This window comes from Ochlerotatus camptorhynchus, unplaced genomic scaffold, assembly GCF_037179485.1.
Source record: "Ochlerotatus camptorhynchus isolate MF236.1 unplaced genomic scaffold, CSIRO-AGI_Acam_v1.1 ptg000304l, whole genome shotgun sequence".
Taxonomy (NCBI): Eukaryota; Metazoa; Arthropoda; class Insecta; order Diptera; family Culicidae; genus Ochlerotatus; species Ochlerotatus camptorhynchus.
Genome location: NW_027040792.1, coordinates 3273432 through 3417610, shown reverse-complemented (window position 1 = coordinate 3417610; position 144179 = coordinate 3273432). Strand labels below are relative to the sequence as shown.

At 42.2% G+C, this 144179-nt stretch overlaps 7 protein-coding genes and 1 long non-coding RNA gene across 12 annotated transcripts; 3 read left to right on the top strand and 5 right to left on the bottom strand.

Annotated features, from left to right (window-relative positions):
* Positions 1–16831: 16831 nt before the first annotated feature.
* LOC135707181 (protein CutA homolog) lies at positions 16832–17564 on the top strand. Of its 2 annotated transcripts, XM_065228931.1 has the most exons (3): positions 16931–16966; positions 17049–17075; positions 17165–17563. In XM_065228931.1, exon 3 carries the CDS (start codon positions 17175–17177, stop codon positions 17532–17534), a length of 360 nt encoding a protein of 119 aa, XP_065085003.1. In that variant the 5' UTR covers positions 16931–16966; positions 17049–17075; positions 17165–17174; the 3' UTR covers positions 17535–17563. The 2 variants fall into 2 exon arrangements, with proteins under 2 accessions (XP_065085002.1, XP_065085003.1); XM_065228930.1 differs by lacking the exon at positions 17049–17075 and having other exon boundaries at positions 16832–16966; positions 17165–17564.
* Positions 17565–31555: 13991 nt separating this feature from the next.
* Positions 31556–31958, top strand: LOC135707184 (protein CutA homolog). The gene has a single exon (XM_065228934.1). It carries the CDS (start codon positions 31584–31586, stop codon positions 31941–31943), a length of 360 nt encoding a protein of 119 aa, XP_065085006.1. The 5' UTR covers positions 31556–31583; the 3' UTR covers positions 31944–31958.
* A 98-nt stretch (positions 31959–32056) lies between these two features.
* LOC135707166 (palmitoyltransferase ZDHHC6-like) lies at positions 32057–40701 on the bottom strand. The gene is made up of 5 exons (XM_065228911.1): positions 40417–40701; positions 40063–40292; positions 32832–33610; positions 32578–32768; positions 32057–32512 (listed from the first exon to the last, which is right to left on the bottom strand). Exons 2-5 carry the CDS (start codon positions 40124–40126, stop codon positions 32281–32283), a joined length of 1266 nt encoding a protein of 421 aa, XP_065084983.1. The 5' UTR covers positions 40127–40292; positions 40417–40701; the 3' UTR covers positions 32057–32280.
* Positions 40702–42310: 1609 nt separating this feature from the next.
* Positions 42311–70210, top strand: LOC135707156 (kelch-like protein 13). Its single transcript, XM_065228897.1, has 4 exons — positions 42311–42540; positions 67145–67753; positions 68138–68775; positions 68833–70210. The coding sequence occupies exons 2-4, from the start codon at positions 67556–67558 to the stop codon at positions 70142–70144; spliced, it is 2148 nt and encodes a 715-aa protein (XP_065084969.1). The 5' UTR covers positions 42311–42540; positions 67145–67555; the 3' UTR covers positions 70145–70210.
* Positions 70202–134827, bottom strand: LOC135707167 (trypsin-1-like). Of its 4 annotated transcripts, XM_065228912.1 has the most exons (4): positions 134414–134794; positions 84020–84598; positions 83674–83959; positions 70879–71224 (listed from the first exon to the last, which is right to left on the bottom strand). In XM_065228912.1, the coding sequence occupies exons 1-4, from the start codon at positions 134502–134504 to the stop codon at positions 70966–70968; spliced, it is 1215 nt and encodes a 404-aa protein (XP_065084984.1). In that variant the 5' UTR covers positions 134505–134794; the 3' UTR covers positions 70879–70965. The 4 variants fall into 4 exon arrangements, with proteins under 4 accessions (XP_065084986.1, XP_065084984.1, XP_065084987.1 ...); XM_065228914.1 differs by lacking the exons at positions 83674–83959; positions 84020–84598 and adding an exon at positions 70202–70589 and having other exon boundaries at positions 70646–71224; positions 134414–134790; XM_065228915.1 differs by lacking the exon at positions 70879–71224 and having other exon boundaries at positions 83554–83959; positions 134414–134807.
* LOC135707213 (uncharacterized) lies at positions 116957–118218 on the bottom strand. Its single transcript, XR_010518212.1, has 3 exons — positions 117670–118218; positions 117247–117452; positions 116957–117183 (listed from the first exon to the last, which is right to left on the bottom strand). It is a non-coding gene; the product is annotated as an uncharacterized LOC135707213 (long non-coding RNA).
* Positions 121546–126288, bottom strand: LOC135707212 (CLIP domain-containing serine protease C9-like). Its single transcript, XM_065228972.1, has 3 exons — positions 124842–126288; positions 123054–123653; positions 121546–122993 (listed from the first exon to the last, which is right to left on the bottom strand). Exons 1-3 carry the CDS (start codon positions 124924–124926, stop codon positions 122662–122664), a joined length of 1017 nt encoding a protein of 338 aa, XP_065085044.1. The 5' UTR covers positions 124927–126288; the 3' UTR covers positions 121546–122661.
* A 5636-nt stretch (positions 134828–140463) lies between the features above and the next one.
* Positions 140464–142021, bottom strand: LOC135707170 (serine protease Hayan-like). The gene is made up of 2 exons (XM_065228920.1): positions 141646–142021; positions 140464–141568 (listed from the first exon to the last, which is right to left on the bottom strand). Exons 1-2 carry the CDS (start codon positions 141728–141730, stop codon positions 140565–140567), a joined length of 1089 nt encoding a protein of 362 aa, XP_065084992.1. The 5' UTR covers positions 141731–142021; the 3' UTR covers positions 140464–140564.
* Between the last annotated feature and the right edge of the window lie 2158 nt (positions 142022–144179).

The window sequence follows — 144179 nt, the reverse complement described above, 5'->3', positions numbered from 1 at the left end:
GTCATTTTCAATGTTGCATGAGACAGAGCCCCACCAGGAACAGATGGAGGTATTCCACCCAACCAAGGCAGGGATGTCCCAGCAACGGAAGAAGAGATGTCAAACGACGTGTTCAGTGGCTTGCGTCCCTCGGAGTCCTTCGGGGAATGGGCGTAGCATCCCTTGTCCGTCCCGATATCTTGATGATGCTTCGTTTCTTCTTGATCCTTAGGGGAATAGGTGTTTCCACCCTTGTCCGTCCCTCTTCCAGTTTCCATCCGGTACCGGGGGGTTACCGTTAGTTCCGGTGTGGGAAAGGCTTCCGCACCAACGGGGCCCCGACTGCCGGGGGCTATCACTGGGTTCTTCTTTGGGTTCTTCGTCCACGAGCCACAGGGGTGGTCCAGCAGTACCGGTGTGGGAATGACGTCCGCACTGCAGGTGCCCCGTGTACTTGAGGCACTATGGTTTTCATTCGATCTGTTCGGGTGCGGAGGGGTGTCCGAAGATTCCGGTGGAGTTTTGGCTTCCAGTTCAACGGTGCCTCGGTTGCCCGGGACAGAAGTCGAACTAGTTTCGTGGTGGTTCGTAGCTTGCGGTGATTTAGGTGTTCGAATGGCCATTAGAGATATCCAGTGTCAGGCGGTGGTCGGTGGCCGTTGAACGGAAGCAGCAACTTCCGTTCAAACGGTATCAGGTGGTTCCGGAGATAACCGAAGAGACTTCGGTATCATGGGAGGCTGGGTTATGTGGAGTGGCCGTATCGGAGGACTGAGAACGTTACTCGGTCGTTTGGAGGATTTTGGCGTGTTGGTAATTGGTAGCGGCGTATCGACTCTGGCATTTGGGTTCGGACTGAAGTCAGGGGTGATCGTCCTGTCACTGGCGTTCCCCGGTGATGTGGATCTATCGCTGGTGACGTCAATCACTTCAACCAGGTTGAAATCCAGTGAATTTCTGGGTGTGACTGGCGAGGAGACTGTAACAGGAGTCTTAGCCGTAGGTGTGCCCGGTTCGGCGGTTTTGGTTTCCGAGGTGGGCACATATGCGGTGGTTACAATTTTCTTTCCTACGCTTGATTTGGTGCTGGGTTTTTCGGCAAACGTATTTATAATCTTTTTACTGCCCGTTGCTACTTGCAACGGAGCGGATGTGGCCTTCGGCCTTTGCGATAGCGGTCTCTGGGGAGCCGGTACCGGAGGGGACCGACCGGACGTTTTCATGGCTGCCTCAATCTGTTGTAGTTTTGTTTGAGTGGTAATCTGGGTAGCCACGAGGGCCTTGATGGACTGCTGAAAGTTATCGTTCATCTGCAGCATCTGTTGCTGCATCATTGCGAAAAAATTCTCTAGTGGCGGGTTAGCAGGTGGGGTGTCAATCGTGTTATTGGAGTTGTCAGAATTCCTTATGGCAAGCGCAGCCTTGAGCTGGGCGATCTCCGTGTCCCTGTCACGAACCGCATTGGCAAGGTCTTCGATTTTCCTGCTCATTTCTGCTAGAGTTCCCTCCAGGCTGGCCGAGGCGACACCCGAAAAGGAGGTAGCCCCATGGCTTTGGTCATATAACCTTCTCGCCTCAGGATATGACAGATCTCTGTCCACCTTGAGCTTCTGTATATCGTTTTCCCTGCAATAACTCGGGCATGCTCGGTCGGATATTGAGTGCTCATCAGTTTTGCAACGGGGACAGAACTTTGGGTTGTTGCACGATCTGTCCTCAGCGATCGGATGATCGCCGGAACACTTCCCACAGATCGGCTTGGCTGACCTACAGCGCATTCGTGTATGTCCGAAGGCCCAGCAGTTGAAACATTGCATGGGCGACGGATAATATGGCCGGGTACGACAACGGAGGAAACCAAAATCGATGTATTCGGGGAAGCACGTGCCCTCACATGTGAGTATGAGGGTTGGTGTGTTCACCCTACCGCCGTTAGCCCTGCGCGTGATTCGTCGGACGTCTTTGACACCTTGTTCGCTTAGGTCCTGGAGCAGAACATTTTCGGTATCATCGACCACATCACGGCAGCTTACTACGCATCTCGTAGAGTTGAGCGAGGGATGGGGTATCACCTCAACTTTCATACCGCATTTAAGTTGCTTCATCTGCAGCAGCCTTTCGTATTGGTGAGCACTCCTAACCTTCAGTGCGTAGGTGGCTCCTTGCGCCTCTTTGAAAGCACCTTCTATTTGTCCTCCTGCAATACGCTGTACATCCCTGCGAATATCAAAAGGTCGATTCGGCAATTTTTGACGTGGATCTCCTAGCCCTTGCAGACGTAGGATTTGCACCGTACCGTAATTCCCCTGCGGGTCCATAAAGGGTGGTAACCTTGCTCCATTACGTCCTCCTACGCCGTGTCGATAGCCGCCACCCGGATCCGGTTGGTCCCCCCATGATGGAGGGCCCCCCATAGAAGTCGCCATTAGGGCGACCCCAACCCAGCCTCCCAAATAAAAATCTCTAGCAGCTCACCTGGCTTCTGATGACGTTTCGGTGAAAAGCGCTGCAGCGATGAATTGACAGCGATATATATCGCGGTCAGACGACAAAAATCACTTCACTGGTCCCAGAGGAAAGTTTTTTGAATTAAATCGCCCACTAGGGCCACCGCAATCAAAGCACCGATACTAATAGCCCGTGTGGTGAGAGGAGAGAGGCTCAACTCTTAAAATACCACAGCACTGTACACACACGAACGGGATCTTCACCACGGGGTTCGCACAGCCGTTTAATTCGCGTAAAAAACACCTTTTTGATTAACGCTAATTACAGCGATTAATAACTACAAGTTAAAAAAACACTACGGTTCACTAGTTAAAATCAAAACAACAGTAAAATTGGACGATTAAAACGGAGTGAAAACAAACTTAGCTTGTCTGTATGAGAGCCAGCTCATTGAGGTTGAAAAGTGGAACTGTTAAATGTCAAATTTGGTCTTAAAAATGTTACACACTTAATTATTATTGTTGTTAAAAATGGGTAAAAACAGACCGAAAATTATCATTACATATAGAAACCGTATCTACCCAACTGGACTAAAAAGTTTTCAATGTTTTCACGATAACCTTTTGATATTTTCAATACATAATAACCAACGGAAAAAGAAAGACCAATACCAAAAGGAAATTACCTGTTCGAGTGCCATTTTACAATGTCTACCCACTAAACTACCCACTACCCACTAAGCTTTAACGCTAACAACGTGTGTGTGCTAACAACAATATTGTGCAGTAGTTTAATCGAAAATCTGAAAACAATTGTTTGTGATACTATGGATCATAGGAGCATCGTGTTACTTTTTGATCCAAAAGAATCTCAAGTAGTCATTGCAACAAAAGCATTCGAATTTATCAAGAAAAAATATAATATTGATCTTGCCAAAGAAGAACAACTTCTTAAAAAGTTGAAGTACGTAGCACAACATTTTTACAATGCGTGGCAAAAGGCTCACCGCCTACAAGAGCGCTTTGAGAAATACAATAAGGATTGGCTCGATAGTCATTTGGAACTTGCAGAGTACATCGCAGAGACACCTTCAACGTCAACTGGCCATGATGGACGCGGACGTCAACAAAAACAGTTTGATGAGCTTAGTGATAGAAGTAAGCGAAAGAAAACCGATGAAATATTTGGCGGTAATGTTGGCACTATAGAAAGGGCTCTTTTATTCACAAGACAAATTGCGTATAGACATGGGGATTCAAATATGGTGAATACGAATACGATACACCCAGCTTATTTGCGGCATCTCGGAGAGAGAGGTTAGGGTTTCGCTTGAAACTACCGGCAACTCTCTTTGTCGTCTCAGCGGCTTCCGGTTTTCGATTTCCCCCCGATCCAGACTTCCTGGCTGTCGACAAACGTTCCCCAAACACTTTAATTACATTTGTAACGGTTGATTTGGCAACTTTTAGCGATTTTGCCAACTTTGCGTGCGAGTAGCTCGGATTTACGCGATGCGCGAGCAAAATTTTGATACGCTGCTCTTCTTGCTTGGACGGCATTTTGACAACTGAAGAGTGAATTCCAAAATCAAAATAGGAGCAACATTCTACACACACACACCTTCAAAATGAGGGGTGTTCAGGTTTTTTAAATGCAAAATTGAAAGAAATACGTCAAGTTGATATTGACCAAATTTTGACCGTATCACCCTTTAGTGCTTTTAAGCAGCTGGGGTATGGATGGCTCAACAGGCTATTCACAATACAACCAAGCGCTATCAACGCCAAATCAAAAAGATAACAGTGACGTCTTTTCAGTGACAACTTCTCCTATACAACTTTATTATAAGAACAACAAGAAAAACATTTTGTGGCATAATTTAACACCCCAAAGCATTCGGTTCCGTAGGCCAATTATGCTGGAATTTATCAAAGAGTCAAAAGAGATGGTGCTTAACACCAAGAGATATATTGAAAATCAAATAAGTCAGCTTGTTCCAGTAAAAATCCAATTATCGAATGGTGAATATGTTTTGGTTGATTTTATTTTCGTTATGAGTATGATCGACGGCAAAGTTCTTAATTATGTAACTGATACTTCTTCCATGTCCAACTGTCCAATTTGTGGAGCTACTCCGAATGCAATGAGTGATATAGAGGTAATATTTTTTTTCAAATTTAAGGGCCATAAAAATAACAATGTTTTTTTTTATACTTTACAGAAGTTTGAAGCAGGATACGATTCGAACGAAGATGCTCTGCATTACGGCATATCTCCACTGCACGCTTGGATGCGATTTTTTGAGTGTTTATTACATATTTCCTATAGGATGGAAATTAAAACGTGGAAGATCACGAAGGATTTATAGGCCAAATATATTGAACGGAAAAAACTCGCTGATTGCTCATAGACGTAATAGAAAATTCAGAATAGCATTTATGAAAATGTAACAGATATACCATGCAATATTATTAGCTTAGAATGATGGTCGTAAAGCCAAATACAGCTATTTATATGATTAAATCAGTCATCTAGGTACCTTTTGCATCTGGTCAAGGTAGTGGAAGGTGCCGTTAGGTATACTAATCGATTAAAAATCTGCCTACCTATTAAAAAACGGGTAGAGAACAAGTAGTAGTATACCTGAGAGTGTACATTAGAACTGTCAATTTCCTTTTGACAGTTTTGAAATTATGAGGCATAAACAAGGATACAATTAAACCCTTGTATCCTATTTAACTTCCATTCTCAAGTAATTCGCGGATAAAGTCATTGTTTACGTTTGCGACATTGACTCTTATGAAAGAAAAGCTGATATATGATTGCATGATCAGTAGTAGAGATGGTCGGGTATGGAAATTTCAATACTCGAACCCAACCCGTACCCGACTCATTAAATTTTCAAGAACCCGAACCCGATCGATTAAATTTTATAAAACCTGTACCCGACCCGAACCCAACAAATCATAAACGCGAACCCGATCCAAAATATTCAGCTAAAACTGAAATTTTCGATATGCTGTTCAAAAATTAAAACTATTTAACAACATATTTATTTTCGAGTCATCATTCGTATTCAGTATTTTACAGAATAAAGGAGTGAATATGAGAGTAAACATTAATTACCGGTAGGCCAAAAACGCTTATTAATGTGAACGAATGTCAATGTACTCAAAGTTCCCGGTGTAAGGTGTGTTTTAATGTGGCTCCTGTCACTGAAAAAGTTCACTCATCCGAAGTGGATGAAGCTGGAATAGCAAGTTTCTTCAACCGGTGGAAACTAACAATTTTAAATAGGCTCACTACTTGACTATCCTATTGGTCTCAAGCAAATCGATTAACGTACCCCATTCTAGCCTAAATTCTTGTACTACACTATACTTGTTGATTTTGATTTTGTCCTCAGTATGATAGACGGAAAAGTCTTAACTTATATCACTGGAAATTTGTCGATGCAGAATTGTCCAATATGTGGGGCAACACCAAATGTAATGAATGATGCAGAGAAATTCGAGGAAGGATTTATATCAAACGAAGAAGCCTTGCATTACGGCATATCTCCACTCATGCTTGGATAAGATTTTTCGAATGCCTTTTGCATATTGCATACAGAATGGATATCAAAAAATGGAAGGTAACGAAACCGTTCAAAGAACTATATGAACAAAGAAAAAAACATGTGACGACACAGCTTTACGAAAAATTTGGAGTAAGAGTAGATCAACCACGATCGGGTGGAGCAGGTACCAGTACTACAGGAAACGTTTGTCGAAGAGCATTTGTAAATCCCAAGCTGAAGAAAAAAAAAGACTTTTTCTTCCGCTATCCAAAAAGCCTCCTCCATCAGAACTGGAGCCGCTTCCAGTAGTTTCATTGTATGGCAAATTGTAGTACGCCAACGAGGGTCAGAGCGCGTCCATTGCAGCAATGGACGCAAAACGTGGTCAGCACTCACACACTCATCACGAAACGGTTGCTTTCCAAAGTCGACGACGCATCGACCGAAAGAACTGCTGATGGAGAACAATGAGGAGGACCACACAATGGTTGCTGCCGAGAAAACAGACGATCGCGTAGCACACATTCAGAGTGGCCTGCTTTTGTCGACAGCCGAGTGAACACTGAAAGAAAGTCAACATAAACAATTGAAAAAATATCAAACCCATCATGCAAGAAAACGATCAAGAGTAGAAAATTTACATGATGTCTTTATTCGTGCCATTCATGAATCGGACCCACTGATCAGTTCCATTTGGATGGCAAAAAGACAACAGAAAAAAGTATCCCTGGATTATCCCGACATCGTGAAAAGTTTCATGATATTTGAAAATTCTGTAAGTGATTCAGTAGTCGATACTAATAACTTCAATGCCTTGGAGGAACTTATGAAAGCAGTCGATGAAATTGAAGAAGAATTTGTTCATGATGATATTGTAACAGAGGAATAAAAAGAAATTCATTGAAACATATTTGATTTTGATTATTGTATCATGGCTTTTTGTATTTTTTTACAGAAGATTTGTTGAAAAAAATAAACATATTTCCAAAAAAAAAAGGTTTATTTTTTTATTTTTTACGGTATTTCCCCCAATAAAATCATGGTAGGTTGTCTTTGTTCAATAGATTTTATTCTCTGAAAACAAGCTTGAAACTGTAATCGTTATAAAATCGTAAAAATTAAATTTTAATTAATCAAAAGTTAGGCCCTTTTCAAAAGTTGGTCGTGAAAATGTTGAAAAGTGATAACGCACACCTAATATTGATGAAACAAAGCAAGAATAATAGCAGAAATTGTGAAAAAATGGTAGAAATATTTTTGACCGCCTGGTTGTATGAAAATGCCCCATAGTGGCTTGTGACTACACTGATACAAAATCCATTGGCAAAAATACTATATTGCTGGTTTAAATTAAATACCCTCACCAATAGATTTGTGCAGAAAACAATTTCATTTAATTTTACTATTATTTCTATCAAAATTACTATGCATTTTGAGCAAGCATAGTAGTTTCGTCAGAATCATAGTAAATTGTTTTACATTCGTAGTCAACTATACTGAATTTATAGTAGATTTAACAGTAATAAGCGCGGTTATATTGATAATAAGTGTTTTCTGCAAAATAGTATTTCTAACTATGATCCTTGTTTCAGTGTATGGCATTACCAAACACTCCCGGGTAACTCGCGACTCTGGCGTTGAACCACACGGCTGCTCCTGCACTACAGTGTGCCCGAAAACTTGCGGCGCGGGCTGCAGACAGTGTTGTTGCAGCTTTGAGAGAATGGCCGATCTGGTGGCGTTCATCAGCCACATACGGCTCAGCAGGCGTTGCTGGCTCGTTTGGCTGGCAGGCGTCTTCCGTCGTTGACGGCATCGGCTGACCGGGGCATGGCCACCTTGGTCGAGCCGAGATGGGACCCTCCTTGGCAGTTAAGGCCACCGGCCTGAGGGAATCGTCCCTGACGGACGATCGGGGATCATTTGCGATTAGGCTCGGAAGCCATCTTGACTTCCGAGTCGAGTCGTGTGAGACCGTTTTATTTACAGTACGAGGTCCTGAACGGAGAATTATATATGAATCAAATTCTAAGTTTAAAAAATTAGAATATTCATAACTTCAGTATCATTGATGACCAATAGCTTTTAAAGTAATTAAAGGTGAATTAATTTCATCTATTAAATATAATAAACGTAATGAAGGAAAAGCAATAAATATTAAAATTACTGCGGGTAAAATTGTTCAGATAATTTCAATTGTTTGTCCATGTAGTAAATATCGATTAGTAAATTTATTAAAAAATAATATAAATATAATATAAGCAATTAATACAGTAATTATAATTAAAATTAAAAGAGTATGATCATCGGAGAAACCCGAAAAACATTTTTTTTTTATAGCAAGTGAGTGGAAGTAACCCTGTTAAAAACATCTCGGCTTCCGCCCACATTGCGTTTGGGCCTTAAGAGACGTGAAAGAGCATTTTAAATCGTGCAACACATTTCATTCTCCTTGTGATGGAGAGCTGTCACTCCACTCTCTTTTGCTTTTCCGAGAATATGCTTTTTCTATAGCTTTAGCGCTGTAGAATACCTTGCATACGAAGTAGATTTTATACGCCTTTAAATTAATTATTTTTCTAAGCGTAAACAGACGAGTGGTTAAGACACGGTTCGCGTAATCCCAGCGTCCTTGGTTCGATTCCAGTCTGCTCCGTTTTATATTATGTCATGGGAACAAATCCAAACTCCGGAATGAGAAAAATGGCTCATGAATTTCATGAACAATAGCGTATTTTCATGTTATGAAAATACACCATGAATAATATTCATCATATCATGATTTATTTTTGCGTAACGCAGCCAAGATTCATCCGAGTGGATATCATGAGCTAAATTCATGAATTTACCTATTAGCTTTTAGAAAAAAACCAAAATTAAAATAAATGGAATAGAATCGAAACTTTACGATCATTAAATCCATACTTTGACCACCAGACTATCAGTGCTTCAATATGATAGAAGGCAATAGGCGTATAAGAGATACCTATGTATTGCGTTTTATGAACACCAGGTAACGCTTGTAGCGGTCATGATTCCGCTGCATTATTAAATCATTAAGTTCAATCACGAAATCATGAATCATTGTTATGTTTTCAAGGAATGGCAAATTTCATGATGAATCGGATTGGTTCCCGTGTTTTTTTTTTTTTTTTGTTAATTACTTTATTTGTACAGGCTCAATCGAATAAACTTTACAGAGCCAAGTTATCATTTTCTTTATACATTATGAATGTCTTAAATCTAAAATTAAAGGATTGGAACCGATTACTCGCGGTCTTCTCGAGGTTATTGGATGACAATTGTTTGGATCGGGAGAGGGAAAAGGAGATTTGGAATATGATTCTAAAATTTCACTATTTCTAAAACATATACTTAATCCTATCGACGTTATATCAACTCTGTAATTATACAATTATTACAGAAACAAATCTACAAAAAAAAAATACACACACACATACAAAACACAAACTAAACACAAGGTTAATCAAACTTACAATCTATGGTTAATATTCTTCAAGAAAACATATATGAGTTGCATAAACTCCAGATCGCGTCTTGCCAAAATATCCCGAACTGGAACATTAGGTTGTCTACCTCGAGCCCGAAGGGAATCGTACAACTCGGATCTGACTCCACGGTGCTCAGCACATGACCAAATAATGTGATCTGCGTCCTGGTAACCTTGTCCATATTCACAGAGATTACTGTCCCCCAGCTCAACACGGAACAAGTGAGCGTTTAACGAGTAGTGATTGGACATGAGGCGAGACATCATACGAATGAAGTCTCGACCCACATCCAACCCCTTGAACCAAGGACACTTCGACACCTTAGGGATGATTGAATATAACCATCGTCCCAAACTCCCTTCACTCCATTTATTTTGCCAGCTGGCGAGTGACTGTTGACGATAAATGAAGAAAAATTCGTCGTAGGCGATTTGTCGATCGTAAATATCGCCTTCCATAGCGCCCACCTTTGCAAGCGAGTCCGCCTTCTCATTGCCCGGAATCGAGCAATGAGATGGGACCCATGCAAAGGTGATGACAAAAGATCTTAAAGATAAAGCACTTAGAATCTCTCGTATTTTCATGAGAAAATACTAGGAGTGCTTTACCGGCCTCATGGAGCGAATAGCCTCGACAGAACTGAGACTATCCGTAAAAATAAAATAATGATCTGGTGCAAGTGAGGCGATCGTTGCTAGCGTATAATGTATTGCCGCCAGTTCCGCAACATATACGGAACAAGGAGCATGAAGCATTCGAGAGGCGCTATGAAATTCGTTATAAATACCAAAACCAGCGGACGCCTCTATTAGTGATCCATCTGTGAAGAACGATCTTGCGGAATCAACTTGGCCAAACTTTGCAGCGAAAATTGACGGAGCAATCATGGAACGATGATGCTCTGGGATTCCGCGAATCTCTTGCGTCATCGATAAATCAAAATGAACAGAATTGTCGAAGTCGGAGAAGCAAACACGATAGGGATTATGCTGAGAAGGGCTGACATCCTGTGTTATGTACACGTAGTACAATGACATAAAACGAGTTTGCGGGTTTAGCTCAAGAAGCTTCTCAAAGTTTGCAATCACCAGTGGGTTCATAATTTCACAACGGGTGAGGAGCCTGAGGGATAATTCCGAAAACCGATCAGAGAGTGGCAACATGCCCGCTAACACTTCGAGACTCATCGTATGAGTCGAGTGCATGCATCCTAATGCAATACGAAGACAGCGATACTGGATCCGTTCCAGTTTGATGATGTGCGTTTTAGCCGCCGACTGGAAGCAAAAACTACCGTACTCTAAAACCGATAAAATCGTTGTCCGGTACAACGTTAGAAGATCTTGCGGATGGGCTCCCCACCACGTTGCGGTAATTGTTCGGAGAAAATTGATCCTTTGTTGGCATTTCCGCTTCAGATACTCAATGTGGGATCTCCAGGTGCATTTTGAATCGAACCAGACCCCAAGATATTTGAAGGACATAGAATGAGTGATCGGTTTACCCAAAAGTTGAAGCTTTGGTTGTGCTGGGCTATGCTTCCTAGAAAAAACGACCAACTCAGTTTTCTCCGTGGAGAATTCGATACCTAGCTGGATAGCCCAAGTAGACAAATTGTCTAAGGTATCCTGTAAGGGTCCTTGCAGGTCGGCCTCTCTGGGTCCTGTCATAGACACTACTCCGTCATCTGCAAGTTGTCTCAACGTGCAGTTGTCCCTTAGACAATTGTCAATTTCTCTGACGTAGAAATTATACAGAAGGGGGCTTAAACATGAGCCCTGGGGGAGACCCATGTAGCTAAATCGTGAAGCTGTAGAGTTTCCATGAGAAAAGCTCATATGTTTCTCTGACAGCAAATTGTACAAAAAGTTATTAATTAATGGAGAAAGGCCACAAGCGTGGAGTTTGTCTGAAAGGACTTCCACCGATACTGAATCAAAAGCCCCCTTAATATCCAAGAAGACAGAAGCCATTTGCTCTTTTTTAGCAAAAGCCAACTGGATTTCTGTGGAAAGCAACGCGAGACAGTCGTTCGTTCCCTTGCCCCTACGGAAACCAAATTGAGTATCTGAGAGTAGGTGGTTCAACTCAACCCATTTGTCCAGGCGAAAAAGGATCATTTTCTCCAACAATTTTCGAATACACGATAACATCGCAATGGGACGATACGAGTTGTGATCTGACGCGGGTTTTCCAGGCTTTTTAATGGCTATAACTCTCACCCGCCTCCAATCATCCGGAACAATATTTAGCTCCAGAAACTGACCAAACAAGTTCAACATGCGCCTCTTAGCGACGTCTGGGAGGTTCTTCAACAAGTTGAACTTGATTCTATCAGCCCCCGGAGCCGAATTGCCACACGAAAGGAGCGCGAATGAGAGCTCCAGCATTGAAAAAGGCTGGCTGATCTCGTCTACCGAATTCGTCGTTTCGCGAGGAATCATCTGTGCCGGCACAGAATCAGGACATACTTTTCGCGCGAACTTGAGAATCCAACTATCCGAGTACTCCTCGCTCTCGTTGTTTGAAGACCGGTTACGCATCCTTCGCGCCGTGTTCCAAAGCGCATTCATCGACGTTTCGCGCGATAAACCGTCCACGAATTGCCGCCAGTATCCGCGTTTCTTGGCTTTGATGAGGCTCTTGAGTTCGCGTTCAAGAGCCGAGTACGCTTCGAAATGTACGGGTGTTCCACGTTTCCGGAAAAGCTTAAACGCGTCGGACTTTTTACGATAAACCTCAGTGCATTGCTGGTCCCACCAAGGGGAAGGAGGTTTCCTACGGAAAGACGTTCCTGGAACCGGCCGAGTTTGAGCTTGAAGCGCGCTGTCCAAGATCAGATTGGAGAGGAAGTTATATTCCTCCAACGGTGGAAGCCCTTCTACCGACGTTAGGGCATCTTCTATCACATTTTTGAACTTTGTCCAATCGATATTACGGGTAAGATCGTACGCGACGTTAACGGGTTCCGACGGATTGAACCCACTGGCAACTGAAACTTTGATCGGCAAGTGATCACTACCGTGGGGATCTTGGATCACATTCCACGTGCAATCCAACGATAATGAGTTAGAGCAAAGTGTGAGGTCTAATCTGCTTCCATTCGAGGATGGGCCAGCCAAACGTGTTACTTCTCCATTGTTAAGAATTGTCATATTAAAGCTGTCGCAGAGGTCATATATCAAAGTAGAACGGTTGTCATCATACAGTTCCCCCCAGCCTGTACCGTGGGAATTAAAATCTCCCATAATCAACCGTGGAGCAGGAAGTACCGAACAGATATCTGAAAGTTGTTTTCGATTAACAACGGCTCTAGGAGGAATATAAACAGAAGCAATACAAAGGCTCTTACCTTTAATAATAGCCTGACATGCGACAACTTCAATACCTGGAAATTGTGGAAGATTCACTCTATAGAAAGAATGGCACTTTTTGATCCCCAAAAGTACCCCTCCTCCACGCGAATCCTCACGATCCAGTCGAATAATGTTAAAATCATAAAAAGGAAGATCGATATCTGAAGAGAGCCAAGTTTCACAAAGAGTAAATGCATCACAATCATTATTGTGAACTAAAAACTTAAAAGAGTCTAATTTAGGAATAAGACTTCGACAATTCCACTGTAGAATAGTGATCAAATCCCCGACCTCGTTTGGAAAATTATCCATCGAAGGAAATGATTGCTGCAATGAGGGGCCACTTCAATGTCAATTGCTTCAAGAGGGTCTTCACAGAAGGAAGCATTGCCAGAACAATGCTTTTGAGAGGATCAGAAATATTCAGGTACTTGAGAATATCGTCCACAATTTTATCAAATGAGAACAACCCAGATGAAGAAGGGGCTTCTGTTCTTAAAAATGGGCCATCAGGGGTTTTTGATGTCCCCGGGAGAGATGGAAAATTCTGGTTATAGTCAGTTCTGCGGAAACCAGGAGGAGTTGAAACTTCCTTTTTTCCATCACTCCTTGATTTGGGCAAGCTGATTTGGGGTTCCTTATCTGCAACTTTCCGCGAACGGATGCGTTTTCGTTTCCGTGCAGAACCTTCCGGAAAACTGAAAGAAACTCCCTCCTCAGCCAAGTCAGAGTCAGACTCGTCATCAGACAAAACAGCAAAGGGATTTTTGTCGTTGGTTGATGGTGTGGCTGTTTTTAGCATTGCTGCAAAAGACTGCCTGGAACGCTCCTTAAGAGAGCGTTCTAGTTTCTCCCCGCGTTGTTTGTACGCCGGGCACGATGAGAGACCATGAGGAGTTCCCTTACAGTACACGCATTTTGGTGCAGTGACTGTGCAGGCGCCATCCTCGTGCTTCTCCCCGCATTTGGAACAGCGTGCCTTGCTGCCACAGTGAGAGGCCGTATGTCCCAACTGTTTGCAATTTTGGCAGTTCATGACCCGAGGAACAAACAAACGCACAGGTAGCCGAAGTTTTCCCAACTCGATGTAGTGAGGAAGGGCTGAACCAGAAAAGGTCACCCGAAACGAGTCTGTGGGGGTAAAGCTCTTTTTACCCTCGCTGAAAGATACTGAGTTCAGTTTCTGGACTTCCAGTATCTCAACCGTGGGAAGCAAGGGGTTCTTGAAACGGCCAACCGCTTGCTTCGCCAAGATCTCGGGGGTCAGACTCGCTTCGGTGACCACACCTTCGATCTCCACATTACGAGCTGGGATGTACACTCTATACTCGAGTGTAAAGAGCTGGGAGGCAGCAATCTCGTTAGCTTGTTTCAGGTTAGAGACGACAACGCGAAGTTTATTGTACCTCACCTTCGAGATTTCGGTCACGGCCGAGAACCGCTTCGTCAGATCATTAGTAATTTGCATTACATTCAAAGGTTTCTTTTTGGGCTGAAAGTAAACAACCCATGGGCCAGTCGAGTCTTCTGGGTAGGCTCGCGATCGGGGGCTTATCTGTCCCTGTCCATTACCAGACTGAGATGACGAAGCAGGGATGGCATCATCTGATTTCTTGGATGACAGACGTTTTCGACCCTTCTTGCTATCGCGTGGCAAAGTGGTGTCATCTTCCGACAAAACGTCCATTTCGTCTTCCGACAAAATGTCCATTTTGCCGTACTAGTGGGAGCGAAAAACGCTCTACCACTGCAACGATAATCAAAATTACTCGGACACAATACACGAAGAAAAAAAAATACTAACACAGAAACACAAACTTAAAATTTAACAGATGGGAGAAAGAAAGAAACAAGAAACAAAAACTTATCTGATAATCCTATACTACTACCACCGAGCGTTTACACAGCAGCAGCGGAGCGATGCGCAGCTTGGATGATCTTCGATCCGCGTATGCGGGCGGTCTTCGTTGGTGTGTGCTTGTATGAAGCTCGGCACTCAGCTGAACACACGATGATGGATGAGCGGCTTGAATGTGGAGGCAGATGCTGACACTCGTTGACGATGATCCGTGTGCACAGGTATGCGTGACCACGCACCGATGGTGCGCAAAATGATTGGCGAATTGCCAATCGCAAAACCAATTATCGATGATGCCGAAAACACACTTTCTTCTCAGAAAAAAACTCACTTTTTGATAAATTTATCGGGAATTATGCCAGGAATCACTAAGCGAGAAAAACTGATTATTTACGTCAGATAATAGCGAGAAAACTTCCAAATTAACGGAGCGCGAAACAAGCCGACCGTACTTCTTGCTAGGACGCAGTGGTGTGTCGGTTCCCGTGTTGTATGGCATTATTATTTTTCATAAGGCAAATCAATTAATTTCATTCATAATTTGTCTGGCAAAAAGCCCAAGGTAATCTTATGAATATCGATAGTTTATTTCACTAAGTGTACCGTGGCGGATTAAACAACGTTCATGGACTTAGGATTTGTAATAAATTAAAGTTAGTTTGGGTGCTTAAATTCACAAATCGATTAGATCTAAAATATTATATTGAACAAACATGGTGCAATTCAACCAAGGGAGGTTATGGAAAAACTTCATTGCTAACGAGATAAATTACAATGATGTTGAGATATCTGCGCTCTTGCGTAAAATGAGCGATTTTAGGGGGACGAAGCGAAGTGGAGTCTGATGAAGTGGTGGAAGCCCTATTCCCCTTAAGGTTCTATTTACTTTGATGCATTTTTTTAAAAATAAAAAGCAGTTTTTTTCGACGCATTATTTTAGATTGCAAAAAGCTCGCGTCATTTTGTGTAAAATATCAAAAGGAATCGAATAGTGCGAGCTTTTTGCAATCTGAAATAATGCGTCGGAAAAAAACTGCTTTTGAAATTTTCCAAAAAGCATCAAAGTAAATTGAACCTTAAGAATATTTTAAAGCCCATCGATGTAGCACGGTTAGCACCAAAACTTGATGTTTCCGCCACTTCGGAAACAGTGTGCGCATGTAATGCAAATTGCGCCAGCGAGTTGGGCCTCAGATAAATAACCTAAGTTTAAAGATCGATGCTTTGAATGTGGTGGACTGTTTTGTATGCAAAACTACAATGGATTCAAGTTCTGTACAATTTTTTAACCCACCTTAATCCAAAATAGAATATTACACATTGACCTTAAAAAAAACTGCATTAGGAAAAAATCATCAAAATTGGTATTTTCCCACGCTATTGAACTCCATACAGACACTGTAACAAATATTTCATGAGTATCAAAATATTATACACCCAGCCTAAAGTTTGCAGTCATTCTCGTAAATCTCTAAGCCACGTCTCCCCCGATTGAAAAGTGCTACTCGCGTCATAACACCGTACATTACTCAATTGTGCTACACGTCTGTGCAGTGTACAGTTAGAACCATCAGTTCTAAAAATGAGTACAAGATACCCACTTAATGGGTACTCTGTAGTTTTCATAGCTATTCCACCCTTAATTCTGGGATATTTTGTGCAGAAATGCTAGTTTACGTACTAAACTAGCAATGTGGCTTGTCAAATTTATGAATTAAAAGCGAGACCAGACCAGACTTATTCGGAGAAATTCCTCTAGAGATCTAGATTCTCTTCGTCTGAAACGTTGACATTGTGATGACTTTGAGATATAATTTTCACTACCCGGTTCGTGATGTATGTGTTCCAGAGATTCTTTTTCAGAGGTCCAATCGTCTAAAAAATGATACAAAACTAATTAACTTTAAAATAAATGTAAAATGAGTTAAGAGGGTACATTAGTCAACGACTGATTTAAATCTTTTAAAGAACCCAGTGTCAAAAAATGTCTATACCATCACATTCCCCTTGAAATAAAGAGCAGTCGCTTCATACATGTTCTTGTGAATGAATTCCTTCGAAATGAAAGCAAAAACGCACGTGCGCGTGCGTTCATTCGTTCAGCAAGCTCCAAACGAAGCCATCCGTCAGTGAACCAAATGGTTTTGCCGGTAACAACAATTTGCATTTTGTTATTATTATCTGCCCTACTAGCAGTAGAAGGCACCTTTGCCACTATCAACACACACGGTGATTACTGTGTCATTGGAGAAAGGTGAGTCAGGAGGACAGTTGGGAGCGAACTTTGAACCGATCGGTTGTAAAGCTGTAAGTTTGCTTATTCATTTACGATCCAGCTCGAACAACAACCAACAGTGCCAAAAGTAATGCACCTCATCAGGATTGCAAGTTTCGTCAATCCCCTTGGCCGCGGTCACCTTCTAACCAGAACTTTGCCACTTCTCACTTGCAGAACGAGTACGATGTCTTCCGATTCGCAGCAGAAGTACGAAGCCGGAACGCACTCGATTGCCTATGTGACCACTCCGAATGCAAACTCAGCCAAAGAGCTGGCTCGGAAGTTGGTGGAGCGTAAACTGGCAGCTTGTGTGAACATTATCCCCGGACTGACCTCGATCTACGAATGGGAAGGTAAAATCAACGAGGATCAGGAAATTCTGCTGATGATCAAAACGCGCACGGCCCGGGTGGACGAGCTGAGTAAATTTGTCCGGGAGAATCATCCGTACAGTGTGGCGGAGGTGATTTCCGTTCCGATCGAGAATGGCAATCCACCATACCTGGACTGGCTGAGCAAGACTGTCACGGAGGCGAAGAAGTAGGTGAAAACAGGGTGGAACGATTTCTGTTGATATGCAGCGTGTCTTTGGATTGGTTTGGGATTTGTAAATATAATTATTATTTGATGCATTTTAACTTGCATTTTTTATTAACTATTAGAAATAGTGTAGTGTAACCGTTGATTGTGATAAATGGCTATGAAAAAAAAAACAACTTATAGCTGTAATATCGATCGTGGATAATACGCTAATCTCGAATTATCCTCGATTTTGATAAGCGCCATACCGTATTCTCGACCGTATTTCGGTATTATCCTGAATTTTAATCTCGGATTAAACTTTAATACCTAATCCGATTTCGACGTATTAGATAAAATCTGAGATTTCAAAAAGTATGCAGCCAAAACAACATCTACTCTCACCTCACGAGCAACAAAATGAAAGTTCAGTGCCAACATTTCAAAAGGGCAAAACTGCTTTCTGTATGAAATGGTCTCCGGCCATCTATTTCTCACGAATATGAGCTCACACATGCGAATTTGGGACACCATCAGGTAGTTTGTTTTCTCTACCAGCTGGCATCGTAATTTGCAATGAGTTTTTATTTGCGAGAAATCGGCAGTTGGAGTCATTGTTTACAAAAGCAGTTTTATTGCGAGGGAAGATTTGAAACGTTATGAACGGAGATTAAATTGTTTGATATACCTGTTAGATACACTCTTGAATACTGCAGACATTCCCAACGGAGATTCCAGTATGTCAGGTAAGTGATGATCTTTTAATTGTAAAATAGCATTTGCAGCTGTTTGCATTCCGTATTGTTTGCAGCTCCTGAAAATCCAACAGGCGGTTCGAACGAAGAGGTGTTATTCCAAATTTGACGAGGAACTTGACATATCACGAAGAGGTGACCGTTTAACTATTTCCAGTCCCCAGAGAAGAAGATACAGAGCTGTAAACCTGATCTTCCCGAAGGAATTTTTCTAATACATTCTAAAACCTGTGCAGAGAGTACCGCCCTCACAGCCACCACCGACCTTGTTGATACTGTTGATACGATTTGAACGACAGCACCATAAACGGTAGCTATGGACCAAGGCAAGTTTCTTCACCATCAACAAGGACACGCGGAAGCGCAACATGAACATTGGGTGATGGACGGACGCTGTAGTGCAACGACTAAGCACCGACATCAAAGATCTCAATGAAGTCTTCTGAATATTTTCTTAACACTTCAGGATGACTAGGTGTTATTCTGAAGATCATGAACTTTCCAACAATTCAAAGTCAGGTCTCTCAGATATTTTTTTTATGATACCAGGATGCTCAGAAATTAAGGATATCACAGATCTCAAGGAAGTCTTCTTGATGAAATAAATCGAAGCAACCCATAACTTTACATTACGCAGTGAACGTTTTGAGCCGTTTCAAATCCAACCCACACACTTAGATTTTTTCGCCGAGATGGGCACCACCGAACAGCTCGGCATTTTATTGTGCAGGTGAAAGGCACTGGAACGCGGTGAAACACTTATTGCCTTATTTGAGGGGCACATCGCAATGTCGTTTGGCGTACCGCAAAAATGAAAATTCGACGATACAAGGCTTTTCCGATGCTGATTGGGCATCTGACCACGAGGACAGAAAATCAACCACTGGGTACGTGTTCACCGCTCAAGGAGGAGCTATATCATGGAGCTGCAAGCGGCAACAAACCGTTGCTCTTTCAACTTGAGAAGCCAAGTACATGGCGCTGTCAACTAAACTACGCTTGCATGGCTTGTTCGAGGACGAAAAGCAGATCTTGATCCATAGTGCCATAGTTGTAGTCAAGAACGGAGGATACCACCCGAGGACAAAACAAATTGACATACGTCACCATTTCATTCACGATGCTTTTGAAAGAGGAGATATCAACGTGGCGTATGTTAGTACGAAGGAGCAGACTGCTGATGGCCTTCCGAAGCCGTTACCAGCTGCTAAATTAATTGCATGCCGTGAAGCGTTGGGAATTCAAACACCAATGGGTTGAGGAGGAGTGATGAAATAAATCGAAGCAACCCATGACTGTTTGTTACTACCAAGCAGGGTTGCTTCCACTAACTTGTTATAAAAAAATATTATTCGGAATTATGCAATCATTAGATGCAATAATGCTATGTTGTACTTGTTAGTAATAAGACGAGGGAGTAAAGAATGTGTTTGACTCATAAAACCTGTCAATTTCACTTTGAGAGCGTCACAATCAGCGATCTTATGATTCGAGAGCGTTCACTCAGAGTGAGCGCTCACGAGTCGTAAAATCTCTGATTGTGACGCACTGAAAACAATATTGACATATTTTATGTGTCAAACATGTACTTCATGACCTCTTCTTGTAATTTACAAGTACTAAAAAGCATTATACTATATCATGGTTTCATAATACCGAAAAACATTTTTTATAGCAAGTGAGTGGAAGTAACCCTGCTACCAAGGGAAAATAAATTCTTTCACTTGTGATTTAACCGTTCAAGATAACAAACGCGTTTTACTTTTACTCTGCTGCCCATTATTTCTAGTTTTTCAAGACATCAGGATGACCAAAAAATAATCTAAAGGTCTTGAACAGTCCAACAATCCAAGATATTTTTTTCACGATACCGGGTTTCAGACTTTCTTTCAAACAACTCAAGAAAGTCATGTTGAATATTTTCTCAAGACTCAAGCTATAGTTCTGAAGAACTTGAACCGTCCAACAATTCAAGTCCATCATCTTTTTTTTTCATGATACCGATTTGAACGCCTTAAACGCTTGATTCTTTGTTTGCAGGAAATAGACAACATCTCGCTTGCTTGCTTCGTCCACAAACGTGATAAAATCTCGCATGTAAGCATTTATAGCCAATGGTTCACAACGGATACCATGATCAATATTCTCTTGAGGCCTAGGTCTGCCATTTAGTTCGTAGCATAGACTGCTATCAAGAAACTCTATAAAAAGTATCTATTGAAAAATTTAATTTTATGCTGTATAATTTGACAAACTTTGTAAAAAAAGAATCCAAAATTTAAGCCGCTTCATCTTCTTTTAATTGTATTTCGAGATGCACTTCGTTTGGATCTCCTGGGGTTTCAGGTTCCTTTCCAGAACTGTTTCGAGTTTTACGACAAAACTCACTAATCCTTGTGGCCTTGTACATATCGCCTGCCACCTTCAACGCTACCTTTCTCCACTTCTGTTGCAAATCGGTAACAGTCAGAATAGGGATGGAAGGATGCCTACAAACATAAAATTGTTAATAAATGTTTGGAATAGTAACATATTTTATCTTACATTAATAGATGATTTAGAACGGCCATTACATGCTTGCATTTACCTAAGCCAGCTTTGCACGAGCACTGGAAGGTCCAATTTTCGAATGAACATCTAGTACGAATGTAGATTTTGTGAGGCTGTAATCCATCGTCGTACACAGTCTGAACACCTACCAGCAGCAAATGATTAGCCCTGAAAACTCTTTCTCCCTCGACGATCAATCTGCTGTCTCCGGAAGCATAGTGCAACATGTCAAAAAGCTGCACTTGTACGCGAATTTCGGACTGGAGATCGTCAGGTAGAGCCTCGGGTAGAGCCTAAAAATGTTGTTTTAAAATCATTATTTTACTTGACTGGAATAAACTTGTCGAAGTGAATTCCACTAATATGTTAAGAACACATCTTCTAGCAATACTTTGAAACCGTATTTTCAATCAAGTACAGATATTTTTATTCATAAATTTGTGAAAAACGTTGAGCATTTTTGTTTATTTCAGAAAACATCACTTGGAAAAATGGAAAAATAAAGCAAAAACCATACACAAACTTTGATGCCGATTAATAAAAAATCATCTAGAGATGTTACTCTAACACAGAATACTTACCATTTATCTCAATAAAAGTTCAAAAAATTTCAAAAACTCTGCCAAAAACTTATTACTTTATGCGCGGTTTGTTTACGTCACGCTTCACACATATGAGCTGTCAAAAATCACTGGTGTCAAGGCGAATCGGGGACAAACTCTCGAACAAACTCCGGTCGTTTGTCAAGTGTTCGGAAGATCCCGAATCGATGATCCAGCTGACTTGCTGCGTGGGTGGAGATCCAGACGATCCACTCATGAAACACACACCATCTTCACCCTTTCCGTAATGCGCACTGTTTTTCTTCTCAGGGCAGTCGGAAATTTTATGGCCTTCTTTGTGGCAGCCGATACACTTCCACTTCTTTTGTTGTTGTTGCTTTGCGCGAGGCTTTCCGGTGCTCGAACCGGCGAAAGCGGCATCGTCACTTCGGGGAACCGACATGTCAACACTGGCACTCTTCCGCTTGATTTCTTCGTCCAGTAATCGGCACCGCACAAAATCAAGGGACAGATTTTCTTCTGGCATTGTTTCCAGTACCGTCCCTACCGTCGCGTACTCTGACCCGAGCGTCAGCAGCAAATGACAAACGATGTCAATATCTTCCAGCACGGCGCCCGTTGCCTTGTAGTCACGTACAACACGGTCAAACACAAGAAAATGTTCTTGAAGAGAACCACCTTCGTGTCGCAACGACAACAACTTCTTCTTCAGGTGCAAGCGACTCGCGATGCTTTTGCGCTCGAAAATCCGCTGCAGCGCCAGCCAAATCGCTCGCGGGGTCGGCTTGTCCTGAATGTACTCGAGTTGGCTATCGTGAATCCGCGAAATCAGGAGGGACTTGCAGCGACGGTCCTTCTTCCGTCGTTTTTCCGCTGCTCTCTCCTTCACCTCCTTCACCTCCTTCACGGCATTCGTGTCCTCCTGCTTGACGACGTATTCGTCAACTTCCTCCAGTTCCGCCTGTATGCACTCGGCGAGCTCGTGCTCCTCCAGCACCACTTGCATACGGAACTTCCAGGAGGGATAGTTGCTTCCGTCGAATTGCGGCATACGCGCGATTTCGCCTTCTCTCTCCATTTCTACTTGACCGGACACGACGATTCAAAAACACTTCGATCCCGACACTCGCGAATCCACTGGGCCCATAACCTATTAGGAATTCGGGCAGTGGTAACGGAATTGGATTAAGAGAAAACGGACAACGTATTTAATTAAACGAACAAGATTTTAATGAAACGTGTTTTCTTTGCTAGGTACAGGTCAAGAATGAAAAACTATTGTTTACTTCCGGTGTCTAATGACAGCTCATTGTCGAGGGGTTGCCCGATGGGGTTTGTGGTATAAGCGGTATAAGGGATAGGAAATTGACATTCCCAACAACTAGCCTATTGGTCCCAAGTAAATCGACTAACGCACCCCATTCTAGTTGAAATTCCAGTACTACACTATGTTTGTTTTGATTCGTTATGAAAATTTGACAGATAAAATGAGGGGTTCGTGGATTTTCCTATGTTTCGAGGGGTGCATCGATTAGCTTGGGACCGAAGATAGTACCAGAGCTGAGCCAAAAAGTTGAGCTCGTTTCTTCGGGAACTTCTGGTCTTAGAGTTGCCTCTATGGTTATACCAACAATCAATACGAAACTAACGATTTTAAATTGGCTCACCACTTTAGTAGCCTATTGGTCCCAAGCAAACGATTAACGTACCCTATTCTAGTTGAAATTCTATTACTACACTATGTTTGTTTTGATTCGCTTGACCAGGACAACGGTCCCAAGCAGTCCCAAGCTATTTCACTCACCCCTGCATGTTCTGCATGAATCCACACACCCCTGATGTTATCTGTCAAACTTTCATAGCGAATCAAAACAAACATAGTGTAGTAATAGAATTTCAACTAGAATAGGGTACGTTAATCGTTTGCTTGAGACCAATAGGCTACTAAAGTGGTGAGCCAATTTAAAATCGTTAGTTTCGTATTGATTGTTGGTTATACCATCTACCAGCCCTAATAAACGGATACCATATACAAACGATATCATAGATGATACGACTATACCACATAAAGTTGGGATGATATCCCGAATTGGTGGTTAGGCGCTTCTTATGGTTATTGTTTATGCGGGAGAGCTGTGGCAATACACATGAGCTGGGTACAGATTTATAGTGATGGGCGAAATGCAGAAGCGCGTGATTGGGTGGTGACCAATCGATAGCAGAATGTGCAAGTTGAGGATCAAAGCAAGGGGGGGAGGTGGCTGTCAAATACGAACAATCGTCGCCTACCTCGCATAACTGGTTCCAAACGTAAACAAGCCATAAGAAACCTACAGCGTTTGTTTACGTTTGGAACCAGTTTCATACAAGAATGATCAGTAGGCTGATTTAACAGCACGTCCCCCCCCCAGGATCAAAGGCCATTTCTTCAATGTCAGCATAATCAACGTGCACAGCCCTCACTTAGCAAGTGACGATGACAATAAAGACGCTTTTACGCGCAGCTGGAACGGGAATACGACAGCTGCCGGAGCCATGACGTTAAAATCGTCATCGGCCAGGAAGAGGACTTCAGACCGGTAATAGGAAAGTTCAGCGCTTACCATCTAACGAACGCCAACGGCCTTAGACTCATCGATTACGCCGTCTCTAAGAACATGGCCATACGTAGTACCTACTTCCAGAATAGCCTCGGTACAACTGGAGATCACCGCAGCAGGCAGAATCGCAAATCGAACACGTTTTGATCGACGGAAGGCACTTCTCGGACATTATCGACGTCAGGACCTATCGCAGCGCAAATATCGATTCGGACCACTACCTTCTAATGGTCAAGGTGCGCCAAAAACTTTCCGTTGCCAACAACATTCGGTACCGACACCCGCCACAGTACAATCTGGAGCGACTGAAGCTGCCCGAAGTCGCAACTGAGTACGTGCAATGGCTCGACGCAGCGTTGCCAGATGAGGGAGAGCTCACCGAAGCCCCCCTTGAGGACTGCTGGAGAAACGTGAAAGCAGCCATTAACAGCGCTGCTGAAGGCGCCATTGGGTTCTTGGAGCGGAATCGACGGAACGATTGGTTCGACGAAGAGTGTCAGACGGTTTTGGACGAGAAGAACGCAGCACGGGCGGCGATTCTGCAGCAAGGAACCCGTTATAATGTGGAGCGATATAAACAGAAGCGAAGACAGCAAACCCATCTTTTCCGGGATAAGAAGCGCGCCTGGAAGAGCTGGAGTACGAAGAATTGGAACAGCTGTATCGTTCTCAAGAAACACGCAAGTTCTCAGAAACTCAACGCATTCCGCCAAGGCTTTGTGCCGCGAGCCGAAATGTGTCGGTATAAAAAGGGAGTGGAAGCAGCACTACGCTGAACATCTGAAAGACGCAGAGGCGGAGAACCAAGGCGGCAGGAGAAATGGCTTCGTCGGTACAGCGGATGAGGGAGACATCCCAACTAACAATTTTAGCTGCAGATAAGCTTATACAGCCAAAATTTGCCTTATGCAGCTAATTTTTGCTTGCATTAGCTGGTCGGCAGCTAAAATTGTTTGTTGGGATGCCAGCTCCCACGATAGGTGAAGTTAAGGATGCTATTCGACAGCTTAATAACAACAAAGCAGCTGGGAAAGATGGTATCGGAGCGCAACTTATCAAAATGGGCCCGGATAAGTTGGCCACTTGTCTGCACCGACTAACAGTCAGGATCTGGGATACAGAACAGCTACCGGAGGGGTGGAAAGAGGGAGTAATATCAACAATCAATATGAAACTAACGATTTTAAATTGGCTCACCACTAGACTAGCCTATTTGTCCCAAGCAAATCGATTAACGGACCCCATTCTAGTATAAATTCCAGTACTACACTATGTTTGTTTTGATTCGCTATGAAAGTTTGACAGATAAAATGAGGGGTTAGTGGATTTTACTATGTTTCGAGGGGTGAATCGATTAGCTTGGGACCGAAGATAGTACCAGAGCTGAGCCAAAAAGTTGAGCTCGTTTCTTTGGGACTTTCTGGTCTTAGAGTTACCTCTATGGTAATATGCCCAGTATATAAAAAAAGGCGACAAACTAGAATGTGAAAACTATCGAGCGATCACTATTCTTAATCATACAAAGTGCTTTCCCAGATTATCTCTCGCCGTTTATCAAGCAGATTTGTGGGAAGTTACCAAGCCGGTTTTGTGGACCTGCAATTGACAACGGACCAAATCTTTACGTTGCGGCAGATCCTCCAAAAGTGTCGTGAATATCAAGTTCCTACGCACCATCTATTCATCGATTTCAAGGCCGCTTATGATACTATTGACGGTGAAGAGCTATGGAAGATTATGGGCGAGAACGGTTTTCCCGGGTGCGTTATCGGACTCGTTCGAAACTCGCAAAGGACTTCGACAAGGCGATGGTCTTTCCTGCCTCCTGTTCAACATTGCACTAGAAGGTGTTATGAAACGTGCGGGCTTTAACATGCGGGGCACGATCTTCAATAAGTCCAGCCAGTTCATCTGCTTCGCTGACGACGTGGACATTGCCGGAAGAACGTTTCAGGCCGTGGCGGAGCAGTACAGTTGGATTAAAGGTGAATACGTTAGCTGGAGGAACCGAGCGGGATAGGGCTCGCATAGGCAGAAGCGTGACCATCGACGGAGATGAGTTCGAGGTGGTGGATGAATTTGTGTACCTCGGAGCATTGGTGACGTCGGATAACAACTGCAGCAGAGAAATTCGTCGGTGTATTATTGCCGGAATTCGTGCTTACTAAGGACTCCACAAGACCCTGAGGTCGGGTAAACTTCACCTCCGTACTAAATGTGCCATGTACAAGACGCTGATAAGACCGGTAGTTCTCTACGGGCACGAGATGTGGACGATGCTCGAGGAGGACCTGCAAGCACTGGGTGTTTTCGAACGACGAGTGCTTAGGACCGTCTTTGGCGGGGTATGTGAGAACGGTGTATGGAGGCGAAGGATGAACTACGAGCTGGCGCAACTCTATGGCCAACCCTGTATCCAGAAAGTTGCGAAAGCTGGAGGAGCACAGCGAGCAAGATGGTTAGACCAAATGGAGCAGGATCTTGGAAGTGTGGGACGGTCAAGAAATTGGAGACAAGCAGCCACAGACCGAGTGAATTGGCGTAACATTGTGATGCAGGTGCAATCCTGAGGTATGTCGGACCAGGATAAGCAAGCTTGAATATAACCACATAATATCGATTTTGATGACTATTTGATCAATTTGACTGATTCTTCTGTCCGCAGTATAAAAATTAATTATCTAAAATCTAACATAGGATTTTCCGGATATTCCAACTTTTCGATTTTTTATACGGAGAATGTCGCTTATCGAGTCTTCCGGTCCGCCTCCTAGCATCGTGCTATAAGGTGTCAGGTGGTAACCAGGGTAGCTCAATGGCGTCATTTCGTTAGCATCTGCAATGGGATATTCTCATAGCAGGCGTTTACGATGAGACTTGTTGATGAGCAACCATCGTTGCAGCAAATTTGGAAAGACGTCTGCATTGAATTATCGCATATAATAATATTCCGCCCACTATATCACAAGAAATTGCGAGTAGCTGAGTGAAATGGAGATAAGTTAAGCATCGGGAAAAGGACCAAGTCTCCCCTGGATGATGCCAAAAGATGAGCGCAATAGAATCATCAAGTTGGATTAAAACAGGTTTAGGTTTAGGGATTGGTTCTACGCTTAGAGGAAGCACAATACGGTTAGTGGTTTCTTATTGTGGGCTGGTTCAGATAAGAAACACTGGAATAAGAGACCAGCGGAGACACTGTTATGATTCCAATCGAACTGTCAAAAGTGGTTCCAATCTGCAATGTTTACAAATCATTTGCTTCAATTAATCATGTTTTGTTGTTTTTGACATCATCCACATCCAGAGGGCCAGTCACTTCGAATGTATGGGAATGGTAGGAAACCATTTGGAAATGCATGATAATTTTCAGTTTTTATTCATTATCGTCTTTATAGGCAGTTTTAGATGCACAAAAATTGCACAAGTACATTACTATGGTGATAAGGTAAACACTCGTTTATTTGTTTCCTTCTGTGAAAGCATGGTTAGTCACAAATCGTGGATTTTCTGATATTCTCCATACTGCAAAGATGATTTTCCTACCACTGAAGGGGCGACATCTCTCGGATCTTCAGTATAGCTACTACTCAAATCATATAATTAATTAGGGAGGAGTATTAAAATCGTTTAACAATCACTCATGAACTCGCTCGTCGGTGCATTGGTGAAGTCACTCGCAAGCAGTTATAAATGCAAGTAATGCCAGGATTGCTTTGATGTTTATCTTGTTGTTAAATTCATTTTGGCGAAGGAATGACCTTTTTATAGCTGCCTGGTTCCATATATTGTTCAATATTCTGTTGCTGCTAGGGTGGGGTACCTAGGAGGCTACCAGGACAAACACCTCGGCGGGCTTGGCTAAGCAACGGCCTACCAATGAGGGTGGGTCATTCAACGACCTCTTTTGATGCCTAGCTCGATCGGGAGGGCAATTCTTAGCCTCAAGGCTGGAGTGATTTACCGGGCTAATCAGGACTCGGATATAGTGTGATTGAATGGAAAAAGCTACTGAATTACACTTTAGAGGTGTCCGGTTGGAACTCGTTCGGAACGGAAAGGTCCAAAGTGGTCCTATCCTCCGGGCCGTCGAACGGAACTTGGCTCTCCAGAGGTCAATCGCTCACGGAAGGCCTGTCGGTGTGATCTGGCCGAACACCTCGATCGAGCGTTCTTAATAGGAAAACTCTAGGGGCATCCCACTCTAAACTTTGTATTTCTTACGATGTACTTATAAATTTCTAGCTGATATCTTATATACCTATAAATACTTAAAAATACTTAAGAAATACCTTGTACTAGATTGCTTCCCTGGTTGCTAGACAAATTACTGATGTTTATTTACTCAATGTCAGGGATTTTATGTGTCAGGTTGGATTTTGTGCATTGCTAGCGTTAAAGTATTTAGTGAATAAATCATGCAAAAGAAGAGATTAACAACTTCAGAGGAAAGGTCAATTATGAGTTTCCGTTTATGAGAATGTGTCTTTTTTCTGACAGAAGAGAAAATTTAAAAAAAAAAATCTGATCTCCAGCTGCACCGATTCTCAACCTGAAGTACCCGTCTCTCTTTTTTAAGTAGCTATATTTGAGATAGTATTTGATCAAACACACTTTTCTGAACAAGTTTCATTATGATATTCACTCTTATTCCCTATTTGGATCGAAATAGATTTGTCATAAGTATTTTTATTGAAAATTTGTTTCAATCAAAATAAGGGTAGATAGGTAATACATAAATCCCAAGTAACAATTTCGGTTTTATAGGGGTTATTTACAGGAAATTCACCAAAGCTCCGTTTAATGATGTCTGCAAATAAAATAGTTAATATAAAATGAGTAGTAGCAGTAGTCAATTAAATTATATTCAAATCCTCAAAATACCTATTTATCCAATCAGTATGAATAGCTAACTCTTCGGTAGACATTTTGCACGCGTAATGTTTGACATCGACAAGAAAAACAATTGCACTAGAAACCGATGTTATAGCCAAGACTTACTATGATTAAAATAACGTCAAGATAAAAATATTTGAAAATACTTAAAAATACTTAAGAGAGTTTTAACAATACTTAATGAGTATTGGATCTAAAGTTTAGAGTGGGATGCCCCTAGGGAAAACTTAACGGGTCCTGACTCTCTCACTCCACGCCTGCTACTACGACACTCTTACTTTTCTTCTCTATAATTTTAACGGTTTTTTTTAGATTGTTCAACTGCTCTCGTTTAAGGTTACTTGGCAAGTGCCGGAAGAAGTTTCCGTGCTACTCGCCGTTTCCTTTCTCTGTAATTCTCGTACCCATTCTCTTATGTTCCACTGAACTCAAATTGTTGGCTCATCACCTATTCCAGCAGTTGGTAGTAAACTGTGGTACTGTATAATGTACTAAAACTAGGGTTGTCAAATTGGCAATTATTATTTAAATTCAAATGGACATGCAGAATACGATAAACATACAGAAATACATCAACAAATGTTACAAACGGTAACATTTCCCATGTGGCCAATTTCCAGCATTTGATTTGTGTATGCTGTATCAACCAACTTAAGTGTCTTCACTGGGGCACGGAGGATGGCTCTGAGCTGTGACATTCTTAAGGTTTGGTCGTAGAATGCTATAGAACCTTAGTAAGACTTGCAATGTTGCTTCGGAAAGATAGCGGCATGTCAAACGGTGTAGTATTCATTAACGTATAGGCTAAGTAGGTCCTCACTCAGCCTATGTTAAGATGGGCGGACAGTGGTCGGCCAGGGTGAGGGCTGATAAATTACAATTACAATTACAAAAAATCCAACTTTTCAATTTGTATACGCGTATTTGAGTCTCGATTTTTTCAACGAAAACTCGAACTGTTTTTGCCGAAGGTCGCCATTTTGGTGATTTTACGAATTGCGAATATACGGCAACAAAGTAGTTCACTAGTTTTTTTCTACGTTTGAGCGATCGAATTTTGCTTTGGATACGAGATAAACAAATACGCTATTTGAACCCGAAGTGCATCTAAAACCGTACTAGTAGGCTAATAAATTACTGTTCCGAATGTCAACCTATCTTGATCAATATCGAGATGGAAGTTCACTGTATCCTGAAGTTTTATCGGAATTGAAATGGATGGAAATGAGATCAATCACTTCGATTGATCGGTTCATTACACGAATGTTTACCAATATAGCACTACGCTAAGAAAGAATGATCACGCGTGCATTCACTAGACGCATCTATTTAGTTTGTCAAGCAGCGTCTAAAAGTGAATCGCTGGTGTCATCGGTTATTGCATAGTATTTTTTGTGTATTTTTATCATCTACTATCCAACTCCGCTTATTCGAATGATGCCACTTTGGTTTAAGCTACGGATAAGCTAGGATTGTCTTAGGTTCACCAGAGGTTCAAAATTAGATCATGGATGTGCATCCATTATATTTAGAGATTCGATTGATTAGTACTATGGCCATATGATTGATATTTCCGATTCAGAGAAAACATAGCATTTGGTGTCAAATTATGTGAAAACCAAAGCTTTAATAGCATTCTGCGGTTGTCAGCAAGGTTGCAAAGACTCATTTCAGCTAAAATAATGTTTTTCGGAATAATAAAACCAAAAGATGGTATGATGACATGTTTTACTTGTAACTCACAAGAAGAGGTTACAAAGAATGCGTTGGAAACATAAAACCTGTAAATTTTGCTTTCTATGAGTCACAATCATCGATTTGCTGATCGCTGAGTGAGTGAGTGAGTGAGTGAGTGAGTTTGTGAAAAATCGCTGATTGTGACTCTCATGAAGTGAAATAAACAGGTTTAATATGTCAAACACATTCTTTGCAACCTCTTCTTGTATCCTACCAATTCAAAATTTGATCATGGCATCTAATTATTTCATAATTTAGAAAAACATTGTTTTAGCTGAAATGAGTCTTTGCAACCTTGGTTGTCAGTAGCGTTGAGTTGGTTTAGTAGTAAAATATGACAACTTATTGGCAACATAATAATAATGTTATAGCGAATTCGTTTATTATCGGGGTTGGAACCAATTTCAACCCAGTGCGAAACCGAACTTTTTGTCAGTGCGAACCTCAACCTGAGCTGGGTTTTAAAAACACACGATAAAACTGAAGTTTGTCAGAAAACAAGCAGACCCAATCTTCATACCCGATCCAGGTTGGAACTGAATAATAAACGAATTCGCTATTAGATGACCATGGATGACACTATGACAGGATCTTCTTACGGGGCATTTGGATTATATTTGGGGATAATAATGATAATCAACTCTTAAAAGTGTCCGGATTTCGGTGCATTACGGTTTTTTATTCGCAAGATTTAATCAAATTAAATTATTTTAAAAACGAACTTAATTGATCGAACTAAAACATCTTGTTCGAAAATTAATTACAAATATTGGGTCCGTTAATGTGATCTAACAAATTCGGAATCAAACTATACGGGGAAGACTGTAGTCTAGTCAATAATTAAGAGCAAGGGAAATATCCTGTTTCGATCTACGATACTAATTCCATACATCAGTGTGATTGATAGAAGGTAACTCTAACGTTCCGATAAACCATCATCAAATTCCTTCATTCAGACACCTCTCCCAGACCAATGCCGTTTAGTCCGATGCAAAAGTACAAACCGGGCTTGCATTCGATCACTTACGTGACCACCCCAAACGAAAGCTCCGCCTTGGAACTGTCTAGGAAGATGATTGAGCGCAAGCTGGCCGCTGGCGTGAACATTGTTCCCGGAATGGTCGCCATCTACGAGTGGGAAGGCAAGATCAAGGAACACCAGGAGATACTGATGATGATCAAAACGCGCAGCTCGAGGGTGGATGAGCTGTGCGAGTTTGTACGGGAGAATCATCCGTACAGTGTGGCAGAAATTGTCTCGGTGCCGATTGAAAACGGGAATCCGGCGTACCTGACGTGGCTGAGCAAGGCCGTGCCGGAGGGGAAGAAGTAACGTGATAAGTTCAGGGAGTTGGAACAACAATGTCATCAAAGTTGGCGAAGCGTGGGATATGACAAATGATGCCGGATTTGTATTGAATTTGATTTCAAATAATAAAACGAAAGTTACAATATGCAAGCAAATAAAGTTTCAAGCCATTAAAACAGTAGCTACACATTTATTTCTGTTATCGTAAAATAATAACAGCAGCAAGAGCTTCGCATCTAATTGCTACACCAAAAATACTTTTTTTTTTTAATTAAAAATGTTCGTCCTTCTCCCACCACGGACCAGCAAGTCAAATGACACGTAAAAGTATGCTAAAAGCCCTAATGTCAATAGCTATAATTTACTTGTTCTTCTTCTTCTCGGTAAAGTGCTGTTGCTGCTCGGCGTCGTCTTCATCTTCGACTAGTTCGACGGCACATTGCCGCGGGAACCAACCCCGTATCCGGGGTGGCTTGTGCGTTTCCGGTAATGGTTCAGACTGTTGTTGTTGTTGCTTCCTCTTCTTGTCCTTCTTGGTTTCGTTTTTCGGTTGCTCCAACTCCTCGAAAATCTTCTCTCCGAACAGCCAGTGTCTTTAAAAACGGAAAAGATTACTAGTGTGAAGTCAATCAACGCAATGTTTTAAAAGTTAACGTACTTCCGCCATCGTGTCACTCGAACTTTGTCCCCAACTTCAAGCTTGATTCGCGACTCATCCGTCAACGGTGGACTAAGACATACTCTGCATCCCTGAGACCACAGTGGAACCCAACTGCCAGAAACCGGTCGTAGAATGGTGTAGGTACGCGTCCTGGCCCGTTTCGCCGATTTCTGCAGTAGTTGTTCACGCTGCAAAAGCAAAAAAATACAATTTAGCATGGAAAGATCCCCAAAGCCTCCGAAGAAACTCACCGTCAACGTAAATTGATCGCAACCTTCCGCGATCGCCCACTCTGTGCCATTGCCAATCGGTGAACACGTCCAGCTGGCGACCTGTTTAATGTTTCTCCACTTGCCCAAATCGTACGGATACTGAAAGTGATCCTCAGTCCCTTCCCGCAAATGCCGTGCCTTCTCCAGAATCCAATCCTCGATTCCGGTTCTATTGTTCACAATCGCCCGTACCTGGAAGAACAGCAGCATCCCGACCGCTATGATCACTCCGATTGCCAGGCCCACGTTGAACACCCCCAGGATTAGGCTCCACAGTCCCAAGTACACAGTCGCCTTCGAATACTGCCCGTAGTACACGTACCAATCCCGGTGCAGTCCAGCGTATAACGCCGCACACAGAATGACCGTCGCGTGGATACATCCCACCACGGCGAACGCCAGGAAGCACGTGAAGTACGCATGGTTGCCCCAACCGACGCAATGGTTGATCCACGGGCAGTGATGATCCATCTTGATCACACAGCGATCGCACTTCCGGCAGTGGTGCGATCGGGGTGCCTTGAAGCCCTCGCACCCAGTGCAGTACTGGAGGAACTGTTCTTCTTCCGGATTCTTCGGGCGCCACCGCAGCGGCAGGAACTTGGGCCCGGTAAGGGATGCCATCACGAAGTTGAACCCGGTACTAGCGGACAGGATGAGGAAGACGGCTTGGTTGACGAAACCACCGAAGGTTCGGTTCGGTGGCCACCACATGGCATTCATGTACAGGGTCATGAAGGTGATCGATTTGATGATGGCTGCGCGAGAGAAGGAGAATGCAGTGATTATGGGTTGAAATTGATGAATCTTTTGGGCATGGATTTTGATGAATTCTGGAGGAAAAATCTGAAAAATCTTAAAGGGGGATGTTGAGGATTCCTTTACGAGAATTCTGGAGGATCTCGGACAAAGAATCTGATGATGTCCAGACGTGGAGTCGGATGAGTCCTAGACGATGATTCTGATGACTCCGGGGCAGGGATTCTAATGGATGTCAGACTAGGGTTGATATGAATCATGGAATGGGATTCTGATGAATCCTGAACGGAGATTCTGACGAACCTCGCAATTGTAATTAATCCTGATCGTGAATGCTAATTAATCTAGTGTGGGTATTTTGATAAATCTTGGACGGGGTTTTGATAAATCCCATACAGGCGCTCTGATAAATGCTGGACATAGATTCTGATGAATCCCGGACGAAGTTTCTGATAAAACATGGACGAGATTTAGATGAATCTAAGGTGGGAATTCTTAAGGCCCACGCACATTAGATCCGGATCGGACGCGTTGCGGCAAAATGACAGCTAAATCTATTGTCTAACTGTCATACGTCAACGCAACGCAAACTGATTTAAAGTGGGTGGCCCTTAATCCTTTTCAATCAAAATCCAGCGTCTGATGAAAAATGAACGGTAATTATAACGAATCCCTGACAGGATTTTTGATTAATTCCGGAGAAGAATTCTGATCAATTCTGGATGGGGACATTTATGATTCTTGTACACAGATTCTGATCCATTCTGCTCGAGTATTTTGGAAAATGAATCTTCGACAGAAATTTATTGAATCCTTGGGAGAGCTTCTGATCTAACCGAATCGACGATCCTAATAAATTTTGGATCAGGATTCTAATAAATCATAATAAAATAATAATAATGAAGACTCTGATGAACCTTTGACGATGTTTTTGCAGAACCTTGAAAGAGGATTCTGATTAATCCAGGGATTCTGATGATTCCTTGGACAGGAATTCTCATGAATCCTTGGACGGGTATTTCGATGAATCTAGGACGATAATTTTGATAAACTCTGGGGGACAAATTGAAGATTAAGACTTTCAACAAATTCAGAGAGAAAATCTGTGAAATTCCAGCACTGAATATTTATTGATCTTAAACAGAGGTTCTCATCAATTCCAGACGGATATTTTAGCGAATATTTAACGGTTATTCTGATGAATCTTGTGCGGGACTCTAAATAATCTTTCCCAGCAACTTTGTTGAATCCTAGAGAGGGAACCTTGATCGATGGTCCTGATGAATCCTGGAAAAAGATTCTGAAAATTCCTGTACGAAAACGCTGATGAATCATGGACGGAGTTTTTGGTGAATCTAGGATGGTAATTCTGATGAATCCCGGGATTTTGATGAATTCTGGGGAGGGATTCTGGTCATTTTCGAATGGGAATTTTGGCAAATTATTAACGGTAGATCTGATGCATCTTGGAACGGAACGTCCATGAATCTTCGATCGGTTATTCTAATGAATCTCAGGCGAGGATTCTGATGAATCATGAATGGGGATCCTAAAGAACCCTGGGCAATGAGCCCCAAGAACTCTGAAGGAGGATTCTGATGAATCCTGATCGGTGAATCTTAAAATTGCTGGACGGGAATTCTGATTAATCTTTGCCTGAGATTATGATTAATTTGGGATGGTAATTCCGATTTCCCGGGGATTCTGATGAATCCCAGAGAAGGATTTTGATGAATTCCGGAGAGGGACTCTGATCATATCCAGAATCTTGGGCAGGAATTCTGATCATCCCTAAACAGAGGTTTTGGTGCATGCTGGATGCCAATCACATGAATTCTGGCAAATCATAGATAAGTATTCTGATGCACCCTGGACAGTGAATCTGAAGAACACTTATCAATTATTCTGATGATTTCAGGATTTATGATCTTGTTTGGAGATATTTACTAAATCTTGGTGTTTTTTTTTCAAGAATTCTATACGAGGGTTCCAATGTATTCAGGACAGGTTTTCTGATCAATTAACGGTGGCAATTCTATAAATCATGGACTGAGCTTCTGATGTTCATTTGACGGGGATTCGGATGAAAATCGTACGATGAAGGGAGATTCTGGATAATCTTGGACGGGAATTCAGATGAATCCTGATCGGAGATTCTTTAAATTCCTGGACGGAAATTATGATGAATCTTGGTCGGAGATTATGATGGATCTAGGATGATAATTCCGAATTCTCGGGGATTTTAATGAGTCCCAGAGAAGGATTTTGATTAATTCCGGAGAAGAATTCTGACCATTTTCGGATGGGGGTGCAGATGAATCTTGGACAGTGATTCTGATTAATCCTAAACGGAGGTTTTCCTGCATGCTGGATGGCAATTCTGATGATTTATGGATGGGGATTCTGATGAATTTCAGACGGGGATTCTGATGAATCTTAAACGAGAATTTAATTAATCTTTGGTGGAGCTTCTGGTGAATTTTGGACAGGAATTCTGACAAATCTTGGATCGGAATTCTTATGTCTTGCATGAGTATTCTGATGAAGCCTGGACGGTAAATATGAAGAACTCTGATCAATGATTCTTATGAGTTGCAGGATTTCTGATGAATCTTGGTTTGAGTTTTTTACTGAATCGTTGTGGGATTTTTTGGTGGGAGTTTCAATGCAGGTTTTCTGATGAAGTTCGGATGGAGATTCTGATGAATTATTGGCCAAATTTCTAATTTTTCATGAACTGAGATTCTGATGAACCGTTGACGAGTATTCGGATGAAATTAGTACGATGTTTTTCGTGAATTAGGAAGGGAGATTCTGAAGAATCCTGGACGGGAATTATGGTCAATCTTGGACGGATATTCTGATGAATCTTGGACGGAGATTCCGATCAATCTCAGACCGAAATTTGAAGAATCCCAGAGAGGGATTCTGATGGATTCCGGAGTGGGATTGTGATGCATATTGGATGGGGATTTTAACGAATCTAGGACGGATATTCTGATGAATCCAGCAAGGAAATTCTAATTAATCCTGGTCAGGGATTGTAACTAATTGGCTTGCCTGAAATCCAACAAAGATTCGGATGGATTGCGGTGGACATTTTTATGGGATACATTTGAGGATTCTGACAAACCTTGGATTAACATTCAATTGAGCGATGATTCTGATGAATTCTGGACCTGAGATCCTTATAAATCTTGACTGGAGATTTGTACTGAATCTTAAACAGGTATTTTTACAAATCGTGGTAGAAGATTTTGAAATATCTAAGACAGGTTTTCAAATGAATCCTAATTGATGATACTACACTAATAAAAATAACCATGAAGAAGAGCTTAGCGACGTTCGGGGTATCATCCAAATTATTTGCGTGATAGTTCTACCATCCGGGTTACTGTTCGTTTTATGGAATTTTTTTATTAGGTTGATGAATCCCGAACGGAAATTCTGATGAATCCTAGATGGGAATTCTGATGAATCTAGGATGGGGTTTCTGATGAACTCTGGACGGTAATTCTGAGGAACCCTGGAATATGATTGAGATTCTGATAGAACCTAGATGGGAATTCTGCTGATTCAAGGACGGAGTTATGATATTCATACGATGAATTTTATGAATTCTGGAAGGAGATTCTGAAGAATAATGAGCGGAAATTCTGGTGAACCTTGGACGGGTATTCTGATAAATCCTGGACGGATATTCTGATCAATCGCACACTGGAATTTTGAAGATGCCAAGAGAGGGATTTTGATATGTTCCCGAGTGGGATTCAAATGAATACTGGACAGGTATTTTGATGCATCTTGGACGGGTTTTTAATCGACTCTAGGACGGTAATTGTGATGAATTTAGGAGGAGAATTCTAATGTATCGAGTTCGGCGATTCTATAGAGTTCCGAAAGGGAATTGCATGAATTTCGAAAGAGTATTCTGATTAATCTCGGGCGGAAATTCTGGTGAATTTCAGACTTTGATTTTGATGAAATCCAGACCAGAATTCTGATGCATCTTACATTTTGATTTTGGTGAATTAGGGATAAGAATTCTGACATGGTTTAAGATTCCCTGGACGGTCTAAAGAACTCTTGATGAAGATTCTGTCAAAATTCCGGACATAAATTCTGATGGATCCTAGACCTGGGATCCTTATGAACCTTGGATGGAGATTGAATCTGAATCTTCAACGGTAATTTTTAAGAATCCCTGTAATAGATTGTGAAGCATTCCGGACAGTTCAGATGCCTCCTTATCGGTAATAAGAATGAATCATTAATGGAAATTCTGTTGAATCGTAGACGGAAATTTGTATTAATCTTCGATTGGGATTATGATAAATTTTGGATAGTGATTCTGAGAAACCCTGCCAGATGATTACGACGAATCGTGAACGGAGATTCTGATGAATATTGGACGGGTATTCTGATTAAACCTGAACGGGAATGCTGATTTATTTTGAATGGAGTTGCTGATGAATTGCTGAATTCAGACGATTTTTTTTTGTATTCGATTAAGGCCCTTTTACTGATGAAAATGGGTTTTTGATGAATCCTGAACAGAGATTTTGATGAATCTTGAACGGAAATTTTGTGAATCTTGAACGGTAGTCCTGATAAATCGCAATGCCCCTGTGGATCCCGGTCAGAGATTCTTATCAATTCGATGAATGCCGACGATTTGATGAATTCCGGGAGGAAATTCTGATGAATTCTTGAGGGAGATTCTAATGAATTCTGGAAAAAGATTCTGATCAAATTGTATGGACAATTGTCTACATGGGGGAGAGGTGTAAAAATCTCTCAAAAACGGTCTACATAGGTTATGAACCACCCCTTACGAAGATGCGGATGAATCCCGCGAGGGGTTTCTGTTGAATTTTCGGACAGAGATTCTTGTGAATTTCAGACGAAGATTATGATGAACTTAGGCAGGATTTGTTATAAATCTTGGGATGATGTAATCAGGAATTCTGATAAATCTTGAATGGGGATTCGGTGATTCTGAAGAATTCCGGACGGGAATCCTAATGAAGAATAGAAATATTTACTGAATCTTGGTCAGTATGTTTTTATGAATCCCGGTCAGGGATTCTGACAAATTCCAAACAGAGTTTCTGATGAATTCCTGTATGGAAATTCAGGGCGATTCTGAAAAATGCATAGCAAATTTTGTTAAATCTTGGACAGGGATTTGGATGAATCATGGACGGTGAATTCAGATGGTGATTCTGGCAAATCCAAGACGGCGATTCTGATGAATCTTGTACAGAGATCAAATGAATTCTTGACGATGATTTTGGTGACCCACGAATGAGGATTCTGATAAATAATGGTAAAGTATTCGGATGAATCATGTTTAGTAATTTTTATGAACCACAGTGAAAGATCCTGACGAATCTGTTCTGAAGGACAGACTCTGTTAAATCTTGAACGAGGAATGTGATGCATCCCAGCTGGGAATTCTATTGAATTCTTGATAGCTGGAAAAGGTGGTGACGGGAATTCTGATGCTTCCTGGACAGACATTCTGGTGAAACTTGAAAAGGGTATTACGATGAATATCGGGACGGGAATTCTTAAGATTTACGGACGGGGATTCTAATAAGTTTCGATCGGGATTCTGCAGGTTATTGTGACTGCCATTTGTAGTTCTAAGAATTACAGAACGCTTACTAGAAATCCTTAGATGGAATTTTTAAATTCAGGATGATTTTATCGAGCTTTTAAAATCATTCGAGAATTGTTAACCGCTTGCAATTAAAAGCCGCTCAAATTTGACCATTCTTAAGTCTGCCGTTACTGAAATCGAGCTGTTCGGGGGAGAAGAGAGGCTCACCTTATTTAGTCATATCGCATTGCCCGAATGTCATTAGAAAGTTGACCGAACGGGCTTGTTTGTAATTATCATCAGCCATGCAAAGCTATGTTCCATCCCATGGTCACAACAGAAGCAGGGTGGCTTGTTTAGTTTGGAACTCTAGGGATGAGGGTGTTTCCACCTCCTGTAGTGTTTTGAAATTATGGTGGGATTTTTCCGAGCAGCCTAATGACACAAAAGTTCGAGAGGGTGCAACCACAGCAATTCCGGTGGAAGTAGATTGATTAACATAAATGCTCACGACACGAAGTGGCTTGAGTGTTAGTGTGATTGCGATTAAATATCCGAGATAACGTATACCTGGGAGGTAAATATTTCCCAAGCTGCGCCCCTGCTGGCGGAAGTGGATAGAGCAAACACATTAATTTTCCGAAATGTGTTCCGGATGAAATTTTACATGATGACATTTCCTGAAATTTGTGGATTGTGAAAGGTAAATTCATGGATGATTTACAAAAATTTCTTCTGCCTGGGTTGGAAATAATCAATCAAAGTGACCGCCACATTTTATGCAATACAGTAAGATATGCTACACTGAAAAAAAAATAATTTCTAGAACATTATTTTCATACTCACTTATCGCCGTCAGCGGTCCCCAGTGAAAGAATCGCCAGAATACGGCCGAAATTCCGCTCGTCATCGTTGCAGGTTGGCTGTTGACAATTTTGCCGTGTGACTGTCTTTGCTTCTTCTTCGTATTCGAAGCAACAGAGCGGTGTGGATTTTATTTACCTACGGCGAGCAGTGCCCTCGTTGCACCGAATATGACTCACGCAAATGCGACGAAAAACAAACAAAACCAATCACTGAAAATGAGGAACTTCTGTATGAAGAATCATGCGTAATGGATAGTTGATGAAATTTAAGAAATTCCATCAAACAGAAGGTGTTTTGCAACTAAATTTGGAGAAAACTTGTCCAACTACTCACCAGTTTGATAGATGGCATTCGGCAGAAGTCACACAACCCGAATGGAGAGTTTGCGGCGGTACAAATCGATGAAAGTTCGGATTAATCACATTACTGCGAAAACGACACACTGCCTACACCGTGAAGACTATCGGAAAATGTATCAGTTCTCAAGGGAAAGGGAAAGACCAATCCGGTTGATGTAATTTATGCCACTTTCGGTATCCCAACGCCTACGGCAGCGGCTACTGAATGAATGGTCACGCAATGAAATGAACTTGTAGGTACCTACCTACCTTCCTACCTGCACTGTACTTGCCGATTTGATTTAACACATCACTGAACACGAAAATGTGTATCGAAATCAAAACACTGCAGACAGAAGCAGGGAACAGGGAAGCTTGAGTAGTGGTCTGTCAAAAGTGACAATCAATTTGGATTGGGTTCGGCTTTAAAATACGATAAGTTTGTCATAAATGGGAAATTTTTCAAATTCTTTTTGATTTTCGAAAAAAAATTAGAGAAGTAGAATTTTTACTCCAAACGTAGTTTTCTCTGAACCATGACGTATTCTATGAACTTACCACTACACTAACACCTGTACACAAACATCTAATTCTGTCAAAGCCTGCTTGAATGTCGACTGTGATGGATCTACTGTACCGCAGCGCTGCCATTTATACAGATTTATCTGTATTATACAGATTTTTTAATCTTAATACAGACCCGATACAGAATACAGATTTATCACAGATTTTTAAATTACAATACAGATTTATACAGATTTTTATAAAATGGTTGAGAAAAAAAAATTCAAAATTTATAAAAACAAAATAACTTCTCTCCAAAATTAATTGTTGTGCTAAAAACCATATTTTTTGCAGTGGGATCTGCTCGAGGCGTTGCTGTTTCTTTTATGCTTCTCTCACTCCCTCCAACGGAAAACGCAGTCACGCCCGTCACGGTAGTATATTAAAAATATCAAATAGTAATGAACTCGTGCACTTTTTTGCATTTAAAACTGCTTATCAGGAAGATAATGAATAGAAACTAAAATCTCCATACATTTTCAAACGGCTTCATAATTCAGTGCTAACATTTGAAAACGGCACAAAAGCCATTTGTAAACAAATGGTTTGTGGGCCCTTTACTCACTACTTGAAGTACACCCACGCGACACAACAGCAACATCGGGTAGGGGAAATTTTCCCCTTCCTGACGATGCTGTTGGTTTGCGTGGGCGTTCTTCGGGTAGCGAGTAAAGGGCCCACAAACCATTTGTTTACAAATGGCTTTTGCGCCGTTTTCAAATGTTAGCACTGATATCACTCTTATAAATAAGTACGGACGATATCACAAATGGCGCAATTACATCCCGTATGGTTAGTACGATAGCCCGAATAGGTGGTTAAGCACTTTTTATGGTTATTTTGTATGCACTGTATTTGTAAAACAACAAAACATGATTAATTAAGAAAAAAATCGTCAATACAGAAAATACAGATTTTTTAATAGAGTGGATACAGATTTTTTATAAAACCACCTGGCAGCTCTGCTGTACCGACTCCAGTTAATCAAAATGACAGTTAGGTACTCTTTGTTTCAATGTTTCGTTTTGTTCTCGGTTTTGTAATTGTATACGATAATTGAGTGATTCAGGTGTTTTTTTTTCGGAAAGCTTTCTTAATTAAAATTTCAATATAATGAACATATTTTAGAATTCCAGTCCACCAATACCGTGCATGGTGCACCTTTAGAAGCGCGTTCGGTTTGTTTACAACCGAGTTTCACCAATATTAGTGCCTCAAATAACCGAAACCGAAACCAAACCACCACACGGAAACCGGTTTTACACTGTTGTTTATGTGTGCAATGTAAACACAAAGCTCACAGCCAAACCCGCCGATGTTGCTGCATTCACTGACGCTGTTGGTACGAACCCTTCCACCATTCAGTCAGTCAGTCAGTCAGTCAGTAGCGAGCAATCCGACCAACAACCGATGGTTGGGACCGCAAGCGATCGTCGCCATACCAACCAAGAGCAACAACAACAAAGACATCACGATCGCCATATAGAGAAGGAAACAGATTTCACAGAAGACTTGTGGCACACACCTGTTGGATGCTGTTCGACTGAAGTTCAAGGTACTTTTTCCACGCTACAAATTTGTTAAAATCTTCCGATAAATCTAGAACGTAAAGCAAGGGAAACCCATGTTTAGATAAATCGGTTAGCGAAGAACCTCCAAACCCAGTGAAGTCGTTGACCTACTTTGATCGGTGTGTTACACTGAACACGTCAAAAGAGTAGTTGCTTTTTGCATTCGTCATCGGCCTTGTTGTTATTGTTGTTTGTTCGTGTTCAGAGTGTAATGAGTGCAATCGGTGAACATAAGGTGCCAAGAACCGTACGATTACAGCAGATTATTATTTGAAACAGAACCTTCAATAATCGATCAGGAAGTGACTCTGAGAGATGAGCCAATGTACGGTCAAAACGTCCATTATGTGGGCCACTGCTGCCGCCGTTGAATGGCTGTGTTCAAGGAGAAATCGAAAATTTACCTGAATCTTCAGCTATATGGGTTCGGTTCGGCAGCAGCAGCTGTGCTCGCCAGTTCGGTGAATTCAATGCTAATCCACTACCGCGGAGGTTCACAGTTTGTTTGAAAGGAAAATTTGATGGCTGGAGCCGTTCTGCTCGAATAAGAAAGGCTGTTTCGATCAGCCGTCTGATCTGAAATGTGACTCGGCCACCTTTCACCAAAGTGCCACATGGTTATCTCACAGATGAGTTTGAATTAAATCATTCAATTGAAAATGAATCATTTGAAACTATGGATTCTGAGTCTTCCATGTTTGTGAATCGTTCCATCATTATCAACTCCCGATTAAATAGCATTGTTTTTTGCAAATATCGATATTGCGTCTTGTCGGTGCACGCTATGTCTGAAGGCACTTTTTTTGCAACATTCATGTACCTCAGTTTTATCTTCACAGAAAGTTAGTATTGATCCAAACAATCAAATCTGCGAATGTTTTAAAATATTTCATCTTGGGTTTTTTGAGAAAAAGTGTTTTGAAGTTTACTTAGCTGTTAACAAAGGCGTATACGGACTATTGATTATACAAAACTGTTACGGATCGAAACAAATTCAGCTGAAAATGATTCAAAAGGGGATTACAGTTGTCAAAACACTAAGTTTCAATGATACAGTAAGATTCGCTCTTCGGTACCGTCAGATATCGTAACAATGTCAGAATGTTTAAATTAATAAAATAATTAAACAATGGTTTAGTCTCTAATTTTACTATTATTGAGCCATTCCATTGCAAAACGATACAGTGGTTCTCAGAATTTGGTAGGAAATGGTAGTTTTGATCCTTTTAGTTTTTTATTTTGTCATTAGGGTGACTATTTCAACGTTAGGGTAGTCTAAAAAATCGTTTATTTTTTTTTTTTTCAAAAATGACTTTTTCCAAAAATTTATAACTTTTGAAAAACAGGGCCAATTCAAAGATCAAAATATCAAATAAAAGGTTATTAAAAGTACTTGTAATGATGCAATATAATGATATTAAAAAATAGGGATTTTATATTTGAAAACATTGATTGTTTTCGTTTATTATGATTTTCATGGTTTGTAGATAGAGGGTGTTTTTATATTTTTCTTAAAAAATTTAGGCTTTTTTACACAACATATCAAAAAATCAGCGATGTGCTGTTTTTCATTAGCTGATGATTAAAATTTTATCCTTCAAAAACTGCACGATTATCAATCAGGCAATGGCGTTTATCAAGCACCTACAATGGCGACCAGCGAATCCAAATTGCGTATGCTGAGTCGCATTTGCGGCAGCCACCATATTGCGTTATTGGGATCATTCTTGGTCGCGTTGTCTTTCCTCATAGCTGATTTGAGGCCGGGCTGGATAGTTTGACGGCCGGTAAGTCTCATATATTTAGCCAATTTTAGCGTCTGAAATATAACAAGAGTATAGTTTAAAGTCATGTAAAATATAAAGTTATAAAGATAACTGTTACATACTAACCTTATTAAGGGGAAGTTCACCGCTTCGAAAAAAATAATTACGTTTTGATTTTTCTAAAAATATTGAAAAAAAGTATCAAAAATCTAAAAAAAATCACATTTTTAAAGAAAATTCACGTGCAAAAACATGTTTTATAAGTCATTATGGCATAAAGTTGGACTCAAAAAACCACAAAACATCAACTTTTCGGTTTTTCTGAGAGTCCAATTTTTTTTCATGATGGGATAGAAAATTTTTTTTTGCATTTAATTTTTGACAAAAATCTAAGGAAGAAACTGATTTTCTTGGATTTTTGATAATTTTTCCCAATATTTTTAGAAAAATAAAAACGTACCGAAAATATTTTTTTTATTTTTGGGCCGGTGAGCTTCCCCTTAACACTCAGATTAAGATCTTTCTTAAAGCTGAGTAAATCTTCGTGAGAAATCTTAGATTTTTTTCCTGACTGTTTCAAATTTAAACCCATTAGTCTTCCTGCTACGTTTGCAGGATTGCAGATTGGAGAGACTGGAGAGATTCTGAAGTTCCGGTGTTCACTATATGCATGACGTTTCTCAGGAGAAACCTGCGTCCGACATAATTTGAAATTTTTTATGAATTCCTTTTTTTCTGTGATGTTTTTTTCTTACAAATATCTACACACCCGCACAACTTTGACTGTCAAGTTTGGTTTGAACTTCTTGTTAACATCTTTCTTTCTTCTGGATATTTGTGAACCTCAATTTTCATAAACTGCTCCCTTTTTTATACCGGTAAACGGCAATATAAAATACTTGAACCGTACTCACGATTTTTTTAGTTGATAAACTCTCATTTTTACGCCCTTTCACCCTGCTCATGCCCTCGATCACACACAGATAAAAATTCTGAATTTTAATAGTGATGTAAACATTCGTTCACGTAAACTTGTATTTCATTTCACGCAACCGAGCAACTTGTAAACAATGTTGTTTACAAATATGGGCTTTTGAATACAATATTTGCTTCATTGCATGAAATGTCTCATAACTTTACATGATATATAATGTAAAGTTATATGATATGTGACGCTCCATTTATGTGCATCATACTGAATAGAAATTTACACTACTTTTTTGAACTGTGCATGTCATAAAGGAAGCGTAAAATAGAAAGAGATATCGCAACCAATTCTCACTATTTTACCTGTTTTCTAAGACATGGAGTTGGAGTTGTTCCACGAACGACCCGATGATACAGCTTATAGAAGTTACATTCAAATTCAAATCCCTGTTCATAAGTTTTTCCTTGATTTCGGTGAACTTCAATGAAATTCTTCAAACTTTCATGATTTTCTTTGATGTTCTCGATTTTTTTTCCTGAAATTCTCAGATATTTAAAAAAATTCATAGTACTTTCCTAATATTATTAAATTTTCCCTGTGGTTCACAGACCATCCTAAAGATTGCAAAAATTTCCTCACGTTTAAAGAACTGTTTGCAGAACATCATTGAAATTCATATAATGTTTCTATAGTTCACAGAACTCTCTTGAAGTTCGTAGAACTTACCAGGAGGACATTCAACTCCTCTGAAGCTCACAAAATGTCCCTGAAGTTGGCAGATCTGGAGAGCGAAGCACACCCTTAAAGTTTGAAGAATTTTCCTGAAGTCCTTCCTGAAGTTTAATGAACTTCTCTGAAAGTTATTGAATTTCTCTGCTTCTTTGGAGGAACTTATTTAAAGTTTGCCGAACTTTCCTAAAATTCACTATAGTTCCCTATAGTTCGCAGAATTTCCTAGAAAGTCGCTGTACCTTCCTGAATGTTTCCTTATTCAAAATATGGGAATTGCAATGAAGCTCTAGCAATTCTGTAGTAATTCAAGGTTAGTACTACCTGAACTCACTGGGCAAACGTAGCTAACCTCATGTGAGTTTGATTTCTGTATTATAGGAAAGACGATTTTCAAACCAATTCGTCATGGTTGCCAGAATTTATTTTCGATCTCGCCATTAAGTCAAACATATATATTTATTTTTTTTTAAATCCAAGCAAATTTAACTTCACTACCTGCTGAGTACGGGACACAAAACTTTCTGATACTCACTATCTCCTTTATTGAACTCCAGTAAAAACTTTCAACGATCGTCGCTACTAAAGTGGCTTGATTTTTTTTACAGAGTCGCTTTTTCGAAGCACAACAAGCGAACTCTCTATTTTCTTCATGCAATTTTTTTTAAATTTTTTTTTCCAGATTTTCTACACGATACCTTAAATAAAAACAAAAACACTCGAAACAGGACGAAAATCAATGCCTACTACGATTACGTAGCTGCCTCAGACTGTCCTGCTCGTTTCTTTCTTTTTTATTCTTATGAGGGAAGAGAAATTAATTAAGAAGTTGTTCTAGCAAAAAATATTAATTGATTTTGGTCACAGTCGACATAATCAATACGGATCTTACGTGAGAGTCAAAGAGAACTCTTTAATGCCATTTAGATTAATGCAATCATCATTTGAACCTTGTTTAACTGCATTTGTTCAATTCGTAATAATTTTGTATCGTCAATAGTCCATATATGCCTTCATAATCGGCTTTGTAAACATCAACACACTTTTTCTCAAAAAACCCAAGATGAAATATTTTAAAACCATCACAGATTTGATTGTTAGAATCAATACTAACATCCTGTCAAGGAAAATCTGAGGTACATGAATGTTGCAAAAAAAGTGCCTTCAGACATAGCGTGCGGTGGTCTTGAATTTCAATCATTTCGGTTACCGTTCGGATTTTTATAATTTAATTGATTTTTCAAAAATCTGTGAATCATTAACTGTGGATGGCATGTTTCAAGAGCCAAGTGTTAGAAACGATTACAAAAAAAAATATATAGTTTTAGTTTTGAGACAAGCGTTTTTATCTATCCACAGGTTTATCTTAGACAGGTTCCGCCAGGGCCTCTTTGAGGACAATTTATTTTTATCATTAAAACATGCCATGCAACATTATCAAACTTCATGAATTTAAAAGATCAAGCCAATTTACACATCATAAGGCAAAACAGTCAGGCTACTATGTTATAAATACAAGATGCAGTGTTGCCCTGAAAGCAGTCGATTAATCATATCAAAAAGTTATCGTCTTTGAAATCAATTAATAACTAATTACCTTGAAGTCTAATCAAAAAGTGGTCTTCAGCAAGGTTATAGCGGATGGAAAATTTCCTTTGGTTTGTTTTTTTCCGTCGATCTTGTTTTCCGTGCTGAGCACCAATGCTACCGACGTGCCAGGAAGGCAGCTCCCACACCTGGACCCTACCTATCGACCCATCAACTCATGAACCGGGGACTAACGGCTTTACTTCCCATCCGAAGGAAGGCGTGATCAGAGATGTTATGCCTCAGAACATCCCGGCGGCGCCGACTGGTATTGAACCCAGGCCTGCTGGGGTGAGAGGTAATCACGCTTACCACTACACCACCGGCGCCATTTGGATAGAAAATTTCGTATGAGCAGATAGTTACCTTCGCTAAATTACTATGGTGAAGTTCTAGGATATTGAGAACATAAAGTTCAGTTTAAAGCCTGCATCCAAATAAACTCAAATTTGGTCCTGTTTAGAATGAAGCAAAATAGATAGTTTGAGCCGCCCTAATAATGATATCACCAATCACGTAGGAAAGAGAAACATTGTTTTTAAACGTACAACTACGTATTTGTGGACTATACTGGGGTGCAAATGCAAAAAAAAGGTGTTGCAAAATAGTGTTAGGTTTTGAATGCTTGTAGCTTTGTCATTTATAGATGAAATTAAAATATAAATACGTCAATCGATTGGAAATAACTCTACAAATATGCTGAAATAAAAACTTTTCCAATTGTTATGTAATAAACGTTTTTCCCAAACCCAGTCATCATTATCACCTCGTTGCACATCGTTCTGCTTGAACCTGAAAACTTATAAAACAGCATTGCTGTCGTGCCTCTGCTCATGGGCATTCTCTGCTTGACCATCAAGCAGTACAGTTCGGTTTTTACCCGCTCTTTTTTCACGGTGTTTGGTGAAGAATGACACGACCCCAGCAACTAGGTTATTATCCCGATCGATTGGCATCGCAGAAGCTGTTGGTGAACAATCGTTACCCCATACTGGAAAACGACGATGAACCGAAGGTGGAAAAGAAGGAGAAAGTTCCACCGTTCTTCGTTAATGAATTCCCGGAAGGCTTGCGAGAGAAAATCGACGGTAAAAGACTACAGTGTACCATGCGCCTGTGTACTGACGGCCGAGCTGACGGCATCAAGATGATGGTCCCAGCGATGAACCACTACAAGGTCGTCGAGGCGTTGCTGTAGCAGAAAAACGTGGAGTATTTTTCGCACGATATTGAGGCGACCAAGCCGCTCAAGGTGGTCTTTTGCGGTCTTCCCGACATGGAAACAGTCACACTGTCAGATGCATTGAAGCAACATGTTGAAACAACTTACGTCCCCGGAACCGCTTAGTCCCAGAAGGAAACCAGCCTAGTCCCGAGCTGATGGTCTTAAGCCAACGGCAGCTCCTGGGGTGGGCACTCAAGGCCTCTTTTATTGTTATTTATTTATTGTTTATCAGTCAACAGGTAAAATGTTTACCCCAATGACACTTGTTCTACAACTAAATACAAAACTAAGGATGGTGATAAACGAGTGCGACCGAAGATTGCGACGACGTGTGTTGATGTCCAAGAGACTAAGAAGCGTAGGACTGTCAATGTTGCCTTGCAGAAGATCCCCAACAAAGCACGCCACGTTGCGTCTTGCTTCTAGTAATTCCAGATTTATAAGTAGACAGCGGCTTTCATAACTGGGCAGGTTGAATGGATCTCTCCACCTAAGATGACGTAGAGCGAACCGGACGAATTTTCGCTGAACAGCTTCGATGCGTTAAATTTCATTCTGGTAATAAGGAGACCAGACGATAGACGAATACTCCAAGATAGGGCGCACAATTGAGCAGTATAAAGCTTTTAGGCAGTAAACGTCCTTGAACTTTTTTGCAAACGAAATAAAAATCCTAGTTGCGATGAGGCTTTAGACACAACGTACGCGACGTGATCCTTAAAGGTTAATTTAGTATCAACCATAATCCCCAGGTCCTTGACTGTCGAATCACGTTGTAGCATAGCTAAAATGGAAGAGTGATTGCTTGCGGCCAAATGAAATAACCGAACATTTGGACACGTTCAGCGATATTCGATGAATATGGCACCATTCAGTGAAGGCTTCCAGTTGTTGTTGCAGAAAAAAACGCGTCTTGTGGTTGCTTAATCATGTAGTAAAGCTTCAGGTCATCGGCATACGAGAGTTTTAGGCATTTCAAGATGAAATTGACATCGTTCATATACAGCAAGAATAGAAACGGCTCCAAGTGACTTCCTTGGGGAACACCGGACCAAACCGGAAAGGAGGGCGAAACGTGGTCTCCAATTTTGACGGACATACTTCGACCGGTTAGGTAGGATCGAAGCCAGGAAAGCAAGCTACTGTTCATTCCCAGCTTGTCGAATTCAGCAACTGCGATTTGATGATTCATTTTATCAAACGCCGCGGATAAGTCTGTGGAAATAGCGTCTACTTGTTGACCATTTTCTATTTGGCGGATCACGAACGAAGTGAAACAAGTCAAATTAGTTGTCGTCGAACGGTTAGGCATAAATCCGTGCTGATCAACCGAAATGTATAGTGCGTAGTTCTGAACCAGCTTATGCCTAACGATCACCTCAAACAGCTTAGAAGTGGCGCTCAACGCAGCTATGCCCCGATAGTTCGAAACAATCCACTTGCAGCCTTTCTTGAAAACTGGGAAAACATACGACTGCTTCCAGCAGTTTGGGAATACACCAGTAGCCAAAGATAGGTTGAATACTCTTGCTAGTGGTGTTGCAAGTGTATCCGCGCAGCATTTGAGGACAAGCTATGGAATCCCATCCGGACCACATCCCGTGGAGGATTTTAAATCCTTTCCGGCTGATATAACCATATCGTTCGTGATCACGAACTGTAGCCCAGAGGTCGAAATTCGAGGAACATTTCTGGTGGCGACGGCCACATCCTGCGGGTCGATGTGTTCATTAGTGTAAACATTGCTGAATTGAGAACGGAACAGGTCGGCGATGTCAGTGGTGGAATCAGCTTGGAACAATCCGTTGGTCATCGTAGAGGGCAGTCCGGATTTCATCCGTTGCTCATTGACGTAACGCCAAAAACTTCTGGGATTTGTCTTGAAGCGCCTTTGCAGATGGTCCTGATATGCGTTGTACAAACGATTATTAAGTTGGTTGTATTCAGTGCTCGCCGCCATATATCTCGTTCTCGTGGAGTCCGTGCGATACTTGCTATGACGTCTGAGAGCTGCCCGCTTCACAGTCTTAAGATGCTTGAGGTCAGCATTTGACCAGACTGGCTTAGCCGGCTCGTGTCTAGACTTCACGGGAACGAACTGATGACGCAACGAGGTTGGCATCACAATTTTGAAGCACCTCGTCCCAATCGACATGTGCGAGGAACTCGTTCATGCTGTTGAAGTCAGCCTTTCTGAACTCATAGGCGATGCTTTCAGAGGTATCTTGGAAGCGTTGCTGTGGACTTATCTTGAATTCCATCAGTACAGAAGGATGATGCCTGCAGATTTTAACGAGCGGTGATGGAGCTTGTATAACTGTGCTGTGCGCGCAAAGTTCCTCACTGACGAAGCATAGATCAAGCGTACGATTGTTTTCATATGCAATTCCACTCATTTGTCTGAGTCCAGCGGTGCTATACGCATCAAGCAGCTTCCGTGATGCCAGGCTAATCGAGGATCGTGATGTAATCGGGTACAGGGAACCATGTGGACTACGCTGCCAAGAGATCGAGCTCAAGTTGAAATCGCCTAGGATGATAACGTTGTCTCTTGGTCCTAACTGCGAAACCACCCAGTTAAGCGAATCGATATGCTTTTCGATCAAAGATTCATCGTTTACTCGATCAGGGGGAATATACACAACGCATAGGTAGAGTGTTGCATCGACAGTGGAAATTGCGATCCATATTTGCTCAACCGCCGAGCCATCAGGAGAGTCGAGCGTACGGGATTTTAAACTCGAGCAAACAGCCAGCAAAACACCACCTCCAGTGCTTTTGTTGCTATTCGAAGGCGACCGGTCTTGTCGATAAACGGAATATGATTCGCCAAACAACTGATTCGTTGAGGTATGTCCCGGGACGCTAGGGAGGTATGTCCCGGGAACAATTGTGACAAGCAGCACGCACCTGATGCCTGCGAGCTAATGGATGACACAGACCTAAATGTGCCAATTGTAGTGCACATCGGGCAACCAGCAAGGCATGCTCGAAGCAATGAATTGATATCCGCAATGAAGCCCAGAGTTGTGACCTATCACAATCACGATCGCCAAACAGCTGATGGTAGTAACGCTTTGTACATTCCTATCAATGTGCTCGTCGAAGCTCTCTCCATGACCATCCATCAAGTTGACGAAAGAAGTAAAAAGCAACTGGTGAATGTCGTCTTGTGTGTTGGTGAGTGAGCCCAACAGCTTCCGTTTCATGTTGCCTGCTTTGTTTGTAACTTACACTGTTGCGCCTGCCGAGATGAACTTGGAGTGCGTAGGCATTGTTTTCATTTTCTTCTGTCGTTTCGCTTTTTCTCATGATCGTACTGCAGAAGTCTTCACTGTTTTCGTTGTGCCTTTCATCATCAGCAGCGAGTGTAGCGTTTTGCTTGTGAGCAGCGACCATTACTGGTGATTGTTGTTTGCCATGGCTCTAACTCTCACTGCGTGACAAAACGATCTGACAGCAATAGTCGGTTGGTGCGAAGACGAGTGTCACGTGAGTGTCATGATATTTTGCATCACGCAGAATCAACATGGGTGCTGGAAACCAACGGGCAGATTTGTCCTGTCATCCCTCATCGGTGCAAAATTCTGATGCTACCGTCACTTCCTCTCAACAACCTTTTTGCTGCTGCTGCTGCTGCTACATTGGTCCCTGCAACAACCGCTGCACCACCTCCATAAACGAACGAGAACACAGATACTCTGCCTACAACGGCGGAACTTATTACACTCGTGACAGAAGTCATCATGATCCAGCGCACCACCAGAACAGCTTCATGCTGCCGTATCCCTCATCAACAAGTATGGACCGTGTAGCCATCAAAATTGCCAATTGGTACGCTTGCTCGTTCAAGAGCAAGAGTATCGAGTTCATTGAATTCCTCAACGAACGAAACATCGATATCGTCATCATCACCGAAACGCGCCTGATGCCCGAGATTAACGTCTTCCTTCCCGATCTCCGGCTTGTGAAGCTGGATCGAATCAGCTGCGGGGGAGGAGGAGTGGCCATCGCTCTAAGGAAGAACATCTACTGTCGGCTGCTGGTAATCTAAGTTTCTACTCCTGTCGGCCCCATCACCATCGTTGCGGCTTACTGACCCAACAAGTCAACACCATAGACGGGTCGGCAGCAGACCTGCGACGAGATATTGTCAAGCTATCACGACGGCGGGAAAACTTCAGCATCGCTGGCTACCTGAACGCCAAACATTAAGCTTGGGGCAACAACATCTTGAGTCCGGACACTTCCATCCGGTTGAGTAGGTCCGGTTCGCACGCTACCATCAACATCTACATCAGTAACTTGGTGGCCGAAGTGGGTTCCTCGGTGAACCGATTCGAAGTTTCCCGACGCAACTATTGCCACAGGAGCATTTCGTTTGTCTACAATTCGAATTGTCAAACGAGCGATTCGAACTTTCAAACGGGCGGTCAGATCTGTCAAACGAGGTGAGACGCAAACCAAGGCAATATAAATTCTATAAGGGTTCATGTCCTTGCTCATGGTATGACGCGATCGTATGAGTAGATGTCGGTAGTGTTTAAAGTATTTTAAATATGGCGTCTTGGGCGCAAATTTTAAAGTAGCTTGTATGAGCTGTCACGTCGGTTCGTCAGTGGTATCAGCGTACTGGCACAAACGAAGTGACAGACGGAGCGACTTGAAAACTTTGGTAACGAACCTGCTATTGCAATTTTCAGTGTACCACATGGCAAGACTACTACTGGATTGTACCAACAATCAATACGAAACTAACGATTTTAAATTGGCTCACCACTTTAGTAGCCTATTGGTCCCAAGCAAATGATTAACGTACCCTATTCTAGTTGAAATTCTATTACTACACTATGTTTGTTTTGATTCGCTATGAAAGTTTGACAGATAACATCAGGGGTGTGTGGATTCATGCAGAACATGCAGGGGTGTGAAATAGCTTGGGACTGCTTGGGACCGTTGTTCTGGTACTGAGTGAGCCAAAAATAATAATGATTTTCTTCGGGACCCAGTGGTCTTAGAGTTACCTCTATGATTGTACTAGCGTTTTCACCAAATGTACTAGAATACATTGGTTCTATCTCTTTCACTCTACTCAAAACTAAAATGCATAAAAAATGATGCAGATGGACTAGTATTTTTGTTATGATTTGAACAAAGCTGATTTTGTGTGCAATGATCTTTGACAGCGTAATGTTTTAGCGACAATGTTTCACAGTGATAAGTATTCAATGAGATATGTCTGTTTGTCTGTGGCTATATGTTTTCGGGCTTGCTTCTAAAGAATTAAGAATCCCGAATAGAAATTTACATTAGCCCAACGTTTGATTTTGATGTCTACATCAGCATCAAAATCAAATGTATGCCTGATGTCAAACATTAGGAAACATTATGATTTAGTTGTATTTAAGCAACGTAACATGGTGTATACATCAGAAATTTTGGAACAAAATTTTGCCATTCTAATGTCGGTCTGACGTCAAAAATTTCAATCTATTGACATTAGAACCAAACGTTTTAAGGATGTTTTCAGATGTACAAAACGTTAGAACTAAACGTTGTTCGGATGTTTTTTAATGTAAACGTTTTCTGATGTTTTCTAATGTAGATGTTTCCTGATGTTAGAAACAAACGTTTTTGGATGTTTTCAGATGTAAAAAACGTTAGAACTAAACGTTTTTCGGATGTTTTTATATGTAAACGTTTTCTGATGTTTTCTAATGTAGAGGTTTCCTGATGTTAGAATCAAACGTTTTTTGGTTGTTTTCGGATGTAAAAAACGTTAGAACTAAACGTTGTTCGGATGTTTTTATATGTAAATGTATTCTGATGTTTTCTAACGTAGATGCCTCCCGATGCTGGAACCAAACTTTTTTTGATGTTTTCGGAGGTACACAACGTTATAACTAAACGTTGTTCGGATGTTTTCATTTGTTCTTCGTGTTTGTTGTTCTCTGATGTTTTCAGATGTACAAAACGTTTAAAGTAAACGTTGTTTGAATGTTTTCAAATGTAGATGTTTACTAATGTTTTTAGATATACAAAACACTAGAATCTTACTTTTCAAATGCTTTCAATTATATTTACAACACATTAGAATTAGAAACATGATCGTGAAAACACTACACACGCTTGTTGTTAGATTACATCATAAAAATGCGTACATAACAGTCAATGCTGAAGCTAACGTTTCCCACCAGTCAGTTAACTGACCTTAGCTAACCTAATATCATTGCGGCAACTCTCTATGCGGCAGGGGAACTATGCCATTAGCGCGCTAAGAGTTGTTAGACCACTGACATAGGCGCCAATTTGTAGGTGACGAGGCACATGGTGACATTACAGCGAGCTTGACGATTTTTGCAGCATTTTTTTTAGCAAACTACCAGTTAAGGTGTGTAGTGTTTACAAGATCTTGTTTCTAGCTCTAATGCTTTGTACAATTGAAAGTATTGAAAAAGTTAATTCTCATGTTTTGCACAACCGAAACCATCAGAAAACATAAAATTGTACAAAAAAAAGTCATCCATTCTGGTAGACTGTCTCTTAAATGCATAAAGAATAGCCATTGCTTAAGCTCCCGTTTCCCACCAGTCAGTTAACTGACCTTAGCTAACCTAATATCATTGTGGCAACTCTCTATGCGGCAGGGGAACTATGCCATTAGCGCGCTAAGAGTTGTTAGACCACTGACATAGGCGCCTATTCGTGGGTGACGAGGCACTTGGTGACATTACAGCGAGCTTGGCGATTGTTATAGCATTTTGGAGTGAACTACCAGACAATCATGATAATGTGATCGCTGCGCCTCCAGATCTCTCTTTAAATCGACCCGCTGTGCCAATTTGTCAATAATGCATGACACTTTGGACGGGGTTGCTGGCTTGTTTGGTCCACTGTTCGGATATACAAGTGGCAAGCCTTCCCCTTCACGGATCGCTCCAAAAATTGCTGCAAACGAACTGCAAATATATAATAAACAAAATTATTGTGCATGAAAAATATGACAATGGACAATGCTCGAGGAGCACTGGGAGTTTTCGAACGACGCGTGCTTAGGACCATCTTTGGCAGAGGGTATATGAAAATGGTGAATGGAGTAGAAGAATCTAGATAGACCTGGAATTAGGGCGTAACAGCCTTTGTAAACAATGGCTTCTCTTGTTGATTTCACAAACCAACATATCCATCGGGTAGTAGAAGTCTTTCTCTAATCGATGGTGATGTCGATTCGCCTGGGAGAGCCATGACTTCCGCGAAATCATCGAGAGAAGTCATTGATTACAAAAGCTGTTACGCCCTAGTTCTAGCTCTATTTAGGAATGAACCACGAACTGGCGTAACTTTATGGTGAACCCAATATCCAGAAAGTCGCTAAAAGTGGAAGGGTACAATGGGCGGGACACGTTGTAAGAATGCCGGACAACAATCCCACAAAAATGGTGTTTTACTCAAATTCGGCCGGTACAAGACGCAGAAAAGTACAGTGTGCTAGGTGGTTAGACCAAGTGGAGCAAGATGTAGGAAGTGTGGGACGCTCGAGAAATTGGAGACAAGCAGCCAGGGACCGAGTTAGTTGGCGCAACTTGTTGTACAGGTTAGGTTCCGAGGGACGTCGGATCAGCAAAAGTAAAGTAAGTATACAGACAAACAGACATAACACTCGCAAGATGTTCATCGAACAAGCATTTATCGGTCAATTTAAAAGTATCTTAGTTGGTAGTACCGCCACCTGTGGCGCGCATAGTCAATTCCCTTGCGTTTGACGTTTCCACACTACCGCCATCTGTTCAGCGTACTACCCACCACAGTGTACTCAACAGAGGGCGGTAATGTTTTAACGACGATGTTTTACAGTGAGAAATATTCAATGTGTTATGTCTGTTTGTCTGTGGTAAGTATCTTATACGTTGGCTAAATTGTTATCCAAACTGCCTAAAAGTTCGAAGAAATAGTTATTAGATAGTACAGAATTCTAAATTGGCATTATTTATGAAAAATTTACATTAGAATTCTTAAATCTCAGTCTTTCCCTGATTGCGAACCACACTTTAAATTTTATATAAACTTGCGACCCATCTTGTGTACCATCATAAGGCTTGATGAAACTTATTCCGCCCGGAAACATGTTTTTTCGGAATTATGAAGTCATTATAGGGTTAACTACCCCATTTTCGGCCTATTAAGCACAACCCGCACTTAGTCCTTCTTTATCTAGCGCAGTTTAGCACCAAACGGAATGTTATTATTACTGATGGCTTCCAAATTTATTTACCTTTCCGTATGTACCGTAAGATTTGATAAAGAGAAACCAATCGTTGAGATATTGTCAAAAGTCTAACACTGCTTCTTGACACCAAACTCGGCCTACGGATTCTAAACTCGTCCTAGCGCATTGAAACGCCATTGAAACGCCAATGAATTCACTTCGGCCTATCGGATGAAGATTAAACATTGTAATAATCATTGTATGTAGTCTACACCTAAGAGGAAGAGGTGACAATTGGCTTCTTCCTCTTTTATTTCTATCTCTATCTCTATCTTTATCTATCTCTATCTCTATCTTACGCACATGAAATCGACCAATCAGGAAGTGGTTCGCGTTTGACAGAAAAGTGGTTTTTTTTCGCCCCCGTATTGTCACCTCTTCTCTTAGGTCTACACTGGCTTGACGAAATGGAAATAAAGAATAAAGAATGAAGATAAAAATTGATTCGGTCGGAGCGCTTCTTTTGTTTTTGGGAATAATGGGTGCAAACCTTCATATCACGTGTTCTCATTGACTTCGTTCCGTAGCTTATTAACTAAAGTATCGTACCAAATGCATAATTGAATTGACGAACTCTGAAATAATGGATTTCTATTGAAGTTTTCTGCTCGATAGGCCCAAAACGGGCGATTAGGCCGAAGTAGTTCTCTACCCTACGTTATTATGACATTTTGTATTTTTAAGTTACAAGAGGACGTTGCAAAGGATGAGTTTGACGTATGAAACCTGTGCATTTAGTTTTCAGAGAGTCGCAATCAGCGAATTATTCATTAAATCACTTATGGCTGTAAGCTCCAATCGGTATTATCCTCGGATTAAATCCCGATCAAGAATGTCCGGCTGCTTTGATGTCGACATCAGAGTTATTCAACATCCAAACAGGGACGGTATTAAAAGTTAATCCGAGTTGGAGCTTACCGCCATTATTGCGGCTCTCTGAATCCAATATTAGTAGGTTGAAAAAATGGTTTAAAAATGGAACCTAAACCCAAAATTTCATAAATTTTGGTTCACATGAACTATGATAAATCAGTGTTATTACATTTGCAAACATCACCATTTTAGCGGCCCTCGCCATAGAGCGAACTGTCATTCAAAGGATATTAACGTCATCTAATGCAATTTATCGACAATTTAAATCTTGGTTTACAAATCGAGATGAATGTCTATGGGAACGATAAAAATATATTTGTGCTCAGAAAACGAAGCTCGTTCAGATGATGTATAAAAATTTGTTTGTTTTTCGAAATTATACAACCCAATTCCAGGTTTTCCACACGAAACGAAAACTAATGGATACGTATTCGGTTTTCCCATAGGGATACGTATTCGGTTTCCCCATCAGGATACGTATTCGGTTTCCCCATCAGGATCCGTATTCGGTTTCCCCATCAGGATCCGTATTCGGTTTCCCCATCAGGATTTGTATTCGGTTTCCCCATCGGGATCCGTATTCGGTTTCCCCATTGGGACCCGTATTCGGTTTTCCCATCGGGATTCGTATTCGGTTTCCCCATCGGGATCCGTATTCGGTTTCCCTATCGGGATCCGTATTCGGTTTTCCCATTGGGACCCGTATTTGGTTTTCCCATTGGGTTCCGTATTCGGTTTTCCCATCGGGATCCGTATTCGGTTTTCCCATCGGGATCCGTATTCGGTTTCCCCATCGGGATCCGTCTACGGAATCCCCATCGGGATCCGTAATCGGTTTCCCCATTGGGACCCGTATTCGGTTTTCCCATCGGGATCCGTATTCGGTTTCCCCATCGGGATCCGTATTCGGTTTCCCCATTGGGATCCGTATTCGGTTTTCCCATCGGGATTCGTATTCGGTTTCCCCATCGGGATCCGTATTTGGTTTCCCCATCGGGATCCGTATTCGGTTTCCCCATCGGGATCCGTATTCGGTTTTCCCATCGGGATCCGTATTCGGTTTCCCCATTGGGACCCGTATTCGGTTTTCCCATCGGGATCCGTATTCGGTTTCCCCGTCGGGATCCGTCTACGGAATCCCCATCGGGATCCGTATTCGGTTTCCCGATTGGGACCCGTATTTGGTTTTCCCATTGGGATCCGTATTCGGTTTTCCTATCTGGATCCGTATTCGGTTTCCCCATCGGGATCCGTATTCGGTTTTCCCATCGGGATCCGTATTCGGTTTCCCCATTGGGACCCGTATTCGGTTTTCCCATCGGGATCCGTATTCGGTTTCCCCATTGGGACCCGTATTCGGTTTTCCCATCGGGATCCGTATTCGGTTTCCCCGTCGGGATCCGTCTACAGAATCCCCATCGGGATCCGTATTCGGTTTCCCGATTGGGACCCGTATTTGGTTTTCCCATTGGGATCCGTATTCGGTTTTCCCATCAGGATCCGTATTCGGTTTCCCCATTGGGTTGCGTATTCGGTTTTCCCATCGGGATTCATATTCGGTTTCCCCATCGGGATCCGTATTCGGTTTCCCCATCGGGATCCGTATTCGGTTTTCCCATCGGGATCCGTATTCGGTTTCCCCATTGGGACCCGTATTCGGTTTTCCCATCGGGATCCGTATTCGGTTTCCCCATTGGGACCCGTATTCGGTTTTCCCATCGGGATCCGTATTCGGTTTCCCCGTCGGGATCCGTCTACGGAATCCCCATCGGGATCCGTATTCGGTTTCCCGATTGGGACCCGTATTTGGTTTCCCCATTGGGTTCCGTATTCGGTTTTCCCATCGGGATCCGTATTCGGTTTCCCCATCGGGATCCGTATTCGGTTTCCCCATCGGGATCCGTATTCGGTTTTCCCATCGGGATCCGTATTCGGTTTCCCCATTGGGACCCGTATTCGGTTTTCCCATCGGGATCCGTATTCGGTTTCCCCGTCTGGATCCGTCTACGGAATCCCCATCGGGATCCGTATTCGGTTTCCCGATTGGGACCCGTATTTGGTTTTCCCATTGGGATCCGTATTCGGTTTTCCCATCAGGATCCGTATTCGGTTTCCCCATTGGGTTCCGTATTCGGTTTTCCCATCGGGATCCGTATTCGGTTTCCCCATCGGGATCCGTATTCGGTTTCCCCGTCGGGATCCGTCTACGGAATCCCCATCGGGATCCGTATTCGGTTTCCCGATTGGGACCCGTATTTGGTTTTCCCATTGGGATCCGTATTCGGTTTTCCTATCTGGATCCGTATTCGGTTTCCCCATCGGGATCCGTATTCGGTTTCCCCGTCGGGATCCGTCTACGGAATCCCCATCGGGATCCGTATTCGGTTTCGCCATTGGGACCCGTATTCGGTTTTCCCATCGGGATCCGTATTCGGTTTCCCCATCGGGATCCGTCTACGGAATCCCCATCGGGCTCCGTTTACGGAACCCGTCATCGGGCTTGTAGCTTTTAGTAAATACACTGACTAACCTGCAGTATGTCGAGAGATCTGGCTGCAAACTCCCCGCCCGGGATCCAGCTTCGGATTCCCTACCGGGATTCGGCTTGGGACTGGTACTTTCCTAAAAAAAAAACATAATTACATTACATTAAATTAATAAATTCACATTTACTTACCAGAAAAACATTGCATCGCCACCAAAACTCGCGACGGACACATTTTCGGCACTTTCCCGGGCTAATTCGTATTCAAATCAAACTTTTCCCACTGCGAAAAAAAACTGTACACGGCCAATGAGATCAACGCAAATTTGAGTACAGTGTACTCAATATCGAAAAAGTGCAGGATGAGTAAATTTGCCGCATGTTTTCCTGTGGAAAACCTCAAAAATCTGCCCTAAAATAAGGAAAATTTACGAGAATCCAGAGAATCCAATCTTTGCTTTTCTCATATTCGGAACATGAGGGAAATTAATTCAAAACTGAGTTCCTGCACTTTTTGCGATTTATGAGTGAACTAACCTCAAATTAGGGTCGTTCTCATTCGCCGTGTAGTGCTGACTCAGGAGGACAAAACAAACTTTGCATGCGGCGAGAGACCGAGGGACAACAATTTACATCGTGATGAACTTTGATTCTAATGTAACGTTTGGTTCTGTTGTCATTGGATGTATTCTGATGTTTTATGCGTGCAACAAATTACATCGTGATGATGTTTGATTCTAATGTAACGTTAGGTTCGGTTGTCATTGGATGTATTCTGATGTTTTATGCGTGCAACAAATTACATCGTGATGATGTTTGATTCTAATGTAACGTTAGGTTCTGTTGTCATTGGATGTATTCTGATGTCAAATTTTACATCGTCAAGACGTTTGATTCTGATGTAACGTTTGAGGCTAATGTATTTTTATGTACTTGGACGTCACACTGAAGTCTGAATACATTAAGGTTACAGCAATACACGTTAAAATTTAATGTATTGAAGATGTCTGCTGATGTTTCCTACATTACAATTTCTATTCGGGATGTTAGACAACATTTCGCATCATGAGATTTGATTGAAGACAGATTTGGTTCACTTCCCTTAGGGTGTCCGGAACATGTCCGGATGTGGCCAATATAGTTCTTACGACCATCAATCTGGCCGCCAACGGTTATGGCTTTGAGTTCTCATGTGATTTGATGTATCGCATGATGGATTTTGTTCGCGGGGGATACCCGAAACATGTCCGGGTGTGGCCAACATGGTGCTGAATACTCCTCATGGCTCTCATTGATCCTATTTTAGAATTCTCATGTGAATTGATGTATCGCATGGTGGGTTTGGCACGTTTTTGAAAGTTTCGGGTCTGAAGCCGGAATATATTCCGGACATAGCTGTGGAACCAGTGGAACAATTCCAAAAACATTCAATAACGTTAAAAGTGACCATGGCATCCTCGATGGTATCTTTCTACTCCTTGAGAATCAAAGCACATCCAAGCAATCTAACACCATCATCTGATAGATCAAACTCCTTTTATCGAATGGTATTGTTGTGGGCGGACCGAAGCGGACCGAGTTATCACAGGGCGCAAGCGGACACACACGTGTTGGCTTCGGAAGGATCGAAAATAAATACGCACGGCACTTCACGAAATAACAGACTAAACTTTACTATTGTTGTTGTTATGTACACATTAAACATATAGTGTTGCCAGAAGAGCCGTCATGCACATATAAGTGCCATAAAAGTTTATGTATGGTGAGGAGTAAAACAATGTAAATACCTTCACTCCTCCTCAATGGTTAGACCTCACCATACCAAAATGGTCCGCAAACTGTCGATGCATTACAAAACCTAACGGCTTCGTAAGGATATCTGCTGACATCTGGTCCGTAGGGCAGTGCTGTAGCACTACTTCCCCTATGTCGCATAGATCCTTGACAAAATGGTGCTTGGCTTCAATGTGCTTTGATCGCTTGCTTGATCTTTCCGAACGTGCGAAACTCAAACAGCCCTGATTGTCTTCGTTGATCACTGTTGCTTTCACCTGTTTTTCACCAAAGTCTTCGAGTAGTCACTTCAGCCACATAACTTTCTAACACGTTTCAGCCAGAGCAACATACTCAGCTTCCATCGTCGAAAGCGTCACACAAGACTGCCGACGACTCACCCAGCATACTGTTCATACTCCGTAGAACACAACGTATCCTGTGGTCGATTTCTTTGTGCTTTTGTCTCCTGCCCAGTCCGAATCCGAAAATACCACCAAATATTTAGCCTTTTTGCCTCCAAACTGCAGTTTCCAGTTCATCGTTTCGTTCAGCGCTTCGCAGCGGTCCAATCAGCCGGGAGCACTGAATTTCCGACCAAGAATCCCGACACTTGTCGCTTTGTCCGGGCGTGCCCACACCGCAACATATAGTAGTGCACCTACCACGCTTCTGTACTTCGTACCTTCTTCGAATGGTTTGCTGTCAACCTCATCCTTCAGCCCTGATCCATGGGCGTTCTTGCTGTCTTTGCTTCGCTAAGACTTGTTCTGGCAACCAGTTGTTCAATGTAGTTGGTAAAACTCACACTGAACACGCCATTCACATCGCCGATAATAACTATTTCGAAATGCTGACTCAGCTGCTTCTGAACACGATCGATTTCATCCTCGCTCTCACATCCGATCAGAAAATCATCCACGTAAACGATTAGGTAGATTTTCTTATCGTTTCTGGTTGCCATGAACAGACACGGACCCGCGCAACTTGCTTGGAAACCCATTTGTGTCAGGACACCGGTTAGCTTCCGGTTCCAACATCGAGCTGACTGTTTCAGTCCGTATATGCTCCTACGAAGTTGGCAAACAATCTCCTCCTTTCCGTGAACCTCGTAGCCAGGTGGTTGACGCATATAGATTTATTCTTCGATTTCTCCATAGAGATACGCGGTGCGGACATCCAAGTGCTTCAACGCCATTGCTCTCTTTCCAGCCAGGGACAACAGGACTCTGAGTGTAGCATATTTGGTCACAGGGGTGAACATTTCATCGTAATCGACGCCTTAGCACTGAGTGAATCCCTGCGCGACGATCCTTGCTTTGTAGCGGACGACTTCATTTGATTCGCTTCCTTCCACGAAAATCGATCCGGACTGGACACTGCTTGCTTGTACGTCGCTGGTTCCTGCACCTTCTGTGTCACAACACCTACCACATAATCCGACAAACGGCTCGGTAGCGCGCCTCCGATACCACTGTTCATACGGAGTCTCATCAACCGATCGTAATGGAAGTCGGTTCTACAAATAAGCAGCCGTTAGTACGGCCTCGCCCCAGAACCGCTTATCCAAACCCGCATCAAGGAGCATCGTCGTCGTCATTTCTTGTTGCGACCGGTTCTTCCGCTCAGCTACACCATTCTGCTGCACACCGCTGTGGTGTACTGTGCCTTAATTCCCTCATGTGTGAAGAAATTATTTAACTCCTTGTTCGCATACTCGCCTCCACCGTCTGAGCGAATAATACGCGGCTTTCGGTTGAACAAATTTGTCACGTACCGAACCTTTACCTTCTCCGGCGTTTCCGACTTCTTCTCGAGCAAATAGACGACCGTAAGGCGACTAAAGTCATCTATCATCGTCATCAAGAACCGTTTACCACAGGGCGTCGTTGTCCGCATTGGTCCACACAAGTCGGTGTGAACCAGACCCAAGACTTGAGTCGACTTCCTTTCCGCTTCCTTTGGAGTCGGGTTTCATGTCATCTGCCCTTCTAGACAAGGTTCGCAACATACCGATACCAAGTTTCTCGTCACGAATCCTACCAATAACACCACCCAAGTAACCAAAAGTTCTGATAAAAGGCTATTTGTGGCTTAAGCAGCTTGGTTGGTGGTGGTCTATAGAATTCTAAGCAGCCTCATATTTAAGTCGTTATAAGAACTTGAAAGTTCCGATATCATAATTCTGGCTTCTGGCGGAACTTGAACTGAACTTTCAGAAAATAAAATCAAAAAGGTTTTTGTCCTCTACACCACAATTCTATGTTTAGTTCGCACTTTTATGAAAGTTATTTCTAAAGGCAGGTATTATTAATGTGTATTGTGATTTATCAGGATTAGTAGTAGAATTGGAGCTGTTTGAAGAATTAAACCCAGTCTTTCAGCGTGCGAGCCCCAGCACGAACCGCTGCGTCATCTGAGATATAATAAAGTGAACTGTTGTCCCGCCTACTGTTGGAGTTTTCAGTGCCATCTGACTGACTTGAATACGAAACACAACACCTTGATGAATTTTAAATTGATGTTTGCCCGCCTACTATTCCAACGCATTTGTGGCGCAGTGGTTAGCGTTCGCAGATCGCATGCCGAATACTACACGGGTTCGAATCCAGGACATAAGTTTTTAATTATTTTTTTTATGTTTGAATAGAATGTTGATGCACTGCATAAATATAAGAATTATGATTTATTCAGGCCACTGATCATTTCATAATTACGTACATTAAATTTTGTTACTAATAAAGACTTGTGCGGATTGCTTCATGTGGCTTGAAAGTTCTGTCGGAACTTTACTTGAATTTTATGGAACTTGAAAGTTCTGTCGGAACTTTATTTTAATTTTATGGAACTTGAAAGTTCTGTCGGGACTTCATTCGAACTTTATGGAACTTGAATGTTCTGTCGGAACTTTATTTGAACTTTATGGAACTTGAAAGTTCTGTCGGGACTTTATTCGAACTTTATGGAACTTGAAAGTTCTGTCGGGATTTTATTCGAACTTTATGGAACTTAAAAGTTCTGTCGGAATTTTATTTGAACTTTATGGAACTTGAAAGTTCTGTCGGGACTTTATTCGAATTTTATGGAACTTGAAAGTTCTGTCGGAACTTTATTTGAACTTTATGGAACTTGAAGGTTCGGTCGGAACTTTATTTGAACTTTACGGAACTTGGAAGTGATTTTAATCGTTGAATGCGGCACTTTTGGTTACTTGGGCAGGGTTCCTATGCCCGAAACGTCGATGCCACTGATGCTGGCAATTAAGGTTGTGTGCCTAACCTTGAACTTTCTGTGATCTATATTGTTAATAAAGTATATTTGGCAACCTTAAAACCCTGCATCAATCTTTACCTAACAGGAAGAGTAGACAATAGGGGGGCCATTTTTGAGCCCATTTTCTGTCAAACGCGAACCAGCGTCTGATTAGTCGGGTGAACGCGAGAATTTTTACAACAGGGAATCTATTTTCTTATATTTTGCCAGTCGACTGCGTCGCCCATATTAATGAAATAGTTTTTGCACGGTCGTTTCGCGAGAGAAGAACATGTCACAGACATAAAGAAGCCAGTTGCCTCCTTTTCCTCTTAGGTCTTTACCTGCATACTGCGGACTCACTGTGCTTGTCACTTGGGAGCCAGTGTGAACTGTCAAACGGGAGCCAAACATAGACGAGTGCACGGATGGATTTGAGTTCACTCACTCGACAAAACGTGACACAACAGCGGGGCCCTGTTTACTAAAAATGAACACATGAATAATACTCACGTAACATTTGAAACGGGCCTATCAACTTTTGTACAAAAAACTTGATAAGTCCTCTTCGCGCGAACCGAATAAACCCACGCAAACTTACAACACCTTCGGATAGGGAAATTTTCCTCCTTCCCGATAAGTGCTCTTGGTTTGCGTGGGCGTACTTCGGTTATGGTGAAAAGGACCTAGCAAGTTTTTTACAAAAGTTGATAGGCCCTTTTCAAATGTTACGCGAGCATTATCCATGTGTTCATTTTTAGTAAACAGGGCCCCGCTGTTGTGTCACTTTTTTTTTCAGTAGATGAACAAAAGTTCACCCGTGCACTCGTCAATTCAGAAGCAACAAATGCAGTTACTGTTCTTATCCATCGTCAAGCATTGTAATTTCATAAAAATGATCCATTATTTTTCATAACACATTCTTAATTTTAAGCTCAAGGACAAAAACCAGCAGGCTCAGTGTTGAAAGCAAAAAAAAACAGCATAGTTTTTATGACTCAGCAGACTTTTCATGATAGAGTCATGGGGGCTCGAGCCCTCCTGGCCAAGAGCTTTTTGCGGGATTCAACTGAGAACGAGCAAAACAATTTTAAACTTAAGAAAATTTTAAGCAGTTTTTCATTGGCTTGCAAAATGAAATCAAACGACTCCGCAGAATAGTCGCTATATCCTCGAAAACCAATTGAGCTGTCAACTAGCGGAAGCAATCGAGTAAATCACGATCAACAACAGAAAAGAGCACATCAGCTATTGCGTACAAAACTTCGGAAACCCTTTTCTCGTGAGTCGAGGCTCGCCTACGCAAATTAACACCAACTTTGGGTTGAGGAAAGTTTCCCCTATCCGATGATGCTGGTAATTTGCGTTCGATTTGTGAGGAAAGAATAACCAACGTTTTGTTTATAAAAGTTGATAGTACCTTTTCAATTGTCGGTCTAAAATATATTGAATTATTTCCGCTTTTTGATAGATCGAAGTTCTATCCGCCAGACTATGAATACAGCGAGTATACTCCGCAGTACCCAGGTCTTTAACATATTTTTGCACAGGCTCATATTTTAGGGATATGAAACCATCGGGGGAGGGTGACCTTTTAGAAATAAAATACATTTTACAGAACAAAGCACCCCAATTGTCATTAACCATTCGTCGACCTTAAATTTGTTTCATGTTAACAATACGCCTTTCCCACCTTCATTCCAGCTCTACAAACTCAATCAACCCACCCCAGTACGGTACACGGTGGTACTCAGCAACGCACGACGCACTAATAGTGTTCGCTGTACCCTCCCCCCACGTGCTCCGATGTATGTTTGCTGTTCCATTCATGATGGTAATGGTTGCCCATAACAGCTGCCGCGAGTAGCAAGTCGCGGCATCGTCGCGGGGTTGCACAATGTCGAACGGCTTCACCGTCGTCGCAGTTTGGCGTGGGAAGTCTTCAAACCGTCGTCGCCGTCACCGTCATCATTCTCACTGCTGCCGTTGTTGTTGAACTGTTGTCCCCCTTGACTGCGCTCTGTTTGTCTCGGATCAACAGCAACCGGGTCACCGTGTGAAGTGGAATCGGTGCGTGTGCGTGGAACTATTAGATTAGGCAGAGTTTTTCTCAGAATGACTACCACCGAGATTAAGATTCCTCAGATCAACCCACCGGCGACGCTGGCGGCCGGTGCTGAGGGCAAGGAACTCAACGGTATAGTGTTCGAATCCTTTAGCCATACCGGAACGATACTGAAAGGCCTGAACGAGCTGCGCCTGAAGGGAGTGCTGGTGGACGTGACACTGCGAACCGATGGGAAGGTTTTTCGGGTGAGTATCATAATTTCTCAACCACAACGAAACCAGTGCAGCGCAGCTAATTAATTTGGAGGTTTCTGATGAGCTGTGGACGGTGCATCGAGCGCAGCATCAAAATAAATTAGAATTGCATAATTTTCTTCTCTGTTTGTGGTGCTCTCGTGTCGACATGGTGCCCAAATTGTTCCATTCCTCATTGTTTGCATTGTTGTTAAATGGCTTAAATTGGTCATTATGATACATGATCTCCGTTTGGGCGGTTTGAATCACTCTCTGCTTCTTTCTGTTTGGAGTCATGGTTACATTTTTCGCACCATCAAAAGTTGAAGGTGTTTTTCTTTTATGCAATCAGAAACCGTTATCATACTTAGCTCGTTCAATCCATTTCCCCCACAGGCCCATCGTGCCGTCCTGTCCGCGTGCAGCGAATACTTCAGAGCCATGTTCTCGGACCATACTCGCGAATCTCGCCTCAGTGAAATTAACCTGCGCCACATTTCCCCACTGGGAATCGAACTGCTATTGGACTACATCTACACATCCAAACTGGCCCTGAATCTGGCCAACATCCAGGAGGTTCTATCGGCGGCCAGCTACATCCAGCTGGAATCCGTTGTGGAAGCTTGCCTAAACTACCTGGACCAGCAGCTGGATCTGGACAACTACATCGACGTGTTGATCATCTCGGAAATGTACTCGCTGAAACGGCTGAATCACAAGGTGTACCGCTTCATCTGCCACCACTTGAATGTGATATCCAAATCGCCGGAATTCTTTCGGCTTAGCGAGAGGCAAATAGAACTGATCTTGGCCGGAGACTATCCGGTGACCTGTACGGAGATTGAAGTGCTGGGGATACTACTGCGGTGGATTCAAGCAAACTGTGATGAACCGACATCATCGTCGATGACGAATGTGACTGCAGCCAACTATCGACAGTTGATACGGAACAACATCCGGTTCATGGACATTTCGCTGCAGGAGCTGTACAACCTGCTCTGTTCGGAGGAGTTCCAGTTTCGGTGGATCGATAGGTATGAGAGTTTTGACAAATTCAGTCCTTTTTTAAATATCGAAAATTCCCATTCCAGATACGAACTGTATGACTTCATCATGAAGATTGGCGAACAGCAGTGCATCAAGTACAAGATATCCCCGCTGAACAAGATTCAAAACTACCGTGGATTGGAGCTGGCGGTCATCAAAATCGGTGGCTTCGACCTGTCGGGAATTACTAATGAGATTACCTATTGCTTTCCGGGCGATGGCGGCCAGTCTCAGCCGTCGTCATCCTCATCGTCCTCCTCGTTGTCGTCATCGTCCTCTTCGTCGACGGTGGGCAGGCTAAAGCTAAACAGAAACCATTCCGGCTCGGAGAGTGGCAGTGCAACTACTAGGGGAGATGCTGTGACGATTCGATTCGTGGATCGACCGAAACGGAAGGACGTGAGACTGAACGGAAAGTGGCGCTACCTGACGACGATTCCGCACATTAAACAGAGCAATTTCGGAGTGGTGGTGCTGAACAACCATTTGTATGTGATCGGAGGTTGTTATGATATTTCGCTGGAGGAGTACATCCACCCGTTCGGATTCCGGTTCTGTCCGATCAAAAACAAATGGGAAACGATCGCTCCACTGCAGCAAGATCGATGTAGGTTTTCGTTGAACGTAGTGGGTCATAGTTTGATCGCCGTCGGAGGGAACAGCGAAATGGATGATGATGGAGATAGATCGGTGTCGACTTGCGAACAGTACGACCCCGTGGCGGATAAGTGGACTTATATTGAATCCTTGCCGGAGTATCGGACGCAACATGCTGGCGCTGCCTTCGGGGCTACGTTGTACATTTCAGGCGGCTTGGATCTGTACGGAGGAGCGTTGAACAGCTTGTGGAGCTACTATAGTTTCAACGAGAAGTGGGAGAAGCTTCCGAATATGTTGCACCCCCGAGCGGACCATGTCATGTTCACGATCAATCGGAAGCTGTACGTCTGTGGAGGATGGTATGAAGTTAACGGGCAACGTGTATTGGCCGAAAGTATCGATTGTTACGATTTGTTCAGCAAGAGCCCTGCATGGCATCAAGTGACGCGGATTCCGACTCCGAAGTACCATGCCGGAATCGTGGCTGTCCAGGAGAAGATCTACATCATCGGAGGGTTCTGTTCGGATGATATCTTCCGCCATACGGCGGCTAGCGTAGAGTGCTACGACGTAACCGAAGATCGGTGGTACAACTTGAAGAAGTATCCGAAGAACATCTGGGAGCACACTTGTGCCAATTTGTACATCCCCAAGTACCGGGATGATATGGAGGTGATCGACGATAACGGTGAGGAGGAAGGCGATGACGATGAAGATGATGAAGACAGTGATAATGCTAGCAGTACTGCCATCTGAACTAGATACTCTCTACAACAGTTTTAGTATTAGGGAAACATTTATTTATTAATAAAGCACATATTTATTGACAGAATGGATCAGACAGACATATTTGTGGAAAATTAGGGAACATTACGCCACACTCCCTGCTCGATGACCCAGTCAACATATTTGGCAACCCATGTGTAAAGACCAGCGAGATTTGCGCCACCACATCCAACCCCGGACGATACCACTCCGACAAGGTAGTACTGATCATCGCGATGCATTACCAGTGGTCCACCTGAATCGCCCTGACACGCATCAGTAGCTTTGCCCTCTTCATTAAGGTCTCCCAGGGCACACAGATGGCCATCCGTTATGTTGAGTCTTCTTATTTTGCTTATTCCATCAAAACGCTGCTGACATTCGGTGCGAAGCACCGGTCGAACAATTCCTTTGAGAAGTACCGTGGAAACGTCATCTGCAATCGGGATCTTTTGAATACCTTTCGTGATAAATATTATTCACGCCATTTACCTGAATTATCCTTTCCCCACCCAGTCACAATAAGGTCTTGCATTTCCGGAAGCTCCTTCTTCTCCGTGTACAGGCAAACGGGCTGCACATTCGAGTTCAGTGTGATGCTTGTCCGAAGTTCGATCAACGCGATATCGTTCAACCGACGGCTGCGTGCATACCGAGGATGTCGGTAAATGTTGGCAATCGGGATTGTGTCGGCCAAACTATCGTCCGCTTCAATAGTACCCAGCCGAACAGAGGTCGCGTTGCTTTCGGCGAAACAATGGGCCGCTGTCAGCAGGAACCTATCGGAGATAATCGACGCTCCGCAGAATTGTTCACTGTTGTTGAACATTACCAGTGCCATGAAGGGGAACTCTCCCACACTTGGCTTGTGGACCACTCCGACCACATGGTCGGAAACATTGTTTTTTGTCTTGGCGGCATTGCACTGTTGCTGCACAACATCGCAGCAGACAACCAGCTGTCGGCCATTGGATCGGCACAGTACGAGTCCTCCGGTGCCGGCCGTAGAACATGCGGATGCCTTGCGACATTGCCCGGTATTGCCGCTTCGCAGAACGCAGGGGGAGCCTTCTGCAAAATAAAAATAAAAATGCTTCAGTTTTATCTGTTCGAATGTAGTGACGATAATAAGTTTTAGAATTTTTGACGTTGAATATTTGAAGAAGGTTGCACTGCAGTAGTGCACTATGGTCTATAAACCGTATTTAATAATAAATTGTTTGTGCTTAAATCATTAGTTTCAAGCAGGCCTGTCATGGTGGTTAAGTTACTCCATGAGTAACCAGCTCCGAGCCTTTTTTGCGAGTATGTACCAGTATTTCGGTACTGAAAGGTTCAGTACCGGTAATAGAAATCGTAGTAGGCCGCGCTGCGAAAACAACGTGTTTTTGTTTTGCTGTGTCGTTTTCGGTCTAGTGAAAATGTTATAAATTTACAATTTCATTTTTAAACAGTGTTATTTTGAAAGTACAGATGTGATGTTGAAAAGTGCATTAAGTGAAAATTTTCAAATTCTTATCCGTTGCATGAGGTGCCGACTGTTTTAACCTACGCGTAATTACGCTCAGCTAAGTTCATTTACCTTTTCGTTTCTCTGTCCTCGATAGAAAATATCTAATTAAAAACGATCATTTCAAAACTTACTAAATACGTGTCAATCAAGTATTGCACTAATGCTTAATTGAAAGTTTCAGTACATTATCAATGATGTATATTTGCATCGATAATGTATTGGAGCGGGTCTTATCATGTGTGAAAATAGCTTCGGAATGCTTGCGTTCTTCAGGGTGGCCAGCGAACCGGGAAAACCGGGAATACCGGGAAATATCCGGGAATTTGAAAAGTAACCGGGAAAACCGTGAAAAATCCGGGAATTCGATGAGAGAACCGGGAAAAATAAATTAATCACACCATAGGAACAAATTTTCACACCAGAATTTCAGAATAAACCATTAAAACAGAGTGATTTTTTACCAAATGAATGTCTTTCTTTATTTGCTGCATAATTTTCTTCAGATTCCCGCCTTATTGTTTTTAGAATTTAATCACTCAGCAATATTTCAAAATTATTTTTGCGATTCAATTTCAGATGTAAAGTGCATGGGCCTTAAAACAAAATATTGAAGATGCGTGACTTAAGAAACAAATATTTGTTAAAACGGAAAATGAACTATTCTTTTCCCGGGTTTTAATTTTATTAAAAATTCTCATGATATGAATTTCAGAATGAACTAGGAATTCTGCTCTGAATTATTATAGAATTTTTTAAAATTAACCAGAAAACACTCTGCGTAATAATTACCATTGAATTATTTTTGGAATTTCCTTGAAACCCCTTCTAAGAAATTGTTTGGAATCCGTCTTAGAATTCCCTTAAACCTATTCAGAGACTTTGATTTCATTGAAATCCTTTTCAAAATTTTCTTTTAACTCTAGCATAAATCTTTCGAAATTTGGAATAATTTAGAAACCCCTTGGAGTATTTTAAAGAATTTCTTCCTAATAATAAGCAATGTTTTTGAAATAAATTTTGTTGGAGCTCTTTGATGAATCATTCACACTAGGGTTGAAATTATCGCCAGAACACTCTTAGAACTCTGTTTCTTGTTGAATTCTTGTTATTCTCTTGGGATTCTTCAAAAATTACCTAATAATTTAATTTAGATTTTGCAATCTTATTCACAGAAATCCCTCCAAATTCTTCTAACAATTTCTCCTTCGAAAACTACGTGGGATCCTCCTCAATAGTTTTTGGAAATCAACATTTGGAACAGTGTTGGCAAAATCAGAAATCAATTGATATTTTTCCGCTCTCATGCACTTGCAATATCACGCGTGATATTGGAACAAAATATCATGCTTGATATTGATTTTATAAGCTCCTTTGATATTGCGAGACTATTCACAACGAGCAAAAATCCTGGGGGGGGGATGTGCTGTCAAATCAGCCTACTGATCATCTTGTATGAAACTGGTTCCAAACGTAAACATACGCTGTAGGTTTCTTATGGCTTGTTTACGTTTGGAACCAGTTATGCGAGGTAGGCGACGATTGTTCGTATTTGACAGCCACCTCCCCCCCCCCCCTTGCAAAAATCAAGCTGAGAGTTGACTCGACACAAAAATGATTCCATTGCACATCGTTTTCTTAGAAAGAGAAAGCATAGTTTGCTATCTCTTTTTAATCTTCACCGATGGCAGACGCGAAGGGACTGCTGCAAGCCGTTATGGAAGTTTCGGTTGCATTCGGGTGTAAAGCAAAAATCATTAAACTCAATCTCACCACAGTTTGGTGAGATTTGAAGTTGGTGAGTTTTGTTAGAAAAATCAACTGGAGTTGTTTGCTTGTTGATTTTTGTCTACGAAAATCAAGCGTGACCTTGGGCATTTGTGAGACTTGATTTTTTGATATTTTCCCAACGCTGATTTTGAATACTTTTATATTTTACTGAAAATTACAGGGTTTGTCCGCAAGATTCTATCGATTGTTCTGTAATTTGTTTTAACTCTTAAAATACTTCCAAGTCTCAGAGCTGTCACCTTCTAACTCCCGGGTTCAAGCTTCTTGCATTCATAAGAAATGATTGCAGGCAGATTTTATCCATAATGCCACTGCCAGATAGTGGGAGTTAGGCCAAGGGCGAATCTTCATTCTAATCTACAATTCCACATACAGGAACCTTGTTAAGGAGGGGCATTTTTTTTCTATGGTGCATTTAATCTGGAGATGTGGAGTACTCCAAAGTGCGTGGGAGATGGTGCTGTTCACCCACCACTGTTTCCCTACTGTTTAATTTAACTAATTTTATTTACTGCTCGATTGGCTCCGACAGCCAATGGAAATTGGCAATTTAATCCCATCGACGATGTCCGATGAACCGTCCCAAAGTACCACCGGTCGCTGTGACAGAAAATGATGCAGAACATTCAACATGTTTTAAAGATGATATAAAGGACAAACTTTCTAACTACAGTAACAAATGACTTGAAATTCTAGAGATGAATTTTAGACGAATTTTTAGTAAGACAACAATAGACCAAGGATCAATGGCAAACTAATACCCACTTTTCAATTAAGGAATCCAAAAGCTGTCTTAAAACTTTGTACAGTTGCGAAAATGTCCATCCTCAGAATTCCTTGAGGTTCTTTTCGAAATTTTTAGAACTCTATAAGCTGTTTTAAAATTCTTCTCAGAAGTCCTCTGGAGTTATTTTTAGAACTCTTCTTGACTTTTAATCAGAACACATTGGAACTGAAATTCTCTTAGAGTTTCAGAAGAACTTTCTCAAAATCGTTAACTTCGCGTATGAAGTAACATAAAAAACACTTTGAATGTAACAACTCAAGGCGGGAGTAGCCGTCAACAATGCTGATGATGGTACAGCACGCAACAACCACCCTACTGCTTTCTCTCTGAGATGATCACGTTGGTCATGACGAGAGGAGCAACACAATAGTTGGGTAAAGAAGAACTGCATTATAACACACCATCGACTGGAAATGCTCTCGCGACGTGGGGCTTTAGGTAGTGATGAAAACGTCGCTAGAACTATTCCACAGCCGCAGTCAGTTTATGAGCAACAAGAGGGACGCACATTTTTGCCTGTGGACTTGGAGACATACTTCAAGTCCCCGCGTACATCGTACGGGCTAGGCAAAAATGTGCGTCATCTTGAAAACTGTCGCTTTAATGGCCCTTCGCTCATTTTCAACTTCTATTCAATTTTCATACTGCCGTACTCTAACGGAACTATCCACCTACATTCTTCTAAAGATCATTCTCTAGCTAATAAATCATCACACTAAAGCTTCATGTTAGCATTTCCAACCAACTCTGACTTTCTCAATATTATCCAGAATTATTCCCGGAATGAGCTAGAAATTATCGGTACTCCCTGCAATCCCTTTGGAATTTCACTCAAAATTTAATTTTCTCGGTATTCTTTTCGGAATTATCTTGGAACTATCTGCAGGATTCACTAGAAATTATTCACAGAATTTTCTTGGAATACTCCCCAGGAATTATTTGAATTCAATATCCTTGAGGTTCTTCTCGGATTTTTTTTAGAACTCTCTTAAGAGCTCTTTTGGAATTCTTCTCAGAAGTCCAGTGGAATTATACTTAGAACTCTTAATGATGTTTTTCTCAAAATACCTAGGAACTGAAATTTCTTTAGAGTTTCAGAAATTTATCCTCGGAATTCGCTTGAAATTTTGCTTAAAAACCCCTTTGGAATTTCACTCAAAATTTGATTTTCTCGGTGTTCTTTTCAAAATTATCTTGGAACTATCTGCAGGATGCACTAAAATTCTCCCCAGAAATATTTTGGAACTGTCCTAAAACTTCAATATCCTTGAGGTTCTTCTCGGAATATTTTTGGACTTTTTTTTCTCAGAACACCTTGGAACTGAAATTCCCCTAAAGTTTCAGAAGAATTTCCTCTGTATTCTCCAGAAATTTTTTCCAGAATGAGCTTGAAATTATCCTCGGAATTCCTATGAAATTTTTCCTCAACATCCCTTTGGAATTTCATTCAAAATTTGATTATCTCGGTATTATTTTCGAAATTATCTTGGACCCATTTGCAAGATTCATTAGAAATTATTCGCAGAATTTTCATGAAATAAATCTCAGATTTTTTTCTTTTGGAACTGTCCTTAGAATTCAATACCCTTGAGGTTCTTCTCGGAAGTCAAGTTTAAGTTGTCCGTCCATTCACCAAAACGTTGTAGTGTTTCTACCAGAAATGTTCAATAAAACTTGCCCCTCCATTCACCAGAACTGTGCAATTTTTACATCAGGAATTTTCAATTCAGCTTGCCCCTTACCACAGCAGATTTTTGCAAATCTTACACCAGAAATTTTCAATACAAACTTGCCCCCAGGTGATTCTACACCAGAAAATTTCAATTGACCAGAACGATGCAAATTTTCCACCGTTAATGTTCAATAAAAAATGCTTCTCCAATCTTCTGATTGGTGCACATTTCCTTTTTTCATTTTCCACAAGACATTTTCAATATAGATTGCATCTCCTATCATCAGTTTGCACCAAATAAAGCTTGGCCCCTATTTTCAGATTTTTCATCATAAATTTTCAGCTAAGCAGCTTCCCTCCAATCATCAGAATGGTGCAGATTTTCCACCAGAAATTATTATTAAAAATTGTTTCTCTATTAAGCAGAAGGATGCAAATTAAACACCAAAAAAATTTAGAAAAGCTTTACCATCCGTTCACCAGAACGGTGCAGATTTTCCACCAGAAATTTTCGATATACCGTATGCGTGATAATGTTTGCACCATTGAGCAATGTCAAAATTAAAAAAAAAATCTCAAAAATTTTGTTTTCGAGTTTTTTTTTATTTATTCAAAGGGGGGATGATTCTCAGAGTCTTAAACTATGTTAATTATCGATCGAATTTCCACTTGCTGCAATTACGTCCTTACGCTTCCGGAATGCACGGCAGGTTCTAACAATGTAGTCTGGACCCATTTTTCTACAGGTACGGGTCAATGTTTGTCTGAGGCTTGCTGTACTCGGGTGGTGTTTAGAACAGACCTTGGTCTTCATGACGCGCCATATTGAGTAATCCAGCGGATTAAGATCGGGGCTGGATGGCGGCCACATATCCTTCGCCCAGAACGGAAGATGTTCCTGCAACCACTTCTGAGTGCGGTTCGAGGTGTGGCACGGAGCCCCATCTTGTTGAAATACAACATTTGGCTTCGGACCGTACTGTTCTTTGATCCACGGAAGAACATACTTACTTAAAATCCCGATGTAGACCTCCCTGTTGACCTTGTCGCCTTCTGGAATGAACACCGGGTCCATTTTTTGCCATCGGAGGCCACCAATCTAAACACCATAACGCTAGCAGAATGCTTGGTCAGATACACGTTATTGTGCTCGTCGGCCACGTCTTTTACCGGAAGAGAACTAATATACCGGTAGGTTCTGGAATTTGATACGGGATCGACGGTAAACATGCTCTCGTCGGTGAACAGGATTACCGGATTTTTTCGTTTAAGAAAGTTCAAGAATTTCTTGCATCGATCGACTCGTAGCTCCCGGATGCGGTTGGTAATCATTAGACTGTTTCAAAATAGGTCAAATCTGGGATTTCAAACGCTACCCTCTGGAATGGTAGTTTTGGGGGTCAGAAACACCCTGCCAAAATTTGAAGTCATTTGGTTCACGGGAACCCCTCGCTCAAACGGCTTGAAGTTTGTATGGGGAAAATCGACAAAATGTATGGGGGAGCGAGCTACTTTCACATTCGCGCCTCTAGGTGGCGCTGTAGTGGGTCGATTTTCTTCGTGTACATAATGTAGCACCTTTGAAGTATTGGGAACATCTTGACTGAAGACCGGATGTGAATCCGAGCTACCTCCGAAAAGTTATTAGCGTTTCAAACGAACACCGCCTGCTTTACTTCTGGGGAGGGCCTAACGCGCTTGCTCAGTTTTTATTTTTACGAACAGGTATACGAATAGCAATGTTTGCATAGGAATAACTTTTTTGTTTAACCATGAAATTGGTTGAAATTTTCACAGTGAGTAGAAAAATGTTCAAAATTTTGATCTACTAAAAATTGGAACAGATTGGCCAAGTGGTTCCGGTTTTATTCCGGGTTTCCGAGAGGCCATCGGGGGGAGAAAAGGTACCAGTCGTCTAGAACAAGGTGGTGCTGAAAATCCACAGCAACAGGCATCTATGGGTAGTGCTGATTAATATTTTAACAAAATCAACCCATAACCTGGTTCTAAATACTGAGCGTCCACCGGAAGGCCTTCCGATGACCTGGATCAACCTTAATCTGGATTATTATGTATTTTTGATCAAAGTAGGCCTTGATTATTCTCTGCAACTATATGAAATGTAGTAAATTAATGATTTTAGATATATAAGCGTTTCAATGGCTCCAAGTGGTCACCAGATGATCCGCCGGAAGATCCGAAACATCCGTAAAATTAAATTCGATCAAAGTAGGCCTTGATTTTTCTCTGCAACAATGAGAAATGTTGTAAAATGGTGATTTTTGATATGTGAGCTGTTCAATGACTCCGAGTTATCACCAGACGGTCCGCTGGTAGATACGGAACATCCGTAAAATTGATTGCTGTGTAAATTTGATCAAAGTAGGCCTTGATTTTCCTCCGCAATTATATGGAATACAGTAAAATGGTGATTTCTGAAATATTAGCTGGTCATTGGCTCCAAATGGTCACCAGATGACCCACCGAAAGATCTGGAACATCCGTAAAATTGGTTGCTAAGTAAATTTCATCAAAGTATGCCTTGATTTTTCATTGCAACTGTATATAATGTAGTAAAATTATGATTTTTTATATATTAGCTGTTCACTGGCTCCAAGTGGCCCGCCGAAAGATCTGGAACATCCATAAAATGTATTGCTGCGTAAATTTGATTAAAGTAGGCCTTGATTTTGCTCTGCAACTACGTGAAATGTAGTAAAATGGTGATTTTTGTTATATTAGCGGTTCAATTGTTCCGAGTGGTCACGGCATAACCCGCTGGAAGATCCGGAAAATCTGATAAATTTTTTGCTGTGTAAATTTGATCAAAGTAGGCCTTGATTTTACTCTGCAACTATGTGGAGTGTAGTAAAATGTTGATTTTAGATACATTAGCTGTTCAATGGCTCTGAGTAGTCACCAGATGGTCCGTGAGAAGTTCCGTAACATCCGTAAAATTGATTTATGTGTAAATTTTATCAAAGCAGGCAACATCAACAACTGCAATTTATGTTGAAAGTTGTTGAACAACATCGTCGCACGTTTCGAACAAGTTCACGGACTACATTAAAACAAAGTTAAGATAACATTTATCTTGCACAATAAAAAGCAGTGTTCAACAACAACTAATGCGTTGGCGCATTGGCGCATCGTACCCTGCACTACAAAGCCGGTTCCCAGCTCGTTGGTGATGCCACAGCTCTGGTAGAAAGTAGCCGCTCGATGCCCGCTTTTGCATACCTTTTGTCCCGTCCAGCAAAGTTCCTGCAGTGCTACGACTTCGAAGTTGCGTGGTTGAAGTTCGTCATAGATTAACCTATCGCAATCCGGGAAGCCGAGCGATTTGCAGTTCCATGTTCCGAGTTTCCAATCGTAGTCCTTATTTCGTCGCTTAGGTCTGTGCCGATTGTTCCGATCCGTATTTCTTTCTTCGGTATTTGCAACTTTGTTTTTTTTCAGGGCGGCTTGTTGGGCCTGCCCCAACCCCCTGTCTCGCCGGGGGACCATCGTGTACAGCTCTGTTTAGAGTCCCACGCTGGCACTATGCCGGTGATCAGCCGCTCCTAACATGGAGAACAGACGCCGTTTTGAGCCGCACTTCCATGGTGAACAGACGCTCGGGTTTGGTGAAGCATTTCCTCTATCATCGTACTATGGTTACCGTGCCAGTGTTCGCGTCGCACCTCTTCACTTTGCTATTGCCGGACTGGCAACATTGCCCAGGCTACGCCACCCAGCTGTGTCCATGTTTCAGCTGGTAGTCTTTTGTTATCATATGACTCGAGGAGGCGTTAAGTAGGAACTTGTGAGGACCAGGGCTAGGTATTCCGCTCCTTCCAGGTTGTCAATTCACCATTTTGTAGGTTTTCTTGCACTAATACTTCTAATTTACCCCGAGTTCTGCACTTATACTTTTGCATTTCACAAACGTCAGAGAAGTCTATACACGAAACGAAAATTAATTATTTTATTCATGTGTTTCACTTATACATTTTTGCCAAAACATCAGCCTTATACATTCCATAAGACAAACCACATAGGTCCTATAAGAATGCATAAAAGGTATATGTGACCGCTTATACATTTCATTTGACACATGATTTTCATTAACTTTTTGCAAGGCGTCTGCTTATTAGTTGACTTATACATTTTATGAATAAAAAGCAATAGAAATTTGCCATAAGGTATAAGAAGATTTCTATCCGTGTACAGACTACAGCCATAGAGGTAACTCTAAGACCAGAAAGTCCCGAAGAAACGAGCTCAACTTTTAGGCTCAGCTCGGGTACTATCAACAATCAATACGAAACTAACGATTTTAAATTGGCTCACTACACTAATAAAATTCTAAACTTAATGTTTATTTTGTCTGTGCACATAATTTTTATAAGATATTCAAAACATTATGTTTATACGTGTTAACATAATTTTCATAATAAACCCCTTACCTACTGTAAGCTAGCCCATATCACGTATATGAGTTACAAATTTTATTTATGCTGCCATAAAAATTATGGTTCGAATCTTATAGATGAAGGTTATGTGTTTTCACACATAATGTTTAAGTGATTCAATTCAGTGCACACTATTAATATGGCGTCAGACAATAAGTTTGCACAAATTGTACTAAATCGTCTCCATCTTCCAACAAAACTTGAGCATTCTCAAAGGTAAATAATTATTTATCTCATTTATCTTTAACTATTTTCCATAAAACTATTATTTTCGATTGTTTTCAGCGAAACAAAATTCACATAAACATTAGCCAACAGCCGAGGAGAAGCTTTAAAATCAGAGGAAACCAAAATCTTCCGTCGGATAACTAAATGGCGTAAGGCAAACGTGAGTTAGTGCAATAAATGTTATTTGTTTGAAATTATTTTTTTTTGTGAATTCTACACAGGGATTCTTCCTGCTGGACGTGCAGGAGGAGGACGTGTAGGAGGAAGGCTTGCAGGAGGAGGACGTGTAGGAGGAAGACTTGCAGGAGGATGACGTGCAGGAGGATGACGTGCAGGAGGAGGAAGTGCAGGAGGAGGACGTAGAGACTAAACGCGGCGATGTAAACGCTAGACCCTCCGAGGCACCTTCGACATACATCGGAGGACTCAAACCAAAAACGCCTTCACGCGGGAATATACAATCCACTGACGTCAGTGACGGTGTAAAATCTTCAGGAAAATAATTAATTTACCAGAGTCTGTATTGTTATTATTTTATTTATATTTTTAGCACATAAAATATATGAAATTGACACGTAAGCGTTATTATTTGTACCATGAGTTTCATTTGAATTAGACACATATCCTTTACGTTCTACCGAGAAATAAATGTTATAAACCTCACACATAAATTCTATTTACCAAAGCAAATTAAATTCATTTCTTATATGCCATTGAATGTATTGGTAGGAAACCAAATAATTTATATATTCTTCAAACATATTTTTTATTTGTGAAGTCTAATTTCAAAAAACTATGTGGTTTCACACATAAAAGGTATATGGAAAATCACCTCGGTGTACTTGACTAGCCTATTGGTCCCAAGCAAACGATTAAAGTACCCCATTCTAGTCGAAATTCTAGTACTACACAATGTTTGTTTTGATTCGCTATGAAAGTTTGACAGATAAAATAAGGGGTTAGTGGATTTTCCTATGTTTCGAGGGGTGAATCGATTAGCTTGGGACCGAAGAGAGTACCAGAACTGAGCTAAAAAGTTGAGCACGTTTCTTCGGGACCTTCTAGTCTAAGAGTTACCTCTATGGTACTATCTTCGGTCCCAAGCTAATCGATGCACCCCTCGAAACATAGGAAAATCCAGGAACCCCTCATTTTATCTGGCAAACTTTCATAGCAAATCAAAACAAACATTGTGTAGTACCAGAATTTCGACTAGAATGGGGTACGTTAATCGATTTGCTTGGGACCAATAGGCTAGTCAAGTAGTGAGCCCATTTAAAATAGATTGTTTCGTATTGATTGTTGGTTGATTGGTTTGAAATACCGTCGGTATAGCAGAGCCGATGGCGAGTAGCTAACCCCTTTCAAACCCGAAATTAAAGTGTATGAAATAGAAGAACCAACCATGATTGTCGTGAGCAAAAAAGAAAGGCCTGATGATTGAGTTTTAAGTTCGTGCATTATTAGTTTGGGTCCCCGTTGATAACGTTATCTTTTTTATGTCTGTTGTTTACATGTTTGAGTTATCAAGTGACACAGATGCGTCTTTTCAACTTAAGTTTGAAAATAAATATAAATAGAAATATATTTGCTACAAATCATCATCGTACGAATTATGCCAAATTTGGACCCTTGAACCAAATGATGGATCCATATAATAAGCACTGCGATAACATTGACTTTACAATGACAAAAACCAAATTAAAGCAATATTTTAATTCGTCGCATAACGTCAACTAGAAGTAATGTTTTAACTTGTTCTTAAGACATATTATAAAAAATATAAACAAAGACAAAATTGTAAAAATAGCACTTAAGACAACAATTGTTAAACGGTCTACACTGATTGACGACAAATAAATAAAAGTTCCTTTGAAATTTCAATTATTATTAATAACAGTTCCTAGTCCTATCAGGCTTGTTTTAGAGAATGACCACATTGGTGGGATTGGTTTGTTTTAAATTGGAAAAATGAAACTACTTATAACTACTATTTACAACAACAACTAACCTACAAACACTATTTACACCTAACCTACTGTATACAAATTGCTTATCAAAGCATGTTCTGATGTGCTGCATTTCTGCACAAGCTTAGTCTTAATGTCATCAATTTAAAAAAAAAATTAGGAACATTCGCCTCTAGGTGAAGATCGGAAATTGATCATCTTTTCGACACAAGAATATCCGATCTTCACCTATAGGCGAACGTTCCAAAATTAGCTTTTAAAATTGATGACATTAGGAATAGGTTTTGTGCAGAAATGCAACACAGTTGCAGTTGTTAATAGTAGCTATAAGTAGTCTTTAAATTCAAGACATGAAGATCATTTAAAGTCAAAAGTCAAGAGGACAATACAGAATGAAACATTTTTAGTTTGTTGATTCAGTGTTGGTTCCTCGGGTAGGCTGCCATACCGATCACAACAACTTCCCTTGGTGCTGCCTGCTTCGTTGTATGCAAAAATATCCCTGAAGAATCTTCTTAACAGTTTCTGCAGTTTCCCTGAAGCCGATAGAAACGCCTTAAAGTTCTCGAAGATTCCCATAAGTGAATACATTTTTTGTAAGTTCCCTCAGTATCCCTCAAACTTCCCCCCAAAATCATCGGTATTTCCTCTGTCTATATTTTTTGTGAACCACCCTGAAGTTCGCCAATGTTTTCTGAAGTTTTCGCTACTCTTTTGATGATGTTCCTGGAACTGCCCTGAAATTAACGAAACTGACTTGAAAGAGCATAAGCATGAATGAGCGTCCGCGGTTTCGACTCCTTTATTGTCAGATCACCTGTAATTACACAGAGAACCAACAGATGATGCTTGGGAGGAGATCAAAATAATCCTTCCAGGAGCAGCCAAGACCGACAAAGATCGGAATTACAACCGAACATTCTCAAGAATCGGAAGGATATTCAAGTGATGAGATCGAAGCCAACGTCGATAAAGATGGTTAGGAAAGTGATAATGCCAGCGGTACAACCATTTGATCTAGACACTCTGTTCAGTTTTAGTGTCATTCATTTATTAAAATCTTTGATTCGTTCACCACACGTTCTTCTCAACGATCCATTGTACATACTTGGAAACCCATGTGTATATTCCAGCAAGCTGAGCGTCACCGCAACCGGGCCCTGTTGATACCACTCCGACTAGGTAGTAACGATCATCACGTTTCATTACCAGTGGTCCGCCAGAATCGCCCTGACACGCATCTGTGAATCTACCTTGTGCACTCTGGTCTCCCAGGGCACACATGTGACCATCCGTTATGTTGATCCTTAAGATGCCTTTATCATAACGCTGCTGACAATCGAATCGAACTACTGGTCGTACAATTCCTTTAAGAAGTACCTTAGAGGTTTCGTCTACAACATAGAATTATTGATTACTTTCAGTGCTAAATTATTTTCACATTCATCACTTACCTGAATTGTCCTTCCCCCAGCCAATCAGAGTGAGGTTTTGCGTTGCCGGAAGCTCCTCCCCTTCCGTGTACAGGCAAACGGGTCTCACGTTCGAGTTCATCGTGATGCTCGTCCGAAGTTCGATCAACGCGATATCGTTCGTCCGACTAAGGGATCTATATTTTGGGTGTCTGTGAATTTTGGCGATCGTGATTGTTTCGGCATATGCATCACCCGCTTCAATCGTGCCTAGCCGAACAGAGGTCGCGTTGCTATGCCGGAAACAATGCGCTGCTGTTAGCAGAAACCTATCGGAAACTATCGACGCTCCGCAGAATTGCTCGCTTCCATTGAACATTACCAGTGCCATGAAAGGGAACTCCCCCACACTTGCCTTACCGGCAACTCCGACCACATGGTCAGAAACATTCTTCTTTGCATTGGCAGTATTGCACTGTTCCTGGACAACATCACAGCAGACAACGGTTCGGCTGCCAACAGATCGGCACACTACGACTCCTTCGGTACCGGTCGTAGAACATTCGGATGACTTTCGACATTGGCCGGTTCGACCGTTTTTCAGCTCGCAGCTTTCGCCTTCTGTAAAGGGTAAACAAGAAATATGGTATGGAAATATGATACCAGTTAATCCACGGTGAGTAAATTGATTTGAAGTATCACATGATGGATTTTATTCAAGTTAGATTCTGGCCACTTCTACACTAGGTGTAGCCTGGTTCCACACACAACAATGGTCATTGACCATCCTGTAAACTGCCGCTCTTCGCATGTCGGTCCCATGGCAAAAATCAGCAAAAAATCGCATTTTTAGCTTGATTCGTACCATTGCTTCTTATGTGATGAGACAACCAATTTGGCTGTCTTTCCAAACTTTTTCAGAACAAAGTTATTGAGTTCATCCAGTATTAAGAAAATATGAGTGATCAGCTACCATTTGCATTGTAAAACTCAGTTTTGACAAAAACTGCTATGGGACCGACATGCGAAGAGCGGCAGTAAAGCTATTGACAAATACCGTGGGTAGATCACCTTTTCATGGTACTTTACGGGATGTAAGATCACCACAGATTCCTAGTCCTGGCTACTTCAAAATAGGGGAACATGATTTGTGAGTAATCAAAGAAACAACGCTTAGTCCTTGTTACTTTTTATGCCTTGTTGGTAGTGACAAGACTTGACTTTGTCCACCGAGGATGATCTTGAAACAAGGTAAAAATGAGTTAGCTAGTCTTCATCTATGTGATTCCTAATCTTCTAATTGTTGTTTTCTAGTTTGAAGTGATTAACGGCGCCGGTGGTGTAGTGGTAAGCGTGATTACCTCTCACCCCAGCAGGCCTGGGTTCAATCCCAGTCGGCGCCGCCGGGATGTTCTGAGGCATAACATCTCTGATCACGCCTTCCTTCGGATGGGAAGTAAAGCCGTTGGTCCCCGGTTCATGAGTTGATGGGTCGATAGGTAGGGTCCAGGTGTGGGAGCTGCCTTCCTGGCGCGTCGGTAGCATTGGTGCTCAGCACGGAAAACAAGACCGACGGAAAACAAACCAAAGGAAAAAAAAAAAAAAAATAGTTTGAAGTAATTAAGACCTGCTAAGACTAGGGTTATGATGCATGGTCATTGTCGGTATCATGGCTAATTTTGTTGCTAAGGAATCAATTTTAACTGACAAGGGGGCGCGCCTTTGAAGGGTGCTCTCACTCTTTGAAGGGTATAAATAGCGGGACTTTTGAATTAGAATCGATTCCTTGCGATGAATGCAAGAATGATCAAATAACTGGTCGCAGTGGTTTTATGTCCCGAACAAAGGAAAGAAAAAGCTAACCGCCCGGTATTTGGTGCATTACGGTAGTACAACTTGACATTTTCGAAGTTGCGCCATCTACTGTGTACATTCAGCGATAGATTTAAATTCATAGTTTTCAAAACCCCATGATCGGCGTTGTAAGAACTTGCCGCAGACCATTACCACTAATTCGAGCGCTGTTGTTGACCGATTCAAGGAACCGAAGATCAATGCATATCCATATTCAATGCTTGAAGAAGGAGCAAAACGTTTGCCAGAAGCCGGATATTGGTGTCCGGTAACCAGCTGAGCAAAGCGCAGTGATGCAAGGGAACAATTACAGACTAAAAAAGAATCCTTCTGCGGATAGAAAAATAACGAGAAGATTGCTGAGACGCTTGGAAGCATGAAGCAGATTGATGTGTTAAGTCATAAATACCAGTTTAGCCGTCAGTGAAGGACTGGTACATAGTATTATTATTATTATTTAGCTTTATTAAGGAGGCTTTCAGCCTTGGGCTGGTTCGCCTCCACTGGTACATAGTAGCATTAGCATTAGCATCGAACAAGTTGCACAATATCGTAGGTGGTACGAATTCAAATCTATTAGGAGCAAGACTGATATCTATTACTGGACAGATAGTAAGTAGGAAATAATTACTATCTCCCAGATAAAGACATATCCTTCTCCAACAGTAAAGGATTGTCCTGGCCACGTCCTTACAGCAAGTAGGGATAGGAGAGGTATGTTAGTTCAACATTTACTTAAGAGAGACGACCCCTCATAAATGTCTCAGGAATTTAGGAATTATGTTAGTAGGGAAAGTAAGCCATAGAATACACCCAGTCAGTATTGCTGTCAAATGTAGTTCAAATTGGTAGATCATCAATTTTTTATAAAATTTGGATATTCTCTATCCTATTTTGCACCCAGAGTTGCTTCGACTCGCTTCGCGCTCACGAATCATAAAATCGCTGATTTTGACACTCTGCAAGCGAAATTAACAAGTTCTATGTGTCAAACGTATACTTTTCAACCTTTTTTTGTTGTAACTTACAGGTTAGGTTAGGTTATCTTTATAAGCGAGACTTTCAGCCACTGTAACTTACAAAATATCATTATAGCATTCAATTGTTCCATAATTTTAAAAATATATTGTATAGCGAAGTGAGTCGAAGCAACCTTGTTCGCACCAAGTTTTTGAAATGTGTGTGTGTCTGTATGTGTCTACAATCCATTTCCCACTGGCCGGCAGTGCTTTTATGGAAGAAAATTGTTTGCACCTATTTTTATACATAGATGCAAATAGTTTTAGTCCGATCGCAGTAGGCCGCGCTTGAAAGCTGACGTGTTTTTCTTTTGCTGCGTATTTTTCGACAGCGAATTAAGCTTTTTTTTTGCCTTGAATTTGTTAATTTGTGTGCTGAAATTTAGTTTCAAGTTTTCATAAAGTTATCATTTAGCGATATTTCGTGTTTTTTCCTGTGTTGAGGCGTCCAGTTTTGAAGCCAAATTAGATACAAAAATTGAAGAATATAGGTCCGCCTTGAGTGCTTCGGTTGACCTTGAATTTAACCTCCAAAATCTACGTCGCAGCTCAATTGTTTGGTGTCGGTGGGTGTGTGGGCCTGATACACCCCAGTGTAGCATGAGCTGAATTAGGGCGAAGCAGCCCTGAAAATAGCTTGATGAGAGTGTGCGTGTGAACTCTACACAGAGTACGTATGAACCATCAGAACCACCATCGCTCTTGGCTTTTTCCTGCCAAGATCCCACACACCCGGGAGCCCGGTTCTCCGAGTTCGGATGCCACACTTTCGGCGCGTAGTTCTATTGAGAGATTCGTCACCGTGGACGAGTTTTAATCCGGTCCGATTGGTGAATTAGCCCGGGAAAGTGCTGATAATGTGTCCGTCGCGAGTTTTGGTGGTGATTCGGTGGCAGATGTTGCCGTGAATCAGCAAATTTTCCATTTGCAAAAGTTTTCGGCTGCTGGTCACTTGACGGTGTCGGAGATTGCGACTAATCTGAAAAATGCCTCGCTCAAGACTTGACGGGGTGTAACTGATGGCCACGAACGGTTCTTAGGGAAAGCACTAGACGCGAACATCCTCCCAGGCATTCAGTGCAAGAACATTTGTGTTCGGAACTACATAACCCATGGATTGGAGGATCAAATTAACATGGTGAGACCAGTCCAAATGCTTTCTACAATAAAAAAAAACATAAACTTAATACGTGCCAGGATTCAAAAGAACATTTTGAAGCTGGAAGTGTGTGTGTAATACTAATATCCAATTGATAGAGGTAATACATACATGTGGGGCTTATTGTAAGTGAAAGTAACCTCGGAATGGGCGTGACTCTCCAGACATTCTGAAATGGGTTGCTGGATCTGCAATAGAGCTATCACCGTCTAACTCCCGGACTAAAGCTGTCTACAATGATCATAAATGCGACATTGTAGAGAGAGTTCTTCCATAATAACACTGCCGGCCAGTGGGGGTTAGAGGGAATACACACACACAGATGCATACAGTTTTAGTCCTGGCGATGGAAGGTGATAGCTCTACTGTACATCCAACGACCCATTTCAAGAATGCCTGTTCATACACGTACATTCTGAGGTTGCCTTCATATACAATAAGCCTCGTATGAACACATCGATTGTTACCGTTGCGACCTAATATCCCAACTTGCTTGCCTAATAAAAACTTATTCGTATTAAAACTTCAATGATTTATTGTTATATGCCTAATTAGTATTTGTATATGTCTAAAATTAAATATGAAAGTTGATATAAACTTCTATTTAGTAATATAAAGTTGCATGCACACTCTGCAAGTAAAAATATTGCATTTATTTATAATAAAAGCAAGAACAATGTTTGTTAAAATACACATTTAGTACACACAAAAACACGTTAAAATTGCTGCAGGGGAAGGTTATTGGATTGTCGCGGGTGGATATAGGACTAATGGAAAGAAAGGAACAGAAAAGGTAGAAGAAAATAAAGAACGGCTAGCTACTAGGTCTGGAGCATCAATCGAGGCTTCTTCCAAAGTACCACGGAAGTGAACAGACCATCGTGCAAAATTAAGAAAAGTAGACGAAGCTAGAACCTCGTGAGCGATTGTGGCCGTTTTCCCCAGCCACCCACGGAGCGAAAGGGGTTAGTCTGTACCGCGCGTAGCCTGAAGTTTATCGGCTTGAGGCTTCGGCCTTGTGTTATGTCGCCAAACGCTAGCTTCCAGTGTTACCCCTTTGTGGACCAAATCTCGGCAATCCAAGCCGGCCCTCGAGTTTTGAGGTTAAACCGATGACGCTTATCACGACATCGCGTGCTGTTTCCCTGTGTGAGCCACGCCTGACGGCAACCCTGACCGTAGCCCGAACCAAGGTCAATCACACTGGTTCCCTGAGTGAAACCAACCAGACGACGGCACCCGGTATCATCACGGTCCCCCCCGACCAATCAACCGCGACCACGTATTCCCTCATCAGCCAGCCGGCCAACCATTACACACCCAACCCACTGTAAGTGTTAGTTAGGAAATAAAAAGGATTAAAGTGAATTTGTGTGTCGTTTAGTCAAGGAAAGATTGCACTCTTGAATAGCGATTCCATGACAAAAGCCGACCCTGAGAGCAAGATGCCTCAAGCTCGAGCTAGCCAGTAAAAGAGGTGGATGTAGCCCACCCCAGATGACCTCCGTGGCTAGACCAGAGGTTATGGGACCAAAAATTCCATATTCCGGTTCGGTGTCTTGTGCAAAGTTTTAGAAAATATCAAATCAAGAAAGTTTGCTGAAGACACTATAGGTGGCTATTTCTTCATCTCATTGAAATATGGAACGATTTTGGTGGAAAACCTCCTAATAAAAGTTCCTACTTACTAATTAATTTCTTTAAACTTCTACTAGTTTGAAATATTCTACTAAATTGTTCAAAACATTAATACACATAAGCTTGATGAATATCATAGCACACTAGATTTTTGCGATGATTTGTCTTTATTTGCTGGTAATCAGTTAATCATAGAAGTTAGAACTAATATGTTTGAGCTTTAAATTCAAGTCAAGATCTCTGGGACCTTCATGTTTTTTGGAAGATTTGATAAAGGCCAACAATTCATCAGCTGAAATCTCTGAAACTTCGGGAAGTTGTTGGGAATAAAATAGAGGTTGGCTCAAGGGGTGGTCAGTGTGGCGCAGCTGTGCCGGCAGTTCCGAAAAGCCATTGAACTGACTTTTGTTTGCTTGAATAATCACGGGACTAACATCAATTTTTTTTCTTCATTTTTGTGATTTTTAGCCGTAAGCTAGTTCATCACATAATGACATCAAATGTTTCCAATGTGGGATTTCACAAATTTGACAGTATCCTCTTAACTGGTCTATAAATGTATGGCCCATAACAAACTTGAACAACACATACGAACTTTGCGGCTGCATTGCATATTTTACAGCTGTAGCGTACACCGCATGTGTATGTTTTGTGTTGGTTGTAAGTATGTGGGTGAAAAATAGCAGACAACAGAAAAATACTGGCTTAGCAGCCCCTACACGGCAAGAAAAAAAATACTCAAAATTAAGTTAAAAAAAACTCAACGTTGGGTTCTATCATTTGAGGTCCGCCGTTGAGTAAATCAGAAAAGCGGCGTTGGTTAAAATTTACTCAACTATTGAGTAATAATAAATAAACTCAAATATAAGTTTATTTTAATTGAGGTTGCTCTTATGCGACTTTAACCATTTCATTTTCACAAGCGTTGATAGACGAGTGGTCAACAAACGGGCCCCGTAAGCTCAACGTCCATGGTTCGGTTTCAGCCTGCTCCGTTTTATTATTTTTTTTGTCAACTTCAGGATTACTCAAAATTGAGTTTTCTTATTTAACTTAATTTTACCTAGCCCCACGGAAGCCACGTGATGAGTGAAAGGAACTCAATTTTGGGTACTTTTTTCTTACCGTGTAGTAAATAATGCCTTGAATGGCAACCCGGTATTTTGACAGCTCTTGTTTTTGTATTGTTTTTCGAAACCTTAGATGACCTGAGATGCCTAAGATGGAGCAGGTAAAACATTTCCGTTCCGATATACGGACCTTGCGGGTAGATTTAGCCAAGACGGTACTGTTGTTGTTGATGCTGTTCCTTCTGCTGTTCGAATTTCAGTTGCTCCTGAAATCTCATGCTGGTAGACGCTGATGCTTTATTTACATTATGCTGGTGAGCTTTTTGGCTAGCAGCTGGACCATTAGCGCTAGTGAAATAGCAAGTGTAAACACCCCATAAAGCAGAAGCCGCAAGAAAAGCAACAGCATTGGAAGCAGTCGCAGCCGTGGGAACTGCATCGATGATTCGTGTATCGTATAGATACTATAGATTCCATAGATAAGCGGAGGCACAAAAAGTTGTTTTGGCAACCATGAAAAATAAACGATCTTACTGGCATCCGTGAAAAAAGTTCATGCCATCATAGAGCTCTTCGTTGGGCAGTTTGGTTTTGTTTCGTGCGCAAAAGTTCAAAATGAAGTGCAAAGCAAATCTTTGCAACAATGAACCGAGGAATGCTTTGCTTTATCATTCGTTCTTCCGCTGTCCGCGAAATAAATCGGAATGTGGAGTGTGGAAAGCGTTTTGTGCTCATAATACACACTTAGATTTTTTTACAGAAATCTGTAAAATTTTACCGAAATCTCAAAAACTGAACGTTTGGTAAACAGTTTCGCAGATTTCCTGTAATTTTTTACAAATATCTGTGAATTTTTCACAGATATCTGTAAATAATTACAGGTAAACTGTAAAATTGTTTACCGAACGTTCAGCTGTTGAGATTTCGGTAAAATTTTACTGAAATCTGTAAAATAATCTTAGTGTGTATTATAATATTTCTCCCCCAAACAACACCATGATGAAGTCATGCTCGTTTGGCTACACTAACTGACAGTTCGTTTGGCTACATTATACTTTGCCTCCGCTTATCTATGGAATCTATAGTATCTATAGTGTATCCATGGCCGAGGCTGCAAACCTCGGTCCGGTCACGGCACCGCTGTCAGCTGTTCTTTGTCTTCTGTTCATCTAATGAACGGATAGAGCCCAGATAGGAGGAAACGTGGACGGGACTGCCATCACCGGAGTCTGTGTAATGATTTTGATAACGGAGCTGGAGGATATCATGAACCCAAGAGGGATGAGAACTTTGGGTGATGCATTTTTCCCGGTATGTTGGGATTGTGGATTAACCTGATTTCTTCATGCTGCGTGGTTGGAATGATTGTACGCAGTCCGGTGTGAAATGATTTTTTTCGCCGAGATTCCAACAGCCGAGAAGTTTTGCAATTTATTTGTTAGCTGAGATTTAGTAAAACAATTGCCAACCTAACAAACAATTTGAGTTGCTTAACAACTGAATAAGCCATTTTTTAGCTGAAGAAGCTTATTTTGCCTGAATAAACTTCTATTAAACATTCCATGTTTGTTCAGAAGACTCAGCTAACAAATAACACTTTGTTGAGATATCATCTAACAAACAGATATTTTGCAGAGATATCAGCAAAAGTAAATGCCGAGGTAATCGGCTATTAAAGATCTAACTGAGCTAGATTAAGTGTGTACTTCTTCGGACAGGCATCAGGCTGACAATTCGATTTAGGAGAATCCATGGCGAGACTTGGTGGAGATTCGCGATTGTGGTTTGAAAATATTGGATTGTCTTGTGGCAGCATCAATAACAAATTTTGACACGTACAGACTGCGCTGGCGCAGAAAAAGTTCAGTGTTGCCAGCTTAAATATTTACAGATCAGAAAAATTGCCAAACAGTACCAATGACTGTGCCCCCGGGACGGGACTTGGCAATCGAGCTTCTCACTCTTCTTAATGTTTTTGAAGAATGCCCTTTGGAAAGTTGTGCGTGGTGTTTGACAGAGTTGACCAATGATGCCAGAAATGTAAAATGTTTTTTTTCTATTTTAATTTGGATTTTAATCGGAGCTTCTACCGCAGTCTAGTAGCTTGTACATCGATTTTACTCAACACAATAAAACAAGCATAAACAAACAACAATATCCATCGCTTAAAACACACAGTACACTCTATTTTTCAACTTTCCTTTCACAAATACAAACAATTAACAACGCCATTGACGTCAACATTGATTCCGGCATCACGGCCAGCCAGATTGATGTGATCCCTCTTCTTCTTCTTCTTCTTCTTCTTCTTCTTCTTCTTCTTCGCATTTCAAGCTTATTGCATATCGCATATTAGCTTATTGCGTGCTCTCAACTTAGTGTTCTAGATGCACTTCCACAGTAATTAATTGAGAGCTTTCGATGCCTGTACCATTTTTGCATTGGTATAATTGGGTGGCAAGTCCAATCATACTTCTATGCCCAGGGAAGTCGAGAAAATTTCCAACCTGAAAAATTCCTAGACCGGACCGGGAATCGAACCCAGCCACCTCCAGCATGGTCTTGCTTTGTAGCTGCGCCTTTACCGACTGAGCTAAGGGAGGCCCCATTATGCGATCCCTCTGTCCTTTTTATTCCACGATTGCTACTGTCAAATCGACCAATCAGAAACTGGCTAGGATTTGACAGCAAATAGGCTCGAAATCGCTACCCGATTGTCTAGTCCCGTCCCAGACTGTGCTCAGATGTGCCTAAGCTTGTTATGGCACACTGTGTGGAGTGACCATTTTCAGCAACAGCAGCCTCATGTGGACTAATTATGCTTTGTCCGAGATTATGGCAGCTCACTAATAGCGAATTCGTTTATTATCGGGGTTAACACCAGTTCCAACCCAGTGCGAAACCGAACTTTTTGTCAGTGTGAACCTCAACCTGAGCTAGGTTTTAAAAACAAACGAGCAAACTGACGTTTGTCAGAAAACAAGCAGACCCAATCTTGATACCCGATCCAGGTTGGAACTGAATAATAAACGAATTCGCTATAAGTGTTGGCCAATCACAGCAACCTTCTCAACAGGAGTTATCAGATGAAACACTAAATCATCGCGACGATTCAGTAGAACCAATGTGGGTCTGCGCTTATTTTTAAGATTCTGGTTAGCCTCCAGAAAAATTTTGCACAATCTCTGGGAGAAAACAGATCTTATTGGCAAAATCGGTATTTCTGAGATCCACCATCCTGACCTGAACGATCTTTGTTAATCGATTACAATTGGCTTACAAGTTACACAGACCAGTACGCTGGTACTGCCTACGAATGGTGTTACCGAAGTCTTTAGTAGAACTATCAAGGTTCAGAGTGTTACTCACCTGTCTGGATACTGGCACGTGTTGTTCCCAGGCCCGGGATATTGGTAGGCGTTAATTTCGGGCTTCAGAGGGCTTTCAGTTCTGACGGCAATGTCGATGTTTCGTTCATTGAGAAACTCAACGAACTCGATGTTCTTGCTCTTGAGCGAGCAAGCGTTCCAATTTGCTATTATGATGGTTTCACGGTCCATACTTGTTGATGAGGGAAACGGCATCATGAATCTGTTCTGTTACAAGTTCCGCTGATGTCTGTGTTCTCGTTCGTTTGCGGAGGTGGTGCAGCGGTTGTTGGACGGATCAATGTAGCAGTACCAGCAGCAAAATAGTTGTTGAGTGGAAGTGACAGTAGCACCGGAATTTGGCACCGTTGAGGGATGGCAGGAAAGTTCTGCCCGTTGTATTCCGGCACCCTTCTGCGACTAGGTTGATGCTGGATAGAGGCTTTATTGTGGATATCAATGAATTCCGCTCGCTTCGGGCATGCCTTGCTGGTTGCCCAATGTGCTGCACCACAATTGGCACATTTAGGTCTGCGTTCTCCATTAGCTCGCAGGCATCAGGTGCGTGCAGCTTGCCATAATACTCTCTCTGTTTCCATGTCGAGAAGGCCACGCAGGACCATCTACTCCACGGTTTGCTGCTTCAGCAACGTCTCGACGGCCTTGTAGTGATTGATGCCTTCAGTGCACAGGCGCATGGTGCACTTGAGACCTTTACCGATGTAAAAGTCGATTTTTTCCCGCAAGCCATCCGGGAATCCTTTTACGAAGAACGGTGAAACTTTCTCCTTTCTTTTCCACCTTCGGTGCATCGCCTTTTTCCAGGATGGCGTAACGATTGTTCGTCAACAGCTTCTTCGATGCCAATTGTGCACTGGCGGTGTCCGATCGGGATTGTTTCTCGGCCGGAATAGCGATCACGTCAACACGCGGCGGTTTCCCCAAGCTGGGGTCGTGCGATGCTTCACCGAACACCGCGAACACTATCGCAACGAACTTGCGTACAACTCGAGAGAGCGAGTAAAAAGCCGAACTGTACTGCTTGACGGTCAAGCAGAGAATGATGATGGATTATTGGTCTTTTACATTCAGTCGCCCTGTAGGGGAAATGGCTCTCATATAGGCCTATGGATCTAAGCTTGGGCCCATCGCTAAAAATCAGCTATTTATCAATTTTATCTAAATGAACACGTCATTGGGACGGTACCTATAGACATTTCTGGAAAAAGTCGATTGCTGAATGGGCTCAAATTAGGGGCATTTAGGCCGACACTAAATCGATTTATCCTATATGCTTTTTACCGAAAGCTTGGAATTTCCCGAGTCAGTTACTGGAAAATCACAAAATCACTGTTTGTTTGGACAAAAATAGGCATTCTCTAAAAGTAATCAAAGTGTGTACAACATATTTAATACATATTATTAATAATTGTATGGCACATCGTGGTAACTAGGTTATCGCTCTGACATATTGACTATTTTAAAATTCGGCTATGATCTGACTAATTGAAGGATTAATTTTCAAAAAGACTTATCTGTTTTTGTAAACGAGTTCAAGATTAGCTCTACTACGTAAACTTACATCACCATCATTTTGGGAAACTTTAACCTATCTGTTTTGCCAGGGGAAGCAGGAAATCCCATAACCCATGTGTCAGTTATTCGTTTACCGGCAGTGATGGTGGTGTTAGTTTACCTGGGCAAGCTAAGAGTTTCCACAAATTGACGTTTAAATATTTATCACGATCGTCGATACGTTCTTTTGAAAATTCATCCTTGAAACAATTTCCAATTCTAGAGGCTCAGAAAAACTCCTTTTTCTATAATCCACGGCAGAAACTTGTTTACTCGCGTATATACCCCGGCGTAGTGCTCGCTTCCACAGCCTTGACCAGTTGATACGATCGCAACGAGATAATTCTGATCATCCTCCTTCAATACCATCGGACCTCCGGAATCTCCCTGGCACGTGTCGGTAGCTGTACCATTTTCGTTTTTATCTCCCAGTGCGCACATGTGAGTGTCCTGCAGTTGGATGCGTTTTGACAACCCTGCATTAAACCTTGCTTGACAGATCGAACGCGGCACTGGGTGAACGGTTCCTTTGAGGAGCACACCGGACAATTCTTCTGCGAATGATGGATGATGATTAATTTAATCAATTCGCAAACGAAAATCAAAACATGCATTACCGTCATTTCCTATTCCCCAACCCATCACGGTTAAATCCACCGATTCGGATAGTTCTTCCGGGTTGGTGTAAACACATATTGGTTTGATCTGATCATTTAGTGCAATGTCCTTTACCAATTTAACTATACCGATGTCGTTCTGCCGTTTCTTATTCTCTTCATGCACGTAAACTGTGTCAATTAAATACGAATCCGCTCCTGCATCGGTTGCATCATTGGTTCCCAGTTTGACTGCGTAGGGTATTAAATCGGTTTTAATGCAATGTGCAGCGGTCAACAGAAAACGTGTGGATAGCAGAGCAGCGCCACAGCGATGATGGGATAAGTCTTCATCACCAACTTCATATCCAGCGTTAATGTACGTTATCAGTGCCATAAACGGAAACTCGCCAACGTCCGCCGTGTGGACATCTCCCACGACGTGATCGGATATTCTTCTCATAGTAGGACGAATCCCTTCGCACTGCCGACGGACCACATCGCAGCAAATGATGGGCTCATTCCCGAAGAAGCCACAAATAGTTCTCCGATCAGAATACTTTCTACCGCATTCGCTGAACCTCTGACATTGGCCAACTCCACCACTGGTCAGCGTGCACGGATCTCCGTCTGAAATGGGTAATGGGACATACATTTAGAGATCCCAAAGCTATGTAGCCAGTACTTTGTGTAGGGAAAAGTTTGACGATAGAAGGAACGGCCTGGCAAACGATTGGTCGATCAAAGTATTGGTATTTAGGGGAACGGGTGGTAAGGAATTCATTGGAATTGGATAAACTCAACACCCAATGACACGGCTTCGGACATCGGTATTCTAGTTTAATGTATTCAAGCTATGGCAGAAGACCGTTGTTAACACATAACAAGCCAAACCACTGACTGTAAAGATCGGTTTAAAGGGTGATACGGTCAAAATTTGGTCAATATCAACTTGACGTATTTCTTTCAATTTTGCATTTAAAAAACCTGAACACCCCTCATTTTGAAGGTGTGTGTGTGTGTAGAATGTTGCTCCTATTTTGATTTTGGAATTCACTCTTCAGTTGTCAAAATGCCGTCCAAGCAAGAAGAGCAGCGTATCAAAATTTTGCTCGCGCATCGCGAAAATTCGAGCTACTCGCACGCAAAGTTGGCAAAATCGCTAAAAGTTGCCAAATCAACCGTTACAAATGTAATTAAAGTGTTTGGGGAACGTTTGTCGACAGCCAGGAAGTCTGGATCGGGGGGAAATCGAAAACCGGAAGCCGCTGAGACGACAAAGAGAGTTGCCGGTAGTTTCAAGCGAAACCCTAACCTCTCTCTCCGAGATGCCGCAAATAAGCTGGGTGTATCGTCTACAACCATGCATCGAGCCAAAAAACGAGCCGGACTATCGACTTACAAGAAGGTAGTGACTCCAAATCGCGATGATAAACAAAATACGACGGCCAAAGCGCGATCCCGGAGGCTGTACACGACGATGCTGACGAAGTTTGACTGCGTGGTAATGGACGACGAAACCTACGTCAAAGCCGACTACAAGCAGCTTCCGGGACAGGAGTTTTATACGGCAAAAGGAAGGGGAAAGGTAGCAGATGTTTTCAAGCACATGAAACTGTCAAAGTTCGCAAAGAAATATCTGGTTTGGCAAGCCATCTGTACCTGTGGCTTGAAAAGCAGCATTTTCATAGCTTCCGGGACTGTCAACCAAGAAATTTACGTGAAAGAGTGTTTGAATAAACGTCTGCTGCCTTTCCTGAAGAAACACGGTTGTTCCGTACTGTTTTGACCGGATTTGGCATCTTGCCATTACGGTAAAAAGGCTATGGAGTGGTACGCCGCCAACAACGTGCAGGTGGTTCCAAAGGACAAGAACCCTCCCAACACGCCAGAGCTCCGCCCAATTGAGAAATACTGGGCTATTGTCAAGCGGAACCTAAAGAAGACCAAAAAAACTGCTAAGGGCGAGCAGCAATTCAAGGCAAACTGGCTTTCTGCGGCGAAGAAGGTGGACAAGGTGGCTGTACAAAATCTGATGGCAGGGGTCAAGCGTAAGGCCCGGCAATTCGGATTTGGAAAAGCGGAAGCCTAACTGAATATTTTTCCTGAATTTTATACTAATTGAACTTGAAAAAGAAATTTAATTTGATTTTTTAAATAAACGATTTCACCGATTTTCACGGGTTTTCCCTTGACCAAATTTTGACCGATCACCCTTTATGCCTGAAGTGGACCCTACACGATTGCTTTTATTGACAATAATCGTATTGTCAATACATTCTATATTGACGTCAATATATCGATATTGACAATATTTTTGTATTCATCAATATTATTGTCAATAATTCCCCTTCGCGTCAATATATTGATACGTGTGGGGTTCGCTTGACTCTTTCGATATACTCACTACTGCGTTGGAAAGCCGTTCCGACGAGGAGCTCACCATGGAACTGGTGAAACGTAAATTGCTGGATGATGCGTGCTGGTGGCGACGAGAAGGTTGTGTGCCACAACTGTCATAAACCCGGACACATGAAGCGAGAATGCCCAGCGGCAAAAGCTGGTGACGGAAGAGCAAGTAGCAATTCGAAGCCGAAGAAAAGTCAAGGTTCAAAAGCGAAGCTTGGCTAGGCGAACCCGTTTGCGTTTATGGCTACTATTTACGACCGAAAATAAATCGAAGGTATGGATCGTCGATTCTCGAGCAACGTCCTGCAACCGTTCGTTTTTCGATGAGCTAAAGCCAAGCTCGGGGATTTCCATCACGCTGGCCGATGGAAACGAGACGTTGGTGAAAGGCATCGGATCTGGCAGCTTGTTTTGCCAAAACGAGAAAGGAGAACAGCAAGAAGTTATCCTGTCCGACGTGTACTGCGTGCCAAATTTGGAATCGAACCTGATTTCTGTCGAAAGACTGGTTGCCAAGGGAGCAGAGGTTGTTTTCTCTGGTTTCCGTGGTTGCGTCATCCAACGTAACGGAGTCGTAGCAGCCGTAGCGAAGAAAATTGGTGGGCTGTACCAGTTGAAGTTTGCGGAAGAGCGCGGCAGGAGAATTTCAGTGCTTCATTGCCGTCGCGTGTGTCGTGCAGTTAGTGAAAAAAAAAAGTGCCACCAAGTCCGTGTTGGAAGTGCGGATCGATGCACTAAACAAGGGACTGTGAGTACAAAGACCATTAGTGCGCTAAATGTATCCAATATGGACATAAAGAAGGTTACTGTGAAAGTGATCGAAAGTCCCCTCGGAAGCGAGACAAACGATAACAGTGACTGTAGATACGAAGACTGTCCAAGTCGCTGTGAACAATGTATGAGGGAGAAGAAAGTTTGTTCCGGTGTTTGTGAACAGTTATCGCTCAGCTTCTGAGACGTGTAGACGTTTTTCAAATACGCTTATCAGAGAGTCAGGCATTTTTTACAATTGTCCTTGTGTCGCCGGGCCACGTCGCGTGCAGTGTTTCCGCGATGAGGCGAGAAAACACCTTTCGAATAGATTATTCGAATCTCCCTCTGAAGCCATCGTACGAAAAAACCTACGTTTTTTGCCGTACGGTACTTGGTCTGAAGAGGGAAGATGTGAAGAGACTACAGTGTCATAGAGGCGAATCATGCGCGTTCGTCAAGGTCGCCGACCTAGCTTTGGCCCAACAAGTGGTCGATGAACACGACGAAAAACACGAAGTGGAATGCAGTGGAAAAAAAATACAAGCTCCGTATTACCATGGAAGATGGAAGTGTCGAAGTGCGTGTGTGGGATCTTCCCGAAGGTGTGTCGGAAGAGAGGATTCTCGAGTTCCTCAGTCGGTATGGCGAAGTGCTCTCAATCCGGGAGCTTATGTTTGGTGAAGGTCACGAGTACGGTAGCGTGCCGCTTGGAATCTGGTCTGTCCGCATGGTGGTAGAACGAAATATCGATTCGTGGGTCACTATCGACGGAGTGAAGGCATACATTGCCTACAAGGGTCAACTGCAGTCGTGCCGTCACTGCCACGAGCTGACACACACGGGTATTTCGTGTGTACAAAATAAAAAGCTGCTGGTCCAGAAGAGCTACGCTAATGTGGCAAAGCAAACGGGACCACAGCAGCAGCAGCAACAGCAACAGCTGCGAAAACCATCGACCCCGAAGCCGCCACGAAATAAACCAGCTGGCCCGAAGCCTGCTGCGCCACCACCGGTAACGTCGGAAACTTTTCCCGAATTGCCACCGTCGACAAGTGACAACGAACTGTTCGGCCAGAAAACTCACATCGGCCAACTCACCACGCCAACAGAGATGGTAGTACTATGCCAGAATGCGAGACCCCAACACACAACAAAACCCCAACCTCCAGCATCGTCGAGAACGCTCACCAAGGTGACCGATATCAATTCGGATTCGGTGGAGCTGTTCAAAAAGCCTGGTGGTGTACCTCCACGCAGTAAATCGAACGGCAATGAGACAGACGAGTCAAACACTTCCACGAGCAGCAGGCGAAGTCGAGGGCGACCTATCCTCAAAAAGCCCCGCCGCGATGACGAAGACGACGAGATGGTTGAGTAATACATTCCATAATGTCTCTCACATCCTACAACGTCGCTACCATGAACATCAACACCATCACGAGCCCGACGAAGCTTAACGCTTTGCGAGCCTTCGTCAACAGCCAAAACCTTGACATTGTGTGCCTGCAAGAGGTGGAGAACGAGCAGCTTTCTTTGCCAGGCTTTGTCGTTGTCGCAAATGTGGATCACGCAAGGAGGGGGACGGCGATCGCACTGAAGTCGCACATCCAGTATTCTCATGTCGAGAAAAGCTTGGACGGTCGGCTGATCGCTTTACGAGTGCAAGATGTCACTCTTGTCAACATCTATGCCCCGTCGGGCACTGCACATCGTGCTGCTCGGGAAATTTTTTTTAACGACACTCTTGCCTACTATCTCCGCAACCGCACCGAGCAAGTAATTCTAGTGGGCGATTTCAATTGCGTGCTTCGCCCAAGTGACTCGTCCAGCCCGAACACAAGTCCGTCACTCAGAACGGCCGTCCAGCAACTACAGCTTATCGACGTGTGGGAAAAACTGTACCCACGAGATGCTGGCTTCACCTTCGTCAGCAGAAATGCACGATCCCGTCTTGATCGTATTTACGTGAGCACCGGGCTTCGCGACCATCTACGAGCAGTGCATACTCACGTCTGCTCGTTCTCCGACCACAAAGCGCTGACACTCAGACTCTGCCTTCCCCACCTTGGACGTGAACACGGCCGAGGCTTCTGGTCCCTTCGCCCCCACCTGCTGACTGACGAAAATGTGGCGGATTTCCAATACCGGTGGCAATATTGGACCCGTCAGCGCCGAAACTACGCCTCCTGGATGGAATGGTGGCTGTCGTATGCTAAGCCCAAAATCAAATCTTTTTTCAAATGGAAATCGCGAGCTGCTTTCGACGAGTTCCATAATGAACGCAACTTCTCGCACATGTTTATGCGCATCAACGAGACATACGTGGCGGGAGAACCCATCTCCATCTTCCAACTGGGAGAACGGAGAAGAAAGCGAACCGTCATTACCCGGTTACAAACCATGCAGCACGATACCATTGATGATCCTCACGCGATCGAGGCGCACATGGTGAATTACTTTTCCCGCCTATACTCGGAAGAAGAGAGAGCAGATGATGAGAACACGTTCGTCTGCGAGAATGCCATACCACCCAACGACGAGTTAAATGAAGCGTGCTCGAGTGAGATCACCACGTCAGAGATTCTCGCTGCAATACGGGCCAGCGCATCCCGTAAATCCCCCGGCTGTGATGGTCTCCCGAAAGAATTATACTACCGCATGTTCGACGTCATCCACCGAGAACTCAATCTGGTGATGAACGAAGCGCTCACTGGCAACATTCCTGCAACGTTTGTAGACGGTATCATTGTATTGGTCAAGAAGAAGGGTGGCGACCGAGATGGAAAATGACAGGTGGGCAGGAACTCACGGTCTCCCAGTGTTGGTGAGTTCTTTGCCGTTAATGTTCACTAAAAGTTCACTATTTTGCCATACAGAAATTCAAAACAAATTTTTTTATCTGCGGATTTGGACAGTTTTTGACCTCTCTTTCTCGCCTGGGGTGGCGACGACACAGCCCGCTCGTATCGTCCCATATCGCTTCTAAACACGGACTACAAAATATTCTCTCGCATTCTCAAAACCCGGCTGGAGGGTGTGATGCGAGCGCCAGGCGAGAAAGAGAGGTGCCACAGTCGGAAGAAGTGTGAGTTTGTTTACTCAAATGAACCATGCCCATTTTGTTATGGCAAGTTTGCTATAAGAAATGCTCCTCGTGTTTATTAGCGAAATTCACATCAAAGATTGATTAATTGCGTAGGAAATCAGTTTGGCACGGCATTTGTGACCAGCATACACCTTCCGGTCGTATGAAACAGGTCAAAAACTGTCCAAATCCGCAGATAAAAAATTTTGTTTTGAATTTCTGTATGGCAAAATAGTGAACTTTTAGTGAACATTAACGGCAAAGAACTCACCAACACTGGGAGACCGTGAGTTCCTGCCCACCTGTCATTTTCCATCTCGATGCGAGCGCACCACATACTAAGCGACGGGCAGAAATGTTCAAACTCAGAGCGAAATATCTTCCAGGCAACTCTCGCTCTTAAAGATCGGATAGCTAGTCTCCGTCATCATCGCCGCGCCGGGAAACTCATCAGCTTCGACTTAGATCACGCTTTCGATCGGGTCCGGCACTCATTCCTTTTCGAAACCATGCGCTCGCTCGGCTTCAACCAGCATCTCGTCACTTTGCTCTCCGAGATCACTTCCCGCTCCACCTCTCGACTGCTCGTGAACGGGCATCTCTCACGGCCGATCGACATCCAGCGCTCGGTGCGGCAGGGGGACCCGTTATCGATGCACCTCTTCGTGTTGTACCTTCATCCACTTGTGTGCAGACTTGAGCAAACATGTGGGCTTGATCTGCTGGTGGCATATGCGGACGACATCAGTGTGATCGTCACATCAACTGCACAAATCGATTCGATTCATGGGCTATTCACGCGATTCGAAATAGCCGCCGGCGCCAAGTTGAATGTACGCAAAACTGTTGCCATTGACGTTGGATTTTGCGAGGGAAATCAAATCGACGTCCAGTGGCTGGAAACAGCCAGCACGGTGAAGATCCTGGGAGTGATTTTTGCAAACTCGATTCGGTTGATGACGACGCTGAATTGGAATGCGGCGGTTGGCAAGTTTGCGCAACTGATGTGGCTCCAGTCGTCTCGAACCCTGACCCTACTTCAGAAGGTGACTGTGCTGAATACGTTTGGAACATCTAGGATTTGGTACCTTTCATCCATTCTACCTCCACTAGGCGTACACATAGCGAAAATTACGTCAAGGATGGGCACCTTCCTGTGGAGTGGGATAGTCGCCCGGGTACCATTGATACAACTGGCGCGCAGCCGGGAGCATGGTGGACTGAAGCTGCAATTACCGGTGTTTAAGTGTAAGTCGCTCACCATCCACCGACATTTGCGAGAGATCGATTCCCTACCTTACTATAGATCCCTTCTTCTCCACGATAATCCCCGCCCAGCAATTTCTATAGATCTTCCCGACATCAAATTAATCCTATCAAATTTATCCCACATTCCTCTCCAAATCCAATATAACCCCTCCGCCGATCAAATCCATCAGTATTTTGTCCAGCAAATCGAACTGCCAAAGGTGGAACGCAACAGTCCACAAAACGACTGGCCACGCACGTAGCGAAACATTGCTGCGAAGCAGCTCTCTTCAACGCAGCGATCGAAACTCTACATGCTCGTGAATGGTAAAATCGAGCACCGAAAACTACTGTTCGTAATGCAGCGAGTACCGGACGAAAACTGCACACATTGTAGCAATCAAACGGCTGAAACTCTTCTCCATAAATTTTGTGCTTGTACTCGTGTCGGCCCGGCTTGGACGGTTCTACAGCAGAGGATTGCAGGCATAATGAATGGATGGAGACGACTCTCTTTTGAAGACTTGGTGATACCTGTCCTAGCAGGAATAGACAGAAGAAGGCGTGTGGAAGTGCTTAGAGTTTTTATTAAATACATTTGCTTTGTTTGTGACTGTAACGAAAGAATTGATGTAGATGCACTGAAATTTCACCTAGATCTAGAATAACAAATTGTAAATACTATTATCAAATAAACTGACCAATAAAACTTACTTATTAAAAAAAAAAAAAAAAAAAAAAAAAAAAAAAAAATGGTGTTTCGGTTTGACTGCAGTTCGACTCTGTCTCTGATATCACCGTCCTATCATCCGAGACCTGGAAGCAGCTAGGAAAACCACCAACCAGATCACCGTGTGAACGTGAAAACCGCATCGGGCGATCCTCTGAAGTTACTATCGGAGTTCGATTGCTCGATTTGCTCGATCACCGTCAATGACGTAACGCAATTGGGAACGATCTACGTCGTCGCGCCAGATCTACACATCCTGGGTCTGAATTTGGTGGAAGCATTCCAGCTCGACTCCGTTCCGATGAACGTCTTCTGTCGACAGGTCAGCAATTCCTATTCATCCATCGTAGAGCGGCTCAAGGCCGCCTACCCGCAAGTGTTTAGCACCAACCTCGGACGGTGTACGAAAGCAACGGTAAAGCTCGACCTCAATCCAGAACAAAGGTCAGTGTATTGTCCAAAACGTCCCGTGGCCTACGCCATGTACCAGGCTGTCGATGATGAGCTTGACCGTCTCAAGCGCTTGCGGATCATCACGCCAATCGACTATTCGGACTGGGCTGCTCCGATTGTGGTGGTTCGGAAGGCAGTATTCGGATTTGTGGTGATTATTCCACGGGCTTGAACGACGCTCTCCAGCCACACCAATACCCGTTGCCGTTACCGCAAGGCATCTTCATCAAGCTCACCAACTACAAGGTATTCAGCATCATCGACATGTCAGAATCGTACCTGCAGCTTGAAGTCGACGAATCATCGAGTAAGCTCCTCGCAATCAACACCCACAACTCGTTGACACCATGTTGGCGGGTCTCAAATACACTTTCGGTTACATCGATGACATCGTAGTCGGCGGAGAAGACGAGCCTGAGTGCACTTTTCCAGCGTCTGCAAGAATTCAGGTTCACAGTCCGATTCGAGAAGTGCTCTTTCGGACGTCAGCAGATTAAATATCTTGGACACTTACTCGATCACCATGGAGTTCATCCCGATCCAGCCAAGTTCGAAGCCATCTAGCTCATGCCGGCACCCACGGATGTGTCGGGAGTTCGGTCGTTTCTCGGAGCCGTAAACTTCTACGGCAAATTCGTACCAAATATGCGAGCTCTGCGCTACCCACTGGACGAACTGCTGAAGACGGGAGTCAAATTCGCTTGGACGGCGGAGTGTCAGAGGGTGTTCGACAAGTTAAAAACCATCTTGTCGTCGGGCTTGCTCCTGACCCATTACAATTCAAGCAAGAGATCATCGTTTCGGCCGATGCGTCATCAATCAGTCTGGGAGCGACCATCAGTCACCGTTTTCCCGATGGTACAATCAAAGTCGTCGAGCATTCTTCGAGAGCCTTGGCACCAGCCGAGCGCAACTACAGCCAAACGGACCGTGAAGAATTGGCCATCATATATGTGGTAACCAAGTTCCACCGCATGATATTCGGACGCAAGTTCCTCCTCCAAACCGACCATCAACCACTACTTCGAATCTTCGGGAGCAAAAAGAGCATTCCAGTGTATAGGGTAGAGAACTACTTCAGTCTAATCGCCCATTATGGGCCTATCGAGCAGAAAACTTCAAATAAATCTATGATTTCAGAGTTAACTAGTCAATTATGCGTTTGGTACGATACTTTAGTTAATAAGCTACCGAACCAAGTCAATGAGAACGCGTGATATGAAGGTTTGCACCCATTATTCTCAAAAACAAAAGAAGCGCTCCGACTGAATCGTCATCCGATATGCCGAAGTGAATTCATTGGCGTTTCAATGCGTTACGCCGAGTTTAGAATCCGTAGGCCAAGTTTGGCGTCAAGAAGCAGTGTTAGACTTTTGACCATATCTCAACGATTGGTTTCTCTTTATCAAATCTTATGGTACGTACGGAAAGGTAAATAAATTTGGAAGCCATCAGTAATAATAACACTCCGTTTGGTGCTAAACTGCGCTAGATTAAGGAAGACTAAGTGAGGGTTGTGCTTAATAGGCCGTAGTTAACCCTACTGCCAACCGTCTGCAACGCTGGGCCCTGACGCTGTTGATGTACGACTTCGTCATGGAGTATGTGGCCACGGACAAATTTGGTCACACTGACATCATTTCTCGTCTCATCAACCACCATGCGAAACCCGACGAAGACTTCGTGATCGCTTCCGTGACCTTGGAGAGTGACATGAGGTCAGTAGTGTGTGATTCTTTTAATGTGTTTCCTTTGAGTTTTGACACAGTACAACAAAGCACGAAGACGGATCGGGTGCTCAAGACGGTCAAGGAAGGCTGGTCAAATTCCCTGGCCAGCGACGCAAATCAAGAACTTCTTCGTTTCCACTATCGCCGTGAATCGCTAGCCACGGTGGAGGACTGCATTCTCTTCGGCGAAAGGCTTGTCATTCCGTCTCCTCTAAGCAAGCGATGCTTAATAATGTAGATCACCCCGGTATTCAGTGGATGAAAGCACTTTCCCGCAGCTACGTTTATGAGCCATCGTGAAAACGTGCTCACCATGCGGCTTGACAGCAAAGTCCCCTGCAGCAGCGACCCCTGTGTCCTGGCCCAAGCCAACACGTCCTTGGCAAAGTCCCAACAAACAATTTTAGCTGCAGATTAGCTTATACAGCCAAAATTTGCCTTATGCAGTTAATTTTTGCCTGTATAAGCTAAGCTGCAGCTAAAATTGTTTGTTGGGGTGTCCTGGTCCCATCGACGGCGACTACTATCTGCTCGTCGTGGATTCGTTTTCGAAATGGCTGGAAGTCATCCGCACACGTCGCATCACGGCTTCTGCAACGATCAACATCATCCGCAGTATCTTCGCACGCCTGCCGAAAACGTTGGTGTCACACAACGGCACCCAATTCACAAGCTCGGCATTCGCTCAGTTCTGCAAAACTGCACCGTTTCACCCACAATCAAACGGCAAGCAGAGCGATCTGTCGACACGTTCAAGCGAGCGATCAAGAAGCTTGAAAAGGGGAGAAGTTCAACCGATGAAGCCTTGGATACCGTTCTTGCTGGCCTACCGAAGCACACCTAAGGTCTATCACCGTCGGAAATCATGTTCGAACGACTTTTACGCACCTGTCTCGAACTAACTACGTCCATCGTCAGAACTTGCACCGCCGGAACCGTCATTTCTCGACCAGGAGAAGTCTAGAATGAGGTCCTTTAGCCCAAGCGATCTCGTCTACGCCAACATCTACACCAAGAACACCTGGAACTGGGTTCCTGGAACGATTGTCGAAAGAGTAGGACGAGTGATGTACAATGTCTTGATCGATAGTCGTCGTTTAGTTCGATCTCAAGTAACCAAAAGTTATTATTATTATTATTTAACTTTATTAGGGAGGCTTTCAGCCTTGGGCTGGTTCGCCTCCAAGTAACCAAAAGTTCTGATAAAAGGCTATTTGTGGCTTAAGCAGCTTGGTTGATGATGGTGTTTAGAATTCTAAGCAGCCTCATTTTTAAGTCGTTATAAGAACTTGAAAGTTCCGGTATTATAATTGAAGAGCATTCTAAGCAGCTTCTGGCGGAACTTGAACGGAACTTTTATAAAATAAATTAAAAAAAAGTTTTTGTCCTCTACACCAATTCTATGTTTAGTTCGCACTTTTATGAAAGTTATTTCTAAGGCAGGTAATAATGTGTATTATTGATTTATCAGCATTAGTAGTAGAATTGTAGATGTTTGAAGAATTAAACCCAGTCCTTCTGCGTGAGAGCCCCAGCACGAACCGCTGTGTCATCTGAGATATATTTAAGTGAGCTGTTGTCCCGCCTACTGTTGGAGTTTTCAGTGCCAGCTGACTGACTTGAATACGAAACACAACACCTTGATGAATTGTAAATTGGTATTTTTCCGCATGGCATTCCAACACATTTGTGGCGCAGTGGTTAGCGTTCGTAGATCGCATGCCGAATACACGGGTTCGAATCCAGGAAATTACTTTTTAATTATTTTTTTTTTATGTTTGGATCAAGGGGTTGGTCACTCTACACAGTGTGCCAAAATCAAACTTGGGCACACCCGGGCGTCGTCATTGACGCTGTTTGGCACCCATGGTTACAATTTTTATGATCTTTAAAGTTACTGGCAACACCTTTTTTTGAGCTTACGCAGTGTGCATATGTCAAAATTTGTTATTGATGTTGCCACAATATAATCAAATTATTTTCAAAGCAACCGTGAATCTCCACCAAGTCTCGCCATGGATTCTCAAAATCGTTACACCCGTGACGGCAGTCGCATCCACATTTCCTCCCAGACGAAGAACAGCTGACAGCGATATCTTGACCTGACCGAGGTTTCCGGCTATGGCTACACGAACTAGCGATGCAGCTCCCACGGCTGCTTGCAATGCTGCTGCTGGTCCGTCTTTTTTTTTATGAATTTTAGAGAAGACGGACCAGTAGAAGGAACAGCAGCAGCAGCAGCAAGCATTGGAAGCAGCCGCAGCCATGGGATCTGCATCGCTAATTCGTGTAGCCGTGGCTGACGCTGGAAATCTCGGGCCGGTCACGACAAGCAGTGCTTGAATTTTAATCGGAAAGTCAACAACCAAACAAAAACTATACCATTCGAACTGCTCGAATACATCCATGGCGGTTACTGCTACACCAACCGTTTCATCGTCCAACATATAATGTTGGAGGACCATCTTGGCAAAATTTAAAATAGTTCAACACATTATTTGTACTCTCCTGCCTTTTTGCACTTCCAACTAACACAATAAGAAATTATAATTACGAATGATAACATTAACTACACAGAGAAAGGAAGGCTATGTTCTTCTCAGAAAAAAGAAAGCTAACGTGTTTTCGATGTTCTCGTTGCTCCACGCACCGGTCATCTTCTTGGAGGAGGAGAAGCACAGCTTCATAATAAACGGAAATATCGCGCTGTGGTTTTACTTCATGATGGTGTTCACCACCAGGGCTACGCTCGGGTACTCGACCAATCCGGAGGAGGAACTTTCCGATGTCAGCGAAAACATTCGCACTTGCTACGGGTGGCAGTCCTTGGTGGTGAATACAGTCAGCTGCAGATCCTCGGACGGCATACGGGTGGGGTATTGAATAAGTGGAGAATGCGATTTTTGCTGGCCTGGGAAGTGATTGTCTGGCAGGGTGTACGTTCGTCTGCGATGACGTCTCCCATCTAGACCATGGCGGTACCCTCTTTGGTCTTTAGGAACTTTATTCTGACATTTCCATACAGGCAGAACAGATTGAACAGCTTTTCGTGTTGGCTGTGTTGTTATCAAGTCCGTTGCTGTGCCGGTTGAATGAAGTTGGCTGGTCCGTTTCGGGTGATAGAATGTTGATGCACTGCATAAATATAAGAATTATGATTTATTCGGGCCACTGATCATTTAATATTTACGTACATTAAATTTGTTACTAATAAAGACTTGTGCGGATTGCTTCATGTGGCTGGAAAGTTCTGTCTGAACTTTATTTGAACTTTATGGAACTTGAAAGTTCTGTCGGGACTTTATTCGAACTTTATGGAACTTGAAAGTTCTGTTGGTACTTTATTTGGACTTTATGGAACTTGAAGGTTCGGTCGGAACTTTATTTGAACTTTACGAAATTTGGAAGTGATTTTAATCGTTGAATGTGGAACTTTTGGTTACTTGGGATCGCACCTGAACCAGCTAAGGAGTCGAACGTCAACCAGCTCGGATCAAGGTACTGGATCCCGCCAGTCATCGAAGCAGAAGCAACTCCCACTGGAAGCTCTACGTGGAATCCGCCAACTACGACTGAAAGCGATATTATTCAAACGCCAACATTCTCACCACCTACCTTTCTGGCTATCAGCCCGGATATGTCGTCATCGTCGGGAAATTTGATGATTAAGTGTCAAACTTTCGATAACAAAATGTATGACACATGAAATCCAAGTGTATCACAATTGAACTTATAGTGTTCGAGAATAATATCTCAAGAGCAAATTTTCATTATTGTAACCGTTCTGTTACAAAGGTTCAATACAATATTTTAAATATGCTCCATGTGATCGAGCATTCAAATAAACTTGTGTAACACTTGCGGTGAAACCCACTGGGCAGACGATACGGCCATGCTTAACGGCCGACTGCTGAATAAGGCGCGCATGGCCGCGGCAAAATGGTGACACGGAGTCACGGGTGATGAGCTGAAGGGTTCTACGATGCTTAGAGAACGGCCATCGTTCACTTTATCTCAGGCGAGCGTGTAGACCAGAAGTGTCTGTGGAATCCATTCCAACAGAATACAGTGCGAGTAGTGAATCAAGGTGAAGTGGAAATCACCAATTCAGCTGATTCAGGTAAAGTCCAAGTCATCCTCTAAATTGGTCCAAGGCACTAATGGATGTTACCTCCTCGCTAGGACCTTTCTTTTCAACCAATCAAATGGTTTTCTGGTTGGCGAGTCAAGGACCGCCATTGCACGCTACGGTCTAGGTGACATTGAGTTACCTTGACCTAACCGTAAAGGACATTGTTCTCTGGCTGAAGGCCCTAAACGCCAAGGAGAATTTCCCTTCCCGGTTCGACAGAGGGCGGCCTTGCCGTCGTCGACCGGCTTCGTCAGAAGGAAGCGCCTGTGCATCGGAACCATCTCCACAAACCGCTATACCAGCCCGGTAAAACCAACCCGCCATCGCACTACGGCCGACGTTCGGTCAGCCTCGCTTCGTCCGCCATTGTCGGAATTGTACCGCAATTTCACCGAGCGGTGGTACCGCCATCTTGCCGACAAGATCGGCCTTTAAGGATCTTTCCGGAACCACAGCGAGCGCTCGCTGGACTGCAGTCGTCGTAGTCGCCATCGTCATCAAGGGTATGTGCCAATAAAATCGAACACAACACCACACAATCCACACTATCGGTAATTGGAGAAATACAGTGATTAAATTGATCCGCGTTGTGTTTCAGTTTAGTTGAAAGCTTGAGTGCCTTTTTATCCGCGTAGCCCCTCCAGTTTGCCCAGTAGTGCGCCGACTCTGAGACACAGTTCAAGGAGTCTCGTGCTGCTGAGTTGTTGTCGGGCAGAACATTAGTTTCAATTGGCTCCCAGCCAAAATCGCGAAAGGCAAACGGAGGATCGTGTAGTATAAAAAAATTGCTTGAATTTTTTGACACGAGCGGGAGGAGATAACACATTCAGTTTTACACTGATTTTGTTGGATCCGCACAGTATTTCTTCGCCAACATAGAACAACAATTTGATTTTGAGAAGGTGGAAGGTAGTTGCCAGTTGATTTGGTTTCGGTGTGCTAAAATTAAAGATCAAGCTGAAAAGTTGGTTAAAGTTTGATAAAATCGCAAATTCATAATCACTAAAATCAAACAGCAACAAAAAGTTGATAAAGTATTTAAAAAGGTCCTGAATGAGCATATACACCATAACATTAAAAACACCATACACAAAACAATTAACACTATTTATTTGAATTCGTATTTCCTTATTTTGAATTTTAGTATTAGTATTTCTTAGGCTTAGTGAATTGATTTTTTTTTATTTTGTATATATTGTGCTACTTTTTATTTGAATTTTTGCCTAAGATTAGTTTATGATTAAATTTTGAACTAGTTACGTGAATTAAAAAAAAATAAAAATGATTCCGGAATTTCTTATGGTTTATCAGTCGATGAACGTCGCGCACTTGTTGGATGATGAAATTGAGCATGAACTGGTAATTCGGCATGGAAAGTTTTCAAGTGGTGATTCTAGGGACACTAAGAGGCGCTAACTACGTAGATTGATGAAGCTACAAAGAGAAGAGAACAATTTTGATACATTTGCTTTGCCTGACGAACAGCAAGAGGCTGAATTTCATCTACTGGATGAGAAGATAGCCATGATCCGTGAGGAGTTAGAGAATAGAAGGGTTAAGAAGGCAGATTTGCCTCCATTGAAGACACGACTAGTGCATTTACTTTTCAGGTTAACAAGATTGAAAGAAGGGATGAAATATAACACCCAAGGCGTGGAAAATGTAACAGTTCAGTTGCTTAACAACTATTTCTCGTTTCTTTCGACTGACCCAGATGCAGTGTTAGAAATGCAGGAAAATTTACAGAATGAGTTGAGTAGGTTGAGTGTTCAGGGTCAGGAGGAAACAGATGAGGATGAGTTGGAGTCGATTTCGTCAGAAGAAGGGATTGAAGAGAGAGAAAAAGAAAAGAGAAAACGGAAAACCAGTACTCCGAAGAAAGCGTCAAAGATAAAGAAGAGTAAGACAAAGAAAGCAGATAGGATGATGAAAATGGTTATAGGTCGAGTGGACAAATATCTGGAACAGAAATTAAGTACACTGAGTTTGAGTGGAAGAACGGAATCGATCGCCGGTCGCGGGAAAGAAAAAGTAGAAAGAGCAAAGGAAAAAGAAACAGAAAAGGATGTTAGACAACCGAAACAGAAAGAAAATACAGAAAAAGTAGTAAAAGGGAAGGCACAAAAGCAAGGAAAGAAACTAGAAGAAGACAAAAAAGCAGCAATGAAGAAAATAAAGCAACGGAAAGCGGAGAGTACCGATGAATCTAGTGATGATGTTACCGAGAGTTTGGGAAGCTATAGCGAGGAGAGTACCAGTTACAGTTCAGGTGAAGCTAGGCATAACAGGAGAAGAGGTGCGGTGCGAAGACCACGTTCAGTTTCAGAATGGAAGCTAAGATATGATGGGAAAGATGACGGAAAACTGCTGAACAAGTTTATCGCTGAGGTTGAGTTTATGGCCGAAGCAGAAAATATGAGCAGGAAGGCGTTGTTCAACGAGGCAATTCATTTGTTTGCAGGGGGTGTACGAACGTGGTACATGGAAGGAAAAAGGAATGATGATTTCAAGAATTGGAGGGAGTTAGTCACCGAGCTGAAGCTGGAGTACCAGTCACCGGATCTAGACTTCCATTACGAGCAGCAGGCTGCTCAGAGAAGGCAAAGGAGATCGGAGAAGTTCACGGACTACTACAATGCGATGAAGGAGATTTTCGGATACATGTCAGTGCCAGCTTCGGAAGAACGGAAGTTTGATATCGTGTTCCGAAATCTACGGTCGGATTACAAAAATGCTTTAATGGTTACAAATATTAGAACCCTAAAAGCTTTAAAAGTTTGGGGAAGGAAGCTGGACTCTGCAAACTGGTACCTGTACCGAAATAAGGAGAACGAGGTAGGCCATAAACCTGTACAGGTGCATGAGGTTTCTAAGAGGATGCCCCTGAAACCAACTTACAACAATGTAAAGGAATGGAAATCAAAATCCTTTGGAAACAGTACCAGTGGAGGTAAGAGCCAAGAAGCGCCTTTCCAGAAGAAACCAGATCAGAAACAGAAGTTTACGAATCCGAGACCAGCAGTTCAGGAAGGAAGCAGTAAAGGAACCTTAGAAAAACGAGTCGTGGAATACCGAATACCGGAAAACAACGTTTGCTTCAACTGTAGAGGAAAATTTCATCACTACCAGGCGTGTCTTAGAGAAAGAGATACGTTCTGTACAACTTGTGGGTTTCATGACTTCACGAAAGAAAATTGTCCGTTTTGTCAAAAAAACGGACGCAAATCGACGTAGGAGGTCGTCGAGTGCGTTCGCAAAAACCTCCGACCGTATTTGTACCGTCTAACCCAGAAGTTGAAGAGTTGACCGTAACAGTCGAAGGAGATAATCGTCCATTCGTGAGGTTCGATGTGATGGGGATGGCAATGGTAGGCTTGTTAGACAGTGGGGCCCAGGTTTCGATTCTGGGCATTGGAGGTGAAAACTTGCTGAAGAAACTGAACATCAAACGAACCCAAACCAAAACGAAGCTTTTCACCGCTGGAGGAGAAATTTTAGAAGTTAGAGGAGCAGTACATCTTCCAATCACATTCAACGGTAGAACGAGACTGGTTACCACTCTGATTGCTCCCTCCTTAAAAAGAAGGTTTATCCTGGGGATGAACTTTTGGCAACTCTTTGGAATAGAACCCACAATAAGAGATTCGGCTGAAGCGCTAGTAGATGAAGTAGAAGTTGAGCAAGAAGAGGAGATGCAGTTGACTCCAGAGCAACAGCAACAGCTGGAAGCAGTAAAATGTGAGTTTAAAGCGTTTGAAGAAGGTCAGATACTTGATACAACTTCGCTCATAACCCACAAAATAGAAATCACCGAGGAATTCAACACAGCAGGTCCAGTTCGGCTAAATCCTTACCCGTGGTCTCCAGAGGTTCAGAAACAAGTCAACTTGGAGCTGGACAAATGGATTCAAGCAGGAGTAGTCGAACGATCCACAAGTGATTGGGCCCTATTGATAGTACCGGTGATTAAGAGAGGCGATACCAACGATGGAGATACCAGGTTAAAAGTCCGAATGTGTTTGGACGCGAGAAAACTCAACGATAGGACTCGGAGGGATGTCTACCCTCTGCCACACCAAGACCGGATCCTTGGAAGATTGGGATCTGCGCGTTATCTCACAACAATAGATCTGTCCAAGGCGTTTTGGCAGATTCCGTTAGACCATGATTCGCGTAAATATACGGCGTTTCGGGTCTTTGGCAGAGGGTTGTTCCAATTCACTAGACTCCCATTCGGCTTGGTTAATAGTCCAGCCACCCTGTCGCGGCTGATGGACCAGGTACTGGGATATGGTGAGTTGGAACCGAAGGTGTTCGTGTATCTAGATGATATAGTTATCGCAAACGACACCTTCGAGGATCACCTCCGATGTATAAAAGATGTAGCCCGCAGGCTGAAAGAAGCCAATCTATCCATTAACTTGGAAAAGTCTAAATTCTGTGTCCCTGAACTGCCGTATTTGGGGTTTATTCTCTCCCAGAATGGTGTGAGACCGAACCCAGATAAAGTTGAGGCGATAGTAAACTTTGAACGGCCGACTTCAGTTCGGTCTCTTAGACGATTCTTGGGCATGATTAACTATTATAGGCGGTTCATAGAGGGATATAGTGAAATCACAGCCCCACTAACGGACCTGTTGAAGGGCAAACCAAAGGTCGTTAAATGGAATGAACAATGCGAAGCAGCTTTCATCGATCTTAAAGAACGGTTGATCTCGGCACCCATATTAGCGAACCCAAACTTCGAGCTCCCGTTCACGGTACAGACCGATGCTAGTGACAGTGCGATTGCGGGGGTGTTAACCCAGGATCACGACGGGGTTCAGCATGTAATTTCATACTTTTCGAGGAAATTAACCACCCCACAGAGGTCGTGGAAAGCAGCAGAAAAAGAAGGCTTGGCTGCGATGGAGGCGATCGAGAAATATAGACCGTATATAGAAGGAACAAAATTCACTCTGATCACCGACTCGTCCGCCCTGTCGTTTATATTGAACACGAAGTGGAAGTCGTCCTCCAAATTAAGTAGATGGAGTATGCAGTTGCAACAGTACGACATGGTCGTCCGTCACCGCAAAGGCAAGGAAAACATAGTTCCGGATGCTTTGTCGAGGTCAATAGAAGCCTTGGAGATCACCAACAGATCGGATTGGTATTCAGACCTGTTCAACAAGGTAACCGAATCTCCAGAGGAGTATGCGGACTTCAAGATCGAGACATCCAAACTATACAAGTTCGTGTCTAGCCCTACAGATACACTGGATTACAGATTCGACTGGAAGCTATGCGTTCCAGAGGATCTAAGGAAGACGGTTTTAGATGAAGAGCACGAAGCTGCGATGCATCCAGGATACGAGAAAAATATTCAACGTTTGAAGTACAAGTACTACTGGCCTCGGATGGCTATAGACTGCAAGAAGCATATCAAGAACTGCACTACGTGTAAAACGTGTAAACCGTCGACGGTAGCCACAGTACCAGTGATGGGAAGACCAAAGCTCACCAATAAGCCATTTCAGATGCTGGCACTGGACTTCATTCAGAGTTTACCTAGAAGCAAGTTGGGTAAATGCCATTTGTTGGTCATGATGGACCTGTTTTCTAAATGGACCCTTCTTGCCCCACTGAGGAAAATTGAAGCGAAGGAAGTGTGCAGGATTGTTGAAGACAGTTGGATGAGAAGGTTTGGAACACCGGAGGTAATAATATCCGATAACGCCACAACTTTTGTGGGAAAAGAGTTCCAAGCATTACTGAAACGTCGAGGAGTTCAACATTGGCCGAACGCCAGACACCATAGTCAGGCGAATCCGGTAGAAAGGCTGAACCGGACAATAAATGCATGCCTGAGAACCTACATGAAAGAAGATCAACGGAACTGGGATTCAAACATCTTTGAGGTTGAGGAAATGCTGAATACGACTGTTCATGCCTCGACTGGATTTTCGCCCTATAGGATCCTGTACGGGCACGAGAAAGTCACCAAAGGAGAACAACATCGTCTTGAAAGGGACGAAAAGGAGGTTTCAGTAGATCAGAGGGAGGTATTTCGGAAGCAGATTAATGAAAAGATGTTTAAGGTAGTTAAAGAAAATCTATTAAAGAGCCACCAGAAAAATTTAAAAAATTACAACCTTCGTCACAAAAAGTTGGCACCGACTTACCAAGTAGGACAGCGGGTGTACAAGCGCAATTTCCGATTGTCTTCCGCCGTCGAGAAGTACAACGCCAAGTATGGGCCAGTCTACATTCCGTGTGTCGTCGTAGCGAGGCGAGGAACGAGCTCCTATGAGTTGGCAGACGAGAATGGCAAGCATCTTGGCGTATTCTCAGCTGCAGACCTTCGTCCAGATGATTCGGATTCTCGCCAATGAGGGTAAACGATACCTAAAAGAGAATTCGAGTATTAGAATGATGAACATCGTACTAGAGTTTCAGAACTAGAAGTACCTTGTAAACAAGTGCATTATTAGAGCACGAATTTGTTGCAACACAGATCAGCTTCTCTGTCTCCGGTCATCAAAGTACCTCGATCGAATGAACTGTCCTTTGGATAGTGGTCAGATAGTGATGGTTGGTTGGTACAATCATTGTCCGAGTCATAGAGCAGAGAGAAAGCTCTCTTGCTCGAGAAAAGATGAAGTTGTGTGCTGAATCTGTAAATGAAAAGTAATGACGTCATCAATTGAAAAGCTGCGCAGCAAAAGTAAATGTATGTGAATAGATAGGAGATTGAACCCTTTTGTAAGTAAAATTGTATACGAATGAGGTTATAACAGAGGGGTTGATAAGGGGAATAATAGCAGTAGAATAAAAATAGGTTTAAGTAGAATAATAGAATATAGTAATTTAAAATTGTGTGTATGTACTTACTATTTTGAACCATATAGAGTAATTAATTATCGATGAAATGGGATCGTTCTCAGGGTTGTTCCACAGGCGTAAAAAAATCATAATGATCGCTTTCAAGGTGCACAGAAAGCTCAACCATACGAATAGGAACTCCATAGTAGATCACGCCTGATAAGACCAGGAGGCCACCTGGTCGAACAAACCTGAAAATAAATAGTTTCGTCCAGCTTAACGCATAGTAGATACATAAAGTAATACTTATCTTGTAAAATCCGAGCTAGTATCACCATTTGTTAACTTGCCATATTCTTTTTGTTCACTGTTATAGTAGCACAATTTTAATTTTTAGTCCATTGTTCCTTGTAACAAAACACTGTTGTAGATGTCCGGTCAACTGCATGTACAATCGCGATCGCGTGTGAGAAGAGACTGATTGGTCATCTCCATCTCCTACCACGAGTAGGATGAAGGCGAGATGAATTTAGCGAAAATGAAGTAGTAGAACGAATTCACCCCTGGTGTTAACTGAAACAAATACTCATAACAATTTGATCACACGTGCTCAATTATAGTAATTTTCTTAAAGAAATTTTAACTTTTAGTTTGCCGATGATTTTAAAGTGTTTATAGAGTTTGAATGTTTTTTTATTGAATTTTAACTGCTTCGCGTAGCGATTAGTATATGTTTATTTTAACTGTTTTGTAACTACCTGTCAGCTTTGAAAAGGATATTTGTACCTCTGTGTGGGATTAAATAATTACTCTGGTTTACTTCCTAAACCAGATCACTTATTTAACCTGGGCGGAGGGATAGTGTAACCGTTCTGTTACAAAGGTTCAATACAATATTTTAAATATGCACCATGTGATCGAGCATTCAAATAAACTTGTGTAACACTTGCGGTGAAACCCACTGGACAGACGATACGGCCATGCTTAACGGCCGACTGCTGAATAAGGCGCGCATGGCCGCGGCAAAATGGTGACACGGAGTCACGGGTGATGAGCTGAAGGGTTCTACGATACTTAGAGAACGGCCATCGTTCACTTTATCTCAGGCGAGCGTGTAGACCAGAAGTGTCTGTGGAATCCATTCCAACAGAATACAGTGCGAGTAGTGAATCAAGGTGAAGTGGAAATCACCAATTCAGCTGATTCAGGTAAAGTCCAAGTCATCCTCTAAATTGGTCCAAGGCACTAATGGATGTTACCTCCTCGCTAGGACCTTTCTTTTCAACCAATCAAATGGTTTTCTGGTTGGCGAGTCAAGGACCGTCATTGCACGCTACGGTCTAGGTGACATTGAGTTACCTTGACCTAACCGTAAAGGACATTGTTCTCGGGCTGAAGGCCCTAAACGCCAAGGAGAATTTCCCTTCCCGGTTCGACAGAGGGCGGCCTTGCCGTCGTCGACCGGCTTCGTCAGAAGGAAGCGCCTGTGCATCGGAACCATCTCCACAAACCACTATACCAGCCCGGTAAAACCAACCCGCCATCGCACTACGGCCGACGTTCGGTCAGCCTCGCTTCGTCCGCCATTGTCGGAATTGTACCGCAATTTCACCGAGCGGTGGTACCGCCATCTTGCCGACAAGATCGGCCTTTAAGGATCTTTCCGGAACCACAGCGAGCGCTCGCTGGACTGCAGTCGTCGTAGTCGCCATCGTCATCAAGGGTATGTGCCAATAAAATCGAACACAACACCACACAATCCACACTATCGGTAATTGGAGAAATACAGTGATTAAATTGATCCGCGTTGTGTTTCAGTTTAGTTGAAGTGCCTTTTTATCCGCGTAGCCCCTCCAGTTTGCCCAGTAGTGCGCCGACTCTGAGACACAGTTCAAGGAGTCTCGTGCTGCTGAGTTGTTGTCGGGCAGAACATTAGTTTCATTATGTCGTAAGTAACATTCGCACCAATCCGAGAAAAATAAAGTTTTGTTTTGATGACCGAAAAGTTATTCCTATTTCCAAGTAAACACATATAATCTCATACACTCAAAGAAAATCAATTATTTTGTTCATAAGAATAGACTTATACTTCTCATTACCTTATACTAAATGTTATTCATTATTTCACTCACATTAAATTCATGCAGGCACACATAGTAACCAAGAGATATTTTATTGAAAAGAATTAATCATATGTTATGACCAAAAACTATAAATATTCACTTATACTTTTTACATAGCACTGCTTTGAAAAATAACAGTTGTTTTTGACTGAATCGGAAAAGGATGTCAACTACGTGAGTAGAAAATTTACAGCTTATATAATAATCATCATTCCATTAATAGTTTTAAAATCATCAACGCGAGATACTCGGTACGACAGGTGCTCTCGGTATGCAGAAGGATCAACGGCATGAGGACAATTTCGGATCCCAATCATAAAGCAGTGCGAAATTCATCTTCAGTTGCACACTATACTTTCCAGATCAATGCTCGAAAGCTCGGTGCTGTAAATAATTCGGGTTCCAGTATGCACAATGCACGATGCACGCGATGATGCATGAAGTTTTATACCACTCATATATCTATCATTATTCATAAAAAAATCTATTCACACCAATTCGTTTTTTTTTTTGGCTTTTTTTCTAATGAAATATAAAAGTAAACAAAATTGAAAAAGGACTTCATCAATACTATATCGAATTCAATGATTCTTATGTTTCAAAGTTCATAAAAAGTATAAGTCAGCCTTATACTTTTCATTCAAGCACGATTCATTGCATCCATAAGACTTATACATATGTTTAATTACTTATCCTTATACTTTTTATGAGCGGATGGCAATGGCAAAAATCTATGTGGTTTGCTTAATACATTCAATATGAATAATTCTTTTCGTGTAGTGATAGCAATGTTTAACATATTTAGCAGGGTTTTAATCATACAAATGCAAATCGCTAGGTTTCATGCTAAAAAATACTGGTTTTTGAGTCAAAAGTTATTATACGTCGTTTGGTGGCCCCTATTGTTACTTAAGTCAAAGTGTATTTACCAGGATATTCGGGAGAATTATCAATTACGTCTCCTTACGTGCAGCCCATTCATCATTTTAGGACCACCGAAATCATCTTAGCAACAAACAGTTCGATTTCTTCACTTTAATAATGAGAAAGCGAAACGACGAACGTACACTTTTCACGGGTTTCTCAGCGCTGTTACTTAAGTCAAACGGCATCTCCATAGAAATTGGGTGACTTAAGTAACATCGAAAACTATTTTGATCGGAAGGTGATTACGTCAAAAAGCAATTTGACTTTTAAATAAATTTAAAAATGGGATTTGATCCTATATTCGGACAGTATATAGTGTAATAGCAGGAGAATCGATTGACACTGATAGCTCGACTTTGTTTACCTTTGTTACATTCGACGTAATGAAAATTTGCTCTTGATCTATTATATGATTCACACATGAAATGCATGGCAAATTATGGCTTGTTTACGTTTGGAACCAGTTATGCGGGTTATGCGAGGTAGGCGACGATTGTTCGTATTTGACAGCCACCTCCCCCCTTGGTTATTTACGGTCTAGCGCGCTTCACGCTCGCTCAATTCTACTCATTCTTTATTCCACACTAACTCTATCCACTACGGTAGTTGAAATGAGGAAGAAAGAGTTAAAAGTTATAAACAAACTTTTCCCTGGCTTGCGTTTTGACATCACTTTATAGTCACGGTACACGGTAACGGCAAAATACCCAATAATGACTACAAAGTAAGCATTTTCGAGGGAAACTGGGACTACCCATTAAATGAGTGAAATTTTACCCATTTATGAGTAATTACAACCACACAAACAAGTAGTAAGTATTCATTTTTGAGTAACAAATATGATAGTAGCAAATATTTTTGAGTAACATTTACTCATTTAATGGGTAGTCCCAGTCTCCCTTGAAAATGCTTACTTTGTAGTCATTATTGGGTATTTTGCGGTTACCGTGTAGTAAACGTGGGGTTGGCAGTATATCAGTCGAATAATTCGCCAAAACTGGCTTTTGGGTAGCACTCAAATATTATATAATTCCTGTATAGGCACTGTGCAATGTTCTTTATGCGACTTTATAACTGAATTAGTGCCGTTTTCCATGGCTTAGTGGTTACTTGGGGAATGTAATCCTCCAACGGCCACAGATTGCACATGAATCCTGCAATCGTGTCGAATTGAATTTGTTAATTTATGGTAAAGTAATGATTTGTTAATAATGTTAACTACTTCTGGGATTTTTAGCCAATGCAGGAAAAAAGATAATAGTCAATTTTTAGTTTATAAACAAATATGGATGTTATGGTTGCCAGTGGGCATTAATTTTCGTTCAATGTTTTGACAGATAGGTCATACAGAAACACCAAGGAACACAATCAACACAGGCACAAGGTGACAGAGTGACTTACCCCCTTATCTCACCACAGTTTGGTGAGATTTGCAGCTGGTGAGTTTTGTTAGTTTGATATTCCAAACTGTGATATCACAGCTTGCAGTATCAACCACAGTTGTTTGCTTGTTGATTTTTGTCTACGAAAATCAAGGGTGATCAGGAGGGTGATATTTTCCCAACACTGGACACTAGTATCCAATCTACGAAGTATATCGTTACAACGCTAACACTAACGTGGATAATCGAAATAATTCCGTGATATAAGAAAACGAGACCTAACACCGTGTTTGTCTACATTCGCCGCTGTTAAGATGCATTTGGGTGATATATTTTCACTACGAGTCGTAAAAGAATAAGATGTCATCCTTAGTAGAAACATTCAATTTATTTGTAAAAATATCATTTTTAATGCTTCTAGCAGGATTGCCCCGCACACGTAGATAATTCAGATTCAGAGTTTTGACTGCGTTTAGAATGCTTTTTCTGTACCGCCCGAAGTGCACTAAATGCAAAAAAAAAAAGAGGTAACGCTCGAGCTGTGCTAGTAGGACGGAAAATAGGCCAAACCCCCATTTATTGAAAAGCTAAGAACACAAAAAGGTGCGCATCTTCAAGCAGCGCTGAGATTACGGAGTAGCATCCCACTCAACTGTCTTGATGATCCAACTCAGGTGCTTGTTGACCTTAGTATAAATGCCAGAGAAATAATTGCTTCCGCAGCCCGATCCAGTTGAGGTGATGCCAACGAGATAACACTTGTCACCCCGTTGCAGCACTAGTGGCCCTCCGGAATCCCCGCCACAAGAATCAGTGAATATCCCTGTATCATCTTTGTCTCCCAAGGCACACAGCTGGTTTTCCGATAATTTTAAACCTTTTTTCACAAGAACATCGAACCGTCTTTGACAGTCTGCACGTCTTATCGGACGAATAGTTCCCTTCAACAGCGCATTGGACACTAAAATTAATAAATGATGGTATTATTATTGCAAGTTGACTTCATTATTGCATACCCTACAGTTTCCATCGTCGCCCACTCCCCATCCCATTGTTGTTAGGTCAGTCGATTCCGGTAGTTCATCATGTTTGGTATATAAACAAATCGGCTTGACAATGCTATTTAACTTAACGTTTTTCTCCAACTCAATTATGCCTATATCGTTCTGTTTCAATAACCGCTGATAGCTTCCATGGACAAACGTCTTTTTGATCTTATACAGTTCGGCCCCGGGATCATCTACTTCATTCGTACCTAGTTTGACAGCGATGGGCTTAGAGTCTCCTGTTCTTATGCAATGTGCTGCAGTCAGCAAGAACCGATTGGATACCAGCGAAGCTCCACACCTCAACATCGGATTTTCGAACGTCACCAGGGCCATGAACGGAAATTCACCTACATCTACTACCAAGGTGTTTCCCACGATGTGATCGGTGATTCGCTGCTTTGAGGGTGCATTTTTTTCGCACTGCCTTTGGAGGACATCGCAGCAAATGATTGGTTCTTTTCCTACAAACCCGCATCTGGACGCTAAACTGGCGTGTTTTCTACCGCATTCCTTTAGTTTCCGACACTGGCCAATCGTTGTGTTATCGTTGTTCAGGTAGCATGGATCTCCTTCTGAAATGGTCAAATCGGTACGGTTCTTAGCAATGGTCTGACATCCCAACACGGATCAGTTGAACGAAATATGGCAAGCTCAGTCTGCACATGGTCCTCTTCTAAAAATGCATAGAAATCCTATCATTATACCTATCAAACTTCTTATTGTTTGCGATACTTATTCACCTTATTATTGGTTCGAAGCTGAATTACCTGGATGTGGGTTATGCGTTGTGCTTGTCTCAGACAATTTTGAAAGATCGAACCTCCTTATAACTCAGAGCAGTGAAATATCAAGAATATTCACTCAAACTTGAACCAGCATTTTCCCTACCGTTTTGGAAATACCTACATACCTCTACAGATTATTAGCGAAGCGATAAAAAAAGTCTCTCGCTGTCCACCTTTTCGAAAACCCCCGATATCCTTCTAAGCTTCAAGTTCGATGTCAAAATTCCGCACTGCTCAATTTAAATCAATCGAAAAACAGTATAGGGTAGGTGTACCAGTTATGGCCATACGTTCCTATTATGGTGTGTTCCAGTTATGGCCTATGGAATTCCCATAGGCCATAATTGGAACACATCATAATAGGACCGTATAGCCATAACTGGTACATCTACCCTACATCGTTTTTTCCTCAATGATGCAAACTTTTATACGATAATGTTGAAACATACAAAGTTCTAAAGGTTACAATCCATTAGATCAAGTATATTCTGTAGACCTATACCAACAGATTCCCCTGACCTACGTCAATGATACGAACGGTATAACACGTGGTCCGCTACCCTGAAACGCTCACTTTGCGTATTTCCAAACACTCCTAAAACTTGATAGTATTGAGGAAGCGCCAAAAAATAAAAATAAAAACCAAAACGTGACTCGTCGAACCGGTTTCCGGTTGTCAGACTTAAGAGCCACCCACGTTAGATTCGTTTTCCTTGCATTGGCGTAAATTTGGCAGTTATACCCCGTACAGACTAAGGCTGATATCATGTAATATAGGCTATCTTGCAATGAGCACTCATGCATCTAGTTTTCACTGGAAATCCTATGTATGAGTGCTCATTGCAAGATAGTCTTACAGGGTATTGAACAGAAGATTTAGCTGTCACTTTGCCGCAATGCATCTTATCCGGATCCAATGTGGGTGGCTCTTTGGATTTGCTAAAACTTGCCATGATTGTTTCATACTGAACTTACCATGAAGATCGGAATTCTGATCCTGGTAAACAATTTGGCATGTGATTGAGTGCACCAACAGCAATATCAGCACCAATGGTACCATTTCAGCATTCAGGCTGCGAGCTTCCGATCGATTAATTCTCAATCGCCACTTTTGATGTCACAGAACCATTTCACTATCGCGCGATTATCGACACTACGGTCGCAGTCCTTGCGTCCGAACGGTCCGAAATGTACACTGAAACTGATCGTCAACCGACGAGAACACGCCGTTATAGCTCATCCGCGGGAATAATTCGCATATTAAAGGTGACGGGTTTCGCGCGACGCACAGAGGGGTATTTCTTCTAATCTAGCTGGTCAGAAGTTAATTTTTAAAAATTAACCAAAATTAGTTTTTAATTGTTGCATTGCAACCCAAAAGCTAGGAAAAAAATGTTCCATACTTCTATTTTTATTCAAAGCTCACAACGTTGTGGTATCAAAACAAATTTGGCCGTTTTTACAAGGTGAAAAATCGCATCGTGCAAAATGATCGTTGTAGTTTTCTTACCTCTGTTTGCTGTTGGGATTATGGGATCTGTTTGTAACAAATCTGTATTGATCAAACAGGTATTGAAGTATTTGTTGATTATGCTGTTTGCATAGAACCTGATATGAGAATAAAAATAATTATTACGTGATTCGATTAAATTACAAGAACAAAATATGAAAACACAATACTTACCAACTCTTGCATTATACTCACCTACTTGTACTACTCACCTTGTACACCATTACACACAACAATGGATGAGAACAATTAAGGCTCTGAAGGCTCTGAGCGTGGTTATTTCTGACAGACAAGAAGTTAAATGTTGACAACCGTGGCTGAGTTCTTCTCGAAAACCGGTCGATTGACAGCACAGGGATTTTCGAACATCAAGAATAACTTTCGAAATGTCACTTTTAACCACGAGCAAAGATATCTAATTAACAAGATATCCCACTGATCAATTTTTCATACAAGGCATATAATGACTACCCTTATGTGATCGCAGTGCCATCTGTTGAGTGCACATTGAAACTGTTGGGAGTTCCTCGCCAACTTTTCCACCAGGGCTCAATAACTGACAGGTGTCAGCATGACAGATGTCAACGCGGACGAGGAAAGAGGATGATATAATCTTCGAAATCATCATCATTATATTGCAATAGCAAGATTCTTACTTGTTTGTGATTGCTCCGATTGTCCATCATTACCACTTTATACGCAACAGAAACACTTGAGAAAACATTCACACATCCAAGCGCGCATCATGCTTGTTATATGTTTTGCTTTCGAGCGAAAGAGTTTCCAATATACCACCGATATCAATAAGATGCAAATCTCTAATAGTAATTGATGATTTGCGGAGCTGGTGCTCAAAATAATCTTAATAAGCATAGAAGTAAACACGGGAAAAAAATTCACTCTCTCTAAATAATTATTTCAACACCCCTGTTCGGATTTGCGACTAACACTACGCGGTGAAACTGGGGGGTTTAAAAACGGTCACTTGACTTTTTATTGCTCGCCTGTTATTTTGTAAGAATAACACGGTAGATGCGTTCGATTTGAAACTATATTTGACTGACTTGTTTGATTTCTGGCTATCTTATATATCAGTATCAGAGAGAGTGTGTAGAGAACCGAAGGAACACGATTTCAATAGGCCTTTTGGCTCATCTGCGTTACCTACTCTAGCTGATAAGGTTGATAAGCAACGAAAGTGTCAAGTTGTGAGCCAATTTAAAATCTTAAGTTTCGTATTGATTGTTGTCGTACTGTTTCATAATCAACGCCACGAACGTAGAACTACATCCAGATTGCCGGAATCCACCAGAAATTCGAATCGCAGAAACTCGAACTATGCCAGAATGTATTCGTGGTTGACGCGCGATTCCGAATTTATGAGAATCCGACGGACTTGAGCTTCGGAACCGGCTTTCACTACGACTACAATCAGTGTTTTGTTGGTGTTAAACGACCCGAATCTTGGAAAAGATTTGGTTTTCTTTCTCCAGTTTGCTTAGCCGGGTTTAATGTCAGTGCTGCAGCAGTGATTTTAGACTGGATACATCAATTCATCACGCTAATTTTTCTTGTACAATCACAAACAAATAATCATCAAAGTCTTTGAATCTTCAGAGTTGCCAAACTCATCTAATACTTGATAGACGCGATTAGGTACAGTGTTTAGCACAGCTTTCGGCACCGCTAAAATATTCGGCACAGATTGAGGTGTGCAGAGTTGATACAACTACGATCGGAACTGGAGGCAATCAAAAACGAAGACGTTCTTCTGCCTCAATTGGTCTGAAGACGAGGAGACGAGGAGCGTCATATTGCCCCATTATTGTAGTGCATTTTCCCCATTATTGGGTGCTTTTTGCCTCATCATTATGATGCGTCTTGCGCCTTTGTGGTATTGCATTTTACCCCAGCATGGGTGCATTTTGCCCCGATTAAAGGCTTTTTCAGATTATTTTATTAATATTATTTTTGATTTCCTTAACTGATGCATTTTACCCGAGGAACCCCTTTAAGCAACGATGTTTTGTTGATGTTTGGAACCAAATCCACATAAAGACGAGTGCACGGATGGATTTGAGTTCACTCACTCCTAAGAAAAGAGGTGACAATACGGATGCGAAAACGAACCACTTTTCTGTCAAACGTGAACCAGCTCCTGATTGACCGATTTCATGTGCGTAAGAGAGAGATAGAGATAGATAAAGATAGAGATAGAGATAGAAATAAAAAAGGAAGAAGCCAATTGTCACCTCTTCCTCTTAGACTCGCTCGACAAAAAGTGACATAAAAGCGGGGCCCTGTTTACTAAAAATGAACACATGAATAATGCTCGCATAACATTTGAAAATGGATTATCAATTTTTCTAAACAACTTGCAATGTCCTTTTCACGAGAACCGAAGTATGCTAACGTAAACCAAGAGCACTATCGGGAAGGGGAGAATTTCTCCTACCCGATGGTGTTGTTAGTTTGCGTGGGCGTAACAAGTTTTGTGTGCAAAAGTTGATAGGCCCGTTTCAAATGTTACGCGAGTATTATTCATGTGTTCATTTTTAGTCAACAGGGCCCCGCTGTTGTGTCACTTTTTGTCGAGCGAGTGAACTCAAATCCATTCGTGCACTCGTCTATGGAAAATCAATGAGCGTAAACAGGAGAGGCCCAGTCTCTTTTGTACTTCGGCTGTGTAACAAGTGTAAGTGTTGCGTCCAAGATTGATGAGATTAATCGCATGTAGTTTTCATATATTTTGTTATTAAACTCCAAGAAAAGGTTTACATGTTTGTAAAAGGTAAAACGTCCCAGAATCCCCACGAACACAGCCAGTAGGAGACACTTCCCTATAAAATGTACACAGCAAAAAAATAATTTTGATATCACGTCAAAGTGGATGCACTACAATCATGTCGAAAATATGGTGTAATATTACTTGCTAAAAAGGACAACATTATCATTAATACAATGCATGAACTGACATTACGCTGCTTTTACTGCATTTGTTTATTTATGTGGTCATAAAAATTACATGAAATTTTCGACATGATTGTAGTGCATCCACTTTGATGTAATATCAAAATTATTTTTTTGCTGTGTAGGACAATGCAACTAGCCAGAGGACGCTGTGGGTAGTAATGAATGGACGGCCATAGGGGTGGCGTAAAGGGAGCCATTGCGTGGAAAATTAGTTGGACGTATGACGGTTCAACAGTCACGGTTCGGGTTCATCGTTCACCAATTCGCAAATCAAAGTTGGCACTCGTGGAGAATAGAAGAACTACGAGAGTGATGATGGTTTCAAAATTTTCCACGGGGAGGTATACGAGTGCAATCTTAAAATGCTTTTATTTTGCAAATGGAGCATTTTATTTAAATCTGGTTGCTGCTACAGTTGTAGAAAAGCTGAAATCTATGTCTACACATAAATATCTGAAAAGAAATTATTTTTCTATCTTATATGTGTATTAAGTAGTCCTTAAGTTTTCTACTAGCGTAGCACTAACCAGATTTAAATAAAATGCTCCATTTGCAAAATAAAAGCATTTTTAGATTGCACTCGTATACCTCTCCGTGTAAAATTTTGAAACCATCATCACTCTCATAGTTCTTCTATTTTCCACGAGTGCCAACTTTGATTTGCCAATAGGCACAGTAATTAGCCTGGTGATCTTTGCAGACGATGATAGTAAAGCCATAGAGGTAACTATAGTAGGTCCCGAAGAAACGTGCTCAACTTTTTGGCTCAGCTCTGGTACTATCTTCGGTCCCAAGCTAAACGATGCACCCCTCGAAACATAGGAAAATCCACGACACCTCATTTTATCTGTCAAACTTTCATAGCGAATCAAAACAAACATAGTGTAGTAATAGAATTTCGACTAGAATGGGGTATGGTAATCGATTTGCTTGGGACCAATAGGCAAGTCAAGTAGTAAGACAATTTAAAATCGTTAGTTTCCACCGGTTGGTAAAGCGAAGTACGGAGTGGAGTTAAACAGAAAGGAAGAGTAGAGGAAGTTGCCACGTTCCGTTTAACATCCAGGTAATTAACGTCACTAAAAAGCCCCGAACCAAACCCGACCATTGCCTACTGAGAACCGATCGTGCGCCTAGCTAACCGCCATTTCGAATTCTCCATCGCGCCCACAGGACCTCGCGGTTTCACCGTAAAGCTTACGGTATACCGTTCATCGTTCGTAGAATCGACCTCGCCAAACGCCGGTAGTGTGTCTGAATCGACGATCATTAATCTGCTCCCCGTTAGTTAACCGTGTGCGACACGAAACCAGGCAGGCCAACTGTTCCACGGGACCGTTGAAGCCTCAAGTTCGTCACCATACTCGAGGGGCGCACGGGACAGGTGATGACTGAAAGCTGCAGCTGAAACACAAGCAAAGCGAGAAGAAGGGAATCAAGGAGAACAGCCACCCCTGGCTAACTAGGAGAAATAGGACCAGCGGAAGGAGTAAAGCGTCGTCGAAGCGTCAGCGAAGGTGAAGGGGCCCCGAAGGCAGCGAAGATAAAAGTACTAGCGCAAGGTAGGGGTCAGTATTCACTCGGCTGTCGACAAAAGCAGGCCACTCTCGATATGTGCCACGCGATCGTCTGTTTTCTCGGCAGCAACCATTGTGTGGTCCTCCTCATTGTTCTTCATCAGCAGTTCTTTCGGTCGATGCGTCGTCGGTTTTGGAAAGCAACCGTTTCGTGATGAGTGTGTGAGTGCTGACCACGTTTTGCGTCCATTGCTGCAATGGAAGCGCTCTGCCCCCCGATGGCGTAATTGCCATATAAGGAAACCACTGGAAGCGGCTCCAGTTCTGATGGAGGAGGCATTTTGGATAGCGGAAGATAAAGGGTTATACCAACAATCAATACGAAACTAACGATTTTAAATTGGCTCACTATTTGACTAGCCTATTGGTCCCAAGCAAACGATTAACGTATCCCATTTTAGTCGAAATTCTAGTACTACGCAACGTTTGTTTTGATTCGCTATGAAAGTTTGACAGATAAAATAAGGGGTGATTGGTTGTTCCTATGTTTCGAGGGGTGAATCGATTAGCTTGGGACCGAAGATAGTACCAGAGCTGAGCCAAAAAGTTGAGCACGTTTATTTCGGGACCTTCTAGTCTTAGAGTTACCTCTATGGTTATACGGTCAAAATTTGGTCAATATCAACTTGACGTATTTCTTTCAATTTTGCATTTAAAAAACCTGAACACTCCTCATTTTGAAGGTGTGTGTGTGTAGAATGTTGCTCCTATTTTGATTTTGGAATTCACTCTTCAGTTGTCAAAATGCCGTCCAAGCAAGAAGAGCAGCGTATCAAAATTTTGCTCGCGCATCGCGAAAATCCGAGCTACTCGCACGCAAAGTTGGCAAAATCGCTAAAAGTTGCCAAATCAACCGTTACAAATGTAATTAAAGTGTTTGGGGAACGTTTGTCGACAGCCAGGAAGTCTGGACCGCTGAGACGACAAAGAGAGTTGCCGGTAGTTTCAAGCGAAACCCTAACCTCTCTCTCCGAGATGCCGCAAATAAGCTGGGTGTATCGTCTACAACCGTGCATCGAGCCAAAAAACGAGCCGGACTATCGACTTACAAGAAGGTAGTGACTCCAAATCGCGATGATAAACAAAATACGACGGCCAAAGCGCGATCCCGGAGGCTGTACACGACGATGCTGACGAAGTTTGACTGCGTGGTAATGGACGACGAAACCTACGTCAAAGCCGACTACAAGCAGCTTCCGGGACAGGAGTTTTATACGGCAAAAGGAAGGGGAAAGGTAGCAGATGTTTTCAAGCACATGAAACTGTCAAAGTTCGCAAAGAAATATCTGGTTTGGCAAGCCATCTGTACCTATGGCTTGAAAAGCAGCATTTTCATAGCTTCCGGGACTGTCAACCAAGAAATTTACGTGAAAGAGTGTTTGAATAAACGTCTGCTGCCTTTCCTGAAGAAACACGGTTGTTCCGTACTGTTTTGGCCGGATTTGGCATCTTGCCATTACGGTAAAAAGGCCATGGAGTGGTACGCCGCCAACAACGTGCAGGTGGTTCCCAAGGACAAGAACCCTCCCAACACGCCAGAGCTCCGCCCAATTGAGAAATACTGGGCTATTGTCAAGCGGAACCTAACGGTTGTTAAATAATTGCAACACAGAAACCACCATCGAGATTGCGCTATTTATAATATGTTTTAATCACAAACGAAGTGACAGACGACTAACTGGCGAAGAAATTAATTTAAATAATGTGGTTCACTGTAATAAAATTTTCTTGGATGGCACAAGCCACCAGATGGGCTAGCATTCTTGTTTTGATTTGAACAAAGTTGATTTTGTGTGCAATGATCTTTGTCAGTGTGCAAAGAGCGAGGCAAAGAGATTTTCTCATTTTTTTATGCATTTCAATTTTGAGTAGAGTGGAAGAGATAGAACCAAAACGTTCTAGTACATTTGGTGAAAATGCTAGTACAATCCAGTAGTAGTGTTGCCATGTGGTACACTGAAAAATTGCAACAGCATGTTACTTCGTTCGTGGTTAAGTGATGCTGAGCTGTTAGCAACAATCAAAACGAAACTAACGATTTAAAATTGGCTCACTACTTGACTAGCCTATTGGTTCCAAGCAAATCGATTAAGTACCCCATTCTGGTATAAGTTCCAGTACTACACTATGTTTGTTTCGATTCGCTATGAAAGTTTGGCAGTTCAAATGAGGGGTTCGTGGATTTTTCTATGGTTCGAGGGGTACATCGATTAACTTGGGACTGAAGATAGTACCAGAGCTGAGCCAAAATGTTGAGCACGTTTCTTCGGGACCTTCTAGTCTTAGAGTTATGTCTATGGTAGTAGTGTTGCCATGTGGTATACTGAAAAATTGCAACGTTTCCCAACCACCTGGCTAAATGAGGTCCATGTGCCAGAAGCAAACATTTTATGGGAGTGTCAACAGTATGGTGGGTATAATTTCAAATTAGTATGAGCCTCTATTTCATCTTTCACAATTTTCCAGCTGATGATGTACGACGACGACTGAAAACCGTACGGCAGAGCACGGTATAGAGACGACGACTGAAAAACGAGTGGGGGAGACATTACTGGAGTACCGGAAACCCACTGGAAACCGTGGTTGCTCCGTAGTGTTGGATGATTCTTGGATGCAAATTACATTAACATAGAAGTAAGAAGCTGCTGTTGACACGGTGCATCGGTAACGGCTGCTACACATCCGATGACTTCCTTGTAGTTGAAAGCTATCCGGAAGGCCACAGAATGCTAGCCAAATCTGTCTGATGGTATCCTTTTTCGGAAAACGGAAGAAACCCACGGAATCTACTTCACATCGCGTGCTACATTGCCGCAATTTCGGTGAGTGCAATTCATTTTTACACATTACTTTTATTTAACAGCTTCTATGCACGAATTGAATCAAAACAAAAGCAAAGGAAAAACAAAAATCTTTTTCTTGGCTTATTGAGCTGCTCCCTGAAAGTTTGAACAAATTCAAGTGATGCCAGATTTATTTTTCAAACTAATGACATTTATCAGGGCTACCAGATTGCATGATTTTACATTGTCCGGTCTATATACAGTGTCTATAGCTCACCCACGGTAGTGTTAGCATGCGTGAGCGAGCTACCAGTTAAGCCAATTCGACGAGCAAATGCATTGTTTGAAAAAGCGGATACGTCCATTCAACAAAGAAATCGAGATTTCATTTATACAGGGTAGGAAGCATGAATCGCAGATTGCATAATTTTGCGCAACACTCTGTAAAATATCCCCTCCAATATAGTCACTCAGTGTTGTCATAAAATGATTATTCAAATACTTCGTTGGAATACCGATACTACCGAAACGATTAAAAAGATATTCGCTCAAATTTAAAGTCACTCGAAGTAAACACAAAATTGCGGGTTGCCAAACTTTGCACACAAAATAACTTTGTTAGCCGTGCAACCAGATTTACTTTTATTCTCTCCGCGCGTCTCTTATAAATCATTGTCTCTGGTATGGTAGAGCGCTACTCCTTTCTATCGAGCAGAAAACATCATTAATATAAATGATGTCACCGCCTAATAAAAAAATAACCATAAACGAACGATAACTCAAATAATACAACTATTCCACAAATGGTTTGGATGATACCCGGAACACGTCGTTAAGCAAAATAACCAAGCGAGCACAAATCAAATAATACGTTTTTTTCCGATGCGTTAGTTCATAAGCTACAACACAAAGCCTGTTAGAGTATTAATGGCGTTAATGGCGTTTTAAAGCGTTCGGACAGAATAGGCTTGCTTCAAAAGAACCTATAGAAACTGGTAGGACGAATTTGGAATCAAGAGATTTTTAGCAATGTATCAACAATTGTGACTCTTTATCGAATCCAACGGTACGTATGGAAAGGTGTTGGATTGTTGTTCAAACCAGATATAAAAGAGGTAAAGTGCAGATTGTGCTTAGTGGGACGGAAACCCTATGTAACACAAACCAGAATCAGAGTTTTCCCAACCGTTCTGGAAATACCTCTACAGTTTCAAAACTTAGCGAAAAAAGTCTCTCGCCGGCCGCCTTTGGGTAATTCCGCGCCGCGATCATCGTTCAAGTTTATAACCGTCACTCACTATCTATCTCCCTTCTTATCGGAAGAAATTCAGTGTCAAAAGCGTGCACAGTTCGATGTGAAAATAACTGAGATGTAAATTTTCAAAATAAATAAATCAAGCAATAATGATTGCCGCAAAGCGTCACTGACCTGCGCCACCGATATGAATGCTAGGGTAGATTACTCCACATGAGGTCCACCACTCTACAGCGCTCACTTATTAACAGGAACTACTTCGACCGCTACCACACTACATACGGTTGATCTTCAAATTCTTTTCAAATTTACTTGTGTGAGAGAAATGATAAATGCTGCCAAAAAATCGAACGTGATTCGCGAGGACCGATACACTACTCGTCGAACCGGTTTCCGACTATCACACGCTTAGGTTCTTAATCGCTATGATCGCTTCAAACTAAACTTACCATTAGCATCGAGCGGATAAACGATTTCTCCCTGACACGCAATTTGACCTATCGAGTGCAGCGACAGCAATATTAGCACTAGTGACAGCATTTCCGCATCCAGTAGCCGGGACGATCGCGTTAAAGATTCTTCGCGGGAAATCCCTTATCACTGACGTAACGATAAAAACAATCACCACGTTTGATTTTCCAATAATATTTCACTATTGCACTCAATGATTTGCAACTGTTTCACTGCAATCACTTAACTGATGTATGCGATAACCTTACACAACCGCCAGAACCCCCCACAAATACACGGCGAGCTCGCGATACGCGCCACTATCACCGGAATCCTTACGTCCAAATGGTCCGAAATGTGCGCTGGAACTGACCGACAATATTCACGAGCATCCCGTTAAACCAATGCATTATCATCTTTGGGGAGCATCCTCACAAGTTAGCGGTTAATTCTCGCGAGAGGGAGAGGCGCTTCGTGGTGTACCGTGTACGCGATCGATCGAACGTAGATAGTTGTGTCAGGTTGCCGTTTGGCACTGATAAGCAGAAATAACCGACCGTGTGTTCGTGAGATGATGACCAAAAACAACAACAACATGAATCGTCAATTCGGTTCAGCCAATGTCAATTTGCATTTCGGACAATAAGGAATGGAAACTTACTAGAATTTTGTAGCAGATGTCGCTAGTGAACATTTTATTCTGTAAGCAATGTAACGTGTCAACCCCTAGCGTGGCCTTTCTGCTTCATGGGATCACGAAAGAAAACGAAGATAATGAAAAAAAAAACAAAAACAAATATGAAAGACGACGACAAGACGCCATACAGTGAAAACAGAGGACCGAACCTGTGTTGAACCTGATGGCTACAGCGAGTTCCAGCAGCAGTAAGTCCCAATGTGAGCATCAAAGACTCCATGAAAAGCTAGGTCTTGTGCTAATCCAGATGTTCACACCGAGATCCAGCAGTAGCACACCCGAAGAAGGATTGCAGCTTGGGAAGATCAAAATGATTGCGGTTAGGAGGAGGATCAATGAACTCCATGACTTCGACAAGGATAAGAGCAACGTCCACAAGGCAATAAAGGAAATGGTGATGGTGGCATCAAATCCGCCATGATTGCTGCCGAACGTGAACAGGATGCGCTGATGACGAGATCCCTGACTGCCGAAAAGGCACTGATCGAGGCCAAGGAGGAAGCAGCAGCAGAAGCACAGGAGACGCCGATGGGACCCAGAAAGCCACGTTCGGAGAAGAGAAAAAGGGGAACACAAGGAGAGGAAGAGCAGTTGAAAAAAGTCTAAAACGACAAGGAAGACAACAAGGAGGAAGGATGGCATACCGTCGAGAAGCCGAAGGAGAAGTGTAAAAACGGAAGGAAAAAGAAGTGAAGAAGAAAGAACAACATAAGAAGGAGAAACCCAAGCCTTATCCGGAGCGAAGTAAGGGCGATACTCTGATCATCAAAGCAAAAGACAAAACGACGTATGCAGCACTCCTCCGGAAGGCTCAAGAGGATCCGGAGTTGAAGCAAAGGAACTAGGAGAGAACGTGGTGAAAACCGGCGAGATGCTCTTTGAGCTGAAGAAGGATCCTTCGATTAAGTGCTCAGCCTTCAAGGAGCTCGTCGAAAAGTCTCTTGGTGAAGGGGCGTGCGTAAGAGTTCTATCCCAGGAGAGACCACTGAGTGGTCAAGTGCAAGGATCTGAACGAGATCACTAGAGAAGAGGATGTCCCGATGTCAATGTGGATATGGAATGCGTATGGTGGCATGCAAATGACGATACGGCTTTCGACAGTCGCAGCGAACAAGCTGTTGGAGACGGGCAAGGTCAAGGTTGGGTGGTAAGTGTGCTCGCTGAAAGCCACTCCTCGCGTTACCAAGCAACTGGAGCGATACTTCAAGTGCATGGGTTTCGGTCACCAGGCGAGGAATTACAAGGGCCCTGGCGGATCTGATCTGTGCAGGAAATGTGGAGAAAAGGGTCACATTGCAAGAGGCTGCACGAAGCAACCGAGGTGCCTGCTCTGCAAAAAAGAGGACGGAAATGATCATACGACGGGAGGTTTCAAATACCTAGCATACAAAAAGGCGATGGCAGGCCAACAGTAATGGAGGGAACCCAAATAAACCTCAATCATTGCGACACTACCGAAGAGCTGATCGGACGAAGCCCGGAGACTTCAATGCTTAGGCAAGAGGGCACAGTCTGGTGGAAGCTCTGGCATAGCTTGAAGTTATGATGTTCAACGAAGTCACCAGCAGCAGTTTTCGAAGCGATGGCTAGGAATCTATTATCGACGTCACTTTTTGCAATCCTTAGCTGGTGGCAAACATGAATTGGAGAGTGTGTGAAGGATATAACCACAGCGACCATAAGGCGATGCGATATGGCATCGGCCAACGAAATACAGTGGCAGTACGGAGGGCGAGAACTTGCGACCGGTAGTGCGAGACGAAGGCTTTCGACAAGTACACTACCCGTCATAAGTGATGACTCGCGTGGAAAAGTATTGCAACACTCGTTTGAATATTGCATCACCCCGAAAAAAGTTTAGCATCACCCAAGAAAAATTTATATTTTCACTAAAATTTGAACAAATTCACTGTATCAGTGTTAAACTATTGTAGTAAACATTCAGATAGCAAGAATTAGACTATGAAAGTGTTACAGAAAGAGATGGCTCCCGGTAGAGAAGTTAGATATCACTATGGATAGTACTTAATCATTTTGAGCTAGAAATCATTTCAAATTTATTGATCTAGTAGATTTTCAGGTCTGATTCACATCAAATTCATGTGATTCTAAACTGTTCAGGTCTGATTCACATCCAATTTAAGTGATTTCAAATTTTCAGCTCTGATTCACATCAAATTCAAGTGATTCCAAACTTTTCAGGTCTGATTCACATCAAATTCATGTGATTTCAAACTTTTCAGCTCTGATTCACATCAGATTCAAGTAATTTCAAATTTTTCAGCTCTGATTCACATCAAATTCAGGTGATTTCAAACTTTTCAGGTCTGATTCACATCCAATTCAAGTGATTTCAAACTTTTCAGGTCTAATTCACATCAAATTCAAGTGATTTCAAACTTTTCAGGATTGATTCACATCCAATTCAAGTGATTTCAAACTTTTCAGGTCTGATTCACATCAAATTCATGTGATTCTAAACTTTTCAGGTCTGATTCACATCCAATTCAAGTGATTTCATACTTTTCAGCTCTGATTCACATCAAATTTAAGTGATTCCAAACTTTTCAGGATTGATTCACATTCAATTCAAGTGATTTCAAACTTTTCAGCTCTGATGCACATCAAATTCAAGTGATTTCAAATTGTTCAGCTCTGATTCACATCAAATTCAGGTGATTTCAAACTTTTCAGGTCTGATTCACATCCAATTCAAGTGATTTCAAATTTTCAGCTCTGATTCATATCAAATTCAAATGATTCCAAACTTTTCAGGTCTGATTCACATCAAATTCAAGTGATTTCAAACTTTTCAGCTCTGATGCACATCAAATTCAAGTGATTTCAAATTGTTCAGCTCTGATTCACATCAAATTCAGGTGATTTCAAACTTTTCAGGTCTGATTCACATCCAATTCAAGTGATTTCAAACTTTTCAGGTCTGATTCACATCAAATTCAAATGATTTCAAACTTTTCAGGTCTGATTCACATCCAATTCAAGTGATTTCAAACTTTTCAGGTCTGATTCACATCAAATTCATGTGATTCTAAACTGTTCAGGTCTGATTCACATCAAATTCAAGTGATTTCATACTTTTCAGCTCTGATTTACATCAAATTTAAGTGATTCCAAACTTTTCAGGATTGATTCACATTCAATTCAAGTGATTTCAAACTTTTCAGGTCTGATTCACATCCAATTCAAGTGATTCCAAACTTTTCAGGTCTGATTCACATCAAATTCAAGTGATTTCAAACTTTGCAGGTCTGATTCACATCCAATTCAAGTAATTCCGAACTTTTCAGGTCTGATTCACATCCAATTCAAGTGATTTCAAACTTTTCAGTTCTGATTAACTTCTAATTCAAATCATACCAAACTTTTGTCTATAGAATCGCAACGACTTCACGGGATTCTAAACTTTTCAGGTCTGATTCTCCGTGGAGCGATATTATTCTTATGGCGGGTAAAATATATTAAATGATTTACTATTTTTCATAGTGATTTCAAACTTATCTACTAAGGATCAATAAATTTGAAATGATTTCTAGCTCGAAATGATTCAGATAAAAATAGATATCACTAAACTTCTCTACCGTGAGCCACCACTTTCTGCAAAACTTTCCTAGTTTAATTAAGAGCTTTCTGAATGTTTACCACAATAATTTAACAGTGAATTTGTTCAAATTTTAGTGAAAATATAAACTTTTCTTGGGTGATGCTAAACTTTTTCAGGTGATGCAATATTCAAATGAGTGTTGCAATACTTCTCCACGCGAGTCGTCACTTATGACGGGTAGTGTATCTTTTCGTTGAAGCACTCCATGTGGACAGGGGTGGATCTGAACGCAGACGAGCTGACAGAAACGTTCGTGAGAGCATGTGACACGACGATGCAGACGGCGTCCAGTTTACTGGTGGAAATAGGCATTTAGCACTCTCCGCGCTTGTCAGAGCCAGAAAACGTGTTCTGAGAGAAAGAACAGAAGCAGACGCACTTAAACGAGAGATAAAGCAGAGCAAGTCAAACTGTTTTTGGGAGCTGTGTCGAGTTGTTGATGCCAACCCCTGGGGCGACGCATACCGAGTCGATCAGAGGTCCAACGATGCTCGCAGAAATTTGCTCAGAGAAGCTGAAAGTTATCATGGAAGGATTTTTCCCGAAGCATGACCCAACAACCTGGCCACCTACACCATACGGAGAGGGAGTTGGAAGTTGCGCAAATGATAGTGATGTTGCTCACTGAGCAATGTAAGTAACTCGAGGTGCCTCAAAAGTAGAGAGGGTCAAGTATAAGAGAGGAGCGGACTGGCAAGTTTGGAGCCAAACAAACTGTCAAAGCCAGAGCCAATCGAGCAGCGCCTATCTTGATTGCATTGGCAGTGTTGCTAGAAATTATCTAGACATAGGTTGCCAAGGCAGTTCATTTTCAATCCGCTCCTTTCTTATACTGGACTGGACCATCTCTACTCAAAAGCTACTCTGAAATTGCTCATGATTAGAAGCTGTCGAAAAAATGTCGATTTTCGCAGTCTAATAGTACGTTCAGACTACAGAGTTATAACATGTTATAGCGCTATCTTGATGGTGGTTTCTGTGTTGCAATTATTTGACAACTGTTATAACATGTTATAACTCTCCAGTCTGTTCAGCGTTTAACTTTTCGTCATGATCACAATGTTCTAACACGTAAATTTTCCTCCGAGTCAGAGAAGAAAACTGTTGTCTCTAGATTTAGATATATTGTTCTAATATTTTTAGAAAAATTAAACAAATATTTTTCGCTAAGTAAGCTGAACATTGACAGATTCTCTTCGTCGACTTTCTCTTTGTATCCATCCGGCTATCTTAAGACATTCCCAGGTATTTTTAGCACACATATTGATGAAAGAAGCTTCCATCTAGCATCTAATACGACAAACACAACAAGGAACGGTTATGTGCTCAAGTTATTAATGAAAGATAAAGCCGACGAAGAGAATCGATCAATGTTACTTAGGACCCGAGTAGCACACTTTCATCAAAATAAGTTACAGCAACTTGTTTATGACTGAAATAAGTCTTATATAAGTTTCTACAATTGATTTGTGACAAGCGTGCCACTAGGGGACCTAATGCAATGTTCAGCTTGAAATTCACTTTTTTTTTAATGTCGCCTTTAAACATAGCATGCCATGGAGTGTAGATGGATGGCGGACCGCGGAGGAGGCGCAAGAACCACGAATTGTACAGTAAGGGACACTCAGGCCCTAACCTTAACGGTAGGATAAGGCAAGTATTATAATCGCTCATTGACTGAATATAAAAGACCCTTTTCTTGAGAAGAAACCGAAAGCAGATACCTGAGTATTTCGATATATATATTTATTCACATTACGGTTCTACACATTTTACTTTTTTGCTTCAATATCAAACCCCAAACTTGAAGCTCAGTCTAATCCATCCACTTTTAAGCTGGCCACACGACCGACTCAATCCAATCGATGAAATGTGATACCCGAGTGTAAATACCGGGGAACTTCGTACCGCAAATCTTCCCAGTGGACGTTAGGCCCACGATGTATCTTCGCCGATCAATGGCCAGCTCCAGCGGTCCACCAGAATCTCCAACGCACGTGTCGCCCGTGTTGTCGCCTGTAGAGTTCCTACCGAGGGCACACAGCTGGTCACCATTCAGTTGCTGTATCTTGTTTCGGGGAGTTTTGTCCTGCAGCAGTGTAAAGTTGCATTCATCTCGTTCAAATGTGGTCACATGGGCCTTCATTAGGTCTGGCGACATTTGAGAGTCAATCGACTCGTTAGTACCCCAGCCAGCAATTGATAGGCGCACATTTGGCGCTGGGTCAGTTGAATTCGTGTACAAACATGCGGGTGTAAGAAATTCTTCGTCTACGGTACGATTTAGCTTGAGTAGAGCAATATCATTCGATAGGGGGCGTTTTCTATAGTTTGGATGCATGATAACTTTCTCGATTCCAACATCAACGGGCTTATCCGTAGTGTCATTGTTGTCAAAAATTCTCACAGCTCCGAGTCGAACGAACGTCGGCTTCTCCACAGTCAAGCAATGAGCTGCTGTTAGCACATATTCACGCGATATGAGATTGGCTCCACAACGAAATGTCACCTCGTTTTCATCTTGGAACGCCAACGCGCCCAAGTAGGGAAAATCATTTATATCTGCTAGAGTTCCATGGAGAATATGATTATTAGCCTCCGGAAACAATGGAAATCCATCACACATGCGTTCACTTATGAAGCCGCTTCGAAGCAGGTTCGGAGATCCCTGTAGGACACTCGGAGATTTATCGTGACAACAAACGATCGAGACATTCTTATCAAACGAACACCGTTTCCAGTCCTTTTTCGGTGCGCTCTTCAGGTAGTCACAGTCCACATCCCGGCGACACGTTCCGCTGGTTACTCCATCCGCCAATGTACAGCTGTCGCCCTCTGAAATCAGATCGTTACCAGACAAAGCACTCATTAATTGTGAATGATCCAACCGAGTCCAGGATGATGTCACTCACCGAAGCGATCATTATCGTACATTGGAATTGCAATCGCCAATCCGAACCACACCATCTGCGCCGCAAAAATCAGAGCTCGACACATCGTTAAGCACTTCAAACTTCCAGAATCAACCAAGAATCATCTCCTCTGTCCTGGATCCCGGAAATATATCTCCTGGTTCCAATGGATTTCAAATGTATTCTACGAAATTCCACGGCACTAGACGACGACAACTGCAAAGGTCACACACAATTGACTCGCTTAGCAAAACTTGTTCTCGTCTCGATGGAGTCCACTGACTGAATGTTGGTGCGATATTCTGATCATGAGTCTCACGCGGCGGGCAGCCTTACGAAGATGACGACTATATTACGACGACGACGACGACGACAACGACAACGCTCACCGCGCTCACCACACCGGCGAGACCGGTTCTGAACGAAAACATTGAACGAAGCGTTCGTCCATTATATTCCAATACAATGTAGTAATCATCACACGCGAAGATGCTGCGCTCGGAGCTCAGATAAGAAACAACCAAAGGATCGTTCCAAAACAACACTGACGCTCGGCTGCGGCCACCGCAAGCGAAACCACCCCGAGTCGGCTGTGGGACATGATAAATCAAATGCGAGAGCATAAGGAGTAATCCGTCTCTTCTTACCGGAGAATCGTATGCATTTTCAAGTTACTTTACAGCAGTGGTGTTTTCACTGGTAAGGCACAAGTATTGCTTTACACGATGTACAAAGTAGACGAACCGCATTTTAACCCATTTCTAATAGAGAAAATGAATTCGATGAAGCACATAACTGACCATCAGAGCAGCATCGGAAGATCGTTTTAAAATCAATCGATTAGAATTTTAATATATTTTAACCATGCTAAAAAAAATTAAATGTCGCTTCATTTAATTCACGTTGACAACGCGGAAATACTTTGCTATTGAAAATTACCCTATGTAGCGGAAAGCCTTTAAGCACAGAACTCAGAGCGAGACTTAAGCTGGGTTTAGATTAGGCAAGTCAAATGATCAACTCAGTTGAATTCAATTGGCTTGAAAAGTTGGCCTGGTTCAACTTTTTTTCAATTCAAGTGAGTTGATCAAGTCAGTTCAATGGCATGGTTTACACGTTCAATTCGCGTTCAAGTCAGTTGAATTCAACTGACTTGATCATTTGACTTGCCCTGTCTAAACCCAGCATTAGAGTCGTAAACAAAAGTGAGAGAAGAATTGTCTCTCGCAGGGATGATGTAGGTATGGAACTGGGCGTAAAACGGACACCCGAAGCACAGACAAACAGACATAACTCTCGCAAATAGTTCATCGAACAAGCATTTAACGGACAATATAAAAGTATCGTAGTTGGTAGTACCGCCACCTGTGGCGCGCATAGGCAATTCCCTTGCGTTTGACGTTTACACACTACCGCCATCTGTTCAGCGCAGTGCCCACCACAGTGTACTCAACAGATGGCGGTAATGTTTTAGCGACTGTGGTAGTCGGCTCTATTTAATACATATTGGTAGTGAACTATACTGTATGGTTCTCGACTGCATGTTCTTACTAACACTATTACACGCCCCTTGAGCCTCACCTCGAATACTACGAATCGTTAACCTTACAGCGAGAGTGATCTGCTCAGTCTTCTCGTGTCGGTCGAGTTGTTGCACTGTGCTTCGTGTATCGCGTGTTCTGACCAAGGCTATCACAAACCGTGGCGACGAGGTGAAAAAAAAATCAACGATATTTTATAAATTGTTTTGTTTGCGGAAAAACGGTAAGCGCGTAGGAATATAAAAAAAGAAAAAAGGCTAAGCCTAAGAATACTGGGAAGTGTCTTGTGAACGCTTTTAAGAAAATTGGATGATCGACGCCATTTTTAAACAGAAAGTTGTTGACCTTGAAGCATCAATCTGTATTTCTATAGCCCGTATGATTACTGAATGTGTTCAATGATGCATAGGTGCATGTTACGATAGAATTTAGGTTTAATTGTTCTCGGTTGGAATGTTGCAACAGTGAAAATATGCTATAAATGAAAAATGGTAGTTGAGACAGGAAGTGACGCTTGAAGCAAATGTGAAAGAGAAAACAAGTGACGCTAGAAGCAAGTGTGAAAAATGGCGTAGCTTTGCTGAAGGGATTGTGTGTAATGGTGAAGATCTGCCGATATTTATGAGGGAGACAACATATCATCTGTGTATTGAAAGAATAGAGAAATACATATAAAAAAATATCCAGTTGGATTTTTTTTTTTGTCGAGATCGTATACAACTGATCTGCTGTAAAGCTATATATATAGATATAATTTTGGTTGATAAATACAACCGATAGGATTCCGGTTTGTTTGTTTAACGCTAGGAAGTTATGTGCCAAGTAAAGCAACCGATTCAATTCCGGTTGAAATGAAATGGAAGAAAGTGAATGCGTGTGATTATAATGTGCAATAGATTAAATGTCCTGTTGGAATTGCACGCAGCTGGTGGTACTTTGCAACCGATTAAATTCCGGTTGTTGGTAATGCTTATAAGGTTTATAGTTTAAAAA

Bases quoted from the DNA above. Each gene is read 5' to 3' on its own strand.
- LOC135707166 (XM_065228911.1), bottom strand. From the start codon at position 40,126: ATGACGAGCGGAATTTCGGCCGTATTCTGGCGATTCTTTCACTGGGGA. The intron at 33,611-40,062 runs GTGAGTATGAAA...TCTCTCGCGCAG, and splicing joins GGGACCGCTGACGGCGATAA to CCATCATCAAATCGATCACC. The intron at 32,513-32,577 runs GTACGTTAACTT...CCGTTTTTAAAG, and splicing joins CGAGTGACACGATGGCGGAA to ACACTGGCTGTTCGGAGAGA.
- LOC135707170 (XM_065228920.1), bottom strand. From the start codon at position 141,730: ATGTGTCGAGCTCTGATTTTTGCGGCGCAGATGGTGTGGTTCGGATTG. The intron at 141,569-141,645 runs GTGAGTGACATC...ATCTGATTTCAG, and splicing joins GTACGATAATGATCGCTTCG to AGGGCGACAGCTGTACATTG.
- LOC135707167 (XM_065228912.1), bottom strand. From the start codon at position 134,504: ATGCTGTCACTAGTGCTAATATTGCTGTCGCTGCACTCGATAGGTCAA. The intron at 83,960-84,019 runs GTAAGTGATGAA...TCTATGTTGTAG, and splicing joins CTGGGGGAAGGACAATTCAG to ACGAAACCTCTAAGGTACTT. The intron at 71,225-83,673 runs GTATGTACAATG...TTTATTTTGCAG, and splicing joins ATATACACATGGGTTTCCAA to AAGGCTCCCCCTGCGTTCTG.
- LOC135707184 (XM_065228934.1), top strand. From the start codon at position 31,584: ATGCCGTTTAGTCCGATGCAAAAGTACAAACCGGGCTTGCATTCGATC.
- LOC135707156 (XM_065228897.1), top strand. From the start codon at position 67,556: ATGACTACCACCGAGATTAAGATTCCTCAGATCAACCCACCGGCGACG. The intron at 67,754-68,137 runs GTGAGTATCATA...TTTCCCCCACAG, and splicing joins CCGATGGGAAGGTTTTTCGG to GCCCATCGTGCCGTCCTGTC. The intron at 68,776-68,832 runs GTATGAGAGTTT...TTCCCATTCCAG, and splicing joins CAGTTTCGGTGGATCGATAG to ATACGAACTGTATGACTTCA.
- LOC135707181 (XM_065228930.1), top strand. From the start codon at position 16,851: ATGGTTTTGCCGGTAACAACAATTTGCATTTTGTTATTATTATCTGCC. The intron at 16,967-17,164 runs GTGAGTCAGGAG...TCTCACTTGCAG, and splicing joins TACTGTGTCATTGGAGAAAG to AACGAGTACGATGTCTTCCG.
- LOC135707212 (XM_065228972.1), bottom strand. From the start codon at position 124,926: ATGGTACCATTGGTGCTGATATTGCTGTTGGTGCACTCAATCACATGC. The intron at 123,654-124,841 runs GTAAGTTCAGTA...TGACCATTTCAG, and splicing joins TCAGAATTCCGATCTTCATG to AAGGAGATCCATGCTACCTG. The intron at 122,994-123,053 runs GTAGGGTATGCA...TATTAATTTTAG, and splicing joins AGTGGGCGACGATGGAAACT to TGTCCAATGCGCTGTTGAAG.